The sequence below is a fragment of the Cucumis melo genome, chromosome 9 (genome assembly GCF_025177605.1).
Source record: "Cucumis melo cultivar AY chromosome 9, USDA_Cmelo_AY_1.0, whole genome shotgun sequence".
NCBI lineage: Eukaryota > Viridiplantae > Streptophyta > Magnoliopsida > Cucurbitales > Cucurbitaceae > Cucumis > Cucumis melo.
Window position 1 is genome coordinate 1482244 of NC_066865.1, and position 112681 is coordinate 1594924.

The 112681-nt window shown below is 33.1% G+C and overlaps 16 protein-coding genes across 26 annotated transcripts; 14 read left to right on the top strand and 2 right to left on the bottom strand.

Annotated features, from left to right (window-relative positions):
- The first annotated feature begins 13215 nt into the window (after positions 1-13215).
- LOC103498577 (proline dehydrogenase 1, mitochondrial) lies at positions 13216-16911 on the top strand. The gene is made up of 4 exons (XM_008461224.3): positions 13216-14148; positions 15580-16225; positions 16329-16569; positions 16683-16911. The coding sequence occupies exons 1-4, from the start codon at positions 13615-13617 to the stop codon at positions 16720-16722; spliced, it is 1461 nt and encodes a 486-aa protein (XP_008459446.2). The 5' UTR covers positions 13216-13614; the 3' UTR covers positions 16723-16911.
- A 1301-nt stretch (positions 16912-18212) lies between these two features.
- Positions 18213-23107, top strand: LOC103498576 (uncharacterized). 3 transcript variants are annotated; one of them, XM_051090183.1, is made up of 7 exons: positions 18213-18352; positions 18690-18837; positions 19660-20010; positions 20717-20862; positions 21220-21496; positions 21837-22109; positions 22482-23107. In XM_051090183.1, the coding sequence occupies exons 3-7, from the start codon at positions 19702-19704 to the stop codon at positions 22965-22967; spliced, it is 1491 nt and encodes a 496-aa protein (XP_050946140.1). In that variant the 5' UTR covers positions 18213-18352; positions 18690-18837; positions 19660-19701; the 3' UTR covers positions 22968-23107. The 3 variants fall into 3 exon arrangements, with proteins under 3 accessions (XP_050946140.1, XP_016902411.2, XP_050946139.1); XM_017046922.2 differs by having other exon boundaries at positions 18225-18412; positions 18690-18891; XM_051090182.1 differs by having other exon boundaries at positions 18225-18412.
- A 1410-nt stretch (positions 23108-24517) lies between these two features.
- Positions 24518-27813, top strand: LOC103498574 (uncharacterized). Its single transcript, XM_008461218.3, has 6 exons — positions 24518-24720; positions 25386-25713; positions 25841-26057; positions 26477-27014; positions 27090-27188; positions 27319-27813. The coding sequence occupies exons 1-6, from the start codon at positions 24666-24668 to the stop codon at positions 27570-27572; spliced, it is 1491 nt and encodes a 496-aa protein (XP_008459440.1). The 5' UTR covers positions 24518-24665; the 3' UTR covers positions 27573-27813.
- A 726-nt stretch (positions 27814-28539) lies between these two features.
- LOC103498573 (uncharacterized) lies at positions 28540-37118 on the top strand. Of its 7 annotated transcripts, none has more exons than XM_051090188.1 (8): positions 28544-28887; positions 31735-31860; positions 33431-33542; positions 34587-34911; positions 35089-35305; positions 35716-36253; positions 36333-36431; positions 36547-37118. In XM_051090188.1, the coding sequence occupies exons 3-8, from the start codon at positions 33494-33496 to the stop codon at positions 36798-36800; spliced, it is 1482 nt and encodes a 493-aa protein (XP_050946145.1). In that variant the 5' UTR covers positions 28544-28887; positions 31735-31860; positions 33431-33493; the 3' UTR covers positions 36801-37118. The 7 variants fall into 7 exon arrangements, with proteins under 7 accessions (XP_008459439.1, XP_050946145.1, XP_008459433.1 ...); XM_051090185.1 differs by having other exon boundaries at positions 28545-28887; positions 33385-33554; XM_051090187.1 differs by having other exon boundaries at positions 28545-28887; positions 33385-33542.
- Positions 37119-38781: 1663 nt separating this feature from the next.
- LOC103498572 (protein FLX-like 2) lies at positions 38782-43857 on the top strand. Its single transcript, XM_008461210.3, has 5 exons — positions 38782-38967; positions 39308-39887; positions 40390-40535; positions 40634-40728; positions 43253-43857. The coding sequence occupies exons 2-5, from the start codon at positions 39328-39330 to the stop codon at positions 43643-43645; spliced, it is 1194 nt and encodes a 397-aa protein (XP_008459432.1). The 5' UTR covers positions 38782-38967; positions 39308-39327; the 3' UTR covers positions 43646-43857.
- A 2174-nt stretch (positions 43858-46031) lies between these two features.
- LOC103498571 (protein trichome birefringence-like 19) lies at positions 46032-51996 on the top strand. Its single transcript, XM_017046966.2, has 2 exons — positions 46032-47114; positions 51038-51996. The coding sequence occupies exons 1-2, from the start codon at positions 46587-46589 to the stop codon at positions 51836-51838; spliced, it is 1329 nt and encodes a 442-aa protein (XP_016902455.1). The 5' UTR covers positions 46032-46586; the 3' UTR covers positions 51839-51996.
- Positions 51997-53606: 1610 nt separating this feature from the next.
- Positions 53607-55251, top strand: LOC103498570 (protein trichome birefringence-like 19). Its single transcript, XM_008461207.3, has 2 exons — positions 53607-54274; positions 54364-55251. The coding sequence occupies exons 1-2, from the start codon at positions 53762-53764 to the stop codon at positions 55147-55149; spliced, it is 1299 nt and encodes a 432-aa protein (XP_008459429.1). The 5' UTR covers positions 53607-53761; the 3' UTR covers positions 55150-55251.
- A 324-nt stretch (positions 55252-55575) lies between these two features.
- LOC103498569 (ascus wall endo-1,3(4)-beta-glucanase-like) lies at positions 55576-58430 on the top strand. The gene has a single exon (XM_008461206.3). It carries the CDS (start codon positions 56016-56018, stop codon positions 58197-58199), a length of 2184 nt encoding a protein of 727 aa, XP_008459428.1. The 5' UTR covers positions 55576-56015; the 3' UTR covers positions 58200-58430.
- Positions 58431-62933: 4503 nt separating this feature from the next.
- Positions 62934-65910, top strand: LOC103498567 (probable endo-1,3(4)-beta-glucanase ARB_01444). Its single transcript, XM_008461205.3, has one exon. The coding sequence runs from the start codon at positions 63200-63202 to the stop codon at positions 65429-65431; it is 2232 nt and encodes a 743-aa protein (XP_008459427.1). The 5' UTR covers positions 62934-63199; the 3' UTR covers positions 65432-65910.
- A 5765-nt stretch (positions 65911-71675) lies between these two features.
- Positions 71676-78632, top strand: LOC103498566 (proline-rich receptor-like protein kinase PERK8). The gene is made up of 8 exons (XM_008461204.3): positions 71676-73460; positions 74304-74711; positions 75001-75087; positions 75505-75575; positions 76040-76116; positions 76793-76940; positions 77767-77928; positions 78045-78632. The coding sequence occupies exons 1-8, from the start codon at positions 72365-72367 to the stop codon at positions 78312-78314; spliced, it is 2319 nt and encodes a 772-aa protein (XP_008459426.1). The 5' UTR covers positions 71676-72364; the 3' UTR covers positions 78315-78632.
- A 1023-nt stretch (positions 78633-79655) lies between these two features.
- On the top strand, positions 79656-83814 carry LOC103498565 (uncharacterized). Of its 2 annotated transcripts, none has more exons than XM_008461203.3 (9): positions 79656-79956; positions 80419-80539; positions 80659-80759; positions 81569-81694; positions 81855-81975; positions 82127-82211; positions 82685-82798; positions 82917-82956; positions 83292-83814. In XM_008461203.3, exons 1-9 carry the CDS (start codon positions 79780-79782, stop codon positions 83442-83444), a joined length of 1038 nt encoding a protein of 345 aa, XP_008459425.1. In that variant the 5' UTR covers positions 79656-79779; the 3' UTR covers positions 83445-83814. The 2 variants fall into 2 exon arrangements, with proteins under 2 accessions (XP_008459425.1, XP_008459424.1); XM_008461202.3 differs by having other exon boundaries at positions 79659-79956; positions 80656-80759.
- A 2169-nt stretch (positions 83815-85983) lies between these two features.
- On the top strand, positions 85984-94617 carry LOC103498564 (uncharacterized). Of its 2 annotated transcripts, none has more exons than XM_008461200.3 (9): positions 85984-86195; positions 87162-87875; positions 88051-88141; positions 88670-88745; positions 89558-89644; positions 90236-90369; positions 92430-92676; positions 93290-93353; positions 93606-94617. In XM_008461200.3, the coding sequence occupies exons 2-9, from the start codon at positions 87263-87265 to the stop codon at positions 94145-94147; spliced, it is 1854 nt and encodes a 617-aa protein (XP_008459422.1). In that variant the 5' UTR covers positions 85984-86195; positions 87162-87262; the 3' UTR covers positions 94148-94617. The 2 variants fall into 2 exon arrangements, with proteins under 2 accessions (XP_008459422.1, XP_008459423.1); XM_008461201.3 differs by having other exon boundaries at positions 85988-86195; positions 87162-87854.
- Positions 94618-95065: 448 nt separating this feature from the next.
- On the bottom strand, positions 95066-101863 carry LOC103498563 (nuclear matrix constituent protein 1). The gene is made up of 8 exons (XM_008461199.3): positions 101107-101863; positions 100409-100618; positions 99496-99749; positions 99112-99382; positions 98948-99031; positions 96600-98728; positions 96076-96232; positions 95066-95686 (listed from the first exon to the last, which is right to left on the bottom strand). The coding sequence occupies exons 1-8, from the start codon at positions 101386-101388 to the stop codon at positions 95432-95434; spliced, it is 3642 nt and encodes a 1213-aa protein (XP_008459421.1). The 5' UTR covers positions 101389-101863; the 3' UTR covers positions 95066-95431.
- A 2924-nt stretch (positions 101864-104787) lies between these two features.
- LOC127151000 (uncharacterized) lies at positions 104788-106411 on the top strand. Its single transcript, XM_051090191.1, has 2 exons — positions 104788-105902; positions 106166-106411. The coding sequence occupies exons 1-2, from the start codon at positions 105189-105191 to the stop codon at positions 106325-106327; spliced, it is 876 nt and encodes a 291-aa protein (XP_050946148.1). The 5' UTR covers positions 104788-105188; the 3' UTR covers positions 106328-106411.
- Positions 106407-108216, top strand: LOC127150999 (uncharacterized). Its single transcript, XM_051090190.1, has 5 exons — positions 106407-106728; positions 106817-106882; positions 106961-107350; positions 107438-107533; positions 107625-108216. Exons 1-5 carry the CDS (start codon positions 106426-106428, stop codon positions 108180-108182), a joined length of 1413 nt encoding a protein of 470 aa, XP_050946147.1. The 5' UTR covers positions 106407-106425; the 3' UTR covers positions 108183-108216.
- A 538-nt stretch (positions 108217-108754) lies between these two features.
- Positions 108755-109601, bottom strand: LOC127151001 (uncharacterized). Its single transcript, XM_051090192.1, has 2 exons — positions 109486-109601; positions 108755-109397 (listed from the first exon to the last, which is right to left on the bottom strand). The coding sequence occupies exons 1-2, from the start codon at positions 109543-109545 to the stop codon at positions 108807-108809; spliced, it is 651 nt and encodes a 216-aa protein (XP_050946149.1). The 5' UTR covers positions 109546-109601; the 3' UTR covers positions 108755-108806.
- Between the last annotated feature and the right edge of the window lie 3080 nt (positions 109602-112681).

Below are 112681 nucleotides of genomic sequence, written 5' to 3' on the forward strand. Positions count from 1 at the left end.
AACCCAAAGGAACACCTAGGACAAACTGGTCTGTGGTGTACCTGAAGGAAACACTCGGACAATTGGGCTGCGAGTGATCCCGTCGAATCACTCAAATCATGTCTATGTCAATGCCAGACTGGTGGTCTCGTCAGACTACGCAGTCTTAAAAAGGTGGTGATCCCAAAGGACACTCATGCAGGTACGACTCTAATAGAATAAGCTAACATACACCCTATCCATAGCATGCATATAACATATCATCATCACGTCATATCATCTCATCATGTCATATCATATGATCATATCGTATTACAACAAATCATGTCATAACATATCATATCATGTCATCCTCAACCACAAAACTATGTCATTAGGACGTAGGCGATAGCATCGACATACTATCAGTGCTAACACAAAATCAACCAGCAGACGCAATTACAATATCCGCCTCTCTCTCGATAACCTCGAGTCATGTACTTAGCTACCATTGATATATAACCGTATACTTCTACATGCAGTCTCTTGAATGTAACTCAAAGGAACCGCTAGGTGATCTGTTAACTTTTCGTTAGAATCATAATCATAACGTTGTGTGTCCAATGGAACACACTTGAGCGAGTGAGATCATACGAACACCCCTAAATCGTGCGAGCAATCACATGAATAAGGACGTTGTGATTAATATATCATGCATCATAACATTATAAACACAACAGTCATCATTGACAATCATAATTTCAGTCATCATCATCAACGTGCTACTAGTCATAACATATAATGTCAGTTCACGACATCAATCATCAATAACACTGGGTTATGCAATTTAGCTAACATCCAAGCATAACCATAAATACATGCGGTCCCTTAAATTTAGTTCAAAGGTCGAGCAATACAAACTCTTGCTTGGAGATTAGCTTAATCGAAGTCTAACAGCAGAATATCACGCTTTTCAAGCAACACAGTCCCAAGGCCGAGGTCGCAACCATTTAGCCCTAATTGAAGAAATCCAAGCTCCAAATGGTTTAACCGGTCCTTTAAGAAAAATAATTTAATTTAAATCTAAAATTAAATTATTTAAGGTCCAAAAATTAAACCTTTGTTGGGTATGCCAAAAACCCAATCAAAACTTACAAAAACAGGTGAAAAGGACTAAAATAGGCTAGGTGGCTCAAAAATAGCTTGGCGGCTCGGCTGGGTGGCAGAAACGGCTCACAGACGCGCGGCTTGGCTTGCGTATGGCTCAGGTAAACGATCGCCTAGTTGGGTTGCTCGGGTAAACGATCGGCCTACACGATCGCTTAGGTGGGTCGCTTGTGGCTCGGGTTTACTATCGACCTACAAGATCGCTTAGCTGGGTGGAAACGCGAACCGATTCCCATGCACAGGCCAAACTGCTGACGCCCAACGGCGGCGCGACGACTTCGACGGTGGGCGACAACTAGCGATGGACGGAGGCGAAACGATTGGCGGCGGAGTGCAAAAATTAGGGTTAGCGTTTCTTAGGGTTTCTTTTCCTTTCCTTTGTGTAGAAGATTAACCTTTTTCTCTTTTCTTTTCTTTTCATCTTAAGCATTCCAATGCAATTTATAAACTCAAATAATAACAATAATATTTATTATTATTATTATTTCCTATTCCTTTTAGGATATATATAATACCAATATATATAATACCAATATATATATATATATATATATATATATATATATATATATATATATATATATATTTCCTCAACCAAACCAAACACCTTTTATTCCCATTATTCCCATTATCTTCAAACTATTTTTCCTAAACAAATATAATTATCTTTTACTTTCCCATAATAATTATATATATATTTCTACATATACACATAATTATCAAATCTCCAACAAACTTTCCACTCTACAAACTAATTAAATAACATCCACAATTATTCAACTTTACTTAAACCTCTTAACATCCAATTAATCAAAACTTTAACAAACACCACATGTCAAAACCTCTAATTAATTAAATATTCTTCCAACAAATATTTAATTAATTTCAATTCTCACCAAAATCAAATAAATCTCATCAAAAGAATTCAAAATAATACCCCATAAATTAAATCTAATTATAAAAAACTAAGATAATTAACTCCAAAATTATCTTAATTTTTTTGAGGCGTTACAAAATTATTTTGAAAAAAATATTGATGTTTGAAAGCAACTAAAAATAACTTTTGAAGCGTATTTTAAATAGTTTTATCATAAGAATTTTTTAAATGAAATCCAAACATACCCTTAATTAATTTGAAAAACTAAAATTAAAAACCAGACGACATAATGTTTTCAAAATTTAAAATCTAAATTGATATGATAGCGTAGGTTGTAGGAATTTAATTGATAGAAATTATAAGTCTCATACTACAACGTAATTTATTTAAATGAAACATAATTAAACGAACAAATTTGAAGAAAAAAAATTGAAAGTTTCCTTAGTATTAAATAGAAAAAATCTAAGATATTGATATTTTTCTTAATTCTTATATTTTGTTCCATAACCATAAAAGGAAACTAGGTTTTTGGCCCACGTCGACTAGCCATGATTGATATTATTGGCACAAAAGATATTTTTTTCAAGGATCTTACATAATAATGTTGTAGGAAAATAGTTACTTGCTATGTGAAAGCAATTTCGACCGACTGTGGTGATAATCGTAGGATGTCGGTTGCTCTCTAGGGTTAATACAATCAAACGTATACTCGTCGAAACAGGGAATAGAAACAAAACCGTAAGCTCAGAACTTTAAACCAAAAAAAGTAGAGAACGTGGAGTGGAGAATGGAGAAGAGAGAGTTGGAATGAAGAATGATTTTCTGTGTGTTGATTCCGAATGAAATGACTCCAATTTATAGAAAACCGAGGATGGAATGATGTGGCCGAGAGCGATCGTCAAAACAGCAAGGTCGGGAGCAATCGTCGGAATAGTAAGATCGGGACGGATGGACGCACCTGTTACCTTCAATAAGTATGGTGCTTACTTGAACATAGTCGTTTATTGGGTGGGACAAGAAAATGGAAAAGAGTATGTGATTTATGCTGTTGATGTTGAAGTTGAACAAATTGAATCCATAGTTGTTTTAAAGTTGGGGCCTCACACCTTAAGGTATTAAGGGGATATAGGGACATTCAGTTGGATATATACTAGAAGGGGAAAAAGGTTTAGTTAGTCTTTCAAACTCTCTCGTGGGGGAGATGAAGAGCCATCTAATAAATTTATGATCACCAGATGATCATGGGATGATTATCCAACTTTCCTTGCTTTTTCAAACCATTTCTTCAGTGATTTTTTTGTTTTCAAAATAATTTTAATTTGTATGAATCAAGACGACTTGATTCTTTATCTTTTCCTTAGGTTCCGTAGTGAAACTCTCTTCAATCTTCACTATAGAAAACCACCAGTCCTTCATCGCAACCCAATTTCCCAATAGAAAATCTGCATATAAAAAGAGTGAAAACAAAACAAATCAATGAGAATGTCAAGTTGGAATTAAGTACCATTCCCTTGAAACCATATGGTATCTATCTGAATCTTATTGATTTAAATTTCCAATGAAGAAATCTTTTGAAATGGAAACATAATGAAAAGAGCAAATCAAGAGGTTCGGGTTGTTTGTCTTCTTAAAAAGTCGTCCAGAAATTCAGAAAATGATCTAAAAGTTGAGAAACAAACAAGTAAATTAAAGAAATCATATCAGAATTTAGGAAGAAGAAATTGATGGAGAGCAGTGAGAATTTGAGGTTAAATGTTTATAAATATTTTTGAAATTTTTTTCGTTTAAATAAATTTTCTTTTTTAATATTATTTTAATATCTTTTCATTATCTTTTTAAAAATATTTAAAATAACAATATTCAAAATGTAACAAAAGCAGAGGGAATATTGACATCGTCTAAGTGTGTAATTGGCATACCAAACCCTAGCAATGGTGTAATATTTTTGCAACTTCTAATGGAAGAAAAAGTCGACCACAAAACTTGGTCTCTTAAAATCCATAATTTTCTCAACAGAAAGAAACAGAAACTAACTTTGTCAAATTGTTATTTTATTTATTTATTTGTATGTTTCCTCTTTTAGATGGGTTGTTGTTTACTAATTAACACTTCAAAATCAAAATATTTGCATACCCTTTCTGCCCATCATCAATTGTGTTCAATGGAGGAGTTGAAAAGTAAGAGAAGAATTATGAACAAAGATGATGGGGGCATGAGGCTTCCCTTTAATGTTGTCAAAGAAATATTCTCTAAACTTGCTTTCTCTAATTTGCCGGCGTACAGACTCGTCTGTAAAACTTGGAATGATTTTGTTATAAATTATGCTTCATCTTATAAATTTTTTCCAAACGTTTTCTTTCTTTGTACCAGTGATATTCGTCCCTCCAACTGTAGTTGTAATTGCAATTCTTCATGTGGTTCAACTCGTGAATGCAATTTTAAAATTCACTATATCGATATTGATACAATGAATTGTGTTGCCTCATTTGGGTTTGAAGATGATTACAATCACTCGAATGTTTCAATTGTCAGTTCTTGCAAGGCCCTACTACTCATTTCCAAACTTATTAATTCTGATAATTTATGTGAAGGCATATTAAATCCGATGACTAATGAGTTTTTTGAACTTCCTGAATGTGAATTCGATGAGAGTCATCCGTTTTATGGATTTGGTTTCAGCTTGAAGACAAAGCAGTACAAATTGTTCAGAGTTACCTATGATGATAGATATGAATTGTATTGTATAATGGAGATTATGAGGTTTGGTGATAGGAGTGGAACCAAGGAAGAATGGAGGCATTTCAAATGTCCACCAATTAGCTTCGACAACCATGGTGCTTACTTAAATGGAGTTATTTATTGGGTGGGAAAAGAAGAAGGAAAAGAGCATGTGATTTATGCTCTTGACGTTGAAACTGAACAAATTGAATCAGTTGCTGTTTTAGAAGTTGGACCTCACAGCTTCAGGTATAATGGGTACATAACGACATTAAATAACAGTGTTTATGCACATGTTCCCATCATTGGAACATGTTGTACTAGGGTTCAAGTGTGGACGATGCAAGAAAAAAAATCGTGGATTAGAGAATTTGTTATGCATGACGAAATACCAAAGAGTTTGATAATGCCGATGCAACTTGTTAAAGTGTTGAAAGATGGAGAGAGATGGTTTTTTGTTGATGGTAACATTTTTTGCTGTGATAAGACAGGGATGAACATCAAGATAAAATCATTATGGAATAGTAAAATTGAAACAAGATTTGATGGGTTATGTCAAATAGAATCCTTAAATTTTGGTTCTATCCAAAATATATTGGCAGGCTATGAATGAAGAGTTCTTTTTTTAATATCTTTTTTAAGAGGAGGATTTTATGTTTTTTTTTATTATTATTATTATTTCAATAAATTTTGTTGAAATATCTATCACAACAATGGTAATTAAAGTCATTAATGACTTAATTTTTGCTAGTATTTTTTAAAAGTAAAGTTCAACCATGAAATCTAAAAATATTTGATCAGTGTCTTGTTTTGTTGTGTGGATTTTTTTCTCGTTAAAACTTGTAAAATTTTATATTACCATATCAGTTTTTGAAGACTAGTTGAGTTGGGCATAAATCAACCAAACTTTTATGTATTACAAATTTTGATGGGTTAAAAGAAAATAATTTTTTTATAAATATAAAAAGAATGGACAGAAAGAAAAGTATTGTTTTATTCTAAAATAAAATGTTTAGGACAATAATAATAATGTAAAGAATTAAGGGGTAATTTGGTTTTCTACTTTGAAAATAGCTTTAAATCCATGGAGTTGATTGATTGACCATAGAATTTCTTGGCCTATTTAGTTTGAAAAATTAGACAGTTTTCTATATCCGAAGATATATTAATTTTAGGGGTATTTTCAAAAATAGAAAAAAACGGTAAAATATTTAAACTGTATAAAATAATTCTGAAAACGAAAAAAGCCCAGAGGTCCACCGTGTAAAATACCAAAAATATCCCGTCAACTACACCATAAATAACGCGGGCGTAATATATTTGCAATCGTTTAGATATGGTTCAATATATACGCGATCGTTTAGATATGGTTTAATACATACGCGATCGTTTAGATTTGTTTACACAATCGTTTAGATTAGTTTACATGATCGTTTAGATTTGGCTAAACGATTTTTTTAATTCTTTTGGTATACGATCGTTTAGATTTGGACCAAAATTTGATACACAATCGTTTAGTTTTGGCTCAAAATTTGGTACATAATCGTTTAGATTTGGTTAAACGATTTTTTTAATTCTTTTGCTACACAATCGTTTAGAATTATCTACACGATCGTTTAGATATTTATACACGATCGTTTAGATGTTTCTACACGATCGTTTAGCTTTGGCTAAACGATTTTTTTAATTCTTTTGGTATACGATCGTTTAGATTTGTCTACACGATCGTTTAAATATGTCTACACGATCGTTTAGATTTGTATGTACGATTGTTTAGATTTAGCTAAATGAGCTTTTTAATTCTTTTAGTATATGGTCGTTTAGATTTGGACCAAAATTTGACACATGATCGTTTAGTTTTGGCTAAACGATTTTTCAATTCTTTTGGTACACGATCGTTTAGATTTGTCTACATGATTGTTTAGATATATCTACACGATCGTTTAGCTTTGGCTAAACGATTTTTTTAATTCTGTTGGTACACGATCGTTTGGATTTGGCTACTTCAATCTAAATGATTTTTTTTCAAGATTCTTTACACACGATCTTTTAGATTTTGCTATTTTGGTTTATACACAGTCGTTTAGATTTGGTTACCCAAATGTAAACGCGTAAAAGAAAAATAAGAAAGACGATGGAAAGAAATCGCAGTGAAAAAAAGAAGAGGAAAAAAAAGAAAAACGATGGAAAGAGATTATGGAAAGAAATCGGAGGAAGACGATGAAAGAAATCGCAGGAGGAAGACGATTTCATCGCGAGAAAGAAAAGAAAGACGATGAAAAAAATAAGAGGAAAAGTAGAAAAACGATGGAAAGATTAAACGATATAAATAAATAATTGAAAAATAAGAAAGATGATGAAAAAAAATCACAAAAAAGAAGAAAGACGGAATCGTAGAAGAAGATGGGAAAGACAAAATAAGACGAATCACAAGGAAGAAAAGAAATCTAGAAGGGCAAACCTAAAATATTTAAAAAATAGGGTTTTGTTATACAGTAAAATATTTTTTATATTTTTTATTATAATTAGGGGTAGAAAAATCTGAAGTGGTTAATAATTTATCCTCTTTTAACTATATCAATTTTTCCAATTCTTTTTTTGTTGCATTGAATATTGTTATTTTAAAAATAAATTATAGTTTCAAATTTTAATATGTTAGATTAAAATTAAATATTAATTTTTTTTAAAAAAAACCAATGAGTAAATCCTATCAAATATAATTTTCTTATCTCTTATAAATTTATTGGGAAATTAATTAAATATTTTTTTTTCTTTTCATTTTTTAAAAAAGCTCTGAATTATATAATAAACTTTGAACTTTTTTTTTTTTGTCATTTTTAGAAATGAATCTTGAAAATTTTCTATTTCTCCGAACTCCTTAAATAGAATTACACATTTATTACCTAATAAACTTTGGTTCGTTTGGGTTTTCACAATTTTTTAAGGTCGTGAATTGTGGACCAGACTAAAACACTCAGTTTTATACATTAATGAACCGCTAGTTTCATTTTATTAAAAGAAATAAAACCGAACCAAACTAATCGATCGAGATCGATTTGTTGGTTTTGTCCCACTTTTGCACACATCTAGTTGCTAAAAGTTCCTCACTTCCATATTACCTAAATATGATTGATTGTTAAAAAAACTATCAATCACATTTACTTAATATGCAAGTGGGAAACTTTCTATGGCTTATCAATCTTGTCATTTACTGTTTCTCTCCTCCCAATCAATTTTCTGAAACCACCAGAGTAAGGGTTTTCTGTTTGAAGCAACCTCGTATTTCTCTCGACGCATCTCGTAATAATGTTCAACTTCTCTCTTTGCACATTATATCCAAGTCCCTATGATTATACTAGCTACAATCATGCTAAGGCAATGTGCAAAAGTTGAGAAACTAGCATCGGCGCTTAAAACTATGTCTTAAGTTTTCATTTTTACATTTTATTATTCATGTAATTTATGAACATACGAATGTGTACTTTTTTAATATTTTAATTAATATTAATATAAATTTGATTTGGTATTTTAATAATTTCTTTTTAATTTTACGTTAATTGTAATTCAATTTGGAATTTTAATAATTTTTTATTAATTTTACGTTAATTGTGTTTTTAGAATGAATTTGAATCAAATAACACTGTCGACGCGCGCCGACGTACTTAACGACGTCGACAGTAAGGTATTTGCGACGCCATTAACAAATGTATTTTTTAATATTTTAATTAATATTAATATAAATTTGATTTGGTATTTTAATAATTTTATTTTAATTTTACGTTAATTGTAATTCATTTTGGAATTTTAATAATTTTTTTATTAGTCAACGCTCAAAGTATATCGATTTGGGCCTACTTTACCCATCCTAAGATGTCCCGAGATGAAACACATAAACCTTCAAGGTTATGATCGCAGGCCTACATTGTCCTAAGATGTCATTCCTTATCATCCCTTGATCACATAATAAAAGCAATGTATGACAGATGGTTCATGGGATTTGCTTGACTTTGCTTGAAGGACTTTTTAGACCTAAATCAGTTGTTTGGTATGTAATTTTTGCCAACCCAAATAACCCTCATTACAAAAGATAAAAATACAATTTATTAACAATGTCATTTACCTGAAGGAATCCAACTTTAATTCAAAAAAATGAGAAGTGGTTTTTGCTGACTGGAGTATAATTTTTCTAAACAAAAAGAGAAAATCACAAAGCAAGTACTCAATTCTATACAGCAGACCAACAGAAGAATCAAGACTACAATGATCATAACTAATAACAGAATAAGGAATTCAGGAACAACTAAAATACGTAACAGAAGGAGTAATTGATACTATTCCAATTGCAAGCTCCAATTAAGCCTCTCCAGCTCGGAATTCACATAATGGCATTCTTCTCAAAATACACATACATTTCTGTTCGATATAGAAGGAAACTAAACGTGAATAAATAAATAAAAAGGAGAAGAAATAGAAACCTGGTGAAAACGGCCAGTCAGAAAGGGCCTCTTGAGGTTCCAAAGAGTTTACGAAGGAGCACGGAGGACGGTGGACCGGCGTGAAGGAGAACGGCGGTGGAAGAGAAGGTTTCGTGTGCGTTTTCTTACGTTTTCGGGAAGGGAAGGAAGCGTATGTGTGTATTCGTTTACGGCTTCAATTGATTACTTGACATTTTTAAAACTTCGAAAAAAAGTGTTTCACTTGTTATTTAAAAATCGTCGAGAAATTCGAAAAATAACCTCTCATCTACCCTTTTATTAAAATTCTTGACATTTTAATAGATATTATTTGACGTTTTAAATGTCAAGAAAAAATATATATCACTTGACGTTTAAAAAACATCAAGAAAGTCGAATTTATAAAAAAAAAATTGACATTTTAAAAACATCAAGAATTTAATAAATATTACTCGACGTTTTTAAAACATGAAGAAAAAATACATGTTATTTGATGTTTAAAAACCATCAAAAAAGCTAAAAATGGTCTACCTCCGACATTTCATAAAAATTCTTGACGTTTTATCTTTAAAAACACCAATTTTTTACGTTTTTTATTTTCAAAAAACGTTAATTAATTAAAATCACAACTACAAAAAATAATTCCATTTTTCTAGTAGTGAAACTTAAGATTGAATTGGATTGGTTCCAATTGTTCGGGTTATTTATCAAAATTTTAGTTCAAAAAAAATTAAACTCAATTTCAACTTATAACATAAATTTATTTCTTTTTCCAAAGTTTGTTAAAAAGACTAATTTTAGGAGTCGTTAACGAACATGAATTTTAAAAGAACACTAATGAAATTAAATAAAACTAAAATAAATATATGTATCATTTGAAAGTTAATAATATATTTGGGTTGAGCTCGGTTATTTTAGTGAAACCATATAGACCAATCCAATAATCTAGAATATTTTTGTTTATTTGAACTCAAGTTCAATCCAAATAAGTATTGATAACACAATTTACACTGCACGAATTCGATTTGGTTAATCGATATTTTCGGATGGTCAGGTGTTTACAACAACCCTAATAGAACCCTTGAAATAAAAGAATAAAAAACGACAGTAAAAGATAACAAACAAAAGAAATCTATTAAAGAATAAAATTAGTGTCTTATGATCAATAATTGAAATATAATACTATGATCAATAATTGGAATATCAAAATCAAACATTTAAATGGGCCATTGGCCAACATTCAATCAATAGGTCCAATCTTCTGGCTATTTTTGCAATTCATCCTTAGATATAATATCATAAGATAACAATAAAGTTCTGAACAATCAATAGGTCCAATCTTCTAGCTATTTTAACATGTGCATTCCACGTGACAATGCCATTTTAATTAGATTTTCTATACTTACCTAATGTAATTTATTTATAAAGTAATATGGATTTGTTTTTAGTGCCTTATTTTTATTATATATATATATATATAGTTCTTAATTAATTTTGTTGGTTTAAATATTTTCAAACTTTTAAAAAAGCTTCCATAACTAATTATAAATAAAGATAAAAGAAACTTTTTTGTGGTTATATTTGGTTTAATGATATATTAGAAGTTTATTTGGTTAGGTTGAAAGAAGAGTATGGAAGAATTTAGGATCAATGTGCCAAAGTTGGGGGAGACAACAAATGTGGATTTTAGAGATATATACAAAAAAAACAAATAGGGTTGGAGAGAAAAAGAAAATGTGATTGAATTGATCGATTGAATAGAACGAGAGATGGAGAAAATTCCAAGAGACATACCTAATTAAATCAACACATGGTGAACCATAACCTTATAGAATGATCACTTCTATATCTATTTATATATACGTTGAGAATATATAAAATCCGGGTAGGTATGAAGTTCATAGAGTTATTTGTTTATCCAAGTCTTTAACTAATATATAAACGTATTCTTAACACAATATTCTTGATTATAAATATGTGCATTTAATGTCAAAATAATTTAAGATCAATAGAAATTGACATGATTTTCTATCTTAAACGAAGAAGATTCGGTTCCTCATTCCTTCCACAGTTGCAAGAAAATAAGTATATTTGAAAGTATATATATTATTTTATTTATCATATATAAATCTAATAATTAAGAGAAATATAGTTCAATAATCATATTAACTATATAATATCAATTTCGAGATTAGAGATTCGATTCCATACCTCAAATGTTATAGTAAAATAAAAAACAAAATGAAAAAAAAAAAGATAACGTGTGAAATGTCGTATATACAATTGTTTTTTGCCATCAACATTGCATTAAAATTTGGTAGGAAGCCCATGAAAAATGAAGTGTTGGGAAGAAACAAAATCAAACACATCTAGTAAGAATGAGGTGTGCCATGTGTTACACGTATCTTATAATTGTACATTATTAGAAACTTTCCAAAAAATGTTGAACACGACAAACAAAATAATACATAATCATATCTTTAAAAATATTATTGTGAATTACAAACATGTTGAAAATGTTTACAAAAATATTTTATTAGCTATGGATTTGAATTATTCATCATTTTTAGATATTTTGATTCATTTTATTATTTAAAGAAAATCAATGTTAAAATTAACTTTTTAAACTTTGAAATAGAGAGATGGAAGTAAACAAAATAATTTAGAAATATTTTCCCAATCAATCAAAATCATCAAAATAGATCCAAATTAAATGAGAGGTAATATACAATTTCTCTTTTATAACAAGGACTAATTAATATTTTGAATCTTCACTCTCCAAAAAAAACTAATATTTATTATTCTAATTCACAAAATGAATTTCCTATATTAATATATCCTTTCTCATGTGAAATTTTCTTTGAGTGATGGGGAAAGGATTTTAATTTAGTTTGAATAATTGTAAGCATGGTGTATCATTCCTTATATAATTTAAAAGTTGTAAAAGTATTGATGGGTTTTTCGTTTTTTACGATTATAGATCTTAACAAAAGATATAGATGTCAATTATTGTTAAGGACGGTGAAATATATATTCACATGTTAACTATATTACGTTAAGAATTCAATCGTAGATTTTTTTTTAAAGAATGTTAAATATATTACAAACTTATTCCATGAACTTTCAAGTTTATTTCTCACGACAAAAAACTGATCATCATTTTTCAATAACTAAAGTCGTTGAAAAATGTACCAAAGCACGTCGAAAGAGACATTCTGATCACATTTTGATTTGTCAGAAAATGAACCAAAAAATCTTTCTAAGTTAATGTGTATAAACAATCACATCTTTATTTGAAAAGCATCGTAACTAAAAAAAACAACAACCATATAATATGGTTTAAGAATTAAAATCAAATCTTCTTTCCATTATTAGTAAATTAAAATTGCAAATTTTTCTTCTCTATATTAAACTCTAACTTAAAATGTAAAAAATATTTATATATTTCATCACTAAAATAAACGTTTGATTATTTCGTACAAAAATTAATTTTTATATATCTACGTTATTTAGTTTAAATTTGTATTATGATTTGAATCAAAAAAATTCTTTTAAAGTTAGTATTTTACTATGCATTTTCTATTCAAAATACAATGAAGGCCAAATAACATATATTCTCACCTTCTACTCCATTTCCATAATTTAACAAACTCAAAAAAAGAAAAGAATAAATTTGTTTACTATAACAAAAGTACTATTAGTAATTGAACAAAAAGAAAATAGATAAAAGAAGAAGAAGAAGAAAGAAACAATTTGACTTTGTTTAAACAATTGACAACTTCATTGATAAGGTCTACAATTTGAATCTCTACCACTTGAAGTAACTAACAAACTAAATTAAAGAAAATAACTACAAAACCTATTTCAAATTTTTCTTTTTTTTTTTTTTCTTTTTAATTTATCAAACACACACACAGAATTTCTTTTTTACTAATTATAGTCCGACAATATTAAAACTAAATCACCCACAAAATAAGGAAAAAATTGACAAATTGAAGATGGAATCCAAAGGGGATTCCCACAACACAACGTGGGTAAAAACAAATTTTAGATCCATTTCTATCCATGTTTTTCTTTTGTAACATTCTCCATAATTATGACGTCACCCACCCTCTAATCCACATAATTAACTCAAGAACATGGATTTACTTTGTTTAGTTTAATCATTAAGAAACTAAATCTCTTCATGATTCGTCCACGTCAGATCATTAGTTATCATCTTATGTACTTACGTGTAGTAGATGATCATAACACCTTTCTCCACCTGTCATTTTCTTTCTTCCTCTCTATTTAATCCACAGCTCAGCTCTCAAAGTTCATAGCAAAAAATTAAAAAAAAAAAATAAAAATTAGAACATTCAAAAACAAACAAAAAAAAAAAAAAGAAGAAAAAAAGAAAAGAAAAGAATTTGAGAAGTTTTGTAGAATTTTTTTCTTTTGATGGCTCGAGCTCTTGTTTCAACCCAATCAAAGATCTCCAAAAGGGTATTTTTATACGTTTTCAATCGGCCGTTGAACACCGCCGCCTCCTCCCCCGCTGCTGCCTTCACCGCCCCACCGCCACCCCTCCATCTCAATCCTCCGTCCACACCCACCGTCGATTTCACCGACTCCAGAGCCCTCTTCGGCTCGATTCCCACCTCCGACCTTCTACACGCCACCGCTACCCTCCACGCTTCCGCCATCGGCCCCGTCGTCGACGTCGGAATGTGGGTTATGAATTCTAAATTGATGGACGTCGAGTTGTTTCGTGATGTGGTTTTGGGTACGGTTAAGCATACTTTTTACCGGCATTTTTGTGCCGGTGAGGATGACACGTCCGTCGCCAAAACCGTTCGAAGATTGCACGATGTCGGGTTGAGAAGTATGCTTGATTATGCTCTTGAATATGCCGATGACGAAGCGTCGTGTGATCGGAATCTTGATGGTTTTCTTCGAACCGTCGAAGCAACTAAATCCCTCCCATCTGGTTCTGTAAGTACTTTTTTTAACTTTCTTGTTTGTTCTTCCTAAATTTTGATTCGTTTCTTAAAATTTTCATGTTTTTTTCCTATTTTAATCGATAATTTTGATTCGATTTACAAACTTTCATGTTTTTTCTATTTTTTTCGTTAATTTTTTTTAGAACATTCAAATTATTGTTTCATAATGACCACTCAATCAAATACTATCTTTGCTTTTTTCTAAAAAAACACTTTTTTACCTAATGAATTGTGTCTACATCAACCAATGAACAAATTTTGTGAAAGTCTACATTAACCCATAAATTATAAATTCTCGCATTGTTTCCATCTTTAAATACTAAATAATAATCAAAACGTTTTGTCCTTTGCAAAAAAATAAAAAAAAAAAAAACATCTAAATTAAATTGTGATTTGAATTTATTATTATTAAATTGTATATTTATTTAAAATAATATTAAACTTCAACTTATTTTTTTTTTTTGGAAAAAAACTTTACGTATGTAAGAAGTTATATTTAATTATTTTTATATATAAAATGGTAAAGTTGATAAAAATATTAATATTTATATGATGAATTTTTGTGCAAAGTAAATATTTTGTTTTTTCATTATTTTTGAAAACCAAGTTACTATTATAGGCATATTTTTTAATTTAACTTGTTAGAAAAGTATATATATATTGTCATCTCAGAATATTTAAGCTGATTTATTGACATTTAAAAAAAAGTTGTTTATTCTATGTAAATATATGGTAGTAATTAAAAAGGTGACAAAATAATAAAGAATAAACCTCTTTTGGTAAAAAAGAAATGAATTTTCTGGAATAGTCAACGGTCAATGTTTTAAGCACAAATTTTGATAAGATTTTGCTTCCACGTCAGTATGAATCATACATTGTGAGTATGAATAGTACATTGCCACGTGGTTATTTGATGGCTTCATTCACAAGTGACGGTGTAGGAATTTCCACCAATTTATATGGAAACATAAAATGGAATCCTTCTTATTATATTAATTGATAGAATTATTTACTTCAAATTAAAGTTTCTTTTTCATCTAAATCTTCTTCTCTTGAGTTACTAAGCAACTAGAATAAAACAAAAAAGGGGCAATATGAACACTCTTGAAAAAGATTACAAATAAGATTTAATCTGGTTTTTGAAAGTTAGGTTTATAAATACTATTTCAATTCTATTCGGGAAGTTTTTCTTAGTATGGTTTTCAACTTTTCGTAGTTACTAATGTACTAGTATACAGATTGATTAAGCTTGTTCAATTTTCCAATTTCTTTGCACAATAAACATGCTCATAATATATACTAGTAAGAAAATTACAATTGAAATTATCATAAAAAGGAGTTTGGTTTGTTTGGATTAATGTGACATGTTTTGAATTTTCAATTGACAATGACTGATGGAAGTATTGTTTCGTTTTATTGATAGGCGAGTTTTGTGGTGACTAAAGTGAGTGCAATTTGTCCATTGAGATTGCTTGAGAGAGTTAGTGATTTATTAAGGTGGCAACAAAAGAACCCTAGTTTCAATCTTCCATGGAAGCTTCAAACTTTGCCGATTTTCTCTGAATCAAGTCCACTTTATCATACTCTTGAACAACCAGAACCCTTAACACGTGAAGAAGAAAAGAGCCTCCAAATAAGCCACGAAAGGCTCATGAAAATTTGCCAAAGTTGTGTTGACGCCAATGTTCCTTTAGCCATTGATGCTGAACATACTAAAGTTCAACCAGCCATTGATTACTTCACTTATTCAGCTGCCATTATTCACAACAAAGACCGTAATCCAATAGTTTATGGAACCATTCAAGCTTATCTAAAAGACGCAAAAGATAGGCTTTTGTTAGCTAACAAAGAGGCTTCCAAATTGAAGATTCCACTTGGGATTAAGCTTGTCAGAGGTGCTTATATGTCAAGTGAATCCAAACTTGCTTCTTCTCTTGGCTTTGAATCTCCAATTCACAATACCATTCAAGATACGCATTCGTGTTACAATACTTGTGCTTCTTTCTTGCTTGATGACATCGCCAAGGGTTCGAGTGGAGCTATTCTTGCAACCCATAATGTTGAATCAGGTAATGATCATCACACACATGCAATCATACTTTTAGGTTCAGACTGAAGCTCATTTCCTATCTAGTTTTCTGATTCTAAAACATTGTGTGGTGTTTTGAGTAGGAAAATTGGCAGCTACCAGAGCATATGAGATAGGGATTGGAAAGTTGAAGCAAAAGCTTGAGTTTGCTCAATTGTATGGAATGTCAGAAGCACTTTCTTTTGGGTTGAGAAATGCAGGGTTTCAAGTGAGTAAATACATGCCATTTGGACCTGTGGATATGGTAATGCCATACCTTTTGAGGAGAGCCGAAGAGAATAGAGGTCTCTTATCAGCTTCAAATTTGGATAGACAACTAATGAGGTATTATGAAGAAAGAAAAAACATATTGTTTTTTTTCTTGTGGTCTTTAAATTAAAAGTTTGGATTTAACCAACAAAAAGTTTGACAAGTTTTAAATGTTTTGATTCTTGCAGAAAGGAGTTGGGAAGAAGGATGAAAGAGTACTTAAGCTAAAAGAAATTGCCTTTAGGAATATTTCAACAAACATACAACAAATACCAAGATGGGCAACTTTTGTTTATAGGATTAGACATACTTTTAAATTTTACTTCTTTTCTTTTGTGACTATATTTCTTTCCTTTAAATGTATCATTATCTATTCTACTACTCAAATAATAGGAGCTTTATAATTGAATTAGGCAAGTTGCAAGTTGTATGTGTCTCCATCTCATGTAAAAACAAATTAGATGATCATATATAAGACTACAAATTTAGTTGTCACAAAAAAGAACAAAGTTTGAAAGAGATGAAAATGATATCCAAACTCCAAAATCAAAATTTCATTCGGATCTCTATTTCAAATATATATATATACGTCATGGAATCTCTTGTTATCTTATATTCGTGAATGTTCAAGTCAACTTATGTGTATATCGATTATTCTCATGAAACAACCTGCATAACTTAAAAATATTTGGATTAATTTCATGGAATAGTCTGCATGATTTAAAAATATTTGGATGTTAAGAAAATTTGTAAGAAATTAATTATTAGGTAGGTAGTCTCGTGGATTAAATATTGTGACTTCTTAATTAATTATTGAAACTATATCTATATGAAAAACTAAGTAAATTTTCGAGGAATATTATTAAAGTTCTAATTTTTAAGATTGAGTGTGATACACTTATTTACATTTTTTGAAAAAACAAATATTTATTTTTTTAGCCAAATTTGAAACAAAAACAACTTTTGAAAGCTTTTCTTTTACTTTCAAATTTTGACTTGGTTGTTTGAATAATCATCGATAAAACATAGATAACAAATGAAGAAATTTGAAGATGGAATTAGAGTTTATAGGCTTAATTTTCACAGAAACAAAAACAAAAACAAAAACAAAATGGTTATCAAACAAAACTATGGTATGTTAAATTACAAATTTATTATCTAAGAAAATTAACAAATTTTTCTATATGATTGGAAGAAAAATAGAATTTAATGCTTATAATTTTAAAAAATTAATATAATGGTTTTTCTTTGTCATAAAACCTATTAACTGTTTTTTACGTGACATGCAACAATGTCTCATTTTGCATTCACTAACCGTATGAGCGATGAACGAGAGTCTAACTATTGGAATGAAGAAAACGAGTTTCTAATTAAACTATCAATATCTTGTTTATTTTGTATTTAAACTACTTAACCCACGTAGTTAATTAAAAGGCATGTATTGGAATGCATGAAAACAAAATAGAAATGGTATCATGAACATGAAAACAATGAAATGGAAGTTGAATTTAAAATTATCTGAACTAAACACGTTTAAAATTACAAACGAACATAGATTTAAATCCATTTCTAACATAAATCTTGATTACATTACATTTCGAACTCATTCTAATATAAACTAACAATTCGACAAAAACAAAATTCTAAACTTTAAAACAATAAAAATTAAAGCTTGAAGTAAATTTATAATTTAAACTAAGGTTATATTTATCATAAAATTTTAATTCAAAATTTAATTGAAAAATATCCTCACCTCTCTCTTCTTCTCAACCCCTTCAGAAATCGGACGCTCTGCTCTCTCTCCGCCGTCTCAACTTACCACCGGCCGCCGTCTCTCTTCATCCCCGGCATTATTCAGGTATCGGTATCTCCTGTTACTCAAGAAACCGATCTCTTCACAGAATCACAGCAACCACCAGTAAGTCCTTACAAATAGAATAATCGGAAGCATTTCTAAGAATTTTACTTCAATTGAGAGTATGATTAGAGAGATGTTATTGGGTGCTTTAGTTTTGTCGTACTTGATCAATTGATCAATTCAACACTCTGTTGTGAATCGTATTGTACAAGTCAATTTGGAGATTATATGTGTAATTTTCTTTTGTTTATTCAGCACTATCAGTGTATTCGATTCTCGAGAATCTTCTCTTTTGTCTTTGGAGTTTTTAACATTTCCTCTGTCGACACTGATGCAGAATGCAGAATAAAGTGGTAATGGCGGAAAGTGCTTGTAACATTTTATAGACCGTCCATATCAGAATTTCACAATTCCGTTTTCTTTTGGGTTCAAATTCAAACTTTCTTGCGAATTTAATTTATGATGGTTGTGCAGAGGCTCTAGAGGTATGGTTTGTGAAATTCCTTTGTTATCTTCATCAATCTCAATCAAATATGCATGTAAGAATGTAGGGTTTGTGAAATTGTTATATCTTTACCTTTCTGTTATGGGCGTCGATGTTGAGTTTGCTTAGAAGCAATGGTATCTGCTTCATCCGACGAAATTCAATTTTGAAAGCTTGGATGTTTTGAAAGAAAACCATTAATTTTTTTGTATCCGCTTCATCCGATGAAATTCAATTTTGAAAGCTTGGATGTTTCGAAAGAAATCCATTAATTTTTTTTTTTAATAAGTATTGTCGAGCTTCTGCGTCTATACTTCCTTTTAGGGATTCCTGGGTTGTTTCCCAATTGCCAATGCATGGATAATTGATCGAAATTAGATATTATGTTGTATGCTAAACTATTTCTGGGTACCTGCCAGTTCACCCCGTGATTCATTTTTTTTTCTTTTCTTTTTTTTTTTCTCTGAAGCTAAATTGTGTATAGGACCTATTTGATAGCCATTTTTAGTCGTCTTTGTCAAGATATAAGTTTGGTTCTTCATAATCTCTTTTGTATTCTATCAACGTTTTTAGTAAATTTAAAATTTAAAATTAGTATTTTGAAAAGGAAAAAAAATTAAATTTGGCTAAGATTACTTAAGAGTTTTCTTGATAAAGGAGTTTAAAAGTGAAAAAATAAAAGACAAACACAATAAGGTTGCAAGTAAACAAAAGTGAACTTCTTGTCGAATAAGGCTTCAGTTTTCATTTGTATCTATTTTGGGTTTGTTACATTGCAACTCAATTAATTGACATCATTTTCTTAAACTTTTTTGACATATAGGAAGAAGGAAAGAGTTAACTCAAACACCAAGATTGTGCAACCATGGTTATTTCCCAGCAGCCAAAGAAAAGAGTGGCATTTGTGCTTATCGATGGGTTGGGTGATGTCTCGATACCAAAATTTGGATTCAAAACTCCTTTGCAAGTGGCCAAAGTTCCTAACTTGGATGCAATTGCCTCTGCTGGTGTTAATGGTCTCATGGACCCTGTCGAAGTAGGGTTGGGTTGTGGAAGTGACACAGCTCATCTTTCTCTCCTGGGATATGACCCTAGAGTATATTATAGAGGTAGAGGTGCATTCGAGTCTATGGGAGCCGGATTGGCTATGTCACCTGGAGACATTGCATTTAAGGTGCATTTCTCTACTTTATCCCCTAAATTGTAGTCCTTCCCACACTTTACGGTTTATCACTGGTTCTTTAAACTTGGATGCATATAAGATAGAAACATAGTAATTGTTTTTGGTCTAGATTTTTAGTGAAAAGAAAAGGTGTTTTTTGTTTAGTAGGAATAGGATGTTTTTTCTTCAACTTAGAGCCGGAACTCAAATGTGTGAAGGAAATTTTATGCAAATATGATTTGATCAGATAAAACCTATTATTTAGCATGATAATAAATGCATTTTTATTTCTCATAGTTTAATCGATGTTTAATGGCATAGTGCATTTAACTTAGTTTTTGTGTCCAAAGAAAAAGAAACTTAGTTTTTTAGGAGAATGTTTGTAACTGAATCATATAATTTGAATCCAGCCTCCCAGCTCTTTCCCTCCATTTTTTTTTCTTGTGGAACTGGGACTTCTTTGTTTTGGAGTAGTTGTGTGCTTATGACCTTACTTGAACCGGATCTTTTCTATAGGTTGTACAACTGTGTCCTTGAGTTGTAAGGAATAGTAGTGTGCTTCTTTCCAACTTCTTCCACATGCCTGCAGTTTCAACTCTTTTGCTCAAAATCACATCTTGGTCTTCTCACTAGTTTTATTATTTCATCTTCTCCATTCTTCTGGCTGTGTTCGTTGGGGAATTTGGACCCCAATTTGACTTTTGGCTCACAATTGCAGTCGAACTTTGCTACATTGGACGAGAAGACGGGAATAGTAAGCAGCAGGAGGGCTGATAGACACTTTGAAGAGGAAGGGCCAATATTATGTGCAGCACTTGACAGAATGAAGATACCAAGTTTCCCAGAGTATGAAGTTAGAGTCAGGTAGTTTGTACTCAACTTCATGAAAATCATCAGAGGTTTCATCCTGTCGATAACCATACATTATTTGGAAGCATTTCATTATATCAACTCATTCTTGTATCAGAAAATTGAAATTCAAACGAATGCACTTGTTACAAAATTGTTGGAGAAGTCCAAATGGATTCTAAGCTCATAAGTCTGAAAAAAAAAGTTATTGTTATAGACCCAATGGCTTCTGTGGTAAAGGGTTGTCGAAATTTGAAAACCTCGACAAGGCCCATATTATTTGTTCACAACTTTTAATTTCAAAGGTAGATAATAAGATTTATCTCATTCTCCCGTTTTTTTTCTTTTTTTTTTCTCTCTTTCTGTTTATAGGTATGCCACAGAGCATAGGTGTGGTGTGGTTGTGAAAGGACCAAATTTGAGTGGAAATATTTCGGGAACAGACCCTTTGAAGGACAACCGCTTACTTTTGCAAGCAGAGGCTTTAGATGATTCTGAGGAAGCGAAGCTTACTGCAGCTGTTGTTAATGAGTTATCCAAGGAAATATCGCGAATCCTAGTCTCTCATCCAATAAATGCAAAGCGTGCAGCAGAAGGGAAAAACATAGCCAACCTTGTTCTTTTACGAGGTTGTGGTATTCGGATCGAGGTTGGTTCTTTTATATATTTCTCCTATGCTTTTTGCACCGAGTTTTTATTCATAAGATTGCATTTGTAGTGTTGATGTTCATGCTTTCTTTTGCTTGGCTGCACCATGTGTTGAATCATCTCACATGGAAAGATATATTCTGCTATTGTTTACATTAATGTTAACCGGTTGCAATTCAATGTGAAACTTATGCACTTGAAAAGCTTGTATAATTCGAATCTGGTAGAAAACTTGGGATCTCATTGAGGTCTTCTGTTACTGAGATGTTATCCATGCAGGAAGTGTGTTGATGAACTTCAATGAACGAACTCTTTCTCACAGTTTACACTCTGAATAACAGGTTCCTCCATTTGAGAAGAAACATGGTTTATGGCCATGCATGGTGGCACCCACTAAAATTATTGCTGGTCTGGGCTTATCACTAGGAATTGATATCCTAGATGCTCCAGGAGCAACCGGAGATTATCGAACACGCTTAACCTCGAAAGCTACTGCAATAGCAAAAGGCCTATCAGCTCCTTTGCATTCCTGTCCCAATGTTTTTGTGCCAGGAGAAGATGAACTCAAACCAGGTCGAGCAGATGGTTATGATTTTGGGTTCCTTCACGTTAAGGTCGGTTCACCTTTTCCTTCAACTGCTCAAATATATGTCTATTAGTCGATAAACTTTTAAAACCCCCTTTGATAGAAGTTCTTGTTACATATGCAACTGTTCTCTCTAGAATTATTTTTGGAACTTATTTTTGTAATTCGTAATGTCCTATAATTATATAAAATGATGTGTGTGTATATATATTAAAAAAAAAAAAAACTACTCTTAAAAAATTAGATACCAAAGAGATACATTTTGAAAAGTTAGAGACCCAATATACCTATTCTAAAAATTCAGGGACTAAAAAAAAAGGTAGTTTTTTCTTTTCTTTATTTGTAATTACACTCAAAGTCTGCTCTCCTCTCACTATGTGATTGCCTACCAATCGTGTAGGCAATAGATGATGCCGGACACGATAAGGCAACGATATTCAAAGTTAAGGGAATGGAAGCTGTTGATAGAGCAATAGGACAACTGGCAAAGCTTCTGTGGAAGGCAGAATGTAGTGGGAATTTCCAGTACTACCTATGTGTGACAGGAGACCATTCTACTCCAGTTGAGTATGGAGATCACAGTTTTGAGCCAGTTCCATTTACAATGTGTAGATTGAAAGACTTAGTAGGCGCCGTGGGTGGGGAGTCGGTAATTGATGGCATTTCTCTTGACCCGTTTCCGCTCCCGACAGTCGTACCAGGTGAGGACTTGGAGTGGCGAGAAAGCCATAAGATGGAAGAAGAGAGAAACCAAGAATGTCAAGCTTTTGGTGGTGACTCAGTTTGTGAGTTTGATGAGATTTCTGCTGCCAAGGGATGTCTTGGGCGCTTTCCTGGTGGAGAAATGATGGGTATTATTAAGAAATTCCTCAAATTGGATGCATGAATTGCTTATGTTTAAATTGTTTTTATTCGTCTCTTTTTCTTTTTCTTTTTCTTTTTTCTTTTTTTAATTTTAGGACTTGCCAATAAAAATTTTGGAAGTGTTTGTTAGAAAATAAAAGAAATAATAGTTTCACTTTTTTTTTTTGGTTTGTGAATGCTATGGTTTTGATGACAATACCATAGAATTTTGGAATCTTTTATAAATGTCTAGTTCAAGAATATAAGAAGTTAATAAATTATAAAATTGATATTTTTAGTAGTTTCTTTTTAATGGTAAAACTAAGAACAAGTAGTTTGGAAAATGATATTTAAATTGAGGAGAACAACTTGGGTCAATTTCACAAATGATAGCTTTTTTAAGGATAATAACAAAAATAGAGTGGTGGTGTAGAAAAAGTTGTAATAGAAACAAATGTGTCATCTATGTGTAAGGATCTCGTGCCTATATATTAGAGAAGTTTCTCCACTTGTATTGTCAAATTAGGAAAGCTAGAAAAACTTAGAATAAATACGAATTTGTACAACTTAGAATGATTTGGTTTTATATTACGTTTTCTTTGATAAATTTATTACAAAGACTTTTCCTTTTGGTAAATTCTCATTTGGGTTCAACGGTGATCGGAGTTATCTCATATTGGCTATAACGAGTATCTATTTATTTGGAGGTCTACTTTAGATACAATGAGATATTAAATCCAAAAACTAATGAGTTAATAAAACACTTTAATGTTTTGGATTTGATCTTAGCCCTAGAATGAAACAATACAAATCGTTCAAAGTTGTCTATAAAGCAAATTTTAGAAAACGGAGTTTCACAATAGAAGTTGAATAAATCATAATTAATAGAATAGTCATTGTAAAAAAGTAATAAAAATCATAGACACGGTCCCCAATGGGTCCTCAAATTTTAGAAATTGTGTATAAGTCAGTCCACGATTTTATCACTTATTCCATTTGCATGTGCGAAAACACTAATATATACATATATATATTTGAATCGTACTAGAGAAGGAGACCACATTGCATCACATCGTGGGGTATCCGTTTGACCACAAAGTCCTCATATTTGATATTTAATTTCCTCATTAACTTTCACACAATTTCCATAAATATTATTTTATGGCACCATTTTATATGTAACAGCATAGTATAACCCTTCTCATTTTTATTTAAATTTTGAATTTCAAATATTTAAAAGGATACCCACTTTTAATTTTGTTATAATCTTTTTATATATAAAATGCACAACAAAATTACTATAAAATAACATCGTGAGTTCTAATGAAAATCACGTAGGGTAAAGAGAGTAAAGAAGAAAATAAAGTTGTCCTTGCGATGCCTTAAATTTGAGGGAACTAATCAATATATTATGAATGTGGCTCATAGGAGAGAAAGACACATCAATCACCCTGGGAGCAAAAGAATTTACCTCAACGATAAAGAAAGAGACCTTTGTAAAGAATCACAACATGGTTGATATTGAGGGACATTGAAAGTTTAATTCTACCATAAATCATTAATAAATTTCTTTTCATGGTTAAACTTTTGAACAATATATAAAACCCTGTTTGGCTATATTTTTCCAGGCTGTTTTCTCTTCTCATTTGACCTTCTTCTTTGTTTAGCACCAAATTTCATTCATAGAGGAGATCTCAACCTTCCTTCTCTCTTTACACACATAAGGGTTCAAATTTGGAAAATGGCCGCCACCTTCCTTACTGTTGGATCATTAACTTCTTCAAGCATCAATAATGGCAAGGCACTTTATATCTCCCTCTTTTTCTTTTCACTATTTTTGGGTTAATTTGTGTTTAAGACTTCAGTTAGCCATGAAATATACCTTTAATTAGATTAAACCTACAAACCCTTTTCATTTTACTTGTGGATACTGATCATGCTTTGTTTGGTGATTCTGTACCTTTTTATGCTTCTTGAGTCTTAGTTGTTATTTGAGTTTTTACCTTCAAAATTTTCATGTGTTTTGTTGCCATTTTTGGAAATGGAATTGTAGAAATTGTCTGGGATCTTTCGTTTGGACATAACCCAGAAGTTCTTTTTTTGTCTGTAATTTGTGAGATGAATGATGACAAGGACAACGGAACATCCACCTATCTCTATTGGTCCACTTCCACATAAATCCTCATGGTTTTGCTTTTGAAATCATGTAGAGGTTTTATCTTTCTAAGATTAATGTGAACTTTTTTTTTTTGGAAGCTCTTTGTTGGTTTTATTCAGAAATGTGATTATTGCTGGATTTCACTTTTGTCTGTTTATTTCCTGTCTTCGGTTTCCAATCTTGATAAGAGTTGGCAGTTTTACACGAATTGAGCAGGTCAATTTAGCTAAGGAAAACACTTCATCTTGACAATGTTGTGATAATTTCCCCCATCTTTGATAAATTTAAACCTTTTCAACTCAGTTGGGGAGCAATTGCCTGGATGTCTTTCACTTAAGAGAGTTCCAACACATTTGAGGTTTTCAAATGGTTATAGAACAAAATCAGCATCAAATCCTAATTTGAAGGCAGTTGAGATCCCGCGCCAATGGTACAATCTGGTTGCAGATCTTCCTGTAAAACCTCCTCCTCCATTGCATCCCAAGACTTATGAACCAATAAAACCCGAAGATTTGTCGCATCTCTTTCCTGATGAATTGATTAAGCAAGAGGCCAGTACTGAGCGGTACATAAACATCCCTGATGAAGTTGTTGATATCTACGGGCTTTGGCGCCCAACTCCTTTGATCAGGTCTGTGGTATGTCTTTCTAAAATGTATGCTAGGATTGCAGGCTTGTTTGTTAATGTTTTGATCATTCTTGCATCTTTTCATTACTCTTAAAGAATCTAATGCCACTTTTCTATATACATATGTTAGAGCTAAGAGATTAGAGAAGCTTCTTGACACACCAGCTAGGATTTACTACAAGTATGAAGGAGTTAGCCCAGCTGGGTCCCATAAACCCAACTCTGCTGTTCCACAAGTTTGGTATAATGCACAAGAAGGTGTCAAGAATGTTGTTACAGAAACTGGGGCTGGGCAATGGGGATGCAGTTTGGCCTTTGCTTGCAGCATATTTGGTATTGGCTGTGAGGTAAGAATCAACAGTTGTAAAACTTTTTCTATTTTTGATAGTATTGTTATGAAATCGACAAATAAAGATAAGCAGAAAAGCGTAAACAATAGAAAATCAATACAGAGATTTACGTGGTTCACTAACTGTATGGTAGGTAATTACGTCCATAGGCAAAGGGAGAAAGGTTTGCTATTAGAGAGAATAGTTTAAATTACAGATTGGATGCACCCTTAGTGTTAAAGAGTTTATATAACTCACTTATCTAAACTATGGGGTTGGCAAAACCATTATATTTGGTAGTTTGAAGTGCTAAATAATAGATTTGAGGCATTCTACTGTTGAATTAAGATGTTGGAAAAAAATGGATCAAAGCTAAGCTTCTTACTTGCTTCTGAAACGTTTCACAAAAAAAATTAGGTTGTGATTTCTTTATATAGGTGTGGCAAGTGCGTGCTTCTTATGATCAAAAACCATATCGACGAATGATGATGGAAACTTGGGGAGCAAAAGTACACCCATCTCCGTCCGATGTCACGGATGCAGGGAGAAAGTTTCTTCAAGTTGACCCATCAAGCCCAGGAAGTTTGGGAATTGCAATTTCAGAAGCTGTGGAGGTTGCAGCCCTCAATGCTGATACCAAATACTGTTTGGGAAGTGTTCTCAACCATGTTTTGCTTCACCAAACCGTTATTGGTGAAGAGTGTCTGAAACAACTGGAGGCCTTAGGTGAGAGCCCAGATCTCATCATCGGTTGCACGGGTGGAGGATCAAATTTTGCAGGTCTTAGCTTCCCATTCCTCCGCGAGAAACTTGCTGGAAATATAAACCCTGTTATTAGAGCAGTTGAACCTGCAGCATGTCCTTCGTTAACCAAAGGCGTTTACGCTTATGATTACGGCGATACAGCCGGGATGACGCCGTTGATGAAAATGCACACACTTGGTCACAACTTTATTCCTGACCCCATCCACGCAGGTAATGTATAATAAGCTATCAAACGATTTAAACTATTTGCTTCTCTTGATCATTAAAGCCTCTCGTTTTCGGCAGGTGGGTTGCGGTATCATGGTATGGCTCCATTGATCTCACATGTTTATAATCTTGGCCTTTTGGAAGCTGTATCACTTCCCCAGACAGAATGCTTTCAAGGTACCAATACATACTCAAATATATCCGAAAGTTAGCCAATATGTTCTCCAGAAAATAAGCCAATTATTAGTAATTCGGCTCTGCATAACTGCCCAACATTACAAACAACTAAGTTTGTTTTTGTTTGTAGGTGCTATAAAATTTGCTCGGTCGGAAGGACTAATACCAGCACCTGAGCCAACTCACGCCATAGCTGCAACTATCCGAGAGGCTCTTCGCTGTCGAGAAACCGGAGAATCGAAAGTTATTCTCACAGCCATGTGTGGGCATGGTCACTTTGACTTGCCAGCTTATGAGAAGTATCTACAAGGAGGCATTACAGATCTTTCTTTTGCAAACGAGAAGATGAAGGAATCACTAACCACCATACCTCAGGTGGCCTAAAATCTATATATATTAAGATTCAATTTTCCTATTGAAAATAAAATTTTAGTGTTTACGGTGTAAGACTATTGTGTTTGCTTGGCATGTTTTTTTCCTTTAATTTGCCAAAAAAAATTTTAACTTTGTTGTTGTTGTTATTATTATTATTATGTATCAATGGGTATATCAGCATATATTCAGTTAAGTAAATTGTATGATTGATATATAAAGTTTATTAATCTATGTAAGCTTTCATTTGTAATTCGTTCGACTTAAATTTGAACTTTTATTCATTGGTTTTGAAGTATCATTTTACTACTATATTGTCATCAATTTGCAATGGGTTCGATTCATATTGTTGGTAATCATTTTTGTTAGAGGTTGACGGTAATGCCAAACGTAAAAAGGAAGGATTTCAAACATTAATAATACCCTCACAATTGGTGAATCAAACAAAGCTAAAATGTAACAAAAATACATTTTTATTGTTGAAGAAATTATTATGTGATTAAATCGAACTAAACGTGTCTAATTCACTTATACTTTATTATTTTGGCTTTATATTATACTTAATTTGAGAATAACTTTTTTTGGGCCAAATTTGTCGTTAAAAAAAAATGATCTTTGTCATGAGATGTCTTCGAGTATAAAAAGAGAGAAGCTGGCTAAGGTTGCCACGAGATATCTTCGAGTTTAAAAACAGAGGCTAAAATGGAAACTAAAAACTAAGACTTAACACCTTTTAGTCATTTTTAGAAAAAACAATAACATGGAAGCTCCTACATCACTTTTTGGGGTTAGTCATTTCTTAGTCAATATATAGAAGAAAATTATTGAACTTTTTCTTCAACAAGCTCAAGTCAATTGGATTTGAAAGGTATCTTTTCTTTTTTTGTGTGTTGAATTTTGGTCTATTGGATCACAAAGGTAGTTGGTTGACTTGTTTGATAGTCTCACCATAAAGATTTCATTAAAGCTAACACAAATATAATGTAGATTAATTTGAAGTCATTTTTTAGTCATAGAAGGAAGAATACCGTAGAATTTCTTGAACAAGATCTTCCCTTATTGGCTTCCTCCAGTCAGAAAAAATGACATCGTCAAACGAACGTGTAAATCGGTTGTTGTTGATGCTCTCAAGAAACAAAAATTTGTAAGCAAACATTATTATTCTAATATAACCCAGAAAAACTCCCGGCAACGCTTGGGTGGAACTGGAAGATTCAGCCGTCGGTCTCAGAAGGTGGCCGGAATCAATCGTGGGTCTTGTTCAACAGCCTGGAAACGGTGTTAGTTTGGTTTTACGGTATCCTCCGGCGGTGGTTTAGCTTGTGAGGTATTTTCATTGTCGTTGACGCGATTCAGTCCAAACATAGTGGGTTTGGTGTGGGTTTATTTCATTGTATTCTATGTTGGTGAATTCATGCTCTTAGTTAAAATATCAAACTGGGTTGTAGAACGACCATCAATTTTGATGTCTTTATCTCTTGCTCTGTTTAATTTGTTGCTGTAAATTTTCATTAAATTGGGCATTTCTAGGGTTCATTGTTTTACTTTTACAGTTACGAAATGGGAGGTTTTGTGCAGATGACCTAGTGTTGGGCGCCTTTTAAGTTTCATTATCCCTTGCAAAATTATGATTTATAGCCTTCCAGTTGTGTCATAGGGATGTTTCGGTGGTAATATTCACATCACGTTCAGGTCTAGCCATCCAGCCCGAGTAATTTTCCATGGCCTTAGCCCTATTTGATGAATCTGATGACAGGTTTAAATCAGTTCACGGTAGTGATGAACCTTCCAGTCCGATGTTTTCGCAAATTCATGAGCTGATTTCATAACACCCCACGACATGGAATCTTTCTTTACACCAAATTGAGAGTAATACATATTGTGATAGGCATGAACATTTAACCCTAAATTCCTGAAAGGTTTGTGCACTCCCAATTTGGTTTAAAGTAAGATTTTGTGCCACTCTATGTCATGAAATCGGGTCAGGGATTTGATAAAACATCAAGCTGGAAGGTTCATCTCCACAAGCCAAGTTTGGAAGGTCTAAACAGGTTTAAATTGTCATCCCATTTTTATTCATCAAATGGGGCTAGGGTTATTGAAAATTACTCGGGCTGTATGGTTAGACTCGAGCGCGATATGAATATGTGTCTAAAATTGCCCTATGATGTAAGCTGAAGGTTATAAATCTTAAGTTTGCAAGGGGCGGGTCATGAAACTTAAAGGCACCCAAGAATAGGTTATCCGTACTTACCTCTATGAATTGACATCATTGTGAAATTGCTAGCGTCAAAGCATCCTCTTAGTGCTCCATTTTCAATAAATTTTATGCTTATTCAACTCAAGATATTTGTCTCAATTGGAATGCTTTTGTTCAAGCTATGTAATTATGTCTTTATGACATCTAGTTTTCTATTGTAATCTTCACTTTTCATTTTGGGATGCAACGAGGGTGTTATGGGTATGTCAACATAGTTGAGATAGCCTAGTGCGCTTGCTGATCTGAGAGACTTTTGATTGCTTACTTAGAAGCACGAACACTTTAGTTTGGCTAGCGTGTCTGTGTCAGACACTCCGACACTTGGTGGATGCGTATTGGACATTTTTTTTCTATTTCTGTGGGTGTCTTGGCCAGCTTACTCGCACCTTGACTAATCTCACAGGACAATCTGCCTAATCCTTCAACATTTGGGTGTCAAGGAAATTCGTAGGAAACTAATTCCTAGGTAGGTGGCCACCATGGATTGAACCCACATCCTCTTAGTTAGTTATTGAGACTATGTCTTTTTTTTTATTGCTAGGCCAACCCATAATGGTTATGTCGGACATTTGTTAGTGCAACAAATGCATTAGACATGCGTAGAACACTTGTTGAGTAGACGAAAAAGACACATATATGACAAGAATAATAACTTTTTGAGTGGGGATACATCAAACTAAGTTTTTTAAGCATATAAATGCATCAACTCATTTACTATGAGTTTTCTTTTACTATAAGAATGATATATGTTTTTAAAAAATGAATATTTTAATAAACATGTCCTTGATGTGTTGTGCCCTTCATTTTTAAAATATGATATTTTGCCGTGTCCGTGTTGTGTTGTATTTGTGTCTTGTATCCGTATTTGTGCTTCTTAATTGCTTAAGATAGCTACAGCGAGTTTGCTTAAGATAGCATCAATACTGCATCTCCGTAATGCCTCCCCATTCAAAATGATATCTCCAGATCCATTTTGCCAATAGACTATTGTTCTTCTTGATATCGGTTATTCCAAGACCACCCTCAGTAATGGGGATCTGAACTTTCTGGCATCTTATGGAGTGGATGCCTCCTTTATCCTTGTTTCCGTTCCACAGAAAGTTCCTGTATAGCTTCTCAACATGACCAGCAACCTTGGGAGAGATTTTGAAGAGAGAGAGGTAGTAATTAGTATGTAGGGAGATTTTATAGTGACTTTAATCAAGGTAAGTCTTTCACCTCCGGAGATATTGGTACCGCTCCAACCTTTAAGCTTTCACTCAATCTTCTCAATGATTGGTTCCTATGGGTTTGATAATGTTAGAAGTTAGTCTATACAGTTTTAAAAGTTAGAATTTAGTCCATATGGTTTGATATAGCTTCATGTATGGTTTCATATGGTTTGTTAGACCATCTATAATAGTCTCTACCATTTTATCAAACGTATGTAGTAAATTCTAATTATAAATTATAAAATCTAAATTCTAATTTCCTCCCAGCCATAAGGACCAATTTTCGATTTATTGTATAAATTATATAATATTACAAAACAATAATTATACAATTTTCTTAACATGATTTTCTAAACATAAAGTATATTTCTAATTAGATTAATAATAGTTTATTGTCAACTAATATTTAGTGGGCTAGTACAATTGTTTAAATTAGAATTTAATTTCTGAACTATGCTACCAAATACATATCTGAACGCATGAAATTCAACTCTGTTTTCATTTAATTCCATATTTCAAATTCTTTACCAAACATATCCTAGTTTCTTTGTAATTTGAACATTAGTCTCTTTTCATTTCATCAATGAATAGTGTTGTAAGAAGGTGATTGATTGAGTTGGATTTGTCTCATTGTGACGTGATATGGTTTGTACCCAGTTAAAGTGATGGAGTTTGTGTTAAGAATTTCTTTTTATGTACATAGGTGATTTTGCCCTATACAAAATGGGCAGTAAAGGTCGTATTCCACTTCCACATGGAAGACGCACTTTTCCAGGTTTTGGTGTATTGCATCCGGAAGCATTTGTTCATGGGCTACGTCCTCCACCAGGTGTCTTTCTTATTTTCATAAGTTCTACATTGACATGAGTGTTGAATTGACATTTCCATTATATCATACAAAAATATATAAAACATAAAAAATAAACAACAAAATGTTACTGTATAATATTAATAATAAACCTACTAATTTCTAGAAAGGTGGAGTGTTTAATTATTTCTTTTTTATTTTTTTACTTTTAAATTAGTCTTGTGAAAAGGTGAGGTGTTTAATTGTTAATTTAAATATTTTTTTTTAAATTTTATTATTTTTTACAAAAGTATTCATTGAAATGAAGTGTTTAATTACTAATTTAAATACTTTTTTTAATTTTACTTTGATTGTTTTTTCAAAAGTATTCATTGACTAGTAAAAAGGTAAAGTATTTAATTACTAATTTATTATTATTATTCTTTTTACTTTTATTATTTTTCCAAAAGTATTTATCAAAAAATTTCATCGACATTTCCATTAAAAAACAATTAGAAAAAGTATCTTTTTGCATCATATTAGATAACAAAAAGAACATAGCTTAATTGACATCAAGTATGTGTTGTCAACCTTGAGGTTAGAGGTTTTATTCTCCTACCCCACAAAGAGGAGATGACAAAGAAGACCACTTTTGGTGCTCCCATCACATCGTGGTTATCCATTGACCACTTTTTCATTGTCAATATTTAGGAGGCATTTAGAGCAAGGAGTTGGTAATTATAGTCCTAGGTTATTATAGTTGGGTTATAATAGTTTGTGTTTGGGTGCAAATTATTTATTTTGGTTTGGGTTAAGATAGTATGTGTTTGAGGTTTAAACTACTTTAGTTTGAGAAAGAAAAAGTAAACATTATAGCAAAGAATTAAAAAATGATGAATGTAAAATAGTAAACATTGTAGCAAACAGTAGATTTTGTAGCAAATGGGGGGTTTTGAAATAGTATTGACTATAGCTAATTGGGGAGATAAAATAGTAGTTACTGTAACAAGAGGTGGTTATTATAGCCTTAGACAATCCTTGCCCCAAACATCCTCTTAATTTCTTAAATATATTTGAAAGTTTAATACTTAACGTCATTTGTTTGTCATATAAGTATTAAACTAACAAAATTTTATATCAATTCGAACATATCTCAATGATAAGAGACTATTATTGCTTTAAAATTCAACGATTCTGTCTTGCAATTGTATCATTAATTGTTTTTTTAAAGACTATTTTAGGATCCAAACTAGTTTATAGTAGAACTAGGAGGATGATAACTTCAATCTTGGGCATGTTTGGCTCAAAAAGTAACTCTACTCTTTTTTTTTTTTTTTCTTTTTTGGTGAGATAAGTAACTCTACTCTTTAGGGTTTATGGGAAAGAGACAAGTAACTCCACTCTTTGTTTATCTAAAGAGAATTTTTAAATATATCGTGAATCTCAAGACTAAATAAATCTGACTAAACTATTTTATTCACTATCTTGAATGGAAGAAACTTTTCATGATCAAACTTTTGAACAATATATATGCATATATAACCCTGTTTTGCAACATTTTTCCAGGCTGCCCTCTCTTCAAATTTGACGTTTCTTCATTGTTTTACCCCAGTTTCATTCATAGAGAAAACCTCAAGCTTTCTTCTCTCTTTACTCACAAAAGGGTTGCTGGAAAATGTCCGCTACCTTCCATGCTGTTGGATCATTATCTTCTTCAGGCATCAGTAATGGCGGAGGCATTTCCTTTCTCCCCTTTTTCTTTTCTCTACTTTTGTGGTTATTTGTGTTTGGAACTTCGGTTCGCTATAAATGAAATAAACCTGTCATTAGATTAAACCTACAAATTCTTTTTATTTTACTTCTTGTGTTGATCATGGTTTCTTTGGCGATTCTGTACCATTTTATGCTTCATGAGTTTTTACCTTCAAATTCATCATGTTTTGTTGCCATTTTTGGAGATGAAATTGTAGAAACTGTGTGGGATCTTTCATTTGGACATAACCCAGAATCTTTTTTCTCTATAATTTGTGAGATGGGTGATGATAAGAAGGATAATTGAACCTCCACCAATCTCTGCATTAGCCCATGTGGGGAATAAACCCTTGTGGTTTTGCTTTTGAAATCGTCAAGAGGTTTTATGCTGATGGGGATAACTGTCTTGACTTAAATGCCATGTATCTCTTCCATATCTAACCAACGTGGACAGTTTGTCTTAGTGATATATAATTAAATTTACCTTCACTCACTAGCTTAGGCTTTTGGGTCAATTGGTGATTTAAGATGGTATTAGAGCAGAGTATGGTTCAAGATGTTTTTAAGTTCAAGCTCCTGCGTTGTTTCCTCCTCATTTAATATTTATTTCCATTTGTTGGGCCTTTCAAATATTTCAAGTCCTCAAATGAGGGGGAGTATTAATGATACATGATTAAATTTACCTCCGTCCACTAACTTAAGCTTTTGGGTCAATTGGTGATTTAAGAGTTTGTTTGCCTAAGAGAGAGATCCATGTTGAAGTGGGATTTGTCTGACGTGATGCTTGAAAGGCTCCATTTCTTGTTTTTGTTGGGAACTCTTTGTTGGTTTGGATCAGCCATGTGCTTATTGCTGGATTTCACTTTTGCCTTTTTATTTTCTTTTTGGAAGTCAACTGCATTCCTGTCTTTGGTTTCCAATCTTGATAGGAGTTGGCAGTTTTATGTTAATAAAGCAGGTCAATTAGGTATGAAAAACACTTTCATTCTGACAATGTTGTGATAACTTCCCCATAGATATTGAGCAACTGCCTGGACGTCTTTCACCTAGAACTCCAAGACATTTGAGGTTTTCAAATGGTTATAGAACAAAAGCAGCATCAAATCTTAATTTGAAATCAGTCGAGGTCCCACGTCAATGGTACAATCTGGTTGCAGATCTTCCTGTAAAACCCCCTCCTCCATTGCATTCCAAGACTCTTGAACCATTAAAACCTGAAGATTTGTCACATTTCTATGCTGATGAATTGATTAAGCAAGAAACCAGTACTGATCGGTACATAAACATCCCCGACGAAGTTGTTGATATTTACAAGCTTTGGCGCCCAACTCCTCTGATCAGGTCTGTGGTATGTCTTTCTAAAATGCATGCATTGCAGCTTTGTTTAACACAACGCTTTCTGATCGTTTTTTGTTATGACATCTTGAATCCTTTCCCAGTAAGTTCCGTTATCAGACTTGCATCTTTTCCTTTCTCCTAAAGAATCTAATGGCATTTTTCAATGATTATATATGTTAGAGCTAAGAGATTAGAGAAGCTTCTTGACACACCTGCTAGAATTTACTACAAGTATGAAGGAGTTAGCCCTTCTGGGTCACATAAACCAAACTCTGCTGTTCCACAAGTTTGGTATAATGTACAAGAAGGTGTCAAGAATGTTGTTACAGAAACTGGGGCTGGGCAATGGGGATGCAGTTTGGCCTTTGCATGCAGCATATTTGGTATTGGCTGTGAGGTAAGAAAAAAATAAAAGTTGTGAACTTTTTCTTTTTTGATATTGCTGTTATGAAATTGACAAATAAAGAAAACAACACAGTGATTTTAGTGGTTCACTTATTGTGGGTTAATTAGAAGAAATGTTCACTATTAAAGAGAATAATTCAAATTAGATATTAGGAGTGCTTTTAGGGTTAGAGAATTTATATAGTACACTTCTCTAAACCTTGAGTCAGCAAAACGCCATACTTGGTTGTTAAAAGTGGTAGATAACAGACTCAAAGTATTCAAAACGAGTAGGAATTTAAAGTGACTTCTAATGATTAACTGTTATTGAATTAAGATGTATTAAAAAACGGATCAAAGCTCAGCTCCTAACTTGCTTCTGAAACATATCACATGAAATTTTATGTTGCGATTTCTTTACAGGTGTGGCAAGTGCGTGCTTCTTATGATCAAAAACCGTATCGACGAATAATGATGGAAACTTGGGGGGCAAAAGTACACCCATCTCCGTCCAATATCACAGATGTAGGTAGAAAATTTCTTCAAGTTGACCCATCAAGTTCGGGAAGTTTGGGAATTGCCATTTCAGAAGCAACGGAGGTTGCAACTCTCAATGTTGATACCAGATACTGTTTGGGAAGTGTTCTCAACCATGTTTTGCTTCACCAAACCGTCATCGGTGAAGAGTGTCTAAAACAAATGGAAGCCTTAGGTGAGAACCCGGATGTTGTCATAGGTTGCACTGGTGGGGGGTCGAACTTTGCAGGTCTTGTCTTCCCGTTCCTCCGCGAGAAACTTGCTGGAAAAATGAACCCTGTCATTAGAGCAGCTGAACCTGCAGCATGTCCTTCCTTAACCAAAGGCGTTTATGCTTATGATTATGGCGATACAGCTGGGATGACGCCTTTGATGAAAATGCACACACTTGGTCACAACTTCATTCCTGATCCCATCCACGCTGGTAATGTATAATAAGCTATCAAATGATCGAAACTAATTGTTTCTCTTGATCATCATCTTGGCTTACTCGTTTATGGCAGGTGGATTGCGGTATCATGGTATTGCTCCATTGATCTCACATGTCTGTAATCTTGGTCTTTTGGAAGCTATATCACTTCCCCAGACAGAATGCTTTCGAGGTACCGATGCATACTCAAATTTATTAAAGTCAACCAAAAAATAAACTAGTTACTAGAAATTTGCCTCTGAATGACAGGCCAACAATGCAACAACAAAATTTCTTTTTGTTTGTAGGTGCTGTACAATTTGCTCGATCGGAGGGACTAATACCAGCACCTGAGCCAACTCATGCAATTGCTGCAACTATTCGAGAGGCTCTTCGCTGTCGAGAAACTGGAGAATCGAAAGTTATTCTCACAGCCATGAGTGGGCATGGTCACTTTGACTTGCCTGTGTATGAGAAGTATCTACGAGGTGGGATTACAGATCTTTCTTTTGCAAAGGAGAAGATACAAGAATCACTAACCACCATTCCTCAGGTGGCCTGAAGTCATACACATATATGGATATATACATACATATAGAATAAATTTTCTTATTGAAAATAAAGTTTCAGTGTTTAAGGTTTAGGGGTTATGTGCTGACGAATCATTTAAGAGTTCGTTTGCTTGCAAGCCTTGCAAAAGTAGAAACTAGAGTGTAAGATTATTGTGTTTGTTTGGTATGATATGTTCATTGGAAGGATTCCCTATATTGCCATTGAAGTTATGAGACTGAAAGGAAGAAGAGTGCACTTGCATGATAGAAACAGTAATAACTTTTTAATTTTACCAAAAAAAGTCTGAACTTTATTTCTGTTTTTATTATTTTTATTGTTATTTTGAATATAACATTGATGAATTGTTAGTATATCAACACTCATTTAAATTTTATTTTAAATATAACGTTAATGTATCACTAGTAAATTATTACTTATTAAATTTTTTTAAAGTATATCTTATTTTTATATTAAAAATATATCAATACTTACTCGATATAACAAAAATAAGTTTCAAACTTATTCTAAAATGTAACACAACTGATACCTGAATTGTGATTATGTTTTTAGAAATATATATATATATATATATATATATATATATATATATATATATATATATTTTGTAATAATATCAAGGTAGAGTAATTGAAAACTCTAACACTAAGGTTGATAATATAAAAATTGTGTTAGTCGATTTATATTTATATTGGCTATACATGTAATTTAACTGGGTAATTTCTTTCTAGTATTGTGTTCTGAATCCTCAAAATCGGTAAGGACTTGTTTGAGCTTTAGAAGAAATAGCAATACATGCAATTTAACGAGACAACAATTTTCTAATTTGTATTCAATGTGATAAGAGAAATGAGAGATGAGAAACTTTCAAATAGTTTAGAAATAAAGGTGAAGTAAGTTTGTACAATCTAAAAAGTATCAAAAATTATCTATTTATTAAAATATTTTTAAATATAACAAAATAAATCAAAATATTTATATAATAAAAAATCGTCTATCTAAAATGAACGGTAATAGATTTGTGTCTAAACTATGTCATGAAAGATATACTAGTTTATCTTAGTCTATCAGAAATAGGTTTTAATCTTTTGCTATATTTATAAATATTTTTAGAAATTTTGTTATTTAAATTTTTTTTAAATGGTTTTTATTTTTATTTTTTTAATTTAAACCTCAATTTTAAGATGAAGATGCTTAGGAAAAATTACTTTTTTAGCCCTCAAGTTTTAAAAAAATAAACCCATTTGCCCTTTGAAAAGGTGCCTTTTTAGACCTTAAGTCTTTAAAAATAGGAGAATTAGATCAAAAGTATCTTAAATAACATTATACTTTTATATAAATAATTATATGACATTTTAGGTTAGAAGAATAATTTATAAAAATAATATTTTCTCTTAAACTATTAATTCTTAATTTTAAATATTATATAATTTTAGAACAAAAAAAATTCAAATATCTTTTAAACCTACCAAAAATTTTGAATTTATAATTTTCTTTTGAATTTTTATTTAAAAAATTCAAGAATCTTTTAAAACCTACTAAAAATTTTGACTTTATAATTTTCTTTTAAATTTTTATTTAAAAATTTTTGAAATTGACAAAATTATCACTAATGTTATAGTTAGAATCACTAAAATGAAAGCTACAAAATCGGGATAAAATGTTCTCCCTATAAACTCTTTTATATACAGTATAGATTTTTAAAAACTCGTTGTCCAAAAAGACATATTTTGAAAATTTTAAGAATCAATAAACTCATTTTATATACTTAAAGCGATACATCTTAAAATCACTCGACCCATACTTTTGGACTAAAAAAAAAGTAGTTTTTCTAAATGTAAATTGAGGTTAGAAATATTTTGAAAATTGATTTATTTTTCAAGAAATTAAAAATAAAGAGTAGTTATCAAAAAGCTAAAAATCTTGAAATGAGTCATTTTATCAAATATTAAAACATGAGGGCTACTTTTATCAATAACCAAGAAAACGAATTCACGGCCACGCTGGGAGGAAGAGAAGGATTCAGCCGTGGGTCTCCGTAGGTGGTTGGAATCAATTGTGGGTCTCGTTCAAGTTGTGTTTCACGGTGTGGTTTTTGGTTTCTACGGTAGCCTTCGGCGGCGGTTGAAGCTGTATTTCACGGTGGTTTAGCTTTTGAGGTATTTTCCTTCTTGTTGACGCGATTCAGTCCAAATATGTTGAGTGTGTTGGGTTTATTCCTTTGTATTCTGTATTGATGAATCCAAGCTCTTTATAAAAAGTCTTAAACTGGGCATAGACCGAAAGGTTAAACGATTATCTGTTTTGGTGTTTTTATCTATTGCTCTGTTTAATTTGTTGCTGCAAATTTGTATTCTATTGGGCATTTCTAGGGTTCATAGTTTTACAGTTACGAAATGGTTGTTGATTTTGGATTTTGTATCATTTTGTGGCATTATATGGTTTTTAGCTTGTTAAAGTAATGGAGTTTGTGTTAAGAATTTCTTTTTCTGTACTTAGGTGATTTTGGCCTATTAAAAATGGGGAGTAAAGGTCGACTTCCCCCTTCACATGGAAGGCGTGCTCTTCCAGGTTCTGGTGTATTGCATCCAGAAGCATTTGGTCACGCGCTACGTCCTCCACCAGGTGCCTTTCCTCCATTTGACATGTTGCCTCCGCCAGAAGTGCTGGAACAGAAGCTAGCTGGGCAACATGTTGAGATACAGAAACTTGCCACTGAGAATCAGAGGCTTGCTGCTACACATGGAACCTTGAGGCAAGAGCTTGCTGCTGCTCAGCATGAGTTGCAAATTGTTCATGCTCAAATAGGAGCCGTGAAGTCTGAAAGGGAACAACAAGCAAGGAATCTTTCTGATAAGATTGCAAAGATGGAAGCAGAGTTAAAAGCAGCTGAGCCAATTAAGTTGGAGTTGCAGCAAGCAAAATCAGATGCTCAAAACTTGATCGTAGCAAGGCAGGAACTTATTACTAGAGTGCAACATTTGACCCAAGACCTCCAGAGGGCCCATGGAGATGTGCAGCAAGTTCCTGTTTTGATGTCGGAACTTGAGAGTTTGAGGCAGGAATATCAGCATTGTAGGTGTGTAATCTGTATAGCATTGATTTAACTGTAGAGGGACTTTTTACGAGTTTACTTCACTACTTAAGTTAGGTCATGCTTGCCTTGTGAATTCAATCAAGTCCAGTCTTCAACTTCTGCAGTTCAGTTTCTTTGCATTTTTAGTTAGGCCTCCGGCTTGTGGGTATAGATGCTGCCTTTTCTTGTGGTTTCCTTGGCCATTTATAGGAGGCTTATGTATTGTGTTTATAAATGTTAAGTCAAGGTGTCTACTTAGTATCGTTCGGAAGTTTACTGTAGTTCATTACCATGAAACAAATTTCCTTATGTTCCCATGAGGAAGGAGAAAACCCCACTGTGGACCCACTTTTCCTTCATTTCTTAAAAATTTACTGCATGGCATGGTCTATCCTTTACTGGACAGAGTTTTCTCCTAATTCAGAGTTTCTTTTTTTTTAAATATATTTTTGTTTTGTTATGACCTTGCTTGTAAAATGCCATGACCTAGTTATTGACCTTGCAGGGCGACCTATGACTATGAGAAAAAATTATACAATGATCATCTTGAGTCACTTCAGGTGATGGAAAAGAATTATATTACTATGGCTAGGGAACTGGAGAAGCTTAGGGCAGAGTTGACGAACACTTCTAGTTTGGAACGTAGACATGGTGCTCTTGCTTACCTTTTATCTCACTTTCTTTGGGATTATCTTATCCTTCTCTTAGTTCCCTTAATCTTCCACTGATATTTTGATGACTGCACGTAGGTGGGCCGTATGGTACTACCCCAAACAATGAGATAGAGGCTTCTGGGAATGCAGCTGGACAAAATACTTACGAAGACAGCTATGGTGTTGCCCAGGTTTGTCACATATTCCACTTTCTGGTTTTCATGAATTGATATTTTTGTTTTTGAATTTGTAGTTCTTTTATCTTTTTGTATGTTTCTTACTATTGATGTAAAAGGAGAAACACCTTTTAATGGGCTGTGATGTCTCTTTCCTACCTAGTTTTACCTAGGCTTTTATTTGAGCATGATCTGAGATCTCCTTGGTTTTGGGGTTTCAATTATTAAGACATAGCATGAAAGATAATTTGTTCTAAAACCTCTCAGAAGTACTTCTTTTTCTGTTGGAAAGGCGATTACCTTCCAATTGGTCGTTAGAAAACCACAACACTCTTTCTATAAAGGAGACTTCCATTCTATATTGTATTTACTTTATTTATGTTTCCGTCCTGGGTTTGTAGAAAAATTGTGAGCCCTTTCTTTTGGGGGAGAGTATATGAGTCATGGAATCAAGTATCGTTGTATCATGTTGGCTCTATGTACTTTCATAATCCAAAGGTCGCAAGTTCAAGGACCTGTTGGTGTGGGAGGGAGGGAGAGAGAGTATATCAATCATGAGGGGTGGTTTTAAATTATCATCTGGTTGGAAACTTTATGAAAATGGCTAAAAGTGAGTTTTTTTTCCTAAAAAATTTCTGTAAATGGTGAGTGGGGGTATTTGAAACTTGTAACGTAATTATTCTGTCCTTTTGGCTAAGTAGAGTCGTTATGGAGGTTTCCTGAACCTGAGATGTTATGGCGTAGGATTTTGTACATACAACCATAATAATGAGTGAGACAGTACAATACTGATCAAAAGGCAACTTGTGAGAGGAAATTTTGAAGTGTTCTCTCAAGTTTCTAGAATTCACCAAATTCTTAAAGGTGGTTCTGCAATGTTCCACTTCTGGACAATTTATGGATTAGCGATGCTCCTCTATGTTCTTTATTCCCTTTACTGTATGATTTGTCTTTTTCTTTTCTTTTCTTTTTTTTAAAACAAAACAAAACAGAAACAGAAACAAAAAAATAAAATAAAAACAAAAACAAAAGAAAAGGGGTCCCATGGCACTTGTTTTCTCTGTCTGGACATGAGTTTTCATTCAACTTTCACTTTAGGGTAGAGCATTATTGGGTAGGGAAGGTGGCATTTCTCTATTATGTTGCCCTTCATGATTCTTGTTTTCCCTTGATTACTCTGTTTTAGTCTCATCTAAATCCTTCTTCCCTTGCTTGCTTCAGACCTCTTTTTTGAAAAACGCCAGATTTTTCTGATGTCTTGTTGCTCATGTAAGGGTTAACACCCTGAACTGTCTCTAAGAATCCGCTTCTATAGTTTTGGGTCCTATGCTTTTTTTGAACATGACACATGATTTGTATTGCATTTTATTGAGACAACTTTTTTCGGTGAAGATTTGGTTTAGCTTTTGGTACTTCTTTGGTGTTAGCTTGGCTCTAAACTGGACCGTTCATCCATGACGACATTATTTTATAATTCTTAGCTTTGATACTCGACTATTGGACCATCCTCGGTAATTTTGTCTCTGTTTAATTTTATCTCTACATACGAGTATATTAGTTTGACATTTCTATAGTTCATGGATCCTATCAAGGACTGTGAAGAAGCATGGCGTTTTCACGATTGTGTCAAGTTGGTTCCTAAACTTTATAGTATTTTTTTAATATCTTTAAAATGTATCTAATAAGTCTGTAAACTTTCAATTTGTGTGATTGATCATTAAACTTTAAAATGCCTTATAATAGGTTCTTAAGCTTTCTGTCTTAAGGTTAATATGTTCTTTAATTATCAATGGTGCACCTAATAGGTCCTTGTTCTCTTTTTCCCCTTCTTAATAAACCCACTGGCCTATAGAAAAAAACAAGTTGAAACGCAGTGCCGTACTAGACATAAAATTCAATTATGTATTTGACAGATTATTTAATTTTGAAAAATCTCAAATATGACATAGAGGTATTAGATACAAAACTCAAATGAAAAAAAAAGAAAAGATTTTATATGAAATAATGATTTCATTGAATGGTATGGAATTACAGAAAAAAGGGGACCCGAGTAGGGATCGCAAAAGACCTATTCAGTTAGAAATTAGGAAATTAAAGCTAATCAAAAGAGGAGAGCATTTACGCCCAGCCAAAACCATACTAATTATAGCATAAAAAATCTATTATTTGTGAGTTCCTTATTATTTTGAAAGATTTGATGTTGATTTGATTTCTTTCTTACCAAATATTTCAGTAGTTGGCTCTAACATAGGATTCCCAAAAAGACTTGGGGATTATTGAAAGTTGATAGACTTACTTGACACTTTTTAAAGTTTATGAACCTTCTTGGCACATTGTTCAGAGACTAAAAGTATAATTTAGTTTTCTTTTTCCTTCTAATTAAGGACTCCAACTGCAATTTTCAACCGCTCTTGTTTTATCTACATCTTCTCCGTTTGTTATTTACTTTGGACATGACTAGTGGTTCGCACTCCAATACTATTATTGATTGAGTTTTATTTCTCATAATTATTTGTTACTCTTTGAAACTGTGCAATAGGGACGTGGGACGCTGCCCGCTACAGCAGGTGGTGCATCCAATGCTGGTGCAACTGCATACACGGGACCTCAAACTGGTTCGGCTGCAGCCCGACCCAACTTCGATGCCACAAGGGGTCCTCAACGAGGACCTGGTTATGATGGAGGAAGAGGATCCATTTATGATTCACAAAGACCTGGTTATGATGGACAAAGAGGACCAGGTTACAACGTGCCTGGGTTACCTACTTACGACGCATCTAGAGGAGTTGGCTATGATCCTCAAACTAGAGGTGTTGCCGGCGGACATGCTGCGCCTGGAAACACCGCTCCTTATCGATCCTCAACACCCCCTGGTCGTGGTGGTGGGTTCGAAGCACCATCTCGAGGTGGAGGAAACCCCGGTCGGAGATGAGCCAAAGGTACCTTTTAGAGTACCTTTTTTCACTAGGTTTTCTCATCAACCTTATCCAAGTTGTGCCATTCCCTCAAATTTGCAAAGACTTCTTGTTTTTTTTCTTCTTTTTTGGTAGAAGTTTATCATCAAAGACACTTACTTGACAAAACTTTGAATGAATCATTGGAGAACTTTGCATCGACATAAATGTCACAATCATTTCTAGTTAAGCGATTCATCATTTTCAGCTGTCTGATCAAGGAAACTTCAACGTGATAATGAACTAAAGAAAATCCAATGTCCTCAAAAGCTATTTTTTCAACATTCTTCGTTAATCACATTTTGAAATTTGTAAGATGCGAAAACATATAAGAATGTACCTACTGATGCTAAAGTCAAAATAGGCATCCATCAGGTGAAATGGCACATCAACTACTTTGCAATTCTTTGTATTATTATTATTTGAAAGAAATTAAATGAGAGAAGAAAGATAACCATTCTTTTTTTTTTTAATGAATTTTGTTAATGGGATGTGATCTTTCATTTTGGATGGATTAGTTTATGAAAAGTTTATAGAAAGATTAGTCTATTTGGATGTAATGCATAAATCATACCCACTGTCATCTGAAAAGAAAGTATAACTTATATTTAAATGCAAAGAAAATGATGTAGTTTATAACATTAATTAATTGTATCTATCATTCATATAATTTTTTAATTTTAAAACATTAGTCAAAATCTAGGGCTTACAACTTAGGAATCTCATCGTGTATCCTTTTATTTTGATTGAATAATGTTCGTAGGATGTTCCTTTTTTTTTTCTTACTCTTGTGGGTTAAGTCCTTTGCGTTCAGCTAATATAAGTTTTTTTTCTTTTGTTTTCTAAAAAAATTGATCGAATAAAATTTAGGAAAAGTACTTTTTCTCAAGTTTCTAAGTTTCAATATATTATATTTTTAGTCCCTGAATTCTGAGTGGTTTCAATTTAGCTCGTAGGTTTTGTAATATTACAATTAAATTTGAGTGTCGTTCCCTAAATTTTAGGGTTTGAAACTCTTAACTGTTAATATCTGATAAAACTCAAATATTAAGTATAAAATTATAATATTTTAAAACTTAAGGACTTAATTAAAGCCAAATCCAAAACTTAAGAACTAAAAGTGTAATATCTTCAAATTTAAAGATAAAAAATGTATTTTCTCAAATTATTTATTGTAAGTGAAATGAGAGACGGTGAATATAATTAAATTTATTTAAAAGAAGGATGGAACTCTAAAAATTTAGGTAAAAGTATGGCAATTGAATGAAGTAGTTAATGTAAAACATAATGCCAAAAGAGAGACCTATTTCCCCTTAACATTATTGCACATGCAACTAATTTGGCAGCAAAGCTAACATTTTCAGCCTTCAATTGATGTAATCATAATAACAGAACTTTGGAAGAACAAATCAAAGGTCAAATTTTATAAACATTATTTGGGGTTTTTTTATATATATATAATTTAAAATTCATTATAAAAATACAAAATGTATTTAGTTTACTAATTAAATGACATCTCAACAACTAAGCACAATAGCTCATCTTTACCTATCAAGATTTGAAATGGATTTATTAATTTAATAATGTCTTGAGGCTGCTTAATTAAATTATATATATATATATACATGTCTATATAATTTTATAATTTGGAAACCCAAATATGTAATTGTTATTGAAGTTTGAACCATAAAATTAAATTAAATCAAACCCAAGAAAATTTCAAGGGGTTTTAATTAATTCAATAATATTATAAAGCAACCCAGCTGTCATGACAATTTTTTTAATTTTTTTTTTAAAAGAGCATTTTTTTTATTAAAAATGAATCTATTCTTTATATATATATATATATATATATAAAGTCATATCAATCTAAAGGAAAATCCAAATAAAAATTGCCTTTCAATTGAGCCATCAATTACACAAAACCAAAACCCATTACTTCTCTTTGGAACATACTCTCCTCTTGCAATTGTCACAACTTTTCAAGGCTGTTTTTCACTGCCATAAATGATTTATTTCACTCTCTTTTTAGATTAAAGAAACATTATATTAAAAACAATTTAACCTGTAAACTTTAAACGATAACTATTTGGTCATTATACTTTTAATCCATAATAATTAAGTCCTTAAATTTTAATAAGATTTTAGTCTATTTGATCATTATTTAACGTTCCTTTTCTTTTTGTTAACTTAGTCAATTCATCTCCCTATTAAATAGGGAGTAGTTAAGAGACTTGGCTAATGAGTTAAAGGGCTATTAAAAAGGAAAAAGTATAGCCAAAGAAAAATAGGAACCCCTAACAATAATAAGAGTTATAAGTTGCCATTAAATGACCAAAAGCCTTTACAATAACAAACCATCCTCCACATATTCATTTCCCTTTCTTCCAATCTCATCATTACTTCATCAACAAACAAGCAATAGGTAAGAGTCTTTTCTAAAACTCCATCAACGCACAAACAAACGATCCACTTTTCTTAAAAGTTTTGTCTGTCGAAGCTTTTCTACCATCCTCCTTAGAACTCAAGAACACATCATACAACTTATAGAACAAATCCTGTTCGTGTAAGGTCGTAGTAGGAGGTTTCCACCGTCACATTCTTCCTCTTCTTTCTCTTCATTATATATATATTTGTGTATATATAATCATTTTGTTAAATAATTGATTTTGTCATGTCATATCATATTATCACCCACTCATTCACTACTCTATTTCCACATGTAATTAACTTAACAATCATATATTAGAGAAAAAAGAAAACCCAAAAACCCAATAGAATAATAACAAATAATATCATATCAACCCTCTTGAAATCTTTTATATATATAATAAAAATAAAAACTTCCCCATCCAATAACGTTTCTCACAAAACTCTCTATCTCTCTTTTCTTTCTCTCTTTCTTTCTGTCTTTCCATTATGAAACTCCACAGCAATGAAGTTCCATCAGGGAAAAACTACACCCTTTACAAAACATTAGCCATAGTTTTTAGTTTAGTGATTCTGACAGTGATTCCTCTGTTATACAATCTCATAAACTATTACTCTGTTTTCATTCTCAACAATTCACCAAAATCTCCATCAAGTCCATACTCATCAAGCAGTAGTGGTAATGGAAACAATGGAGTTTTTGAGAAGTTGTCAAATTATGGGAAAGAAGAAGAAGAAGCAGAATGTGATATGTTCGTAGGAGAATGGATACCAAATCCAAATGCTCCATATTATTCAAGCTCGTCATGTTGGGCAATTCATGAACATCAAAACTGTATGAAATATGGAAGACCAGATGGGGGTTTTATGCAATGGAGATGGAAGCCAGATGGTTGTGAACTTCCAATCTTTAATCCTTCTCAGTTTCTTGAGATTATGAGAGATAAATCTTTGGCTTTTGTTGGTGACTCTGTTGGAAGAAACCAAATGCAATCTTTGATATGCCTTCTTTCAAGGGTATGTGTGTCTTCCGATCCTTCTCTTCTTTTTAGTTTCTTTTAATCATTTTTGCTTGTTTTTAACTCTACATCTTCATCAATCTCATCCTCATCATCATTTGTTCATGTCAAAGTTATGTTCATGGTGGCAGTGTATGATGTTTTAATCATTTTGATTAGCTTGTGTACATGTCGTCTTAATCGTGGAATTAGTCCAATTAGGTAGAGCGACTATTACAAATATAGTGTCCCAATTTATACACTAGAGATAAAAAAAAATTTAGATCTAATTCCTGAAATCTCTGGTAAGAAAACCTCTAGTAGAGGACTCCTTAGCAATAGACTTGTTGACAAACTCTTGTTAACCACCGACTCTATTGTTGGTAAACTCTTGTTAGCGACAGATTCTATTGTTAATAAACTCTTGTTCGGTGATAGATTTTAATGCTATCAAACTCTTGTTAGACTCTTGTTAGACGATAGATTCTATAGTTGATAAACTCTTGTTGGAACCTAAATTCTTGTTAGGTGATAGATTCTATAATTGGTAAATTCTTATTGGACGATAGATTATATAGTTAGTAAACTCCGGTTAGAGATAGATTCTAATGCTAATAAACATCCGTTAATGATATCTACTGTGTGTTGTGTTGTAGTATATATGTGTGTCTATGTATGTATCTACAACCCTCCATTAAGATGAAGAGAGAGATGAGCCATATTCATTTGGGTTTCTATTATTATGTTGGTTTTTTTTTTTATTCAAAGGTGAGTTTTCTAATAAAAGTTCTAAATTTGTTTTTGCCATTTTTGAGATGGGATTTTGGAATATATTCCTTTTTCTGAAATGACTTTAATAATATGAGTGTTTGTGCCTAAAAGTTCAATAATTTTGAATGTGACATTAAATAATACAGTTGAAAACAAAATTTAATATATTCATGTTTTGAGGGAAGGAAATTAAATTCTAATCTACACTTAGAGTGTATGGTTTATAAATCATATCATCTATATATTCTTTTTTCTAATTTTAGAATTAAAATTGTTTCAACTTCACTAAATTATAATCAATGCTTATATATATATATATATATATATATATATATATATATATATATATATATATATATATATATAATAAAAGACACACACAAAAAGAAAAAGAAAAAGAAAAGATTATAATATTAATAAAATGATCAAATCAGCTCTTAATGGGTTAATTTCAATTATCTAATCTAACTTTGTGAAAGCATCTTGTGAGTTATGACTAAAAAAAGATTGGAAAAGTAACCCAAAGTGATAAAAGTTCACTTTTTATGTTTAAGATTTTAATTAAAAAGGTCAATTATTGGTTTTTGGGGAATCTCAATGCCATTCCCAAGATCACCTCTTTTTTCACTAACTTTCACAATTTTGAAAACAATATTGTATTTATTTAACCATTGAGATTTGATGAGAAAATATTTTACATTCCAAATAATATTTTTAATTTGGCAAAAAAACAACAACAATAACAATAATAATAAAAAGGAGCATACCGTGGGAATCTTTGAGCACTTGGTAACATGACAAGTAGTTTGTATTATAGTTGCACACAACACAAAGGCCAAAGAAGGAACCATGCATGTGAGTCATCTCTATGTCTCTTCCCATTTCTCTCTTTCTCTGTCATCTTTTTCTATATTTTTTATTTTATGTTCAATGTTGCTTTCTATATCCATTTCATTCTTCTTTATTGTGAATTGTTTTCTTCATCTCCTTTCTATTTCAATCATTTTGTGGTTCATATTGGATTTTAACATGAAAATTTTAATCGGTTCTTTATCGACATCAACGTCACAAACACTTAATTCATTTTTATTGAGTCTTTTAGTTAAAAATAGGTGATAATACCTGAATGTTCGAAAAAAAAGAAACTTAGAAACTAAAAGTATAATTAATTGAATCTAAATTGAAGGAGATTTTAATAACCAAAATAGGATTTTTTTTTTTTTCTTTTCTTAAAGCTGAACTTAAGAAGATTTTATTAGAAAAAAGAAAAGAAAAACAAAGAAACTTTTGAATATAAAATAGAAAAGGTGATGTGTTTGAGCTTTTTCTTTTGTTAGAGGAAAAAAACAAAGAGAAAAATAGTTATATGCCAGCTTGCTAAGTTGTGACAATTTAACTAATAAAAATACTTTGCAAAAAAGTTATAATAACAATAATATAAATTTTAAATCTTATGGATAAGACTTGGGAATAATAAATCCCCACCTGATAATTACCAAACAAAGAACAAAAGGGTCCCCAGTAATTTTGATTCCTATAAAAAAAGAATAAATACCATAAATTCTTATTTGTCTTTTTTCTTTTCTACCTCTATTATTCTTTTTTCCAATTTTAGATGTAATTCTTATATAGTTTTTTTATTTTCAAATATATATTGTTAGTAATTTTCAGAACCCACCTAACATATATTTATATATACCCATTGCAAAAGAAGAAAAAAAAGGTGTGTCTCAATCTTTTTAGAAACAATTTAATAACAAAGAGAAAACATGAAGTATTCAATAACATCGAAAAATGAAACGACTTGGATAAAGCTTTAAGATAGCAATTAGGGAAGGAAGTCTAATCAAACTCTCTCGATGTGATTAGTCTTTTAAAAATTACTCAAAATCTCATTATAAAAAAAAAATCAATTTGATTTTACAATTTTTTCGATTTCACAATTCTATTTATTACCTCGATGTTTATAGTTGGGTATTTTTAGTTGATTTAAAAAATGAAAAAAAAGGTAATTATTGGTTTGTTTGGACATATATGGCATCATGTGGTATAGAATAATATTCACATGATAAAAGTGGATTAATATAATTAAATAAATAAAAATTTCCCAAGAAAAGCAATTTTAGAATAGCAGCAAATAAAATCTGAATAAAATAAAATAAAAATAAAAATAAGAGTATTTATTTGTTTATTTTTCTCTCTCTCTCTAACATTTTTGCCGACAATGGTGTATTGTGTCAGAAGAGAAGTGGAATATTGTAAACATTTGACCAACAAATATTTTTATTAAAAGTACATCTCATATGTTTGAGACATTGTTTTCATTGTATTTTTTAATATTATTCTTTTAGAAAAATGTTTCCTTTTTTTCCTCTCACTTTTAGAGAGAGAAAGTATATGATACTTTAAATTAATTAAAGGTTTCTTTTTATTATTGTTTTTCAACTTTTTAGATGGAGAAATTTCTTTAAAAGAAAATTATGAGCTTCTTCTGACTGGTTTTATTAAATTAAAGTTTATGGTCAGATGAGTTTAGATCCAAAATATAATTAAAAATAAACCAATTAAATATATATGTGTGTGTTGTATAAAAAAGTGTGCAATCAAATTTTCTAATTAGTAGTTCTTGTGGGTGGGAATTGTGGAATTATAATTTGTAATAATAACACAATTCATATTTATTATGTTTAAATTAATCCAAAAAAGTTTAATCATGAAATTAAGAAAATATTTGTACCAATATTGAGTTGTTTTAAACGCTAATTTTTCTTTTTTTGTTAAAAGTATATATTTAAGTGGTGAAACTTTACCTTTTTATTTATTCATTTATTTGTTGTTATTTTAGAAAAGAAACTTTATCTATTTTTAACATTGCTCTTCACTTTAAATTATATTCTATCTTTTGTCTTTCTGTTTTATTTAAACTCAACAAAGGTGAAGATTGAAGAAAGTATTTTGTTAATGAGTCTTGGATTTGAGTGTCCTCTCAATTCTTACCTAAAATTTTAAAGAATTAATAGTCTTACGGTGTTTTAGAAATATTTATTTAAAGTTCGTGAATGTTATTTCCTTCCAAAAGTGAAGGAGAATATGAAATGATATAATGTTTTAAGTTTACTTTCATCTATAAACTTAAACTTCGTGAGCAAAAATTAATTGGTATTTTGATAGGTGGAATATCCAGTAGACGAGTCATACACGGCAGACGAGAATTTCAAGAGATGGAAATACAAAACCTACAACTTCACAATGGCCAGTTTCTGGACACCACATCTAATCAAAGCCAATATGGGAGATGCCAACGGTCCTACTAAAACCGGTCTCTTCAACCTCTACTTAGACGAACATGACCAAGAATGGACAACTCAAATCGACGAATTCGACTACATCATCATCTCTGCTGGCCATTGGTTCTTCCGTCCGATGGTTTTCTACGAAAACCACCGCATTGTTGGTTGCCATTACTGCCTCCTCCCAAACGTCACTGATCTTGGAATGTACTATGGTTACCGAAAAGCCTTCCGAACAGCATTCAAAACCATAAACAGCTTAAAGAATTTCAAGGGAATAACAATTCTAAGAACATTTGCACCGTCACATTTCGAGAACGGGCTATGGAATGAAGGAGGGAATTGTTTAAGAACACAACCGTTTCGAAGCAATGAAACGCAATTGGAAGGGCATAATCTAGAGTTGTATATGATTCAAATGGAAGAATATAGGATTGCAGAAAAGGAAGGAAGAAGAAAAGGGAAGAAATTTAGGCTTCTTGATACGACACAAGCAATGTTGTTGCGGCCGGATGGGCATCCGAGTCGGTACGGGCATTTGGCGAGTGAGAATGTGACATTGTATAATGATTGTGTTCATTGGTGTCTACCGGGGCCTATTGATGCTTGGAGTGATTTCTTGCTTCAGATGTTGAAGATGGAAGGGATTAGATCAGCTAGGGATAGGTTACAGTTTGGTTAGAGCTAGGCTAGACTTCATTTATATTGTTTTTTGTTGTTTTTCATGATCTTCTTTTGGGATTTGTATAATAATTTGTTTGTATCATTGTTTATTTTTAAGTTGTATGTATGTAATTAGACATTGTGAAAGAAGTAATAAGAGAGCATAATTTAATTAAACAAGCAACTTAACTATGAAAAGCACCTTCCCAAAATAAAATCTAGAGAATCCTTCCCAAAATAATAATCTATACTTCTACAACATAATAATTTTAGTAATTTTTACTCGTGATATCAATTTACACTATCATCAACCAATATTTAGTAAAAAACATAATTTGAATCAATCAAACATTTTAAAATTTCATAAACCAATCAATTTAAACCCTTAATTGCAAAATTGTAAGTTTTGCGGCAGATTTTTCCAAACAAAATGTAATAAATAAAAGGTGTGAATTAATACACTTAAAATTTTTTGGAGTTTAATGGATGTATACCCTAAAATTCGGGTTATAATAAATTTTATTTCGAGCATGTGTGGCTGCAAATTACACAAGTACTTTATTCTTTGGCTTCTTATTATAAGATCTTAAGTATTTGTTGTGGTTAAGATGTCTTAGTTTCGTGTTAAAAGGCTGCAAGTTCTCACCCTATGTACAATCTGATAGAAAGAAGAAACAAGAGAATAGTATTATCAAACTGTCAACTCAATAGATAGGAATTAAATGGATGGATGGCCATCAACTACTCCATAATCCAATCTCTATCTCTTATCTCTATCCCAGTCCAAATCTCTTCAGCACAACCCCATTTCAATTATTTTTCATGTTTTTTCAAAAAGAAAAAAAAAAAAAAAAAAAAAAAAAAAAAAAAAAAAAGAAATTTGGCATTAGAGTCTAACGGAGAAAGGAAAATCCAACTGTACTTGATATAGACTCTACTCTATACCATGTTGCCTATCACAAAGAAAGATGACAACTCCTTTCATATAATAATCTAAATCCAATTGCTTTTCTTTTCTTCCCTTTTTTTTTTTTTTTTTTATGATTTTATCCAAGAAGATTCTATTCTTTCACAAATGTTGTTAATTCAGACTCCAGCTTGGTTCATTGACCTTCATTACCCATTATTTGATTCATTATTGAAAGGAAAGAAGTTTCCCGTTTTCAGTAAATCTGAGCGTAAAAAAAGTCAATATCCCATTTCAAAGAAGCAATAATGAAACAGGCAAACCTTCAATGCTAAGCTAAGTTTTTATCACTATGTCCCCAATGTGTAATCATCAAGAGCCTATATCAATTGTAGACCACACCACAAACTGATGACTCAGACCTATCCTATGAGGTGGCTAAATGTTGAAAATCATTTCTATCATTGCTTCAAGTATTTAGCAAAAAGAAAAAACAAAAACAAAAAAGTTTAAATGTCTTTTTCCTTATGTGCATATGCTACAATAGTTTATTATCTGTGTGTATGGGTGTGCGTGTGTATACATATTGTACCAAGGTTACTGATTTTGAAGGGTTATTTTTCTCTGTTTCCTTGAAAGTAGCAAACAATAAAGCTGCTAAGTAAAAATTTAAAATAACTTACTTGCTCCATGTGGTAGTTACTCTGTATCCTTATCTGTAAAGCATGTTTCTCCGAGAATTTTATGAGGATATCTGTCTGTAATCTGTATGAGTGTTGTATGGTTGTCGGTGGCCCAAAGAAATTGTGTTTTTTCCATCTGTCCCACTAAATTTTTAATAATGAAATATTATGCAATGCCTAATAAAACCAAAGTTGTATATTAATAATGGTGGTTTGGTAGGTAATCCAAGCCAAGAATAGTAGCATTACTATTATATGAATGAATGCTTTTTAATAATTTACCCTAAGTTGCTTTTTACATGGACCTACACCTATCACAAAGAAAGAGAGAAAGTATGTGCGAGTGTGTTATATGAATGAAAACATTTGGTATCTAGATTTCAGAGCTGTTTTCAACATGAAGCTTCATGCTTTTGAAGCTCCAATTGTTAACAAATCAGTGTTGTGGAATTCCTACAAAGGGATTCTTCTAGCTCTGACACTGATTCTTCTAACAATCATTCCTCTGTCTACAAACAAGAATTTGCCTTCATCAGTGCCAAGCCTATGGAAAAACATCACCAGTCTGAAGACAGTGAAGTCAGAGAAGAAATGTGACGTGTTTCGTGGCGCTTGGGTGCCGAAATCCGAGCAGCCGTATTACATGAATGACACTTGTGATATGATGTTTGAATACCAAAACTGTTTGAAGTATGGAAGGCCAGATAGAGAATTCTTGAAGTGGAGATGGAAACCAGATGAATGTGAGCTTCCTCTTTTTGATTCTGCTCAGTTCTTGGAAATTGTTAAAGGGAAGTCCCTTGCTTTTGTTGGAGACTCCGTCGCTAGAAATCATATGCAGTCATTGTTGTGTCTCCTCTCCAATGTAAGTCCATTCTCCAAACACATTTTTTCAATCTCAAGAGTTAAAAACTCTGTTTTTCGTTTTCCAATCGTGTTTTGCATATGTTGCAGGTATCTCATCCAATGGATGTTTCTCTTAAATACAACCTAACATACGATTTCAAAAGGTGGTTCTTTCCTGATTACAATTTCACCGTGGCAAGATTCTGGTCACCATATTTGGTTAAAAGCAGGGACGCAGACCAGAATGGTTTCTCCTCCAACAGCCTCATGAATCTATACTTGGATGAGGCAGACGAAACCTGGACTTCCGCGGTCGAAACTTTCGACTATGTGATCTTCTCAGCAGGACAGTGGTTTTTTCGCCCTCAAGTATATTATGAAAATGGTCAAATGAAAGGATGTTTCAATTGCCAGCAAAGTAATGTCACACAGATTTTGAACTTCTATGGTTACGGGAAAGTCTTTCAAACTGCCTTTAGGAAGCTTATGGGGCTCAAAGGCTACAAAGGGATGACATTTATGAGGACATTTTCTCCATCGCACTTTGAGAATGGAGATTGGAACAAAGGAGGTAACTGTGCAAGGACAAGGCCATTTACAAAGGAAGAGATGAACTGGAAAAGTTTTGTCTTTGAGTTGCATAAGGCTCAAGTGGAGGAATTCAGAGCAGCAGAGGAGGAGGGGTTGAGGAGAGGCCTGCAATTCAGGCTGTTAGACACAACTGAGGCTATGCTGATGAGACCAGATGGGCATCCAAACCATTATTCTCCACCTAGGAATGGGAATATAGCTGACTGTGTGCACTGGTGTTTGCCAGGCCCCATTGACACATGGAATGAGTTTTTATTCTATATACTGAAGCAGGAAGGGAAGATACACATTGATAATGTATAGGGTAGATGAGTTTTGTTAAAAAAAATATACGGTTTTTTATTTTTTATAATATATACTGTAATATCATTGCATTTGTTTCTATGAACTACTCCAGATTCTTCACGGGGTGTTGGTGGCCACTAATTACTAGAAAGTTGGGATAGTTTGTGGTATCTTAGCTGATAAGTTTATAAAGAAAGCTGTAATAAGACATGTATGGTAATAATAAATATATTCTTTAATCAGTGGGATTACGCTGAATCCTGCTATAACAACCAAATAAAAATGGAGGCTGTTTAGCTGCTTAATTTATAAGCATTAAAATAATGACTTTGTGACCATTCACAAACATATAGCTTTTCAAACCAGAACAAATTATATTCATTCGAAATTCTCGCTCATAAGAACAAATTAAAAAAAAAAAGAACTTTCAAAGTAAACTAAACTAAACAGGTTTTCAATGAATTTTATTTATAAAATTAAAATAAATTTAAGAATCTTCTGTGTAGGTTGTGTAACAAAAAATATGCTCGTTTCGTTGCACACTCAACATGTTCATTCCATACTAAACAGCCCTCTCAGATGCAAGAAATCACAAATGATCTCTCTTGTAGGTAAAGCAATGGAGGATCCCATGTACTATCCCTTCCTTTTCTTGACAGGAAGCACCTATTCGCTGTTCATAGCTTGCAACCCTCAAATTCTTTTGTATTTCAAATTACAAAAAATGAGGAATATATATCCTGCAACTTCAGTTTCATCTTCTCATTCATAATCACAATCATATCTTAACTAGCAAAAAGTTTCGATCTTTCTGCAGCTTTAATCGGTGCTGTTTCTGCAGCTTTAATCACTAAAAAGCTTGAATCTTGACTTGCTGAGATTCCATGTTCAAGAAGATTGAAAGAGAACTCAGGCGGGCATTTAAAGGGAAACGTCACTCCCCTCCACTGCGTCTTCCACCACCACCTCCTCCTCCTCCACCTCCACCACAGACCCCCGAGTCACAGCCACCAGAACCTTCTCAAAAACCATCAGAGCCCACTCCATTCCTATTTCCTTCAACTCAATCCACAGTGCTCCCCGATCCTTCAGTTTTCTTTTCCCCTGAACTCCTCTCAGCCCCTCTCCCTTCAAACAGTTTCTTCCAGAACTTCACTCTCAATAATGGCGACCAACCTGAGTACATCCATCCCTATTTGATCAAATCCTCACTCTCCTCCATCTCTGTTTCCTACCCATCAATCTTATCCACCTGTGCTTCAGAATGCCAAATTTTCACCCCTGACCTCACCATCTCTCCCTCTGAAAAAATAAACCCACTTCCCCAGAAATCTCACGTGATCTCCTCATTTAATGATTTGAGTGTCACTTTAGATATTCCTTCCTCCAACCTCCGTTTCTATCTCGTCCGAGGAAGCCCATTTCTCACTTTCACAGTTTCCAAAGGCGTTGCCTTTTCAATCTCCACCATTCATGAAGTTATCTCCTTTTCCTTCAATAATGCACTCACCAAATACACAATAAAATTAAAAAACAATCAAACATGGCTTATTTACTCCTCATTTCCCATCAATTTGACACATAATCTTTCTATGATTACTTCTGGGGGATTTGCAGGAATCATTAGGATTGCAGCATTGCCAAATTCCGACCTGGAGTGTGAACGGATACTTGACCGGTTTAGTTCGTGTTACCCAGTCTTGGGTGAGGCACAGTTTACGAAGCCATTTTGTTTGGAATATAAATGGGAGACGAAAGGATGGGGGGATTTGCTCATGCTTGCACACCCTCTGCATCTTCGTCTCCTACGAGGCAGTGATGATAATGTAATTATTTTAGATAAGTTCAAGTATAAAAGTATAGATGGTGAGCTTGTGGGTGTGGTGGGAAGTTCATGGGCTTTGAAACCAGAACCAATTTCAGTAAGCTGGCATTCAATTAGGGGCGTAGAGGAAGAATCCTTTGCTGAAATTATTTCTGCACTCCGTAAAGATGTTGAAGCTCTAAATTCAACATCTATGATATTGACAACAAAGTCTCCTTATTCTTATGGCAAATTGATAGCAAGAGCAGCAAGGTTGGCAGTGATTGCTGAGGAAGTGAGATCTCTTGAAGTGGTTCCAGAAATAAGAAAATTTCTAATAGGCGCAATTGAGCCTTGGTTAAATGGGACATTTGAGGGGAATGGTTTTTTATACGATGAAAAGTGGGGTGGAATTGTAACCAAAGAAGGGGCCTTCGATCATAGTGCAGACTTTGGATTTGGAATTTATAATAATCACCATCATCATCTGGGCTACTTTCTTTATGCCATTGCTGTGCTGGTGAAAATAGACCCCGCTTGGGGGAGAAAGTATAGTCCTCAAGTCTATTCTCTCATGGCAGACATCATGAACTTGAGCAGGAGAGCCAATTCAAAGTTTCCAAAGTTGAGATGCTTCGATCCATATAAACTGCATTCTTGGGGAACAGGATTGGCCGAATTCACAGATGGGCGGAGTCAAGAGAGCGTCAGTGAAGCAGTGAATGCTTACTATTCTGCAGCTTTGGTGGGGTTAGCTTATGGAGACGCCCATCTTGTATCCATTGGCTCTATGCTGGCAGCATTGGAGATTAAAGCAGGTCAGATGTGGTGGCAAATAAGAGAAGGAGAAACAACTTTGTACAAGGAAGAATTTGTTAAGGAAAACAGGGTGGTGGGAGTATTGTGGTCTAACAAAAGGGACAGTGGATTATGGTTTGCTCCTAGTGAATGGAAAGAGTGTAGGCTTGGTATTCAAGTGTTACCCATATTGCCAATCACTGAGCTGTTGCTCTCGGATGTTGGGTTCGTAAGGGAGCTTGTGAATTGGGCATTGCCTTCTCTGGGAAGAGAAGGTGTTGGGGAAGGATGGAAAGGCTTTGTTCATGCTCTGGAAAGTATTTATGACAAAGATGGTTCTTTGCAGAAGATTAGGAACTTGAAAGAATTTGATGATGGAAACTCACTTACCAACCTGTTATGGTGGGTTCACAGTAGAGGCAAAGAAGAAGAAAATATCAGTAACAGTAAAATACATCTAGTTTAGCACCAAATTTCTCTTCTTCCGGTCAATGTCAAGTTGTATAAAAAAATCAAGCCTCAAAATCACAAAGCATCATCATGCTGCTTCATTTGTCTCCATTAAGTTATTTTTACTTGGATCATCCTATGTATAGATAATATACTTGTTAAATCATCATAACACTACAGGGGTTCAAATGCAACATTTCTTCCTCTGGTACCATGTTAAATCAATGAATTATGCTAAATTTAATCATATCAATACTGACACGAGTTTTAACCTCTACATACATAGCTCTTATTCCACTTTATTTGAAAACTTCTTCTCATCACTCACTTTCTGCTTTCAAAATTTGGCTAAAAACTAAGACTGGACAAAAATGGTTTCTCCTTTAATACTGCCTTAGATTGAACTGTTAGCATGCATCTCAGTTCTCTGATGTGCAATTGCCAAAGAAAAGCAAATCAGCAACCTCAGAACTTAGAAAGTTTTCAGGAACTTTAAATATGGAGATTAGTTTCATTTCAGCGGACCGATAGTCTTCATTTCAACGGTGCTTGAGTTTGTGTCTCTTCAATCAAAGAAGGTAAGACAAATAAACATTGGGGTCGGGAAAGAAAATGAATTATGTCGAAGATACAGTTTGCTTACATTTACAAACCAACACTATAATTTACTATACTTTTCCGAGCCATTTTTGTAAAGTTTCTATGAATAGAATTTTGATTTGTTTGTTTCATGTTGCCAATAATCAAATATTGTATTAATGCATGATTAGTCGAGTCTAAACAATATTTAATTGAAAAATATTCATATAAATAAACAAACAAACAGTACTGATGCATGTGATTTCATACTAAAAGCAATAACGATTATAAACTTACCATTGCCGCTCACGATTTAAACCAATCCTGCAAGTTTGATGATCAAGCTCTATCACCACCACACTCAGATAGGATTCCAATCAAGCCATAATGAAATTGTCTAATTTGTTCATTACTTTTCCTTGGCTTTCATTTTCATCGGAGTTGATTGAAGGTGGTGGGAAATGCGGCGGATGCAATGCAGTGTGTTAGGGTTTTCATGCAGCAATCGAAGACGCATATTGATTGAGAAATGGCGGGTAATTCATTGGATTTCGCAGTTTTATACTATCAATTTTAGATCGTTGAATGTAATTTCAAATTTGATTAATTTTTTTAAGGTTACTTGTCAAATAAAAAGAAATTGAAGGTTAAAAATCACATTCCCTCCCTTTGTTTTCATTAAAATAACAATTTGATCTTTAAATTTTCAAAAATAACATTTTAGTCCTCCTACTTTAAAAATAGTTACAATTTAGTCCTTGTTGTTGAAGTTGATCTTAAGATCTAAAACAAGTATGAGGTAACTGTCATCTAGGATCCACGTGTACAACTTCCAGTCCGATAGAGTCATTGGCTTTTTGTATGATTGGAATCCAAGCAATTCCCTTCGATTGATTCTATTTTATTGTACAATATAAAACCCTAAGAAATATTAGATTGAAAGGAAAGGGAAGATGCAAATCTCGCACGTTACTTAGGATCCAACACCTCCATGTTTTATAGCAAAAACAAGCTCTAGATCTCATAACTTTAAAGTGGTGTTTTATCCTCTTGGTTTTAACTGATTCAAGCTTAAATGTAACATCGATTCTGAATGACAATCAACTCACTTTCTGTATATGAGATCTTAACAGCAACTTTAACAGTAAAGACTAAATCGTAATCATTTCATGCACACTATTTATATAAAATTCAACATCATTTAAAATAAACTTATTAAAGTAAGGATAACATTTTATTTTTATTTCAATTCATGTTTATATTTTACTATATTATGTTAAATAAATATTATTTCACTAAGAACAAACAATCAATAAATAAATACTTATCAAACACGTTTATTTTTATCGTGGTTTTTCTAAGAAATATAACTTATATTTTAGATATATGAATATACATTTATAATCTTTTTAAAAAAATAAATAATATCATTCACTACAATAATTGTATTTTACATTTTTCTTTTCTTTCATTTTAAGAAGGTTCCTTTAAAGATCATCATTCTATTAATATATTAGATTTTGGATATAGAAAACCAACAAAGTTATCAAAGTCTCCTCTATGTTTACCCCACACATTATTCTTTTCACTTAAGAAATTTATTGATTCTCTTAAACATTAAGAAATAAATAAAACTCATCTCTACATTTTTTTTTTCTTGAATTGAATACTTTTTCCATGTCTTCTATCAAATTTTTTCGAGGGAGAAAAAAATATTAAAACTTAATTTTATATTAAATAAATTTATTTAATTAAATATAGACATTAAATTAATACTATAATTATTTATTTACTAGATTTTGTTATTTTCGAATTATTATTACTAAAGTACAGTTTAATAAATATTATAAATTTTTTATTCACTACAAGTTGAAATATTTAAGTTAATCTCTAATCATATTTCGATATAATTGTATTTCTGAAATTGGACAAGCATTTATAGTAATAAACAATACAAATATTCAAGATTGGAGGCTTAAACTTAACAAATAATAATTGAACCCAATTATTTTGGTTATTAAATTTTTCTTGTGCCAAAATGGCCCTTCGAAATTATGACTTTATTATTGCATTAACAACTTGCTTTAAAGAAAAAAAAAAAACATTTGGCTTTTTGCATTTGGCAGAAAAGACAGTGGTTGGAAGATTTTTAAAAATTAAAAAAGATCTATTATTTTATGGGTTCGTTTAGGTACTAAACTTTGTGTCTGTTTACATTTTGATTCCTAACTTTGAAAAACTTTTGTTTTAGTCTTCAAATTTAACTATTTTGGTGTAACGAAATGAGGATGTGACTTTTGGATTATTAGATTCCGTTTTTGTATTTCAATATTGATTTTAAAGGGTCAAATTAAAATATATATTAAATAATTGTTTATTTTAAATAAAATATGGTTTGAATGTAATGGTTGCGACCTCACTCTTTCAATCACCATGTTGTTAACATTCATAGTGAAATTGCCTCAAAATAAAAAACAAACTCAAAAAATGAAGAAAGAAGGAATCGGGAGAAAGGAGGCAAAAAAAAAAAAGAGAGCACCATAACGAATCACAAAATATTTCAAACTTAAGCACTATAAATTTGTATTTGATGAAATTGCATGTTGCATATGAGTTGAAAAAGGAAAATAGAACGTTTTCCAAAATGGTGAAGATTAAAATTTTGAAGGCAAAGTGACCTTTTGTAGTTCTTCCATAAAATAATCAATTTACCAACTAGCTTTTAATTAAAAATCAAAACACGATTTTTAAAGGAGAGTTGTTATAATGGCACAAAAAATGAAGGAAATTTACTAAAATGACAAAATTGCTAAAAATATTTATAAAATATAGTAAAATATCAGATTCTATAAACGATAGACATTGATAGAATGTCTATTAAATGCACTGATAGACAATGATAGAAGTCTATCGATATCTATTATTGATAAAATTTGAAAGTTTGCTATATTTGTAAATATTTTGGTTCATTACGATATATTTGAAAATTCTAAAAAATGAAACTATTTACAAAATATAGTAAAATATTTAAATAGGCTATAAAGAATTTGATGAATTTTATTATATTTTGTAAATCATTTGAATATTTTGATATTGTTGAAAATGTCTCATTTTTAAAAGTAATTATCTTATCTAACAGATTTAGTCATACAAATATAGAAGTTATGTCATCATTCCCTTAAAAAGTTAACACACTCTTAACGATAATGACTAATTTTCTTTTATATTTTTAACTTTACGAACTGAAACAAACATTTTTAAAGGTTTAAGAAAATAAAATTTAGGAAGAGTTTTTTCTTTTTATTTGGTCTTTCACCACATTAATTTACATTGAAAATTATCACCACATTAATTTACATTGAAAATGATGTGATGTGTATCTTTCAATTTTATATATTAATAATTACATCAATCCTCAATTTATTTTAACAAGAGAAAAAAAGGAAAAACATTCCACTAGTTTTTTCAAAAACATATTTTTTGTTCCTAGGTTTGGATTGTTGAACTTTGTTTTTGCTTTGTTTCTAAATTTCAAAATATTACCATTTAAATTTTTAGTTTTTAGTTTTGTTTCAATTTTATTTATAGGTTTCAAAATGTAATCAACTTTTTTATTTTTAAAATTTAAGTTTTGTTTCATTTTGTCCTAAAACCGACAACATCAGCTTTCACCCTTAACAAACATATTTTCATTGATTCTCTCTTCATGATAAAGTAATAAATAAAATCAAAACTTTTTTCTTCATTTTTATATCCTCTAGCCGAGATTTTTAACTATTATGAGACGTTGGTTTGATTCCATTCCTTACAAAACCCATCGGTTTGGTTTGATCTTTTGTTGTCTTGAAAACCAACAAAACCGAATCGGCTTTTACACGAATTTAATCAAAGTAAATTCCAAACTATATATTTACACCGATTCTCTCTTAAAGATAAAGTAACAAATAACCCAAAATTCTTATCGACATATTTTATCTCATTCCTTAGTCTTTTCTAACACATTAAGGATAAACCACTCTACCCCTTTTGCATTACTTGCAATCCTCTATCTTCTTAGAAAATCCTCCAACTTCACTTCTAATCTAAATTTCCCAATTAAAAGTATCCCAAAATTTCCCTTTATAAATTAAATTTTCCCTTTTCTTTTTTATTCATTCCAAAATCCTAAATCTCGTATTCCGATTTCCAATATTATACAAACAAAAGCTTAGCTCAACTGCGTCAAGGTTCCTACTTCAAATTCATCTCTCTTTTTCTTTCTTACTCATGCCAAATATTACTTTGGAACCCTAAACTCTACTCGATATTCAACAAAAAAGGTGAGGTCCGTATTTAGATGTTCCCTTTCCTTTCAGTTGGTACTTCAAAAAAAGTATTGTTTAAAAAAGTAATTATTCACTAAAAAAATTTGATCTTTGACTTCTAAGATCTTGCCAAATGCAACCCAACAAAATGTTGAAGAAGCTCAAAGGAAATTTCAAAAAATTCAAAACCTTAATCAATAAGACCTTCAACTACTCTTCTTCTTCTTCTTCATCATCATCTAAACGCTATAAATTCTCTTCTTCACCATCTCCTCCTCCGTTATCACCTCCACCGCCGGAAATGTCGTCACCCTCGCAACCTTTCTGGCAATCACCGCCACCCGTCGCCGCCCTCTTCCCTCAAACGCAATCCACCGTTCTTCCCGACCCTTCAAATTTCTTCGCCCCTCACCTTCTTTCCTCTCCTCTTCCCACAAATTCCTTCTTCCAGAACTTCACCGTAAAAAATGGCGATCAGCCGGAATATATTCATCCATATCTAATCAAATCCTCCCTCTCCACTGTATCAATTTCATACCCTTCGATGTTCTCAAACTCCGCTTTCGGTTTTCAGGTTTTTAATGCCGATTGGACTGTCTCTGAAAATCCTTCCTCTGTTTCGCAAAAACCTCATATAATCTCTTCGTTTAGTGATCTTAGTCTAACTCTTGATATTCCTTCTGGTAATCTCCGATTCTTCCTCGTTCGAGGAAGTCCATTTATGACGTTCGAGGTTTTCAATAATACCCAAATTTCAATCTCCACCATTCACGCTATTCTATCGTTTTCGTCCAATAGTTCGTTGACGAAATTCACTGTCACTCTTAACAACAATCAGACATGGCTGATTTATGCATCGTCGCCGATTAATTTGACGCACAGTCTCTCGCAGATTACTTCCGGTGGATTTTGCGGCATCGTCCGAATCGCGGTTTTGCCGAACCCACATTGCGAAACGATCCTTGATCGGTTTTCTTCTTGTTACCCTGTTTCAGGTGAGGTGAATTTCAGAAACCCTTTTAGTTTGGAGTATAAATGGGAGAAGAAGGGGTGGGGTAATTTATTAATGCTCGCACATCCTCTTCATCTCCGTTTACTTGCCGGTGATGGTTCCGGCGCTGTTGTTCTTGATAATTTCAAGTACAAGAGTATCGACGGCGACCTCGTCGGCGTCGTCGGTGGCTCGTGGGTTTTGAAACCTGACCCTGTTTATGTAACTTGGCATTCAATCAATGGCGTTGGAGAGGAATTTCACAGTGAAATTATCTCTGCGCTTGTGAAAGATGTTGAGGGCTTGAAATCTTCACCCATTACAACAACAGCGTCTTATTTCTATGGAAAATCGATTGCTAGAGCTGCAAGGCTCGCATTGATTGCTGAGGAGGTGAATTATCTGCAGGTGATTCCTGAAGTGAGGAAGTTCTTGAAAGGAGCTATTGAGCCATGGCTGCTTGGGACTTTTAATGGTAATGGGTTTCTTTATGATGGGAAATGGGGTGGTCTTGTAACTCAACAAGGGTCTCATGATTCTGGTGGCGATTTTGGATTTGGAGTTTATAATGATCACCATTACCATATTGGTTATTTTCTTTATGCCATTGCTGTTCTGGTGAAGATCGATCCAGCTTGGGGAAGAAAGTTTAAGCCTCATGCTTACTCTTTGATGGCGGATTTCATGAATTTGAGTAGGAGATCTAACTCGATGTTCCCACGTTTGAGATGTTTCGATTTGTATAAACTACATTCATGGGCTTCGGGGTTAACCGAGTTTGCAGACGGTCGAAATCAGGAGAGTACAAGTGAGGCTGTGAATGGTTATTACTCAGCAGCTTTGTTGGGTTTGGCTTATGGAGATACTCATCTTGCTTCCATTGGATCAACACTAACAGCTTTGGAGATCAAGGCTGCTCAAACATGGTGGCAAATCAAGGAAGGGGATAATCTTTATGAAGAAGATTTTGCAAGAGAAAATAAGGTTGTTGGAGTTTTGTGGTCTAACAAAAGAGATAGTGGTTTGTGGTTTGCTCCTCCTGATTGGAGAGAATGTAGGCTTGGGATTCAGGTGCTGCCATTACTACCCATCACTGAGATTTTGTTCTCTGATGCTGACTTTGTTAAGGAGCTTGTGGATTGGACGTTGCCTTCTTTGGGAAGGGAAGGAGTTGGGGAAGGATGGAAGGGATTTGCTTATGCTTTGCAGGGCATTTACGATAAAGATGGGGCGTTGGAGAAGATTAGAAACTTGACAGGGTTTGACGATGGGAACTCGCTCTCTAATCTGTTGTGGTGGATTCATAGTAGAGGAGGAGGAGATGAAGTTGAAGGCTGTGGTGGTGGATGGAAACATTGGTGGTTTAGCCATTAATCAAGTGAACTCAGATTCGATATCTGCGACATGAAACGTATTGAATCCAATCGAACTAAACCAATGGCAAACCCATTTGAATACACTGAAAATGAAACAATCTACAGATTCATCTCATTCACTTTACACATACTGATACATTGAAACATGTGGTTTTAGAAGTGCTGGATTACTTTACTTTATAGATTCATTTGGTGCTGATCATTCTATTGGAATTGAAGAATGAAAATGGCAGGTAGAGGAAGCAAATGAAGTGTATTTCTTTCGAGCAAATTTCTTGTGCAGTTCATTTTCTTTTGGCAGGCTCTTGTGTGTTTGAGCTTGATTCTTCTTCTGTTGTTAATGCCAATTCTTGTGCATTTCATATTGTTTTTATGTTTGATACAAATAAAAGAATTGTATTATTTCTCTGGTAATGGAAAAAAGAAAAAGGAGATGAATAAAAGTTTATGTGAATATTTTTTGTTTTGCTGATTCCATTCTTTTGAATAACTTCATTAGTCATTCTTTATTTCTGCTGTTAAGACTCTTCCCTATCCTGTTGAAAACTTCAAAGATCTAAGTTCAGATCTTTTTGTGGAAATTTGAGGTAAACATTGTTCAAACATCTTGATGTTTTTATTAGACTTAAACGAACACAACTTTGAAAGCTATTCAGTTTGGTCAGTACTTTCAAGGAAATTTTGGTGCTCAATGTTGAACCAAAAAAACTGAAATTGACAAAAAAATAGTTGGATTTTAAAAGTACAGAAACCAAATAAAGTATTTTGGGAGTACTAGGATACAATGAAAAATGAAAAATAAAGTTAAATGTTTAGGGATTAAAATATTTTTGAAGTATTGAAATGAATCGAAGTCAAAAGTACAATAATTAAAGTAGTGTTTAAACATGTTTATTATCTCCCTCCTCTAAGCTCCCATGTGATTATGTTCCTAATATAAACAATTTTTAATCTCAAATGTAATTGGATTACTTTTGATTTAAGTTTACTTAAAATTATTAATTTGTCACATTTATTATTATCATTATCATTTGATCCTAATGACTAAGTCTTCCTTATTTTCTTGTCTTTCTTCAAATTCATGAATAAGCTTTTTTTTAGACAGAATTTTTCTAAACACTACATACGAAATATTCTTCAATTGAAGGTAAAAACTTACCTTGTAATTGAATATCTTGAATGAGGTACAACTACAAAAAATTTCTTCACGATCTTTGCGGTATATTAGGTCATCAACTATGGGATCATCAAATCTCTGATAATCTAGAATAATATAATTTTTCTGACGAAAAGGATTGTAACATAATTTTTTTAATATTCCTGAAGATATTTAAAAATAAACAAAATATATAGACACATAATTTCATATTGTTATTGTAATGATAACAATAAAGATAGAAGATCACATAATTCTTGATTAGATAGTGCCTTAGCTTCTCAATTGTTTCGTGTTCTTTGATTACAAACTTAGAAATGAGTCTTACGTTTTATTTCGATTATGGAACACAAGTTTACCTTTTATATTACAACTGGTTTATTACATATAACACAACATAAGTAATAAGATTATATATCGTCGTGGTAATTGATCTTTTTTTTCGAGGTGGAAAATTCAAATAGTCAATAAGATTGTATATCATATTTCGTACAATACATGTGTCTAACTCAAACTAATGGAGTTTGAGAATTTTGAGATTTGAGTCATAATATCCATTTAACATATAAAACAAGAGAACAAAGAGTGATATTTTAGTTAATATAACAACCTCGTTTGAATGAAATAATAAAGACTTCCTTTTTCACCATTAGGGTAATTATAAAAGTAGCAATTTTTAGAATAATTATTAAGTATGTAGCAATATTTTAAAAAAATTGCAAATATAATAAAGTCTATCAGTGATAGACTTCTATCGTTGATAGACTCTTATGGTTTATCAGTGATAGACCAACATTTGCTATATGGTCTATTAGTGATAGACTCCTATCATTGATAGATTTTGACAGATTTTGCTATATTTGCAATTTTTTTAAATGTTGCTATATACTTAATTATTTTCAATATAATTGCTACATTTGCAACTATCCCTAATTATTATTAACTCTTTTAAAACTGAATTTTCTAAAATTATGATATATGTACATAAATGGCATAATATAGACATGATTTAATAAAGTTTACTCTATAGCATAGCATGTTAAATTTATGCTATAAAATAAAGTTTCTTTATTATTATGAGACCACTCCTAATGGGGCATTCGCACAACTGATTGAGTTGATATAACTAGTAAGCTTGTGTTCGGTCGTAAAGTTGTAAAATAAAGTTTATCGATAATTGTGAAAAAGTAGATTAAGATAAAAAGATAAATTTGCTGGATAAATGTAAAAGGTATATAGCGAATAAGAGATTTCTTGATAAAACTAAAAAGAAGAAAAGATAAAGAATAAGAAGATTCTCTTCGGTTTGTGATTCATTTTTGTTTTTATGTCTTATAAAACAAAAAATACAAAGAAAATAATTAAAACGTATTTGGTATACAGTTTTTAAAATAAAATTTCTAAAAAACAACACTCGAAATAGTTTAAAAAAAATTCAAATCCACAACCAAACACAAAACGTGTTTCGAATACAGTGAAAAATATGAATTTGTTTTTGTTTTTCAAAATAATTTTCGGACCACAAACCAAATAGCGTTTTTTAGTAATTCAGAGTAGGAAAATTTGAACCTAAGATCTCTTGATCCTCATATACATAATATCAGTTGAGCTAAGTTCTTGTTTGCTTATCGAGTGGAAGGATTTATAAGATTTTATTCTTTTAATTTGATAAAACCTCACAAAAAAATTCTTATGAATGATTAATTAAAAGACTTGTAAGTAACCCTTATCGTGTGAATTATTTTATTAGAATTTTATCAAACCACTAAAGAAAATTACATTCGTAAATCACGAGGATTAAGTTTCAACTTTTCCCAAGTCGTTTAGGAACTAAATTCACAATTTAGGGTTTATAATATAACATCTCTATCGTACATATATCTCTTTCAATATTACTATTGTTCGAGTCTCAAAACGTAAAGATATTCACTAACATAATGCCTATGGTCCTCTTCCTCATTACTACATTATTGAAATTTATAGTTAAGTCCTTTGACTTCTTTCTCTTTGTCTTTTTTCCTCCAAAAGAATAATTATTTTGCCCTTTTGTTTTATCTATTTATAATATAAATTAAATCCAATAAATTAATAGTTTTCCCAATCTAATTTTTTTACTTTTAGGAAGCAATGTCAAAATTGTTAAGTTGGACCAAATAATTGAATTCAAGAAATTTAAATTAGTTTATAAAATACATCAAGTGGGCATTTCTTAAAAAAAAAAAATTGAAATCAAATATATATATATATATATATTGGTCAACATTATACTTTAAATGAAATTTGATCACATTTAATGACCATATTTCAAGATTTTGACCAGTTCCCCTCCTACCTTTATTATTATTATTTTTTTCATTTTAGTGATTTTAAAATTCTTGAAAATTATTTTAAATTGTTTTTATGATAAAAAAATTATATTTATAAATGTAAAAGTAAATATTAAAATTAATTTTAGGAAATTATCAAAACTAGAACATATTTGGTAAAATATTTATCCTTCGTACAAAAATAATTTTATTTTATTAATTTTTTCTATTTTTAAAAAACCCCTTTATTTTTCAATAATTCACATTTTAAAATGATTTTAGTAATTTTAATTGGATTTTTTAGAAATCATATTTATATTTTTCTTTTTCTAAAAGAGTTAAAATATATTTTCAATAAAATTTCAAATTTAGTATGACAAAGTTTCTTTTCACCTAAATTGATTAAATAATAACAATAATTTTCATATACAGAAATGTGAATATACTTTATAATCACAGCAAAACTATTACAAAAATAAAATTAAGATTTGATAAAAATATAAATACTAAAATTAGAAAATTAAAATACAAAACTAAATCCGAATAAACTTCGAAATATGAAAACTAAAACGATATTTTTTTATCTTTAAGATATTTGTTAAAATTTTTAGAAAATAAATTGTTAACCAAAGAAAACTTTCTCTTGAACATTTTTAGATACAAGCTTGAAACATATTGTTAGAGAATTAAAACTAACCAACCATATTATTACGATACTAAGTTAAGGTATGCATTTCTTCTATTAAGATTGTTTAGGGTTTAAATTTGTATACTTATATATTAAAAATATATGATAGAGAACATAATTAAACAAATAAGATATTTACGCTTCACGACAAAAACTTACTAAATGACGTAAATTCATTGCACACAATTTTATCTTAGAATGTAAATATTTTTTAAATTTTGCCATCTTTTACTTCTTTTTTTCCTTCTAATATATATATATATATATATATATATATATATATATATATATATATTTTTCTTAGAAGAAGATATAAAAATTAGAGATCACTTTTTAAACGTGTATAAAGTTAATACATGATTGTTATTAAATGAAAGATAATTTAATTTTTGACACTAATTTTTATAAAAGAACAAAACAAGTCAAACCAACTTGATATTGTTTTAATATAAACCCTACTAAGTCCAATTATTCAAAAATATCAATAACTTGTTTTTAATAACAAAGTGAAAGTGAATGAGTTTAGTCAATCATTAGTTCACATTCACATCCTAAAAATATTCAATATTAAATAGATTAGTAAACTTCAAAACGTTATTTAATTTTGTATTAGATACTAATTCGACTATAAACTTTAAATCATTAAACTTCTGATTTGCATATAATAGATTATTAAATATTTTTTTTATATATAATCAATACTTAATAATTATAATAATAAAAAAAGAATAAATTTTTTCAAAAGTATAACAAACTCGTAAAATATTTAGATTGTGTAGAACAATTTTGAAAACGGAAAAAGCTCACAATATAAAATACCAAAATTACCTCAGTCAACATACCATGCCCCGAGATGTCCTAGATGAAAGAATTGTTCCTTTAGTTATTGTATCTTGGACCTTAATGGCACCAAGACGATGTTCCGGAATGAAAGAATTCTGCCTTTATTTTATTCGATATTGGACGTATGTTGCCTCAAGATGAAAGACTTCTGTCTTTAGTTATCGATCTCGGACCTTAATTGCGTCGCGATGGTCTGGGGTCAATAAATCTTAAGGGCATATATAAAATTTATGATAAAATGATCGAGCATAACATGCTTTTCATTATTTTAAGTTGTAAGTCACTAAAAGAAAATTAAAAAAAAAAAAAAAAAAAAAAGAAGGAAAGGAAGTTATCAGTACAAGAAAACCTTTATATTTTCCATTGGCAGATGAACAAAACAATTGCAATATTCAAATGAAATGTTATTGGGTATGAGATCTCACTTATAAAGATTTTTAATCAATGAATTAGTAAATGTAATAATAAATCTAATAAAAAAAACATATTTATTTATTTAATTTTGTATTTATTCAAAAAGTTGGTTGAACAGAAGGCTCCAACACAGCTTGTTTTGATTTCTTTGTCTTTCCATATTTGTGCCTTTCAAAATCAATGCCATACCATTCATTTCAATGAATATCTTTATTTTTATTTTTTCTCAATTTTTGTTTCTAAACACATTGGAATTTACTACACAAATAAGTAAAGTCACCATTTTGGTAACTTCTAATCTATTATTATTTTTAAATTTTCATGAATATACCTTAAAAAAAAAATCAAATTACAACTTTTATTTTTTATATTTATAAATCTAAAAAAGAATAAGAGATATTTTTAAATATAACAAAATTTTAGATTCTATCAAAATTTACCAAAAAAACAAAATTTGAAATTAAATTGATTTTTTCAAAAGAAAATGTGAAATTGTGAAGAATCTTTTAAAGGTAAAACTTAAAAACATATTAGATGATTTGAAAGTTTATAGGTTAAATAGACATATTTGTAATAATAAATGTTAAGATTATTTTTCAAAACAATGGTCTAAATCTCGACAAAACTTTACATGAAAGACTGTTTATAGAACAACTTATGACGAAGAACAAGAACAATAATTGACTATTGCTTCATAAAAATGAAGTAAAATAATGGAGACTCTCAACTTGAAAAAGAAAAAAGCAAACTTTTTTGTGAATGAAATGACAAATTTTGTTGGTTTGTGTTAAAGAATGACTATGAAAAAGAAGAAAATTTTGATAGAAAAATATAGCAAATAGTTAAAAACAGTGATGATGTTACTGAAAAAAACAGAGTATTCTTTTTGATTTGGGTTTAATTACAATGCTTAAACTCGTTCGTTAGCCTGTCTTTGCATGTGCGAGCTGAATGAAGATTGGCTCCAGCAAGTCGCCCCCACGTTTTGTAAAACCGCCCCCACTATTATCCACCGAAGGATTTTTCTGGGGTTACCGAGTGGACTTCGGAGATTCCATTTTCGACCTTCAGGACTTGGTCACCGGAGGAAATTTCATCGTTTCAGAGAGAGGTACGAGCTCTGTTCTTCAGTTTCAGCCCATTTACTGATGTGGGGTTGCCACATTTTGTCAATTACAGCATTTGGGTTGTTCTAGTTTTGCTGAAGTTGTACTGCACTTTGTTGATCTGGTAGATTTGAGGTTCTTTTGTTTTCATGGTTTGAGTTCTTCTGGTTTGGATTGACTGGGGGGGTTTTGTTGGGGTTTCTTTGAAGTTTCTTAGTTGTGGGGTATATTGAATCAGTGTTTTTGCTGTACATTCTTTGTTAATTTGGAGTGATTTGGATGAATTTGGTGATACATTGACTGAGAGGTGCTATTTGGGTTGTGATTACCTTGTGAAGTTTATGTGTCAATGATTTTTGAATCGGGAATGGAGGTGTAGTGTTGGATTTTGAGTATTTAAGGGTCTGTGAATTGGATTATGGCTTCACCTTCTCCAAGTATTTCTCCTCCTGAGAATCCATCAGATTCTTCATTTTTTTCACCTCCTTCTCCTTCTCCTCCGGCGGAATCTGCAACCTCTCCCTCATCTCCAACATCCTCTGTGCCTAATCAGACGGGTGAACCTCCTTCATCGCCTTCTGGTTCTTCAGCTCCACCTCCTCAATCACCCCCAGCTGCTCCTGATGCTTCTCCTACATTGTCTCCTCCAGTGACAGCATCACCTACTCCACCAACAACCTCACCTCCTTCTCCCCCTTCAGGTTCCACACCTTCACCCCCACAATCTTCGCCCTCACCACCGCCACCTTCGACACCAACCTCCCCACCACCACCTTCAACATCAACCTCTCCACCATCACCTTCAACAACAACCTCTCCACCACCACCTTCAACAACATCACCATCACCACCTCCCCCCGAGGGATCCACTCCCTCTCCTCCTCCACCTGAAGCTTCACCTTCCCCACCTGATTTGTCGCCTCCGCCGCCAGCAGCAGCAGAAGGTGGTTCTCCACCTCCTCCATCCAATCCTAGTCCTCCATCTTCAACTCCTTCTCCCCCTCCCCCCGATACGATTTCACCTTCTCCACCTCCACCAACTAATGTCCCAACACCACCTTCATCAACAGGAGAACCACCTAAAGTATCTCCCCCATCCCACAAGGTTTCTCCTCCTCCTCCTGATTCTCAATCTCCACCTTCAGATAACTCCCCTCCACCAAGATCCACAGTACCATCACCTCCTCCTTCAGTCCCTTCATCGTCTGCTCCTCCTCCATTTAGTGATCCTGGTTCTCCAACTAATTCTTCTGGTGGAAGTCCTGTTACCCCTCCAATTTCTGTTACACCAGAACGACCAATTCCACCAATCAATGGTACCAATACTACAGCAAATAGCTCAGCCACTGGTAAAGGGGGTTTCAGCACTGGAACATCTGTGGCAGTTGGCAGTGTGGTTGGTGTTCTATTGCTCAGTCTTGTTATCATGGCTATGTGGTTTGTTCAGAAACGGAAGAGAAGAAAGAAGAGTATCCCTTACACCATGGCTTCTCCTTTTTCCTCCCAAAACTCAGGTACTCTATTTGAACACTGAATCATATATGTATTTTCTTTCATAATCATTGATAAAAAGGTTTCTGACATAATGTAGAGGATGTTGAGTGACACAAATGAACTATAGGGCTTAGCTCTGGTGAAGGGAAACTCATATATTGCACTAAAGATAGATCCTTTTTGTACTGTTTTAATTTAAGCCAGTTTTCAATTTCAAGGACAATATTCTTTGTTGCTATAGCTTTAGAAATTTAAGAAGAAAAAGAACTAATGTGGACTCGTGGTTGATTGAGTCATTCGGGATGACATTCTAGATGGCAGTATCAACCTTTAGTCTTGATTTCATGTGATTCTCATTCGGATTTATATATTAATTGAAGTTTTCATTATTTCAATCTTCAGTACAATTAGAGTTCCCGAGGATATAATTTTTGGTAGATAGACTAAAAGCACTTTTACCCCTACCTAGAATTTCAAAGCTATCCACAGCGTGCCCATTAAAAGTAGATTCCATATGATTTCAGATGCTTTATTCAGAAAAGATTAGTTGCAATGTGGGTTTAGCTTCGCATTTACATTTGGGATTTTAATTATTTATTATTTTTAACTTGTTCTGTTGTACTTGGCCTGAGCTACATGGCACCACAACATCAATTAGCTTAGAAACTGTAGCAGGATGTTTTATGTATTATTATTATTTCCCTTTCCATTTATTATTATTTTTTTTGGGATAAGAAGTAATTTCATTGATGAATGAGATATCCAAAGAGAACTATTTCTCTTTCCATTTAGGCTACAAGGAGAGTTAGTTGGTGTGTTCTCATAACGTTATGAATACTGATGAATATTCATGTATTCTCCAGATTCCGTCTTCCTAAGGCCCCATTCTTCAGTTCCTGTATTAGGAAGTCGTACTGATAGTGAGTTCAAGTATTCACCATCAGAAGGAGGTGGAGTAGGTAATTCGAGATCGTTTGCTTATGATGACCTACACCAGGCAACAAATGGGTTCTCATCGAACAATCTTTTGGGGGAAGGTGGTTTTGGTTGTGTGTACAAAGGCACCCTTGCAGATGGAAGAGACGTAGCTGTTAAACAACTTAAAGTGGGTGGTGGACAGGGAGAACGAGAGTTCAGAGCTGAAGTTGAGATTATTAGCCGAGTACACCATCGGCATTTGGTTTCCCTGGTTGGTTACTGTATCTCTGATTATCAAAGATTGCTTGTCTACGATTATGTTCCAAACAATACCCTTCATTACCATCTACACGGTAAGATATACTTTATGAATCCTGATGAAATATATAGAGAACTCTTACCTCTTCTGGCATCATACTTTTTATAAGCATGCAACATCTATGCAAATATTATTTAGCTAATGTAGAAAGTAGGTCTGTTTTAAAATTTCTACTTCGTTACCTCTTTCAATTGTATTGCTCTTGCTAAACATTCCTGAAAAGCCTCCACCTTTTTTTTCCCCTCTTAATGGAAAATGCCATACCCATTTTGGAACTTCTCAATTTTGTTAACATTAACATCTGTGGAAAATTTTAATTTCAGGGGAGAACATGCCAGTTTTGGCTTGGGGTACACGTGTTCGAATTGCTGCTGGCGCAGCTCGTGGAATTGCTTATCTACATGAAGATTGTAAGTTTCTTCTTTCAGACATTGTTACTGAAGAATATTTACCGTGAGTTGGTCCAATAGTTGCAGAATGTAAACATAATGGCTTCCAACTAAATCTATAGGATTAGGTAGTAATCCTTTGAAATTAGTTAAGGTGTGAGTTAAGGTGTGCATAAAGTCGGTTGAAGTTTGAAGACATATTTATTTTAACAAGTGACTTCTATGATGCTCAACTTTGATGGTCCTTCCACTTCTTATACATGCTGCTTCATTAATTATTCATTCTCATCATACATCCATTGTTATGGTGCTTCCGTTTTAAGGAAATCTAGTTAGATATTAGTAATCTTTAGTCTTCTATCCAAGCGTTTAGTTTCTTCTTTGACTTTTCTAAGTATTTTTCAATATCCCTCTCAGTATTATGGTGATTCTTACCAGGTCATCCACGCATTATTCACAGGGATATTAAATCGTCTAACATTCTTCTTGATATCAACTTTGAAGCTCAGGTAATTTGCTAGAATTCTTTTGAACTGCTCTGACAATTGTTGCCACTAAAACTCTAGTTTGGGAAGTATGGTTAGAAAAAATCAAAGGGTTTTCCATGATAAACATCAAGATTAGAAGATTCTTAAGACGGAGGTAAGTTGGGGGCTTTTGATACCACTTGTGTTTGCACTTTTCACATTTTCAGTACAATACACAGATTTACGACAAACAAGAGAAAATAATGTATTCCCCATGCCTTCCCAATTTTTTTCCATATCATCAAAAATTCTGATTGAATGATCTGTCATTTTTCTCTCGAACTGGAAGCACTTTTATTTTGGTGATTGCCATCACTGATTTGATAGAACTTCTTAAGGTACATAGGATCGTGATTGGTGTAGGTGTGATCAGATGTTCTCCCAACTGTGTGCACTTTTAGTTATTTGTTGTTTGCTTCTAAAACTGTGTACTCTACCACCAATAGGTTGCTGATTTTGGGCTTGCTAAATTGGCACTGGATTCACATACTCATGTAACAACTCGTGTGATGGGAACCTTTGGGTATGTCAGTAAGAGTACTTTTGTTTTAGTTTTCTCAAGAGCAGTTGTTATACTATGTACTTTCTCTTTTCATGTTGGCTGTGGTTTAAGTGTGTACGCTTGCTTACTTGATGAAGCATTCAACAGGATTATAAGATCCAATATCCATAAAAATTAAAAAAAAAAAATTAAAAAAGAACCCTTGTCCAAAAAACACTTACAACTAGCCATGAACTTTCGAAGAACAGAGATTGAAGAACTGAATGATATTAATTTCACCACTTATTTAATTTTATGATTCAGTTAATGAAATTAGAACTTTTAGGTTAGATTTGCTTTACTATAGAAGTAGTTTTTTTTAAAAAAGATAATAATAATAAGAAGGAAACATTTCATTTAAAGATTAAACAAAAGAAAAAGAAGAAACAAACATTTCATTGAACCCAAGAAAAGAAGGAGAGGAAGATTGCAACCTGGGATGCAATGGCATTTCTGCATGACATGTATTTGAACCCTAACTATTAGTCTATTTCAATAATACAGCCCTTGCATGGTGCTTCTCTGCTTTTTACTTCAGGAATTGCAAATGGCCTGTTCAGTTCTAATTCACCGATTCAATATGCAATATGCAATATGCAGTTTTTTGTTCCTGTTTCTGCACTAGCTAAATGTAAAAATTACTATCTTCAATCTTCAGATATATGGCTCCAGAGTATGCAACAAGTGGGAAATTGACAGACAAATCTGATGTTTTCTCTTTTGGGGTTGTACTTTTGGAGTTGATTACTGGTCGAAAGCCTGTAGATTCTTCTCAGCCTCTAGGGGATGAGAGCTTAGTTGAATGGGTAAGCCTCTCTATCTCTACTTCTTTCTTGCTATTTAACCAGGTAAGGTATTTTCGAAACTGAAGCCTCCATTTTATGTGTTTTTTTCTTTGCTTCTTGAAAAGAATAAAAAAGAATGAAATAAATGAAAAAGAAATAAAGAATGAAAAAAAAAAGGTGAAACCGGTGACCTTCAGAATGTGAATCGTCAAACTCTTTCAAGACCTTAATTTGTTTTAGTTGTCTTCGTTGAATAGTATTCTGGTGGGGAACTGCAAATAAGCACATAAGACAAACTGACTATATATATATATATTAAAGGGACACAAGACTTTTCATTAAGGGAATGAAAATAGACTAATGCTCAACTTAAAACAATACAAGAAACTTGAACACCAACAAAATGTGAAGGAAAACATAATTATGAAGGTGACATGGAACGTATGGTAGAAACTTACGCCTATCTCGTTGCATTCAGTTTCATGAACATTGAGGACAATCTGATTATAGTCGAAAGGATCACTCGTTCGGAGTGGATCAACAAGAATGATTATATTAGTGATGTTAATGCATTACATAATAATTCTCCATTTTTTGCACCACTGCTGTGCAAGAGGCTTATTGCCTATTCTTCAAATATTTAAGATTAACTTTCCTCATCTTGGCAATTTATTATAGGGTTTCTTCTAGACAGGGCAGAACTAACCCCTACAACTGGTAGCATGAATTTTAAAGAAGGAAACCTCTTTTTCATCTTTTGCAGTTCGAGAACATTTTGCTCGTATTTTATTTTTTCATCTGTTTGCTTTAAAATCCATTTTTACATTATCCTCCATGGAAACTTCAGGCTCGACCATTGCTTGCGCAAGCTATTGAGGACGAGAATTTTGATGAATTGGTGGATCCAAGGCTAGACAACAATTACATAGATAGAGAAATGTTTCGGATGATTGAAGCAGCAGCCGCTTGCGTTCGTCATTCGGCAGTAAAGAGGCCAAGAATGAGTCAGGTTAGTAACTTCATATAATACATTAAATTTCCAACTAAATGAAAAAAGCCTCCCACATAAACATATTCCAACTTAGGGGAAAAAACCTAAGATGAAATGTACTGTTTTGACATCAGGTGGTGAGAGCTCTAGACTCTTTAGACGAAATGTCAGATCTTGCAAATGGGGTGAAACCTGGGCAGAGTGGAGTGTTCGATTCAGCTGAACATTCTGCTCAGATTAGAATGTTTCAAAGAATGGCTTTCGGCAGTCAAGATTACAGTTACGGTTACTCCGATCGAGATCGAAGTCGAAGTTATAGTCAAAGTCAGAGTAGCTGGAGTAGAGAATCCAGAGAACAAAGTCCCTCGGCACCTATGAATCGATCCCGGCAATGGAACATCTGATATTGTTTTTATTTTACATTTCTGGCAGATTTTGGAGCTGGAATCAAGCCCCCTACCATTCAATTTTTTGTAAATCTCTGGTCAATTTTTTCTCATCTCAAATTTTCTTTTGTTCCTGTTCTCCTCTCTGCTAACAAGGTTTTGCAATGATAAAAAGCTGATTGATATTGTATTCTCTACAATTTGGGGCTGAAAATGCCACACCATTTCTTTATACTCTCAAATTTTGAGGAGCAACTACAAATGTATGTACTATTCTTTGAACAATTATTACATTTATTCTCAGTGGTTAATGGTAAGTATATGAATTTTGAAGAATGATTCTTGGCATCTAAGTCTGATTTTAGGGATGTCATATGTCCTTGTTTAGTTAAGTTTATTTTATGACCTAATCTTGTGAGTTTTATTGAATCTCTAATCTTCTTCTTCTTCTTTTTGTGGGGATTTTAATTTGAGGAGCTTCATCATTATATTTATGAAGGTAATAAAAGCTAAACTATAATGAGAAATGAAGCACATTATATTATATTTACGAAGGTATAAATGATTATAAGAGAGGTAGAAATACGAGTATAGTTCTACTATTAACTTCAAAATCAAAATTCATCTCATCTTACCTATTGTAAAGAGAAAGTGTTGTATAAGATAAAGTACATTAAATTGATTATTAGTATATAAAATTATAAAATATAGGATGAAATTTTATGTTTTAGGTTTAGTTTTGAATATTAGTCCCTAAGTTTTAAATATATCGAAATTTTGTGTTTGATTCACTTATACATGTATATTATTTTGGTTCATTTTATTAGATTTGAAAATACCCCTTTTGCATTTTAAATATTTGATATTATTGTCTATAAATTAATTCAAGAATAATAGGTTAACTTTGTTAAAAAATAACAATAATTTTATTTTCCATCCTTAGGTAACTGTGATATAATCAATAATTTCGTTATTTAAAATGTTTTTTTAATCTAAAAAAGATTAAATTAGCTTTTACTAATGTATCATTGTTATTAAAATTATTTTTAAAAAAATTAACATCGTATTTATTTTAAATTGACTGATTAAGAAATGAGCATTTAGAACTACTCCGAGTTAATATTGAAACTTTGCAATGAAACAAAAGTTATATAACATCATAAAATCTAGTTACCGAACTCAAAAATAGTAGGAAAGTATAACATTTTGAAACGTGTTACCGAACTAAAAAATAGTAGGAAAGTATAACATTTTAAAACATGAGAACAAAATGAAAACTTTTTCATTGTTGCAATAGTTTAGGATAAAAACGACGTCGTTTCTTCAGCTAATAGGAAAGAGAATCTATACTCTTTGGTAAACGTTGTTCACTAGTGGAAAGTAAATCGGCATATATTTTCTCTCCATTCTCTCGCCGATAGAAATCTTGTTGTTTCAAGAAGAACAACGACAACAACAATCAGAAGAACGAAGAACTTCAGAAATGGGGGAAGAACAAGATGATTCCCAGAGGCTTAAGAGGGCAGCGGCAGCATCATACGACTACGAGAACGATCCCAGATGGGCTGATTATTGGTCCAACATTTTGATTCCTCCAAACATGGCGTCTCGCCCTGATGTTGTTGATCATTACAAGCGCAAGTTTTACCAGAGATACATCGTGGGTTCTCTCCCTTTTAGTTGTTTTCGATTTGGGTATCCTTGTTTTCTTCAATTTAGGTTCCGTACTCACTAATTCTTTATTGGGGTTGTTTTCTTTCTATTGGATTATTACGCTGTTGTGGGTTTTGGGATTTGAACTTAACTCTTCTTGTTGATTTTGTATTATCTCATTTAGTTCTGGCTAATTTATGCTTGTTAGTGCAATTTCTATTGGGAATTTTCACTTTTTGGATTTTTAGATTTCTTGTGGATTTTGGGTTCTTGGAGTTGAGAGAAGATGTGCAAGTTCAATTACATGGAAATCAGTTAAAACCTTGGACTTTTTTTGTTTAAGCTGCGAAATGGAGCATTTGTTTTAACTGTCTTCTTTTATTGAATTTGTGTTCTTTGATGGTTGCTGAGAGTTCAAGCGTTCTCTTGCATTTGTTTTAAATTTTTAGTTTATGCTTTTTCAAAACAGGATCCTGAACTTGTAGTAGAAGCCATGTCTTCAAGTAGTTCAACTCAGTCATCTAGACCTTCAGCAACATCTTCCGCAGCACCCCCTCCTACTAATGATCGAAGTCGACCACGAAGTTCAGGTAGAAGTTTAGTTATTTTCCTCTTTTAGTGTTAGACATCAAGATCTAAATATTTCTTTGATGTTCATGTTGAACTTACCGGATTGCATTTCTGCAACACATTGCTTGTAATGAAGCAGGATCAACTTCTAGGACTTCAGGTACATCTGCAAGTGGAGATGCTAATCCAACTCCATTGCGCTGGGATCGACAAACAATTCAGTTTTCTGTCAATGCATGGGTAGGCAGTTTATATCATGTTTTGTGTATAGCTACGAAATGTTTGAGGGCTACAGCCTACACAATGTTATTTATGTATTTTGTTTCCTCCCTTAAATTGGAGGTGCTGCTTTTCTGAAAGTTTGTATGAACTTTTAATTAGAAAAAGTTCCATCATTTCTGATAGATGAAATGTAATTCTCATAGGTTTTGTTGATTTATTTTTTTGTACTGCTAGCATACCCTACATGTATCCGAAATGTTTTTTCTTCCTTCTCTTTGTGGAGCTATCCGTTTCATCACTGAAACCGTCCTCTGTTTGTGTATCTTGTAAGATGTATGTCATCTCTTCTACTTTGTAAATTATTATTTGACAGTGGCCCTGATCCTTCTTCAAAATATACTACCGGGAATTCCCTATTAATTGAAGTCCTGTTTGTTTTACCTCGGTTGAGATTTTCAACTGCCCCATTTTTGGGTAAACTGCAAACAAAAGACATTCTACTGTACTTTGTGATGTCCTAGAGAATTAATTTGTTTATGGAAAGCACATTCATGGCAGATTTCTGTCGTCAAATTTTAATGATCATTGTCCATGGGTTTCTTTACCTTCATGGAAACTTGAAACCTCCAAAAAAAATCTTTATTAGAGAAGTTATGAACATTATTTTAAAAGCGAGAAAGTCATACTAAGGGTATTTGCATAAAAAATTATCGGTTGTCTTTGGTATTGGCTTGTGGTTGTGAATAATTCTGTTCTGCTTGTCTTTTTAAATATTTTTTTCAATTTTGGGATCTATCGTGAAAAATGTATTTTCTTTTCTTCTGCAGGTGTTTATTGTGGCTGTCCTGGCAATTTTCCCCCTAATACCCAAAAATCTTTCACATAGGGCATACAGGCTATCTTTTATGGGCACAACTTGTTCTTCTTTATATTCTTTGTACTCGTTGTATGGAGTAAGTCCCCCATACTAACTTAACATCTTCATTTGCAATTCTATGGAAACTCTAGGTTTCTTCCAATCTTAAGTAGAGAAAAGAAAACAGCTCCTTTGTGTTCATCTATTTCTCCGTATTATCTTTCTGTCTTGAATTATTAATTTTTTAATGTTTACAGAAGCCCAGGGCGTGGAATTTGCAAGCACTGCAAGCTTATTTCCAGTCGATAATTGGAACAAAAGATTTCATTTACTTCACCTACTGTATCACCTTTGTGACTTCAAATATTTGTCTTAAATGTAAGCATAGCTTCACTGATCAACTTTTGTTTATCTATTGATCTCCTTGTGATATCATATCAACGTATTTGTCTATTGAAATGTGAGTTTGTTCATATCATTTCATACTCATGCGGTGATTTTTAATCTTTTGCTTTTATGGTTGATGCAGTTGCTTTAATTCCTATCCTATGTCGGTCACTTGAACATGTTGCAAAGTTTCTTAGGCGTAATTTTGCACGTTCATCCTTATACAGGTAGCCGGTTGTCAATTTTTTGATTCAGTTTATTTCCGCACATGCACACACACAGAATCCTTAAGTCTCTACTTACGTTTTAGACTGCATGTGTTTTTTATTTTATACCCTCCATCTTTGCTTTTATGGAAGGGGAGGGTCCCCACAGTTTCTACCTTGTGCCTAGATAAGGATATACTTCTTAGGAGAAAATTAAGCGCTGTACAAACAGAAAGAGAGAATAGATCTGATTAAAGTTCCTTTAATTTCAAAATTGGAAGGTGAATATTATTAACAAGAGCTGCATTATGTGTTATTGAGGGAATTAATGGGTGTCCAAGAATAGATGAATGTATATTGCCTCTTATTTTTCTCGTGTGCTTAAAATCTGCTTGCTCACTTCTTTTATCACTCAAGTTTATAACAATAATATATCAGGTTTTTTTCTCTATGCGGGTATCTTATGCTTCTATGCTTTCTCTAATTTGTTGCAGGAAATATTTGGAAGAGCCTTGCGTATGGGTGGAGTCAAATTCAACTACTCTCAGCATTCTGTCTTCGCAGGCTGAGATTGGACTTGGCTTCATTCTTATCATCTCCTTGCTCTCGTCAGTTTTTAGTTCCTTTTGGCTCTTGCCAACTTCTTCTAATCCATGACAATAACACACGCACACATTTTTAATGGCCATTTCTCTTCAATGATCTCCTTAAACTTGTGTTCTACAGGTGGCAACGCAACTTCTTACATACATTCATGTACTGGCAGGTGCGATCTCGTGTAACCGTAACATAATAACATAATAGTATATGCTTGGGAACGCATACAATATTAGAAAACACAGAAGATCAGTTATCTTAGATGTGTGTGTGTGTTGTGGGTGGGGGGGGGGGGGGGGGGGGGATACAACCATGTTTTTATAATCATTAACTGAAGAGCAGTTCTCTTGGATTTTTAACCAAACAAATGGTATGTTGTTTTTAATATGATCTCATTTTGATGTATAACTCATGAATAGATTGGTGAACATTATTTTGTTTTCATAATCAGAGAAAAGAGTTGGTGACTCACTTTCTTTTTTTTTCTGGACAATTGCAAAACAGTTGCTAAAGCTTATGTATCATGCTCCTGTCACTTCTGGGTATCACCGTAGCGCGTGGACCAATATTGGGAGGGTTGTTTCGCCGCTTATCTACCGTTATGCCCCGTTCCTCAATACTCCACTTTCGATGGCACAAAGATGGTGGTTCAGATAGAATAGATGAAGAAGATGCAACTCTGATGTATGAAAATTTTTTAGACTAATCCAGTAGTGACTCTTTCCTTCCACTTTTTCAAGCTAAAAATTGGTGTCAAAATGTCTTGAAAAGCATTCCTATAACATGGAATGGATGACATTCTCACTTAGGTCTGTGGATCAAGTTTGGGTTCCAAATGCAACTTCTTATAAATTTACGATTGACATACATTAGGAGATTGTTATGTTTGGAATGTGGATTTTCTATCCTGCCTGAGGTTTCTCATTGTGATGGAAGGAAGGTTATTTCTTTCATTTTGTAGACTTCATGTCAAACTACTTAATAATTATTGAGATTCTAAAATTAGATCTTTGGATCACAATTAAAATGAGGCATATATCTCCAGTAATTGCACTATTTTGAGTTTGTGAGATAAAATTTTACTTGTTTTTCTTTTTCATATTTATTTTTATTTATATATCAGAGCGAATAATCATGAGCTTTGTCCAAAATTTTCTATTAGTATTGTATTGAAAAAAATTTGCATACACAAAAATGAAACTTTTAAAATAGTCGGGATAATTTAAGATGTTAATTGTATCATTTATCATTTCTTTTTCCAATTCTTCTCTTGTATTTTTTTTATTTGTCTAGTTTGGTTTGGTCATTTTTATTTGTAAATATTGTTCATTCAGATGATATGTTTTAGGTCTAACATTATCTTTTTTGACAAGCACATTAATGGTGCATGACATCATAATTTTCACTCATTATCAATAACCAATATCATGGAAGTGAACTTAGCTTAACGCTACATAATTTTTGAACCACCCACTTCATAATGGTTGTATTTGATAAAATTCGTTATCATTGTTAAAGTTAAACTCATAATTGAACATATCTTATCATCGAGTATTTATTTTTTGATGACATAATAGACTCAATTTTAAAAGTTAAAATAGATTTGTCCTTTTTTTTTTAAATGGAAAGAATTTTGTCTAACTTGCTTACATTATCATTAGCTAAAAGTCACAAAATTATATATAATATTCTTTTTCCTTCCCCCTCTTCTTTCTGAATTTTTGTCCTTCATTTGCACCGACCATTCTCTATTTTCCATTGGCCATCTTAACATTGCAAAGGAGTCCTGACCATCAAAATATCGCAGGGATGTTGGGAGATTGAGGTTGCGGATCGTCCGACAAGAGAGCGAGAGTGCACATATTGAAGAGCAACATACTCAGATTGGAGAGCGAGAGAGAACAATGAGCATGAGTGAGTGAGAGAGGAGAGCGCGGGAGATCAGAGAGAATAAGAAAGTTGAGAAAGTGTGGAGAGCAAGAGGCTAATGTAAACGAACGAGATTTTGTTTTTGTAATTTCAAATGAATACGATATAAGCAAAAGGTAAAAAAATTTGATGCAGTAAATTGGCAAAGAGAAGTCGTACTTCAAGGGAGTATTTGTTGAATTGAGAATCAGAATAAACTTATCTCTTCTACGGTTATCATAATGTATATACACGTGGAATGATATCCACTTTCTTCCTCATGCTCGAAGAAATGTTTGATTAGGTTATAGTCAATTCATCTTGGATCAAAGTTACCTCGATTTAAAAAATATTGGATGAAAGTTACCTCAATTTAAAAAATATTGGTTTTGGTGGCAATGCTTCAAATCATGAAGAATACATTATACGTAAATAAACTAAAATCACATTTTGAAAATATAAAAATATACTTAAGAAGTGGTAAAAAAAAATTAATAACTATTATTTACGTTAACAAGATGCATATTTCTTTTCTATGATTCGATTGTAATAATTCAAAATCTTGTACATTTGTTTTGGATCAAGTACATTTTTCGATTTTAAAGGATCGGAGGGAAATCCAATACGTTATTTGATTGACATATATATACTAAATACAAGACTAATAATTTATTGATTGAGTCAACTTATAATATAACTTCATGAACCAATAAACAAAATAAGCATGATGGCAAAAGCACATAACTAAACTTATATTAAATAGGTTCAAAGGACTCTTTTGTTTTTATACTTTGAAATTTGGTCCATGTGGTTGTTGTAATTTCAAATATCTTATTTTATTTTTTTAATTATACTAAATTTTAAAATTGTCTGAAAATTTATTATAAATAATAAAACTAATAAAAATATTTACAAATTGTAACAAAATTTTAAATTTTATCGATGTTTATAAATACATTGATAAACATAATTAGAGTTTATTTGTGACAATCGATATTTATCTTTTATAGAATATAAAATTTTATTATATTATATATCGATTTATTTTGCTATATTTAAAAATGTTATTGGTCTATTTTTTAAAAGGGAAGTTTTTCAAAATTAGTTAAATAATTATAATAAAGATCATTTAACAAAATACAATATCTAATTCCAAACTTTATACGGAAAATCTAACGAATAATGGAAAAGTGAAAAAAAAAAAGAAGACTAAATTCAAAGTTTATTAAAATACAAAGATCAAAATCATATTAGAACCCTAAAAATATAAATAAAAAAGGGAAAAAAAAAGAAGAAAAAAGAAAAAGAATCTGAATCGTACGGCAAGCACTCATCAATCTACTGCGCCGCCCGGATCATCAATTGACCTCACTCGCTCTTCGTCGTTGCTCTGTCTCATCTTTTCCCAATTCCGGCTACGACAGATCTCTCCGGCACCGGACTTTCCCTTCTTCCTCTTCCTTTTTCTTTCACAATACAGGCTTTCAATTTTTACTGACGGTACCTTCTTCACAACCCTAAATTTCTCTTTTTTTTTTCTACCCCTCGTACAATATATGTTTCTTCTCATTCCTTATTTGGTCTATTACAACGTTGGCTCAACTTAACTAGAATGTATTCGAATTAGGAATATTTCAAGCGTTTTTCCAATGCCCCATCTGACAATTGAGTCTGAATTTGCTTTTTTTAATACATAGTTTGATTTATCTTTCGAAATTTTAGAATTTGAGGAGTTGCTTGGTGCTTTAAAACGATTTCTTGCTCACTTTAGTAACTGGGTTTGCCTCAAATTGGATGCTTGAGTTTTTTTCCCCTATTTAAATGTCATGCTGTAAACAGGTGTATGTGCATTGTTTTTTATAGAAGTTCAAACGTTTGCTGCCAAGTTTTCAGTTTCCATTATTATCATCTGCATCCAATTGTACCATTTTTCAGTGATTTGATGTTGTTGATATAATACTTTGAAGCTTGAGTAATAATTTGTGATAAAGAAAGTTGGAAAAAAGTACTGACAACAGGTAATTAAAGGAGGAGTTCAAATCCCCACCCCACATTTTGTGGACTAAAGGAATAATTAACTTCAACTTGATATTACTGTTTTTAGTTTTAACATGACTTGGATATGTATTTTCTTCACTTTCAGAATTTTTAGACACCAGCTTCTTGGACTAGTTTATAACCCTACAACGTTATCTAATGAATACACCAGTTGATGGATAATATCCAAAGTTGGGGGGATCTTGGGGAATTTTGAAACTTGGTTTTTAAGACGTGAGGTTGTTTTGAAAGTTTCGGATTCTGAAAGCGCTATAAGTCAGATAGATATTTTTTGGATTCTTTATAGTTTTATTTTCTTGTAAAATTAATGTTTATGTAAGTTAATTAAGTTCCTAGTCTACTTTTACCTGAAGTGTTCTTAGTGTCGTTATGGCATTAACATGTACCATTGCCACTTTTTATTGATAGGTGGTTTCTAGCTGGTATGCTGTTTATTCCTGCATATCAAGTTTACAGTTAGTGAGTGGACATTTTGCTATATAATTGTCCATTGTACCTACCTTCATTTTATGGGGACCGAGGATTTCATTGCATTGCCAGCTTCCGGAGATTCTGGAAATGAAACGGAGAGTAATGAATCTCTTACTTTTAATGAAACAAGAGAAGCTTATTCTCAATCAAGTGTTTTGAAGTGCAAGGATGATGATGCAAGCATAGAGAAGGCTGAGCTTGTAGATGATGTACAGTTGGAAGATATGCATTGCGTACCCCAATCTGACCTTGTTGATGAAACACAGCGTTCTGATTCAGATATGGAAATTGAGGATCTGAATAACCTTCCAGATTTTAGTAAGACTAGAAGTAGAAGTGAGAATAGTGAAATACTGAGCAAAGCTGAGGACCTGCCAGTCAACTCTGCAGATGGGAATATACTACCAAGCAATGAGCCCTTGCAGCAGAATGAGCTTCATACAAGATATGAAGATGTTTGTCATGTTGAAAGCCAAAATTTTCAGAAGGACTTGGTCGATAATTCATCCTTCTCGAAAACTGGTGGTCAATTGACTGTAATGAACGGAGTTTCAATTGATTTCAATGAATTAAACTCTGGAGCTCCCATGGAGAACGGTTCAGCCACATCCCATCATCATGGAGGCCCCAGTAAGATTCAGAAGAGTGATGGTAGTTGGAGTTCTCCCCTCCTTTCATGATTTACTTTCAAAAAAGTTAATATATAGGCTTTCAAATATTTTTTAAAAGGCATATCCTCTTTTAATTGTGATAAGTTAAGACTTCTTTCTCTACAGTAAACAAGGTTCTAATTGTGATACTAAACATTATTTTTCTATGTATCCAGGAATATCAGGTGTAAAAAGACCAAGGATGGCCATGGAAGCTATGGATGAGCAACAACCTTCAGTGCACATCGTGTATACTTCTTTAACAAGGTTGGTTATGCAACGTTTTCTGAAATAATGAGCCTTTTTGTTCAATTCAGTAAAAATAATAGTTTGTTATAATTGAGAAACTTGTATTGTTGCCAAAAGCGTAAGATTTGTTGATATTGATTGCACTAGGGTTTTTAAGGGATTAGAGTTGCTACCAGTTGTACTGGATACTGGATAGAGAGCCATCATCATTTGAATTTGATACAACCAAATGATAATCATTAGTGAGCTGAAGAATTTTCTGAAATCAATTTGCCATTGAAGTCGATATCAATTTTAAAATGCCAACTGTAGTACCACATTATTCTCTTATTTGGCTTCCCCTTACAAATGTTTCTTCCTTTCCTTCAAAATGCCCAATTGTAAGACCACTTATTGTTTTAATTTTTTAAATTTATTTATCCTGTTGGAAGGGTGATTCTCTTGTTAAAAATATTCAAATACAATGTTGGTTGAACAACTTATAGAGACCTATGTTCAACAACAGATTTTGTAAGTTCCTAACTAGATTCAGTTTCTGATTTTCAGAGATAGTAAACAAAAGCTTGATGAATTATTAAAGCAATGGTCTGAGTGGCACGCTCAGCAAGGTTCTTTATCACGTGTAAGCCTCATTTGTTAGTGCTGCTTACTTTGCTGTTATATTCTCTGATTTATTGTTCAAGACTATGTTTTATACAATCTTGTGGAATTTAGAATTAACTCTTTTTTTATCTGATTTTGTTGAATTGTCAAACTGAGATGTACCCATCTGTATGCAAGTGTTTTTTGCTGTTAATGTTTGTTCCTGCCTCAAGTTTCTCAAAATGAGGTTATTTTATTATCTGACTGTGGATGATGAAACAAGCACACCACCAATGGTTGGCCAGTGGTCAAAGGGCTAACCTGTAGCCTGTTGGTTGATGTGGTGGTTATCCTCTAATTATTCCTATAGAATAATGAATTTCCTTTGTGGTGTGCCTATGAACCTGAATTATGTGTAAGGGTTTGTCTACACCAGTTCATATGAAGATCTATGAGGTGGTAGTGAGCATAATACTTGAGGCTGGGCATCCACAATTCTATTAAAACTTAGGATTATCTTTTCTGGCTATCCTCATCCAAGTAATTAAAGTAAAACTCTTTGAAGTTCATGTAATACGGATTGTGCATATTACGTTTTTCTAAGGATTACAAGATGTAGCTGAGTCAAGGAAGGGAGGCAAAGGACTGGTTTCTATGCCTGGATGCTTGTAAAATGAATTATCATGTTAATTTGAGCGAAAGGGATACTATGAGAGTTTTGATCGTGGACAACAGATTCTTGATTGAGTATCTTATCAAAAAAAAATTTTTTTTGATCAAGTATGATGTGTGAAGACCTATGTATACTGTTTGGACAATCAACTGATTGAACTTGCCTTTTTCTCTGTTCAGGATGATAAAGACACTGAAAACCTAGAATCTGGAGAGGAGACCTTCTTCCCTGCTCTCTGTGTTGGCACAAAGAAGACTTCGGCAGTGGTGACTTTCCTGTCTTTTTGTCCATGTACATTTATACTTGAGATTGTTAGCCTATGTTTATTTCAAATTGAGTGGCTTTTCAATTTTTGGGTTTAGTTAACCGCAGTTGTTGTTGGTGTTGGATCATTGTTTCATATTTGTTTACCTACCTTCTACTTATATCTTTTGTGGTAAACCTTAGGTTAGGAGGAAAAGTTACAATTTGGCCTTCCATTTTTCGTTCTTTTTATCCACCCAGTTTGTGGGAAAAAAATAAAGTAGAAGTGGAGCTCTACAGTAGAAACTTTCTTGGTTTGTTTTTGCACAACCACACACCATCATGTTTGAAAATTTGGTTTGCTGGTATAACTACACATGAGGACGTTTTGATTGATATGAGAACAAGTTGATAAACTTTTTTTTTGTTTACCTTATTACCCCTTATTCAGTTTGATGCTGGAGGCAAAAACTGAACATATTTTCCCTTTATGGTTCTTTCTATGTATGCTATTTTTTGTTATCAAATTTGTGAGATCTTTATTAGTTTTTTTCCCTCTCTTGTTTTCTTAGCTACTTTCTTTATTTTCCTTCTTAATTATTGTTTAACTGCAGACTTTCTGGATGGACAACCAAAAAAGTGAACAGCAGCAAACTTTTGTCCCCATAGATGATAATTCTGTGCCACTTTATGATCGGGGGTTCACTTTGGGACTCACTTCAGCCAATGATTCGAGTAATGTGGAAGGGTAAGTACTCTTTATTGACCACTGTTGGATGAATTATTTTAGTAGGTTATCCTTCCTAGTTTTGAACTGTTACATGTAAATTAGTATAAATAGTTGTAAATTTTCATTTAAAGTTGAGAAGATGCCCGGGGACTCGACAATTTTTAAACGATATTACTCTTTCCATCACTAATTGGTTCGAGATGGAAAGTGGAAACTCATGTGCATGATTTATCTAATATGCTATCAAAACCCATGAAGCCTAAACGAATATTTGGTTCAAAGAAAAAGAATTAGTATCCAACCCAAGAATGGCGAACCAAATAGGTCATCTTGAGGGGGACATGTTGAAGATCTCTCATTGAAAAGATGGAAGATCTCAGTATTTTTAAAAGATACTAAATTACCAATTGGTTTTGACATGAAACTTCATCTTTATCCAATATTAAATAATATCAGATTTGGGTCCTTCACGATCCTTCTATTGCTTTCTTCCAAAATATCTTGAACCCAAGGACTCTGTTTTTCTTGTAGTTTTAATCTGTTCAAAGTGTTCAGCTAAGTTGTCCTTGAGAGTAATCATGGTTCAATTAAGTTCTTCCCTTTCTTATTTACAAGTTATAAAAAGGTTATGTTATTAAGTGTGGTTGAATATCAAACACAACATCAGGAAGCTACTGCAATCTGTATTAAGATGGTTTTCTCAGCCTCTATTGGTGGCCAAAATTCTTGAGCAATTGGCAACCTAAGAAAAAGAACTGTTCAATTGGTGCAACCTTATATCAACTTTCTTAGAACACTCAAAGTAAATCTTTATCCAAATTCAGAATTTTCCCAAGGTCTCCACAACTACATGTGATGCTATTTGGACAAAGAAACTAGTTGAAAGCAAAATACATCAAAACGATACGCTGAAAAGTATTTAAGAAACTGCCCCATATTTCACAATGTAATTTTTCCCATTAATAGGATGGTTTCTGACCATTTAAAGGGAATGGATTCTCTCTTTGGTCTTTCTTCACTGTTCACCTCTCATCCTCTCCTTTTCCCTCTAGTCTGTAATAAGGCCTTGTTGTCTTACATATTTCTCGTTAGTTTAACAATTTTTTTAAAAGAAAAAACAGTTGAATTTTTAATTTGGAAAACCATACTTTTCATTAAGCAAGTGAAAGAATATACAAGTGGCAAGTGCACAATGGCTTTTTCTGTATCGTTAGTGGCTTGGTCTCTCTTGGTTTGCTGTCTTTCACTACTATGGCACCTTTTTGATACTTCATTTTGAATTTTTGATCCTCTCCCTAGTGTTGACATTCTCAAATACAAACCCAAGGATCAAAAGAAGAAATTCATTTTTAGCGACTTTTCTCTTCTATAACCTTTGAGTCCTAGCTGGAGTAGCGCAGTATCCAAGTGTCGGTGTGAAAATGGTTCAGGAGTAAATCTGCCAGTCCCTTGCAGCTTCGAATCCTATGGTCCACATACTGATTAAGGTCAATCTCATCTAAGCAGCCTATTGATTGAGATCCATCTATTATCGATTTCTTTATGCCTAATCATAATATGGCTTCTACTGATGGTTTTATTTAAGAGCAATACCCTCAAACGATAGCTTAGAGTGCCATTAGTAGATATGTTATTTTAGAATTCTCTTCATTTTTGTTTGTAGTCTGGCAATCTGGTAATCTGGTTACGCAGCATGAAGTTTGAGGGACTAGAAAATCCTCCCCACATGCTTGCAGAAAATTTATGGCTGATTTACAATACTTATCTTTTTGAGTGAGTCAGAGGCTAATTAATACTTTAAATTTCAATTGATGATTCGAGCTAGCAGGGGCCAAGCAAATCTAAAGAAAGAGGCAGGTTTATGTTAAAAATGAAATCCAGTCCTCGATTTCCTTGTTTTTGATGGCAATGGAAATGAAAGGATTCTTCCTAATTGCTCTTATCTTTTTATTTTGGCAAATAACGTAAAGATTAATACAGGGCACATACTTGGTTTTGCTAGTTTTTGTGCCTTTCCGTTGGTGCTTTGAACAAGTTATTATTATTTTAATTCTTAATTTTCCTTGTAAACATTCCAGAGGTCAGAAGATAATTGATGATGCTAGCCGTTGTTTCAATTGTGGTTCTTACAACCATTCCTTAAAAGATTGTCGAAAGCCTCGAGACAATGCTGCCGTTAATAATGCTCGCAATAAGTATAAAAAACAGCATAATTCTGCCTCCCGCAATTCAACTCGATATTATCAAAATTCACGTGGAGGGAAGTATGATGATTTGAGACCAGGAACTCTTGATGCAGAAACACGGCAACTGTTAGGTCTCAAGGTATTATAGTTATCTTGTTCTTAAGAACGAATTTCATTCATGGCTTGTGAATAATAAAGAAAATAAAAATTTAAAACTGAACGTTCATTACAATAAGTAACTTCAACTTCAAATTGATTGAATTTGATTGCATTCCGTCTTCCCAGGGCATATCCGAGATAGCTTGCATTTTACTTGTTAGAGAATGATCCTATAGAAGAAGGGGGAACGTGCATAACCATTTGGGGGAACGTGCATAACCATTTGAACTGGCAATTTAATATAATTTGGAAGTCGTCAAATGATGTAGATTTAGACTTCTCTGAGTTTCTATTCTCTTTTGCCTTGCTGATAGTTTGTGCTTTTGAATCTTAGGAGTTCCCTCCTGATTATGGATAACTGAATGTGGGGGCTTATATTATCTCTTGGTCTGCTTGGCTGTTGATTGTCATCTGCCACAAATTAAATAGATTCCGACAAAAGTTTGGAAATCAATGGAGATTGGCCTAGGATTTGAAAATCAAATGCGTAGTTCTGTTCTTATTTTACAAATAGGAAATTTTTGTTTACTTACAAGTTAACTTCATGAGAACTCATTTGTAGCTAGAGTTTTGATAATCTTTTCTCCATCCAGGAGCTTGATCCACCCCCTTGGCTTAACAGAATGCGAGAGTTGGGATACCCGCCGGGATATTTAGGTAATTACGTTGCGCTATTTGTGGTTGCGCTGCTTTCTCTCGACTCATATTGTCATTTTAACCGTTTTTTCTGTGCATGCTTTGGATATAGTTTTTCAATTTTTTTATGCTAAACAGATAGGCCTACTAGAAAAATTTTCCTTTAAAACCATTATAAAATAACAAAAAAAGGAAAGAAAGAAATTCACTATTATCTGAAGTGTTTTGTTCACTACTTAATAGCAATAAAAAACGTGTTTATCATCCTTTCAGATCCGGAAGATGAGGATCAGCCATCAGGGATTACAATATATGCTGATGAGAAGACTGATGAACAGGAAGATGGGGAAATTACTGAGGCAGAGTATCGTAAACCACAAAAGAAAATGAGTGTTGAATTTCCTGGCATAAATGCTCCCATCCCAGAAAATGCAGATGAAAGACTTTGGGCTCCTGAACCTTCAAGTTCAGGTCTCCCTAGAAATCGGTCGAACCAGCGCTTGAACCATTACCCAGAATATGATACGAGGGGAAATGATCACCATCAACAACGATGGTCCCGGGACTACAGAGATGATAGACCTCCTGGTGTTGACTCGATAAAAAGTCCTCCCTCGTTCACTCCAAGGTATGGTGGTCATGATTTTAGTTATGACTCTCAAACGCCAAGAGGTAGTTTTTCAACTTCAAGGAGTCCTAATTTGGGGAGGCCCCACTCAGATAGAGGTAGAAGAAGCCCTCATCGTGATGATGATTACTCAAGATATAGCTCCTCTTACAGTTCTTCCCTTTTTTCACCACCAAGAAGACGCTGATATTTGGAGATTTAACAGGCCCTTTGTAGAAACAAAAACATTGTGAAGTGATATTCATTCCAAAGCTGGTGAAGAATTACTATTAACCTTGCAGATGACAGATGATTCAGGGCCAGGGATAGAAAGCCTCTGTATAAAAGAATCATAGTTTGGTGAATCTGAATTATTAGTTGATGAATTTTCATCTTCTGTTGTATATTATGAGCTACTCACTTGACAAGTTCTAGAGCTAAGAGATCAGTGAATATTTTGATTCTTAAGTTGAGTCAAAGAAGGGAAGTCACCCTATCATTATTAAAGAATTTGATCAACTGTCTGAACAATACATCAGATCGGCACAAAATGTTGTTTGTCATCTGATCAGGAATATGATTTTAGGTCAAGTGCACTGTTTGTTTCACTGAAAGCAAGACGTTAGTCCGAAGAACTACTTGTAGTATCATTTATCTTATTTTGTCATTTCCATGTGATCTCCAATTGTCTCAGAGAGTTCTACCTACCATTTTGACATCTACACTTCTGGAGATTTTCATCAATGACAGGAATCAACATCCACACTTCTGAAGTTTTTCTTCACTAAAGCATCTATTTTAATCTCTTTTGATCTTAAAATTTCGCCTCAACTTTTAAAAATGTTTCGACAATAAGAGCTCTCTACACTTTCTAACCATCCAAAAGAGGGGAAAAAAATAATACACAAAGAATCGTACTTGATTGTTGCTCAAAGTATAATTCATTTTTTAACCTCCTTCATATCACAATGTCATCTTTCAACCAGAATTACAACAGAAAGCAGGCACGATTGCATGAGACGAGAAAGAAGCAAAACTGAAATGTTAAATATATCGTCTTCAAAGACTTGACTACCAAACAAATTTATTGTAGAATGGACATAGAATCAATAAGTTAAAACAATCATTCAAGAACTAACAAAGCTGCAAACATTTTGATACAAACAAATTTCGGTGAGTAGCCAAGCATCCATGGTCAGTGGCTGCCGTAATGTCAAATATCTAGCTAAAGATAACGACTGTCGTCAAAAAGAAAAGGAAAAAAAAATACATATATAAAATGGCGGGATAATCCTGAATCCTAGGAGAAAAAAAGGGGAAACAAAAAGCAAATCCCCCTACTGGCCTGATGAACAATTTGCAGTTCTAACTACATTTGAATTCTTGTTACACATCTAAACCTTCCTCTCTAACATCAATCAATTCTACACACCCCCCATCACTTAGCGATCATCAACAGTCAACATTATTGAGAAGGGCTTAGTAATAATGGTCACGTTGTGAAAAAGGTCCAGAGCTTCTTCCCTATTGAAACTTCACCGGGATGTGCTGATTCTTCTTCATCATCATCGTCGTCATCTTCATTTCCAACTTCCTCACAAGACTCACTTCTGTACTCACCTTGATCCTCATACTTGCCTGCGTTTTCGGGTGATCCATTCACTTCCTCACTCTGAGATACCATATCAATAGAAATTTTCGACGTGCCAGCAACACCATCATCTTGATTATCTTGAACTGTACCACACTGCACACAATGAAAGACATGATACTAGATTATTAATCATCAGAGTTCGCATTCAGATTGCTGCATCATGGACCATGATAGACGCAACATTTAATGTAGGAGGGAAGGTCAAAATCATCCAAAGTTCAGACCAAAAAAAAATCAACATGAAATAATAATGCAGCCTGTCTCCTATGCAGATTTTTGGTTCTTCTAAAGAAAAAAATGGATAAATCAATTTCTGTGGTGCAAATGGAATGCATGTTTTGAGGCTAATGATGAATATGCAAGACTGAAATAAGTAGAAAAGATAGCAGTCATGATCGTATACAAAAGTTTAGACAAACATTAGAAGTAGTGAATGCTAGAAAAATCATGAAGCGAAACTAGAGACTAGGATCAAACCATACCCTTACAAGGTGGGTGCTTCCAGCATTATCACTAGCAACCCCCATTGATTGTGTCGGACGAACTCTTGAATAGTGAACGTCTTCCTCTGTACGTTTCACAGTAGCATCTTCTTCAAGTTCTTTACTAACGTTAGAAGGTTCTTTTGAAGCACCTACACTAAAGAAAATAAGAAGAAAAGAATTAAAATCAGATATTATAAATCATAACGTTTGAAAATGTATCACAAAATAAAAATCTATAGGTTATGAAGTGATTGCTTCAAAAGGTTACACATGGACATATACATATTTCCTTTTGTATGGGTTGGGGGCCAAAGGTTGGTGCGCAAAGGTAACACACCACATGCTCTGCTGCTGCACACTTACATTTCACTTTTTATTCTTTTTTCTTTTAAAAAAATATTTTTATCTACATTGGATTAGGGGCAATGGGTAGGGTGACGTGGTTATAATGGCCTACACCTCAGTTATCTTTTATCCCCAGTTTTCCCAACCTTAATATCAAAGAGCAATCGGAATCTCACACTTTCCGCCGGAGATTGTATCGTTTTTCAGGAGCCCGCACAGCTGGGGCAGCCTTCTGTCGTCTTTTCCTTGGCTGACCTTCCACAACACTGCCAGAGCGTACTTCACTGTCATCATGATCATTCTCACCCATGATTTGAGATGAATTAGCACGTGTTCTCTTCCGCAAATTCCTTTGAGTGCCTTTGCCGGCAAGACTAGATTCATCCCGACTCTCATTATTCAGCTGACTAGAATCCTCAGCATTTCCATTTGGATACTCAGCTTGCTGAGTGGACTGAAGCTCCCCAATTATAGCCTTAGCATCTTCAACTACTGCCTTAACAGACCGAGTTCTATTGATTTTAGGCTTTCCTCTCTTGGGACGTTGTCTTTTATTTTCCCTTACATCAGAAGGTTGGGAGTCAACTGCAACTTCTGGTGCCTTACTAATAATGTTACTTTGATTATCAATTGAAAGATTCTGACTTGGTTCTACATCCCTACCACTAACATCAGACTGAATTCTCCTGTCATCAAGGGAATCGCTTGCGATCGCAAGAGACAACTCTGCCTCATCTTCACCTGCAGACATTCTCTTGGAGGGTTCTGCCAGATCATCATGTTCATCTGATACTGGTGCTTCATCATCCTGTTTCTCAAATGCTGGAGATGCAATCTTTTTACCTGGAGAGAACTTAAAGATCTTCGAAGTGCACTTACGAAGCCAAGAAATGGTTCCAGCAGATATAGGAGACTTTTGACCAGCTAAGCCTGGAGTTAGTTCACCATTTCGCACATCAGAAATACCCATATTTCCACCAGAAGATACCTGAAGTCCTTGAATTTCCATATATTTATCAGGCAGTCCAGGCAGATTAAGGACATCAGCATTTTCAAAACCATCCAAAGATTGTAAATCTGAAAGCACAAACTCAGATGCTATTTCCCCACAGTTCTTGCAGGTCCTGTGTTTGTCGGCATATGAAATAAAGCGATCTCTCTCTGCAACAAGTCGTTCTCGCTGATCTTTCAACTTATTGCTTAGTTCAAGAAGCTCTTCAATGTCCTTGCGTATTTCAATTCTCTGCCTTTCCAAATGTTCTTTATTAGCTTCAGCTTCCTGCTTTTCTTTCTCAGTTTTAAGTCTCTCGAGTTTGAGCTCATCCATTTCTCTTCTAGCAACATCTCTCAAAAACTTAATGTTCTCCAATTCTCTCTCTTTCTCTTCCTTAAACAACTTCTCTTTCTCCCGAAATCCTCTTTCCATTTCTTCCACCCGATTCTGCATGGCAGATTCAAGCTCTCTTTTTTGTAGGTCAAAATCATGCATCATCTGACTTCTATCACTTTGAGCTTTTTCAGCAATGGCTGATTTTTCATGCTCCATGCTAGCTGCAAAGGATTCTTGAGCTAACTTTAAATTTTCTTGTTCTCTATGGATATAAGCTTCAGTTTCCGATCTCTCATTTTTCAACCTTTCCTCCTCGGAGAATATCCTTTTTTCAAATTCTTCCTTCTGCAGCAAAAGAGTTTTCTGCTCTTTCTCAACCTGAGCTCTTTTCTCATCCAGCTCTTCCCATTCTCTCTCAAAAGTTTCTTTCTGCTGCTTCAAATCCTCTGCTTCCTTCAGTAGTAGTTCTTTCTGTTGCCTATATTTCTCTATCTCTTGTTTCAATTCTGACTGCAAACGAAGAAAATCTGACCTTTCTGTCTCACTCACTTTAAGACTTTCCCTCTCTTCATGTAATTTCAACAGTTGTGCTTCATTCTCGGCTCTAATCTTCTCCACTTCAGCCTTCAAACAGATCAGCTCCTCTGTATCAGCGAGCAATTGTTTCTTCTCTGCCTCAAGGTTCTTCTCCTCCAATTTCAAAGACTTTTCTCTTTGTTTCAAAGCTTTGAACTTTGCATCATAGTCTGCCTCTTTCTCCTTGAATTTCTCTGTTCTCTTTTCCAGTGCCTGCTCTCTTTTCCCTAGTTTTTCCTCCATGTGCTTGATTTCAGCTTCCTTTTTCTCCACTTCAGACACTTTGTTTTTCAATTCTTCATCCAAAGATTTTCTCTTTTGATCAATTTCTAGCTCAAACTCAATCTTTTTTGCATCCAGAATGGCATTATGTTCATCGAGAAGCTGTTGAATCTCAACCTGTTGGCATTGCATTAGGTGAAAATTAGACATCTTTCATATATATAAATAAAAGAATGACTACTCTCCCCAACATGTACCAATTCAGTTGATATCAAACTAATAACACAAAATGAAGATCTGACAAGTTTGATTCAAATGGGATGCATACAGAAAGTTCCATTAGAAACTATACATCTCTCAGGTTTACTACATATAGCAAGTGGCTAGAGAACCTACCTTTTCACGAGCAGTAAGCTTTTCCTCCAACACAAGTAACTCCTTCTCTTTTATCTCTAAGGAAACCTTCAATGAATCAGATTCCTGCACCCAGAAGAAACTTTAATTTTAAAACCAGTAAATATAATTCTCTACATATCTGTTGCTTGAAGAAAGATACTCGCCTGCTCTTTCAAAGCTATGTTAGCTAGCCTACTACCAATATCTTCTTCTTTCCTTTTCAGAGCTAAATTAGAAGAGTCAATTTTCTTCTGAAGCTCTTCAAGATCTTTCTCTTTCTGTTTCACCATCCTGTCATTCTCATTTGCCCTCTCCTCTCGCTGATTAAGAATTGTTTGACCCTTGGCAAGTCTCTCTTCTGCATCTTGCAACTTTCTTTCCCATTCCCGCAAGTCATCACGTTGCTTGGACAAAGTAGCTTCATGAGATTCCCGTCTAACAAAAGTCAACATTGAAAACACCATTTTAAACTTATATCTTTTTGGTTCTAGAGAACAGTTCCACAAAAGCAATAAGATTTAAGACAGCCATCTGAGAGGAATGCATACTCTGCATTGAAGGATAGACGATCCCTCCTAAGTGCACCTTCCCGAGCCTCTAGATCTTGCAGCTTCCTCTCCACTTCTGAATTCTTCCTGCTCACCTCAGCAAGTTTTGCATCAGCAGCACGTAGTCTTGCCTCGACTTCCAAAGATTTTTCTTCAATACTGGTTACTAAAGCATTAGCTTCAGCTAACTTCGAGTCACCAGTAAACTTAATTTCAGCATTTTCTGCACGCATCTCACGTAGAGCCTTCTCAAGCTGCATGACAACATTCCACGTAACAAAAGTTTAGTCGATAAGTAACCTATGAAAATAGAACTTTTGAAGAGAAGAGTGCATAAGTTGATGGCCAGGCAAGACACACTTAATGGAAGTAGAAGAGGGAAAATGGGTTCAAATAATTCAAGCCCTCAACCTCAAGACCTAGCTTTTCCTAAATAGAGAGAAAAGAAGAGAATTTGGGAGATAGCCCCACTAACTCAAATGGTCATAATGCAGAACGGTGGACATGCATTTTAGTAAATAGTATGGAACACTCCTCTTCATAAGTCATCTATCCTAACCAATAAAGTACGTCAAAAATAAAAGACTATAACGCAATCAGGTCATCTTAAAAACCATCCTTTTGAATGCCCAAAAAGACTCGAGCCAGCAATATGTCCTGGCTGAAACCTAAACTATGAAAAAAATCCAATTTTGCAGTTATGCTATTACCTAATACACATAATCTTCAAAGTCATACATCTATACATAGTCCCATTAACAAGAAGCAAATAGCAAACATGCCAGAAAGGTAGGATATTACAATAAGACCTGTAAATAAAATCTATGAGAGGAATGTCAAAACGAATTGACACCACAGTATACACATGATATGTCAGTATCAACAAACAGTATATGGAAAGCTAGGGTCTTACATCAAGAACGCACTCCTTCTCAACACCCAATGCCTTCTTCAAATTTTCTTCTTGCTTCTCAGCATCAGACATCGCAATCATATGGGCCATTTGTTCTCTTTTGAGAGTGTCCTTTGTTTCAGCCAACGCTTGTTTAAGCTCTTCATATTTTAAAGTCCAGTCCTTTTTCTCAATCAAGAGAAGCCCCATGTTGTATTGGTACTCAAAAAGCTGTTTAAAGCCAAGAAATTAGAAAAGAGTTAATATCTATAAACAGTATACCTGGAGGGTGGGTATGTAAAACTACACTGCTTCCAAACACTTGGCGCAAAAAGAAAAAAGCTGAACTGAAAAAAAAAATAAAAATTCCTATAAATTACGAAAACACCAGATCAGAAACTCATCTTGCACAAAAAAATTAGCTCAATATACTACATAACAAAAACCAACTTAACAGCAGATTCTATTCTAAGGCCCTGGAACTCCACAATTCACACGCATTCAATATCTCATTCAATCATTTCCTCTAATGGAACTGTATTACTGGTTTGCAATTGATAGCATAAATCGATTAAACAACCATAAGAACAAACCACTTTAACTCTGAACGACATTGTGAGCCAGGAACTCCTAACTTATCTAAATTAACGAAAAAAATCCACTTAAAGAAGCAAGAACAAGAATACTCAACCAAATCCTGAACAAAAAAATCAACTAACCTCATTTTCAAGTCTCGAGATCTTCTCGTCCAACCCTTCTTGGTCCAAGGCGGCCGCCTCAGCCGACCCCACAAACATCTCTCCTCCATTTTCAACTAAAGCACCCGAAAGAGGCGTCGTAGTTTCACCAAAAGCAACAGTCTTGCCCTTGATCCCATCACCCCTTCGACTCAAATTAGGAGTAACAGAGTTAGGATTGGAAGCAGAACCCGCTCCAGTCTTCTGGGCCCCGGTTTTAGGCGTGAGGGGCCAACCAGACCAAACCTTCTGCGGCGTAAACATCACGAAACTCTCAACAAAACCAACCTCGGAACTAAACCCAATTCCACAGATCGTGAATTCAACTTCATAAGCATACGAAAAACCCAAAATTCAGAAGTGGGTCGGCACAAAAACCCTCACAACTCCCAAAGAACTACAAACCCCTCAACCTAAACAAACAAAAACACACACACACACGCACAAGAAGATTTGTACCGAATATTCAGGAAGCCACCGAATTCCGTCAAAAAAATCAAAAAAGAAAAGAAGAAGGAAGTTCGAAAATCAAACGAACTCGAAATCAAAAACCAAAAAAAACCCTTGGAAATTTCTCTTGAATTTTCCCCAATTGCATTAAGAGAGCCCTAGGCCGGACCTGAACGGAATTCCCAAATTCAGGCGAAATGAAAGATTTGAAATCCGACAACGTCTCACAACTCGCGAACCGATCCCCCCTCTCTCTCTATCTCTCTCTAATCTTTCAATTTATCTACAGCCTCCTTTTGTGCGCTTTTTTGCGGACCACTTGTTCATTTCTACGGGCCCCCGACCGCAAACTCCCCCTCAAATTACCATCTTACCCTTTTTCTTTCTTTCTACATCTTCAATAATAAGGTTTAATATTCTAAAAACATATCTAATTATTAGGAAGCAATGGTATTCTAATGAACTCAAAATAATACTTAAGTTTTCAAAAATAAAGTTAATTAGGTAAGGAAAATTCAACATAAATTTTTTACTTAAAAACACAAAATTGATTGAAATACTTATCTTACTAGTTGGTTGTTGCCCTTAAGTTTTTTACTAGTAAAAGAAAATAATACTATAAAAAAAAATAGATAATAATAAATATTTTTACATCTATAATATATATATACACACACTAAGTTGTCCCCCATTAAGTCCTTGGAAGAGAGAATATTTTTTTTCGGAAAAAACAACTATTTGTCAAACTTTCTATGAAAGAAAGAAATAAGAGAAATATTATTCTTATACAAATTGGCTATCAAATTTAGCGGTGGTTAACAATTTCTTAAGAAATTAAAAATATTGTATTAGTATAAAGTATAATATATTATTTCTTTTAAGCCTCATATTTTTTAACACGGTTAATAATCACTTTATTTCTTAGAGGAAAATAATTTAGCTCTTATCTTTCAGAATATATACTGACTTATTATTTGTCATAGAGATTGATGTTAAAAATTAATGAGATTTTTCGCATAAATAAACCAACGAACTAATCAAAGACTCAACAATTTTATAAACATCAATATTTGATGAATTATTTTAAATTCCAAACTAAAGGACCAAATCATAACAAATCAAAGTTAAACAAGGAGCATTTACAAAAATAGCAATAAAAGAAAAATGCATCACTGTCTTTTCTAAATTGCAAAATAAACAAATTTAAAAGCGGCTAACCCTTCAATAATATTCGTATGATATCATTAATTACTTATATTTACGATATGAAAAAAAGAAGCGGTATAAATTGTTTTTTTCTTTAAACAAAATTCTTACTTTTACGAGACTCTTAAAAGAGGAATAGTATTTCTTTTTCTAACAAATAAAAAATATATTGTTATAATATATAGTTTTTTTTGTTTGTAAGCCGCCAGGGGCAGTTATGGAATTCCCTAGGGGGAAATTTTTTGTAAGAGAGACGCCGCTGCCTTTTTCAGTTCGGAGCGTGCGAGTTTGAGTGCATGGTTTGGGGTGACGAAAATACCCTTGGGGGATAAAATGGCCGTTGGGTCAGAAAGGAGTGGTAAATAAAAGGAAAGGTGAGGGGTAAAACAGGAAGTAGAAGAATATACACGTGGCAAGTGGAAAAGGGAAGAAAAAGGTGGAATTCCACGGTGTACAAAGAGAGAAGGAGTTTGAAAACAAAAAAATGAGGAGAGGGATTGGATATGTGGAAGTGGAAGGAAGATAAGAATTAATAATAATAAAGAAATGATATAAGTCTTTATAATTAATGTATTTTTGTCCCCATGTGATTGCCTTTCTTTTTCATGTTCTTAGCCATCATTCTCCATTTCTCTTTCTTAACTTTTTTTTTTATTATTTTTTTTTGGATTTATGAGTTGGACTTTGGATGTGGTGAGTCAACTTTATTGTTTAGCAACAAATCAAATGGGTTTTTTCCTTTCTTTTTTCTTAAGTTTGGTTTTTTATTTTTAAACTGATTTAATTTCAGTCGTAAAATATTTTCTATAAATTAGAGGTAAACGAGACTGAAAAATTAAGCCTCGAAAGTTATCAGTTGGAGATGAAAAAGAATTCGGTCGGTGTTGGTTTGGAAAAGAAATCAAATCGACGATAATTTAAAAAAAAAATCAAAGGATCAAAACAATCAAATAATGGTTGGTTTAGGTTAGATGACTGTTTTTTTGACTGACTGATACTCATTCCTACCATAAATTTTTAAAAGTTTATGAAAAATGTGTAATATGTAAATATGTTTTCAAATTTTACAATAAAAAATATTATTAAATAATAAGAAGTATGTAAGGGAAAATAGATAGATTGAAAGTTTATATATTAAAAAGTATATGAATTAAAATAATATTTAATTTTTTTAGGTATATAAACAAAAAGAAAGTATACAATATAATATATTTTTAAACTTTCAATATTATTGAGTTTAATTAAGTACGTAAATTAAAAAAAAATATAAAATTAAGTCAAGAATTTGTTGAGCATAATATTAAACATACAAATGCTATATATATATATATATATATATATATATATATATATATATATATATATATATATATATATATATATATATATATATATATTAGAATTTGAGGATATAAATTAAACATATAATTTGAAATTAAAATAATATTTTTTTTCAAGTTGTTCATTGGAATCAAATTTGAAAAGTTCAAATATTACATTTGTTATTTGACTTTTTTTTTTTTTAAATTTGAATTTGAAGATGAATTCATATGAATTGTATAATTAATATTATGAATTAGTAGGGACATTTAATTTATTTTTTGTGGAAAAAAAGGGAAAGAAATTATTTTTAAGGAAACCTTGTATATATAATTATTTTGTTGGATGACATTTAGTTGGAATTATGCATTACATTTTAATTGGTTGTTATTATTATTATTATACATATTTTACTTTGTGGTTCGATTAGTATTTTTTTGTGGTAAAGGTGGATATTTATTTTCTTGTTTTTTTAGTTAAATTTTCTAGACCTAAGCAATTATTTTAGGGGGAAAAGGTGTTTTTAAATGAACAAAAAAAATATTTATAAAATATATCAAAATTTTATAATTGATTAGCCATAGATATCGAAAAACGTATCTACACGAATAGGTTCTGAAATTTTACTATATTTGTTTAAATATTTTTACTAGTACAACGATCGGGATTTGAAGTTTAAGGGGAAATTGCCAAAAATAGGTTAAAAAAAGAGATTTAAATGAATTTTGGGACAAGTTTTCAAAAGAAAGACTTTTAGGACAATTTGGGTGTGAATAGACAAAAATGCCCTTCATTAAATTTCTATCGCTCTCTATTGATTGTTTCGCCTACCCACGTTCGCTTTCCCTTCTCTTTCGCATAGAACACCTGAAGTAAAAAAAAAAAAAACATCTCCTTTCTTTGGCTTTTCAAATTTCCCGCTCTGCTCTTCGAAGATACTCCGACTGTTCGTCTGTCGTCGGTCCTCCAGTGCATTTCGTCGCTTCTCCTTTTCGAACCTAAGAATCAACTTTGAGCGTGTTCTCTTATTTCAGTGAGTTTTATCTGTAACCCATTTTCAATATATTTGCTTTTTCTTGGCTTGAATCATGACATCGACTTCAACATCGACCGACGGACCCTTCTACAAGATTAATCCTTCCCATCATTTTTATTCCCTAGTAAGCTGTTTGTCTCATTTGGAAAAGACAACACATAATATTAAGGCCAAACTCAAACCCGATCAATTAGCCTTATTTAGGAAAACAAAGTTTGGGCACTTTTTGGACCTAAATATTGTCTTCAATGGGCCACTCATCCACTACTTACTGTTAAGGGAGGTGGAAGATGAAGGAAAGGATTCTATAAGTTTCCTACTAGGGGGCGTTGTTTGTACTTTCGGTAGGAGAGAGTTTAACATCGTAACTGGACTATGGGGTCCTAAAGAGGACTATATTCAGTTGGGTGGGAACAGTCGACTGTTGGAGAAGTTTTTCAAAGACAAGGACTGTGTTTACGTTAGCGACTTAGAAGATATATTTTTGGAATACGAGGGTGATGACGATGATATCGTCAAATTAGCTTTAGTCTACTTTATAGAGATATCTTTGTTGGGAAAAGATAGGCGAACCAAAGTGGACATTGGTTTTTTGAAGATTGCTGATGATTGGAATTCATTTAATAATTATGATTGGGGTCGGATTGTTTTTGTACGCACGCTAAGTGCATTGAAAAGAGCCTTGGACAAGCAATATGCCAAGGGAAAGAAGAAATCAACACAGACAAAAAAATATACTATCAATGGATTTCCGCATGCATTACAGGTATTTGACTTCTTACTTCTTACTTCAAAACTTTAAAAAGATCGTTTAGTTATTTGAAACGATCGTTTAGTTATTTTAAACGATCGTTTAGTTATTTTAAACGATCGTTTAGTTATTTAAACGATCGTTTAGTTCTTTTTAACGATCGTTTAGTTATGTTAAATGATCGTATAGTTGTTTTCAAACGATTGTATAACCACTTGTTTATATATCTATATATATCTTGTGGCACTTTCTAAACTTGTTTGTCAAATGTGGAATAGGTTTGGGCATATGAGTCTATACCAACCATCATTGGATGTGGTGTAGATAAAGTAAACGATCATGCCATACCACGAATGCTGAGGTGGGTGTGCCAACAATCACCAAAGTCCCAAACTATAAGCCAGGTGTTTGACTCGCCAATGGTAAGTAGCAAGCAATAGTAACTTACTTAAGGATCGCGTGATTTTGTGCTTATTTCTTTGTCCTAAATACATTTGCCTTTTTCTATTTGCAGTTTATAATTAAGGCGGTCATTGAGATGACACCTGAAGAGGAGCAATTGAAAATTGCTTCAGGTGAACTTTTTGAAAACTTCCGCTCATCTACCATTATTCAGTCGAAGAATGGTGGTTCAAAAAGAGTACGAGAAGTTGTTAACGATGAAGATGAGTTGAAAAAGAGTAAGAAACAGAAGTCCAAGATTAAGATGAAAAAGGCTATTCGAAATCTCCAAGATCGAGTAGCGGTTGTTGAAGGCCAACTTAATACTATAAAATCCGATATTGACGAATTGAAGGGCCTGATGTCAACCATATTGAAGCACATTGGACTTCAAAGAAAGGTTAGGAATGAAACTGTTAAGTGTATTCACGTTAGTTGTTTCATATTTGGTAACCATGTTCTCGCTAATTCATTTTGAGGTTCCATAGGGTGACGAAGGGGACCACAAGGTGTCCGAAGGCTTGGAGGATGAACACATTGAAGTTAAAAAGAAGGTTTGGTTCCATGTTCATGCTAATATTGATGTTTAATTTCTATCATTATATACACTAATGCATTATGAGCTTCCATAGGGTGACGAAGATGTGTTGGAGAAGAAGGTTGATATTGGTTTAGAGGAGCCAATAGATGTCGTTGACGATGAGGACGTCATAGAGATAGAACCATTTCTCACTCAACGACCACACGTTCGGCCCGCCCGTAGGAAGCGTGCAAGTGTTTACCTATCAACCCCATTCACAACTCTACCTAAACGGTCTCTGACATCAACCACCAGCACCTCTGAGTCTGAAGCAATTGTTTATGATCCTATGCACAAAATACTTGACGTCCATTTAGATAGACTTCGAGCGTGGATTACAGACAAGCGTACAGACGATGAGCTGCGTGAAACCTTTCATGGGAAAAAATCGAAGGCTTTTTTCAGAGACTTGTTTATGTGTCGCCGGTGGTTGTCGGATGAGGTATGGGATTATCTTATCATTTATGCAATTATAATTTTATCATTGTTATGGTTCTATACATTTACTGCTTACTTTTGTTTGTATTAGCATTTGGATGCACTTTTTCTTTTCATTCGCTTGAAGATTAAGGCAGCCGGGATACCTTCTTCTCAGAACTTCACAACTGCGGACACAATCTTTATGGTTTGTAATCGTCTCGTTACTTTATGTATGTATTTGCGTTTGATATTTGTCTTTCGGTCTGATATTTGCGTTTGTATGTTTTTCTTTGCAGCGCATTTTAGTTTCGAAGTGGCCCCTATACAAAGAATGTATTAAAGAGAATCGCCCGTTTGACTGGGACGAAGAGTATAGGTTGGTTGACTATGTTGTCGGGTCAAAAGTGGACTTCCAAGATCCTTGGGCAAGTGTTGATTACGTTTACTCTCCATTCAATGTCCATGGCAACCATTGGGTTCTATTATGCTTGGATTTGGTAAGTTGTCAAGTGAAGGTATGGGATTCGCTTCCGTCACTTACAACTGCCGAAGAGATGACAAACATATTACTGCCCATTCGACAGTTGGTGCCAAAGTTGTTAGATAGTACTGGCTTCTTTGATAGGAGAGGTAGATCATCGACATACAAGGAACCTTGGCCAGTTGTCATTGTTGACCCAATTCCACTTCAACGAAATAATTGTGATTGTGGCGTATTCGCAATTAAGTATTTTGAGTACATAGCTGCTGGTGTTGGTTTAGATACATTATGTCAAGAAAACATGTCATACTTTAGAAAACAATTAGCATTTCAAGTATGGACCAACCAACACTCCTATGTATTGAAATATTAACATAAATCACAAGTATCAATTGGCTGTTCTATTATTGTGTATGTTGCATTTCAATTAGTAGTATCGATTATTCTCTATGTTGCAAAACTACTTGTAGCTAAACGATCGCTGAATTTTTTTATGATTTTAAGAATATCGTTTAGACTTTACCAAACGATCGTTTAGACTGTACCAAACGATCGTTTAGACTTTACCAAACGATCGTTTAGACTTTACTAAACGATCGCTTAATATTTTGACGTTTATTAAGAAGATCGTTTAGACATCGTTTATTAAGAAGATCGTTTACACTTACCGAACGATCGTTTAGACTTTACCAAACGATCGTTTAGACTTTACTAAACGATCGCTTAATATTTTGACATTTATTAAGAAGATCGTTTAGACATCGTTTATTAAGAAGATCGTTTATACATATGTGCGCGATGAGTATTTCTCTACACGAATATTTTGTGATATGTATCTAAACGAATACAAATATTAACTCAAATATTCTTTCTCAATTTTGGTCGCGTTTAATTGAAAATATCACAAAGTATTTATTTTATAACAAAGTTTAAAATTATAATATGTTATTCTCTCTATAAAAATTACATAAAAAAATTATATAAACGAATACAAATATTAACAAAAGTATTTATTGGCCCAAAGTTCCAGCACATATTGTTGTCTAAACAGTTTCATGTTTGGCACAGTTAGACAACCAAGGTCACTAGCAGTTACAAGGCATTCAACAAATTTGGTACAGAAAATTCCACAATCCAATGAACGCCCTTTCTGTAATGTGGCCTTCGATCTGCGTATTGGCCAAGGGCCATATGTGAAACGATCTGAATGGAGGTTGACTCCAATTGCAATCGCGAGTGAGGCAATGCATCGTGCAGGCATTTGAAGAGCTTCATCAACAAGTTTCTGCTCAACATAATTTGGCATTGAGTCGAACACGTAGATCCTGCATTTTCTCATATCAGCTGCAATAGCCAACCAGTGTTCTTTTATGTTGATGCAGGTAATCACGTAGTTGACATCTCCCCACCCTGGTATGTCGTTGTAATCACCAACAGCAGTGTTGAAATAGTATTCGACATCTTTTTCTGTCCATATACTTAGGTGTGCTGTTGGGTCTGTCCATTCAGCTTTCTTATTATCTGGTGTCACCAGATGAGTATCAAAAATGTGGTTCCAAACAATGCAGTCTGGTTTATTGATTCCAGTCTTCAAGAACAAGTCAAAATTTAATCAGAATATAATGATGCAGTTTAACTTGTATACAAAAAAAAAAAATTAAAGAATAACAACTTACCAGAAAAGAGGAATGTAATATTCTAAAAGAACGCTTGCAATGGTGCTTGAGATGCAACATTTTATTCTGCAAGTGGGCGAATAGCAGATCCAATGTCTACAAAGAAAAAATAAACGATCGTTTAATGAATGAAAGGAGAGGATAAGCGATCGCATAAGAAATGTACATGTGATCGTTTACGTAGTAAGCGATCGTGTAATATTAACTTAACGATCGTTTAGTTAATAGAAGCGATCGTTTAGTTAATAGAAGCGATCGTATATCAAAGTTATACGATCGTTTATCTAATGTATGATGAAAACAAATTTTACCTGGACCAATCTCTCCAGCATCTGCTTCATTTCATACAGCTCCAATGACTGCTTTGTGATTGTGTCATCCATCCTACAGACTATAGAAGTCAGTGTGGATAAATCCTTACGAACTTCTTTTATTTCCTTCTTCAGTTTCTTGTAGGATTTTGAATGACTTCGTTCTTCTTTGTCATTGGACTTCTTTGATCTGAAATGTTTCTTCTTGGTGATTGGATGCATTTCAGACTCCTCAGCCACTGTTTGACTTTGTTCCCTTTGGGGTGAGAGTTGTTCTCTTTGTGGAGATGAGTCTGATTGCTCCAATGATTTGTTGTTCATTGCTCCAATGGATTCATCCTCCTCCATTTGCATGTTATCATCCCCTCGAATTCGACTCTCCATGAAAGCCTTCTCTTGGGTTGACATCTTGAGTTTAGGTTGAACAACAGTCTGCAATGTAATTGTATTATTGGATTGTGTAATTATATTAAACGATGACTGACAGGTTTTACTTACATTTTTGTTGTCGAATATGTTATTCTGCAGCATTTTGTAAGATGGAGCTTGTGTACAATTCCATCTCAATATCCTTGGGATTAATCCCTTACTGTTTCTTGTGGCCAGGTGCTCATTTGCGGTTGAGAGTACTTCATAAGCCCACACCTACAACATTTAAACAAATATGTTAAACTTTGATGTTCAATTGGCATTTACTTAAAGTGTATGAAGAAATAAAAATCACCTGAAAAGCAAGGACGTAGCCTTTGATGTTATAGTATGACACTGCTTTGGAACTTCGTGTCTTCTTCAGCTCGTATGCTTCTTTTTTGCCTTGGAGACTTGTCTTTAAACTGTTGAGCAGACGAGTGTAGAAGAAAGTTGACCAATCGAAGCTTTTAAATGCTTCTTCATCATCAACTCTTCCCAAAATGTCCATGTCAAACTGTGTTTTCTTATCCTTCCCGACCATCACAGTTTCTATAAAGACGGCCAAGGCGACCTTCACAGCATCGTCATCATTTGTAAACTCAAAATTCTTGAAAATTTCCTCAATTTCCAAGCATGTTATTACTTTCTTATTTTCTGATCCGAATAGAAGACTTTGCAGTCGCTTGCTATCGCAATCTTTCTCCAATGGATTGTTTGTTGGCCACAATCCAGTTATGATGTTGAATTCCTTTTGGGTAAAACGGACGTTCTTCCCTAAAACCGAGAAACAGATTCCATCTGCGTTACCGTCTTCAGGTATCTGCCTCAGCAAGAAATGATGGATCAACTGGCCGTTGAATACCATGTTCACATTCAGCAATGGACCAAAAATTGTTTTTTCGAACATTTGCAGCTGGTCCTTGGTCAGTTTATCCTTAATAAGACTGCCAATCTTGTGCACTTGGCATGACACAGTGGCAGGGAAATACTTTTCGCTAGGTACAGCCATCCTGAAATGAATATAATATATTGAAGACAGAAGTCGAACCCGAAACCCTAAACGCTTCACAATAATAATATAAGAACACAGTGATAGTTTTTGAAGACAGAAGTTGAAACGTTTGAAATATAAACAAAGGAAAAGTGTAACGTTATAGTAGGAAAAGTTCGGGAAAATACCTTTTAACGTTGACGAAAACTATGGACTGAGACAAAAATGGTCTGAGAGAACAATGGACTGAGAGAAAACGAAGGTGTGATCAGTGCGGTTGTGTATTGCGTAGTGACGAAAAACGAAAAGTGAGAAGGCGGAACGTATATATATATCGGTCGTTTTTACCAAAGGGGCAATATTGTAAATTCGCATACTTTTTTTGAAATGTTGAATCGCGGTTGTAAACAATTCGCGGGTGTCTTTCGTTGTTTCAAAAGATCGTTTAGTTTATGTAAACGATCGTTTAGTTTTTTATAGTCGATCGTTTAGTTAATTTCAAACGATCGATTGGTTGTTTTAAACGATCGTTTAGTTTTGTTCGACCAATCGTTTAGTTTTGTTTAACTGATCGTTTAGTTAATTTCAAGGTATCGATTGGTTGTTTTAAACGATCGTTTAGTTTTGTTTGACCAATCGTTTAGTTTTGTTTCACCGATCGTTTAGTTTTGTTTTAAACTATCGTTTAGTTGTTTTCAAACGATCGTTTGGTTGTTCTTAACCGATCGTTTAGTTATTTTTAAACGATCGTTTACATATTTTTAAACGAACATTTAGTTATTTTTAAACGATCATAAAACCAGTGTTTGTGTTCTTAAATGAATAAGTCAATCGTTATTTTCGTCTTCTTCATCCATTTGGACGCACAGAAAGTAAGAATGTTGGGACAAATCATTAAGAAAACACATCATTAACAAACATTCATTAATTAGTGTAATACTTGGTACATTGGTAGGGAAATTTCTAATCTTGTATGCTCGACTTGTCGGTATATGAAATTGGATTGGTACACGTTAATCTGTTGTGACCTATTTGTTTACACCGACCACACTTATGCAATTTCGGAGCTTCACCAACACTTGGAATCCTCTTTTTCTTCGGTCGACCAACTCTTTTGACTACTTTTGGAGGTAAAACAGTCATATGTACGTAGTCTTCGCTTGTCTTCCAATCTGACTGATTCCCAACTGGGTAGACGGCCTCCGCATATGCAGCCAACAAACATTCATTAGTGTAATAATTAGCACATAAACTATAAACATTTATATTACGAACCCGTGCTGCAGCAATGGCATGTGAGCATGGTAGTTGCTCAGCTTGAAACTCCTTGCAAGTGCATTCTTTAGTCTGAAGGTTTACGACCTCCTCCTTATCTAAATCTTTGACATGAAATTGGTAACAGTCAATTGGGTTGACCTTCATTGTCAAAGCTCCTTCTTGTTTCTTTTGAATAACTAACTCTGCCCATTTGGTCAATGTAGAC

Coding starts and splice junctions, on each gene's coding strand:
- LOC103498577 (XM_008461224.3), top strand. CDS start 13,615: ATGGCTCGAGCTCTTGTTTCAACCCAATCAAAGATCTCCAAAAGGGTA. Junction 14,149..15,579: donor AATCCCTCCCATCTGGTTCT/GTAAGTACTTTT, acceptor TTTTATTGATAG/GCGAGTTTTGTGGTGACTAA. Junction 16,226..16,328: donor AACCCATAATGTTGAATCAG/GTAATGATCATC, acceptor TGTTTTGAGTAG/GAAAATTGGCAGCTACCAGA.
- LOC103498576 (XM_051090183.1), top strand. CDS start 19,702: ATGGTTATTTCCCAGCAGCCAAAGAAAAGAGTGGCATTTGTGCTTATC. Junction 20,011..20,716: donor CTGGAGACATTGCATTTAAG/GTGCATTTCTCT, acceptor TCACAATTGCAG/TCGAACTTTGCTACATTGGA. Junction 20,863..21,219: donor GAGTATGAAGTTAGAGTCAG/GTAGTTTGTACT, acceptor TTCTGTTTATAG/GTATGCCACAGAGCATAGGT.
- LOC103498574 (XM_008461218.3), top strand. CDS start 24,666: ATGGCCGCCACCTTCCTTACTGTTGGATCATTAACTTCTTCAAGCATC. Junction 24,721..25,385: donor TTCTTCAAGCATCAATAATG/GCAAGGCACTTT, acceptor TTTTCAACTCAG/TTGGGGAGCAATTGCCTGGA. Junction 25,714..25,840: donor CGCCCAACTCCTTTGATCAG/GTCTGTGGTATG, acceptor TACATATGTTAG/AGCTAAGAGATTAGAGAAGC.
- LOC103498573 (XM_008461211.3), top strand. CDS start 31,755: ATGGGCAGTAAAGGTCGTATTCCACTTCCACATGGAAGACGCACTTTT. Junction 31,861..34,586: donor TGGGCTACGTCCTCCACCAG/GTGTCTTTCTTA, acceptor ACTTCCCCATAG/ATATTGAGCAACTGCCTGGA. Junction 35,306..35,715: donor TATTTGGTATTGGCTGTGAG/GTAAGAAAAAAA, acceptor ATTTCTTTACAG/GTGTGGCAAGTGCGTGCTTC.
- LOC103498572 (XM_008461210.3), top strand. CDS start 39,328: ATGGGGAGTAAAGGTCGACTTCCCCCTTCACATGGAAGGCGTGCTCTT. Junction 40,536..40,633: donor TAGTTTGGAACGTAGACATG/GTGCTCTTGCTT, acceptor GACTGCACGTAG/GTGGGCCGTATGGTACTACC. Junction 40,729..43,252: donor ACAGCTATGGTGTTGCCCAG/GTTTGTCACATA, acceptor ACTGTGCAATAG/GGACGTGGGACGCTGCCCGC.
- LOC103498571 (XM_017046966.2), top strand. CDS start 46,587: ATGAAACTCCACAGCAATGAAGTTCCATCAGGGAAAAACTACACCCTT. Junction 47,115..51,037: donor TGATATGCCTTCTTTCAAGG/GTATGTGTGTCT, acceptor GTATTTTGATAG/GTGGAATATCCAGTAGACGA.
- LOC103498570 (XM_008461207.3), top strand. CDS start 53,762: ATGAATGAAAACATTTGGTATCTAGATTTCAGAGCTGTTTTCAACATG. Junction 54,275..54,363: donor TGTTGTGTCTCCTCTCCAAT/GTAAGTCCATTC, acceptor CATATGTTGCAG/GTATCTCATCCAATGGATGT.
- LOC103498569 (XM_008461206.3), top strand. CDS start 56,016: ATGTTCAAGAAGATTGAAAGAGAACTCAGGCGGGCATTTAAAGGGAAA.
- LOC103498567 (XM_008461205.3), top strand. CDS start 63,200: ATGCAACCCAACAAAATGTTGAAGAAGCTCAAAGGAAATTTCAAAAAA.
- LOC103498566 (XM_008461204.3), top strand. CDS start 72,365: ATGGCTTCACCTTCTCCAAGTATTTCTCCTCCTGAGAATCCATCAGAT. Junction 73,461..74,303: donor TTTTTCCTCCCAAAACTCAG/GTACTCTATTTG, acceptor TGTATTCTCCAG/ATTCCGTCTTCCTAAGGCCC. Junction 74,712..75,000: donor CCTTCATTACCATCTACACG/GTAAGATATACT, acceptor TTTTAATTTCAG/GGGAGAACATGCCAGTTTTG.
- LOC103498565 (XM_008461202.3), top strand. CDS start 79,780: ATGGGGGAAGAACAAGATGATTCCCAGAGGCTTAAGAGGGCAGCGGCA. Junction 80,760..81,568: donor AGTTTTCTGTCAATGCATGG/GTAGGCAGTTTA, acceptor TTTCTTCTGCAG/GTGTTTATTGTGGCTGTCCT. Junction 82,957..83,291: donor ATACATTCATGTACTGGCAG/GTGCGATCTCGT, acceptor ATTGCAAAACAG/TTGCTAAAGCTTATGTATCA.
- LOC103498564 (XM_008461200.3), top strand. CDS start 87,263: ATGGGGACCGAGGATTTCATTGCATTGCCAGCTTCCGGAGATTCTGGA. Junction 87,876..88,050: donor TAAGATTCAGAAGAGTGATG/GTAGTTGGAGTT, acceptor CTATGTATCCAG/GAATATCAGGTGTAAAAAGA. Junction 93,354..93,605: donor ATACCCGCCGGGATATTTAG/GTAATTACGTTG, acceptor TCATCCTTTCAG/ATCCGGAAGATGAGGATCAG.
- LOC103498563 (XM_008461199.3), bottom strand. CDS start 101,388: ATGTTTACGCCGCAGAAGGTTTGGTCTGGTTGGCCCCTCACGCCTAAA. Junction 100,619..101,106: donor TCTCGAGACTTGAAAATGAG/GTTAGTTGATTT, acceptor GGCTTTAAACAG/CTTTTTGAGTACCAATACAA. Junction 99,032..99,111: donor ACATAGCTTTGAAAGAGCAG/GCGAGTATCTTT, acceptor TTCTGGGTGCAG/GAATCTGATTCATTGAAGGT.
- LOC127151000 (XM_051090191.1), top strand. CDS start 105,189: ATGACATCGACTTCAACATCGACCGACGGACCCTTCTACAAGATTAAT. Junction 105,903..106,165: donor GATTTCCGCATGCATTACAG/GTATTTGACTTC, acceptor AATGTGGAATAG/GTTTGGGCATATGAGTCTAT.
- LOC127150999 (XM_051090190.1), top strand. CDS start 106,426: ATGACACCTGAAGAGGAGCAATTGAAAATTGCTTCAGGTGAACTTTTT. Junction 107,351..107,437: donor GCCGGTGGTTGTCGGATGAG/GTATGGGATTAT, acceptor TGTTTGTATTAG/CATTTGGATGCACTTTTTCT. Junction 107,534..107,624: donor CTGCGGACACAATCTTTATG/GTTTGTAATCGT, acceptor TTTTCTTTGCAG/CGCATTTTAGTTTCGAAGTG.
- LOC127151001 (XM_051090192.1), bottom strand. CDS start 109,545: ATGTTGCATCTCAAGCACCATTGCAAGCGTTCTTTTAGAATATTACAT. Junction 109,398..109,485: donor TATTACATTCCTCTTTTCTG/GTAAGTTGTTAT, acceptor TTGTTCTTGAAG/ACTGGAATCAATAAACCAGA.